The 144,179-nt window shown below is 48.4% G+C and overlaps 1 protein-coding gene and 2 long non-coding RNA genes across 6 annotated transcripts; 2 read left to right on the top strand and 1 right to left on the bottom strand.

Annotated features, from left to right (window-relative positions):
* The first annotated feature begins 54,695 nt into the window (after nt 1–54,695).
* Nucleotides 54,696–134,907, top strand: LOC127920437 (tumor protein p63-regulated gene 1-like protein). Its single transcript, XM_052504518.1, has 6 exons — nt 54,696–54,784; nt 55,698–55,996; nt 58,952–59,043; nt 69,904–70,080; nt 119,826–119,979; nt 134,613–134,907. Exons 3-6 carry the CDS (start codon nt 58,961–58,963, stop codon nt 134,805–134,807), a joined length of 609 nt encoding a protein of 202 aa, XP_052360478.1. The 5' UTR covers nt 54,696–54,784; nt 55,698–55,996; nt 58,952–58,960; the 3' UTR covers nt 134,808–134,907.
* Nucleotides 104,942–105,872, bottom strand: LOC127920439 (uncharacterized). The gene is made up of 4 exons (XR_008106294.1): nt 105,771–105,872; nt 105,641–105,722; nt 105,516–105,597; nt 104,942–105,219 (listed from the first exon to the last, which is right to left on the bottom strand). It is a non-coding gene; the product is annotated as an uncharacterized LOC127920439 (long non-coding RNA).
* LOC127920438 (uncharacterized) lies at nt 121,789–125,326 on the top strand. Of its 4 annotated transcripts, none has more exons than XR_008106293.1 (4): nt 121,789–122,082; nt 122,141–122,897; nt 123,046–123,119; nt 123,453–124,583. It is a non-coding gene; the product is annotated as an uncharacterized LOC127920438 (long non-coding RNA). The 4 variants fall into 4 exon arrangements; XR_008106291.1 differs by adding an exon at nt 125,024–125,326 and having other exon boundaries at nt 121,797–122,897; nt 123,453–124,355; XR_008106292.1 differs by having other exon boundaries at nt 121,830–122,897; nt 123,453–123,674; nt 123,712–124,584.
* Nucleotides 134,908–144,179: the final 9,272 nt, after the last annotated feature.

Genomic DNA, 144,179 nt, shown 5'->3' with positions numbered 1-144,179 from the left:
ACCTTAGTAATACTACATACCTTAGTAATACTATATGCCTTAGTAATACTACATACCTTAGTAATACTATATGCCTTAGTAATACTACATACCTTAGTAATACTATATACCTTAGTAATACTATATACCTTAGTAATACTATATGCCTTAGTAATACTACATACCTTAGTAATACTACATACCTTAGTAATACTATACTGCTCAAAAAAATAAAGGGAACACTTAAACAACACAATGGAACTCCAAGTCAATCACACTTCTGTGAAATCAAACTGGCCACTTAGGAAGCAACACTGATTGACAATACATTTCACATGCTGTTGTGCAAATGGAATAGACAACAGGTGGAAATTATAGGCAATTAGCAAGACACCCCCAATAAAGGAGTGGTTCTGCAGGTGGTGACCACAGACCACTTCTCAGTTCCTATGCTTCCTGGCTGATGTTTTGGTCTCTTTTGAATGGTGGTGGTGCTTTCACTCTAGTGGTAGCATGAGACGGAGTCTACAACCCACACAAGTGGCTCAGGTACTGCAGCTCATCCAGGATGGCACATCAATGCGAGATGTGGCAAGAAGGTTTGCTGTGTCTGTCAGCGTAGTGTCCAGAGCATGGAGGCGCTACCAGGAGACAGGCCAGTACATCAGGAGACGTGGAGGAGGCCGTAGGAGGGCAACAACCCAGCAGCAGGACCGCTACCTCCGCCTTTGTGCAAGGAGGACCAGGAGGAGCACTGCCAGAGCCCTGCAAAATGACCTCCAGCAGGCCACAAATGTGCATGTGTCTGCTCAAACGGTCAGAAACAGACTCCATGAGGGTGGTATGAGGGCCCGACGTCCACAGGTGGGGGTTGTGTTTACAGCCCAACACCGTGCAGGACATTTTGGCATTTGCCAGAGAACACCAAGATTGGCAAATTCGCCACTGGCGCCCTGTGCTCTTCACAGATGAAAGCAGGTTCACACTGAGCAGACGTGACAGTCTGGAGCCGCCGTGGAGAACATTCTGCTGCCTGCAACATCCTCCAGCATGACCGGTTTGGCGGTGGGTCAGTCATGGTGTGGGGTGGCATTTCTTTGGGGGCCGCACAGCCCTCCATGTGCTCGCCAGAGGTAGCCTGACTGCCATTAGGTACCGAGATGAGATCCTCAGACCCCTTGTGAGACCATATGCTGGTGTGGTTGGCCCTGGGTTCCTCCTAATGCAAGACAATGCTAGCCCTCATGTGGCTGGAGTGTGTCAGCAGTTCCTGCAAGAGGAAGGCATTGATGCTAAGGACTGGCCCGCCCGTTCCCCAGACCTGAATCCAATTGAGCACATCTGGGACATCATGTCTCGCTCCATCCACCAACGCCACGTTGCACCTCAGACTGTCCAGGAGTTGGCGGATGCTTTAGTCCAGGTCTGGGAGGAGATCCCTCAGGAGACCATCCGTCACCTCATCAGGAGCATGCCCAGGCATTGTAAGGAGGTCATACAGGCACGTGGAGGCCACACACACTACTGAGCCTCATTTTGACTTGTTTTAAGGACATTACATCAAAGTTGGATCAGCCTGTAGTGTGGTTTTCCACTTTAATTTTGAGTCCAAATCCAGACCTCCATGGGTTGATACATTTGATTTCAATCGATATTTTTTGTGTGATTTTGTTGTCAGCACATTGAACTATGTAAAGAAAAATGTATTTAATATGAATATTTCATTAATTCAGATCTAGGATGTGTTATTTTAGTGTTCCCTTAATTGATTTCAGCAGTGTATATGCCTTAATGCTTTAGTAATACAATATACCTTAGTAATACAATATACCTTAGTAATACTATATACCTTAGTAATACTATATGCCTTAGTAATACTATATGCATTAGTAATACTATATACCTTAGTAATACTATATACCTTAGTAATACTATATACCTTAGTAATACTATATGCCTTAGTAATACAATATACCTTAGTAATACTACATACCTTAGTAATACAATATACCTTAGTAATACTACATGCCTTAGTAATACTATATACCTTAGTAATACTACATACCTTAGTAATACAATATACCTTAGTAATACTATATACCTTAGTAATACTACATACCTTAGTAATACTATATACCTTAGTAATACTACATGCCTTAGTAATACTATATACCTTAGTAATACTATATACCTTAGTAATACTATATGCCTTAGTAATACTATATGCTTTAGTAATACTATATACCTTAGTAATACTATATACCTTAGTAATACTATATACCTTAGTAATACTATATACCTTAGTAATACAATATACCTTAGTAATACTATATACCTTAGTAATACTATATACCTTAGTAATACTATATACCTTAGTAATACTATATACCTTAGTAATACTATATACCTTAGTAATACAATATACCTTAGTAATACTATATGCCTTAGTAATACAATATACCTTAGTAATACTATATACCTTAGTAATACTATATGCCTTAGTAATACTATATGCCTTAGTAATACTATATACCTTAGTAATACAATATACCTTAGTAATACTACATACCTTAGTAATACAATATACCTTAGTAATACTACATACCTTAGTAATACAATATACCTTAGTAATACTACATGCCGTAGTAATACTATATGCCTTAGTAATACTATATGCCTTAGTAATACTATATACCTTAGTAATACTATATACCTTAGTAATACTACATACCTTAGTAATACTATATGCCTTAGTAATACTATATGCCTTAGTAATACTACATACCTTAGTAATACTATATACCTTAGTAATACTACATACCTTAGTAATACTATATGCCTTAGTAATACTATATGCCTTAGTAATACTACATACCTTAGTAATACTATATACCTTAGTAATACTATATACCTTAGTAATACTATATGCCTTAGTAATACTATATGCCTTAGTAATACTACATACCTTAGTAATACTATATACCTTAGTAATACTATATACCTTAGTAATACTATATACCTTAGTAATACTATATACCTTAGTAATACTATATACCTTAGTAATACAATATACCTTAGTAATACTATATGCCTTAGTAATACAATATACCTTAGTAATACTATATACCTTAGTAATACTATATGCCTTAGTAATACTATATGCCTTAGTAATACTATATACCTTAGTAATACAATATACCTTAGTAATACTATATACCTTAGTAATACAATATACCTTAGTAATACAATATACCTTAGTAATACTATATGCCTTAGTAATACAATATACCTTAGTAATACAATATACCTTAGTAATACTATATACCTTAGTAATACTATATACCTTAGTAATACAATATACCTTAGTAATACTATATACCTTAGTAATACTATATACCTTAGTAATACTATATACCTTAGTAATACTATATGCCTTAGTAATACTATATGCCTTAGTAATACTATATGCCTTAGTAATACTATATACCTTAGTAATACAATATACCTTAGTAATACTATATACCTTAGTAATACTATATACCTTAGTAATACTATATGCTTTAGTAATACTATATACCTTAGTAATACTATATACCTTAGTAATACTATATGCTTTAGTAATACTACATGCATTATTCCACCAACAGGACGCATGACAAAACAACATGAGTATTGTCCCTACAGGAAGACGAGGATAACAAGGAGACCTTTCCAGCTAAGTGATCTTATATCGGAGCAGCTAGGCCATTCAATTCATCCAGGACCTGTCTGCTAAGCTGAGGGGGAAAAGAACGCAAGCAAATCGTTCCGATCAGACATTCACTAGAGGAAAAAGGAATCAAGTCTCAACTCCGATTCCCGGCAGTGCTGTGGGCAACGAAGTGAACACAGAGAACGAAGTTCACAAGCGCCGATGACGCGCTGAACAGGCTGTTAGAAACCTTTCCAGTTGAAAGAGAGCCCAGTTTTATCATAATTTCAGACAATATTCTTTCCACCTCCCGACAGTACAATTTAGACTCTATTGTCCCCAAGTAACAGTTTTTCTTTAGGAAGTAACGATCCAATTAGCCAATGAAATATGTGGACACTGAAAAGACAGTTTAACAGAGGAAATATAGCATGTCAATAATTGTAAATAATTGTTCTATGGATGTGTCACGCCCTGATCTGTTTCACCTGTCTTTGTGATTGTCTCCACCCCCCTCCAGGTGTAACACCCTGATCTATTTCACCTGTCTTTGTGATTGTCTCCACACCCCTCCAGGTGTAACACCCTGATCTGTTTCACCTGCCTATGAGCTTGTCTCCACTCCCTCCAGGTGTAACACACTGATCTTTTTCACCTGCCTTTGTGCTTGTCTCCACCCCCTCCAGGTGTAACACCCTGATCTGTTTCACCTGCCTTTGTGCTTGTCTCCACCCCCTCCAGGTGTCACACACTGATCTGTTTCACCTGCCTTTGTGCTTGTCTCCACCCCCTCCAGGTGTAACACCCTGATCTGTTTCACCTGCCTTTGTGCTTGTCTCCACCCCCTCCAGGTGTAACACCCTGATCTGTTTCACCTGCCTTTGTGCTTGTCTCCACCCCCTCCAGGTGTCACACCCTGATCTGTTTCACCTGCCTTTGTGCTTGTCTCCACCCCCTCCAGGTGTAACACCTGATCTGTTTCACCTGTCTTTGTGCTTGTCTCCACCCCCTCCAGGTGTAACACCCTGATCTGTTTCACCTGCCTTTGTGCTTGTCTCCACCCCCTCCAGGTGGAACATCCTGATCTGTTTCACCTGTCTTTGTGATTGTCTCCACCCCCTCCAGGTGTAACACCCTGATCTATTTCACCTGTCTTTGTGCTTGTCTCCACCCCCTCCAGGTGTAACACCCTGATCTGTTTCACCTGTCTTTGTGCTTGTCTCCACCCCCTCCAGGTGTAACACCTGATCTATTTCACCTGTCTTTGTGATTGTCTCCACCCCCTCCAGGTGTAACACCTGATCTGTTTCACCTGTCTTTGTGATTGTCTCCACCCCCTCCAGGTGTAACACCCTGATCTATTTCACCTGTCTTTGTGCTTGTCTCCACCCCCTCCAGGTGTCACACACCCTGATCTGTTTCACCTGTCTTTGTGCTTGTCTCCACCCCCTCCAGGTGTCACACACCCTGATCTGTTTCACCTGTCTTTGTGATTGTCTCCACCCCCTCCAGGTGTAACACCCTGATCTGTTTCACCTGTCTTTGTGATTGTCTCCACCCCCTCCAGGTGTAACACCCTGATCTGTTTCACCTGTCTTTGTGCTTGTCTCCGCCCCCTGCAGGTGTAACACCCTGATCTATTTCACCTGTCTTTGTGATTGTCTCCACCCCCTCCAGGTGGAACACCCTGATCTGTTTCACCTGTCTTTGTGATTGTCTCCACCCCCCTCCAGGTGTCCCACCCTGATCTATTTCACCTGTCTTTGTGATTGTCTCCACCCCCCTCCAGGTGGAACACCCTGATCTGTTTCACCTATTCTTGGTGATTGTCTCCACCCCCCTCCAGGTGTCCCACCCTGATCTATTTCACCTGTCTTTGTGATTGTCTCCACCTCCCTCCAGGTGTAACACCCTGATCTGTTTCACCTGTCTTTGTGATTGTCTCCACCCCCTCCAGGTGTCCCACCCTGATCTGTTTCACCTGTCTTTGTGATTGTCTCCACCCCCTCCAGGTGTAACACCCTGATGTGTTTCACCTGTCTTTGTGCTTGTCTCCACCCCCTCCAGGTGTCCCACCCTGATCTGTTTCACCTGTCTTTGTGATTGTCTCCACCCCCTCCAGGTGTAACACCCTGATCTATTTCACCTGTCTTTGTGATTGTCTCCACCCCCTGCAGCTGTCGCCCATCTTCCCCATTATCCCCTGTGTATTTATACCTGCGTTCTCTGTTTGTCTGTTGCCAGTTTGTTTTGTTCGTAAAACCTTCCAGCGTTTGTTCTCCTGCTCCTGCTCCTGCCTGTTTCCCTGCTCCTGTTTTCTAGTCCATCCTGGTTTTGATCGTTCTACCTGCCCTGACCCAGAGACTGCCTGCCCTGACCCTGAGACTGCCTGCCCTGACCCTGAGACTGCATGACCCTAAGACTGCCTGCCCTAACCCTGAGACTGCCTGCCCTGACCCTGAGACTGCCTACCCTGACACTGAGACTACCTGCCGTGACCTGAGACTGCCTGCCCTGACCCTGAGACTGCATGACCCTAAGACTGCCTGCCCTGACCCTGAGACTGCCTGCCCTGACCCTGAGACTGCCTGCCCTGACCCTGAGACCGCCTGCCGTGACCCTGAGACTGCCTGCCGTGACCCTGAGACTGCCTACCCTGACCCTGAGACTGCTTGACCCTGACCCTGAGACTGCCTGCCCTGCCCTGACCCTGAGACTGCCTGCCCTGACCCTGACCCTGAGACTGCTTGACCCTGACCCTGAGACTGCCAGCCCTGACCCTGACCCTGACCCTGAGACTGCCTGACCCTGACCCTGAGACTACCTGCCCTGACCCTGAGACTGCCTGACCCTGAGACTGCCTACCCTGACCCTGACCCTGAGACTGAGACTGCCTGACCCTGACCCTGACCCTGACCCTGACCCTGACCCTGAGCAGAACAGAGCAGAGCAGAACAGAGCAGGACCGAGCAAGACAGAGCAGAACAGAGCAGAACAGAGTAGAGCAGAACAGAGCAGAACAGAGTAGAGCAGAACAGAGCAAGACAGAGCAGGACAGAGCAGGACAGAACAGAGCAGAACAGAGCAGAACAGAGCAGAACAGAACAGAGCAGAACAGATCAGGACAGAACAGAGCAGAACAGAACAGAACAGAGCAGAACAGAACAGAGCAGAACAGAGCAGAACAGAACAGAGCAGAACAGAGCAGAGCAGAGCAGAGCAGGACAGAGCAGGACAGAGCAGAACAGAACAGGACAGAGTCTAACAGAGTGGAACAGAGCAGAGCAGAACAGAACAGAGCAGGACAGAGTATAAAGCAGAACAGAGCAGGACAGAGTATAGAGCAGAACAGAGAGGAGAAGAACAGAGTAGAGTAGAGTAGAGCAGAACAGAGTAGAGCAGAACAGAGTAGAGTAGAGTAGAGTAGAGTAGAGTAGAGTAGAGTAGAGTAGAACAGAGCAGAGTAGAGCAGAACAGAGTAGAGTAGAGTAGAGTAGAGCAGAGTAGAGTAGAGTAGAACAGAGTAGAGTAGAGCAGAACAGAGTAGAGTAGAGTAGAGCAGAACAGAGTAGATTAGAGTAGAACAGAGCAGAGCAGAACAGAGTAGAGTAGAGTAGAGCAGAACAGAGTAGAGTAGAGCAGAACAGAGTAGAGTAGAGTAGAGCAGAGCAGAGTAGAGTAGAGTAGAGTAGAGTAGAGTAGAGTAGAGCAGAGCAGAACAGAGTAGAGCAGAGCAGAGCAGAGTAGAGTAGAGCAGAACAGAGTAGAGTAGAGTAGAGCAGAGCAGAGCAGAGCAGAGCAGAACAGAGTAGAGCAGAGTAGAGTAGAGTAGAGCAGAGCAGAGCAGAGCAGAGCAGAGTAGAGCAGAACAGAGTAGAGTAGAGTAGAGTAGAGTAGAGTAGAGCAGAGCAGAGCAGAGTAGAGTAGAGTAGAGTAGAGTAGAACAGAACAGAGTAGAGTAGAGTAGAGTAGAGTAGAGTAGAGCAGAGCAGAGCAGCATAGAGCAGAAAAGAGTAGAGTAGAGCAGAACAAAGCAGGACAGAGTATAGAGCAAACAGAGAGGGGTAGAACAGAGCAGAACAGAGAAGGACGGAGCAGAGCAGAGCAGAGCAGAGCAGAACAGAGCAGAGCAGGACAGAGCAGAGCAGAACAGAGCAGAGCAGAGCAGAGCAGAACAGAGCAGGACAGAGCAGAACAGAGCAGAGCAGAACAGAACAGAGCAGAGCAGAACAGAGCAGAACAGAACAGAGCAGGACAGAGCAGAGCAGAGCAGAACAGAACAGAACAGAGCAGAGCAGAACAGAGCAGAGCAGAGCAGAGCAGAACAGAACAGAGCAGAACAGAGCAGAGCAGGACAGAGCAGGACAGAGCAGAGCAGAACAGAGCAGGACAGAGCAGGACAGAGCAGAGCAGAACAGAGCAGGACAGAGCAGAGCAGAGCAGGACAGAGCAGCGCAGAGCAGCGCAGGACAGAGCAGGACAGAGCAGAGCAGAACAGAGCAGGACAGAGCAGAGAAGAGCAGAGCAGAACAGGACAGAGCAGAGCAGAACAGAGCAGGACAGAGCAGAGAAGAACAGAGCAGAGCAGAGCAGAGCAGAGCAGGACAGAGCAGAGCAGAGCAGGACAGAGCAGAGCAGAACAGAGCAGAGCAGAACAGAGCAGAGCAGAGCAGAACAGAGCAGAACAGAGCAGAGCAGAACAGAGCAGAGCAGAGCAGAACAGAGCAGGACAGAGCAGAGCAGAGCAGAGCAGAGCAGGACAGAGCAGAGCAGAATAGAACGGAGCAGAGCAGAGCAGAACAGATCAGAGCGGAACAGAGCAGAGAAGAACAGAACAGAGCAGAGCAGAGCAGAACAGAGCAGAGCAGAGCAGAACAGAGCAGAGCAGAGCAGAACAGAGCAGAACAGAGCAGAACAGAACAGAGCAGAACAGAACAGAACAGAGCAGAACAGAACAGAGCAGAACAGAGAGCAGAACAGAGCAGAACAGAGCAGAGCAGAACAGAGCAGAACAGAGCAGAGCAGAGCAGAGCAGAGCAGAACAGAGAAGAACAGAACAGAGCAGAGCAGAACAGAGCGGAACAGAGCAGAGAAGAACAGAACAGAGCAGAACAGAGCAGAGCAGAGCAGAGCAGAACAGAGCAGAACAGAGCAGAGCAGAACAGAGCAGAACAGAGCAGAACAGAACAGAGCAGAGCAGAACAGAGCAGAGCAGAACAGAGCAGAGCAGAACAGAGCAGAGCAGAACAGAGCAGAGCAGAACAGAACAGAGCAGAGCAGAACAGAGCAGAACAGAACAGAGCAGAGCAGAACAGAGCAGAGCAGAACAGAGCAGAACAGAGCAGAGCAGAACAGAACAGAACAGAGCAGAACAGAACAGAGCAGAACAGAGCAGAACAGAACAGAGCAGAACAGAGCAGAACAGAGCAGAACAGAGCAGAGCAGAACAGAGCAGAGCAGAGCAGAACAGAACAGAGCAGAGCAGAACAGAGCAGAACAGAGCAGAACAGAACAGAGCAGAGCAGAACAGAACAGAGCAGAGCAGAGCAGAACAGAGTAGAGCAGAACAGAACAGAGCAGAGCAGAACAGAACAGAGCAGAACAGAGCAGAACAGAGCAGAACAGAACAGAGCAGAGCAGAACAGAGCAGAGCAGAACAGAACAGAGCAGAGCAGAACAGAGCAGAACAGAACAGAGCAGAGCAGAACAGAGCAGAGCAGAACAGAACAGAGCAGAGCAGAACAGAGCAGAGCAGAACAGAACAGAGCAGAGCAGAACAGAGCAGAGCAGAACAGAACAGAACAGAGCAGAGCAGAACAGAGCAGAGCAGAACAGAACAGGGCAGAGCAGAACAGAGCAGAACAGAGCAGAGCAGAGCAGAACAGAGCAGAGCAGAGCAGAACAGAGCAGAACAGAGCAGAACAGAACAGAACAGAGCAGAACAGAACAGAACAGAACAGAGCAGAACAGAACAGAGCAGAGAAGAACAGAGCGGAACAGAGCAGAGAAGAGCAGAACAGAGCAGAGCAGGAAAGAGCAGAGCAGAACAGAACAGAGCAGAGCAGAACAGAGCAGAGCAGAACAGAACAGAGCAGAGAAGAACAGAGCAGAGAAGAACAGAGCAGATCAGAGCAGAGCAGAACAGAACAGAGCAGAACAGAGCAGAACAGAGCAGAACAGAACAGAGCAGAGCAGAACAGAGCAGAACAGAGCAGAACAGAACAGAGCAGAGCAGAACAGAGCAGAGCAGAACAGAACAGAGCAGAGCAGAACAGAGCAGAGCAGAACAGAGCAGAACAGAACAGAGCAGAACAGAACAGAGCAGAACAGAACAGAGCAGAACAGAGCAGAACAGAACAGAGCAGAACAGAGCAGAGCAGAACAGAGCAGAACAGAACAGAGCAGAGCAGAACAGAGCAGAGCAGAACAGAAGAACAGAGTAGAGCAGAACAGAGCAGAACAGAGCAGAACAGAACAGAGCAGAACAGAACAGAGCAGAGCAGAGCAGAACAGAGCAGAGCAGAACAGAGCAGAGAAGAACAGAGCAGAGCAGAGCAGAACAGAGCAGAACAGAGCAGAGCAGAACAGAGCAGAACAGAACAGGGCAGAGCAGAACAGAGCAGAACAGAACAGAGCAGGACAGAGCAGAGAAGAAGAACAGAGCAGAGCAGAGCAGAGCAGAGAGCAGGACAGAGCAGAGCAGAGCAGAGCAGGACAGAGCAGAGCAGAACAGAACAGAGCAGAGCAGAACAGAGCAGAGCAGAACAGAGCAGAGCAGAACAGAGCAGAGCAGAACAGAGCAGAGCAGAGCAGAACAGAGCAGGACAGAGCAGAGCAGAGCAGAGCAGGACAGAGCAGAGCAGAATAGAACGGAGCAGAGCAGAACAGATCAGAGCGGAACAGAGCAGAGAAGAACAGAACAGAGCAGAGCAGAGCAGAACAGAGCAGAGCAGAGCAGAACAGAGCAGAGCAGAGCAGAACAGAGCAGAACAGAACAGAGCAGAACAGAACAGAACAGAGCAGAGCAGAGCAGAACAGAGCAGAACAGAGCAGAACAGAGCAGAGCAGAACAGAGCAGAACAGAGCAGAGCAGAGCAGAGCAGAACAGAGAAGAACAGAACAGAGCAGAGCAGAACAGAGCAGAACAGAGCAGAGAAGAACAGAACAGAGCAGAACAGAGCAGAGCAGAGCAGAGCAGAACAGAGCAGAACAGAGCAGAGCAGAACAGAGCAGAACAGAGCAGAACAGAACAGAGCAGAACAGAGCAGAGCAGAGCAGAACAGAGCAGAACAGAGCAGAGCAGAACAGAGCAGAGCAGAACAGAACAGAGCAGAGCAGAACAGAGCAGAACAGAACAGAGCAGAACAGAGCAGAGCAGAACAGAGCAGAACAGAGCAGAACAGAACAGAACAGAGCAGAACAGAGCAGAACAGAGCAGAACAGAACAGAGCAGAACAGAGCAGAACAGAGCAGAACAGAACAGAGCAGAGCAGAACAGAGCAGAGCAGAGCAGAACAGAGCAGAGCAGAACAGAGCAGAACAGAGCAGAACAGAACAGAGCAGAGCAGAACAGAACAGAGCAGAGCAGAGCAGAACAGAGTAGAGCAGAACAGAACAGAGCAGAGAAGAACAGAGCAGAGAAGAACAGAGCAGAACAGAGCAGAACAGAACAGAGCAGAGCAGAACAGAGCAGAGCAGAACAGAACAGAGCAGAGAAGAACAGAGCAGAAATGAACAGAGCAGAGCAGAACAGAGCAGAGCAGAACAGAACAGAGCAGAGAAGAACAGAGCAGAGCAGAACAGAACAGAGCAGAGAAGAACAGAGCAGAGCAGAGCAGAGCAGAACAGAGCAGAACAGAGCAGAGCAGAACAGAGCAGAGCAGAACAGAACAGGGCAGAGAAGAACAGAGCAGAACAGAACAGAGCAGAGCAGAACAGAGCAGAGCAGAACAGAGCAGAACAGAGCAGAACAGAACAGAACAGAGCAGAACAGAACAGAACAGAGCAGAACAGAACAGAGCAGAGAAGAACAGAGCGGAACAGAGCAGAGAAGAGCAGAACAGAGCAGAGCAGGAAAGAGCAGAGCAGAACAGAACAGAGCAGAGCAGAACAGAGCAGAGCAGAACAGAACAGAGCAGAGAAGAACAGAGCAGAGAAGAACAGAGCAGATCAGAGCAGAGCAGAACAGAACAGAGCAGAACAGAGCAGAACAGAGCAGAACAGAGCAGAACAGAGCAGAACAGAGCAGAACAGAGCAGAACAGAACAGAGCAGAGCAGAACAGAGCAGAGCAGAACAGAACAGAGCAGAGCAGAACAGAGCAGAGCAGAACAGAGCAGAACAGAACAGAGCAGAACAGAACAGAGCAGAACAGAACAGAGCAGAACAGAGCAGAACAGAACAGAGCAGAACAGAGCAGAGCAGAACAGAGCAGAACAGAACAGAGCAGAGCAGAACAGAGTAGAGCAGAACAGAGCAGAGCAGAACAGAGCAGAACAGAACAGAGCAGAGCAGAACAGAGCAGAGCAGAACAGAGCAGAGCAGAACAGAGCAGAAGAGAACAGAGCAGAGCAGAGCAGAGCAGAACAGAGCAGAACAGAGCAGAGCAGAACAGAGCAGAACAGGGCAGAGCAGAACAGAGCAGAACAGAACAGAGCAGAACAGAGCAGAGCAGAACAGAGAGCAGAACAGAGCAGAACAGAACAGAACAGAACAGAGCAGAACAGAACAGAACAGAGCAGAACAGAACAGAGCAGAGAAGAACAGAGCGGAACAGAGCAGAGAAGAGCAGAACAGAACAGAGCAGAGCAGGAAAGAGCAGAGCAGAACAGAACAGAGCAGAGCAGAACAGAGCAGAGCAGAGCAGAACAGAACAGAGCAGAGAAGAACAGAGCAGAGCAAGAAGAACAGAGCAGATCAGAGCAGAGCAGAACAGAACAGAGCAGAGCAGAGCAGAACAGAGCAGAACAGAGCAGAACAGAGCAGAACAGAGCAGAACAGAACAGAGCAGAGCAGAACAGAGCAGAACAGAGCAGAACAGAACAGAGCAGAGCAGAACAGAGCAGAGCAGAACAGAACAGAACAGAGCAGAGCAGAACAGAGCAGAGCAGAACAGAGCAGAACAGAGCAGAGCAGAACAGAACAGAGCAGAACAGAACAGAACAGAACAGAGCAGAGCAGAACAGAGCAGAACAGAGCAGAGCAGAACAGAGCAGAACAGAACAGAGCAGAGCAGAACAGAGCAGAGCAGAACAGAACAGAGCAGAGCAGAACAGAGCAGAACAGAGCAGAACAGAACAGAGCAGAGCAGAACAGAGCAGAGCAGAGCAGAGCAGAACAGAGCAGAGCAGAACAGAACAGAGCAGAACAGAACAGAGCAGAGCAGAACAGAGCAGAACAGAGCAGAACAGAACAGAGCAGAGCAGAACAGAGCAGAGCAGAACAGAACAGAGCAGAGAAGAACAGAGCAGAACAGAACAGAGCAGAGCAGAACAGAGCAGAGCAGAACAGAACAGAACAGAGCAGAGAAGAACAGAGCAGAGCAGAACAGAACAGAGCAGAGAAGAACAGAGCAGAGAAGAACAGAGCAGAACAGAGCAGAACAGAGCAGAGCAGAACAGAGCAGAGCAGAACAGAACAGGGCAGAGCAGAACAGAGCAGAACAGAACAGAGCAGAGCAGGACAGAGCAGAGCAGAACAGAGCAGAACAGAGCAGAACAGAACAGAACAGAGCAGAGAAGAACAGAGCAGAGAAGAACAGAGCAGAACAGAACAGAGCAGAGCAGAACAGAGCAGAGCAGAACAGAACAGAGCAGAGCAGAGCAGAACAGAACAGAGAAGAACAGAGCAGAGAAGAACAGAGCAGAACAGAGCAGAGCAGAACAGAGCAGAGCAGAACAGAACAGGGCAGAGCAGAACAGAGCAGAGCAGAACAGAGCAGAGCAGAACAGAACAGAGCAGAGAAGAACAGAGCAGAGAAGAACAGAGCAGAGCAGAGCAGAACAGAGCAGAACAGCACAGAGCAGAGAAGAACAGAGCAGATCAGAGCAGAGCAGAACAGAACAGAGCAGAGCAGAACAGAGCAGAGCAGAGCAGAACAGAGCAGAGCAGAACAGAGCAGAGAAGAACAGAGCAGAGAAGAACAGAGCAGAACAGAACAGAACAGAACAGAGCAGAGCAGAACAGAACAGAGCAGAGAAGAACAGAGCAGAACAGAGCAGAGCAGAACAGGGCAGAGCAGAACAGAGCAGAGCAGAACAGAGCAGAGCAGAACAGAACAGAGCAGAGAAGAACAGAGCAGAGAAGAACAGAGCAGAGCAGAACAGAGCAGAACAGCACAGAGCAGAACAGAGCAGAACATAACAGAACAGAACAGAACAGAGCAGAGCAGAACAGAACAGAACAGAGCAGAACAGAACAGAACAGAACAGAGCAGAACAGAACAGAACAGAGCAGAGAAGAACAGAGCGGAACAGAGCAGAGAAGAGCAGAACATAGCAGAGCAGGAAAGAGCAGAGCAGAACAGAACAGAGCAGAGCAGAACAGAGCAGAGCAGAACAGAACAGAGCAGAGCAGAACAGAGCAGAACAGAACAGAGCAGAGCAGAACAGAACAGAGCAGAGCAGAACAGAGCAGAACAGAACAGAGCAGAACAGAACAGAGCAGAGCAGAACAGAACAGAGCAGAGCAGAACAGAACAGAGCAGAGCAGAACAGAGCAGAACAGAACAGAGCAGAACAGAACAGAGCAGAGCAGAACAGAACAGAACAGAGCAGAGCAGAACAGAGCAGAGCAGAACAGAGCAGAACAGAGCAGAGCAGAACAGAACAGAGCAGAACAGAGCAGAACAGAGCAGAACAGAACAGAGCAGAACAGAACAGAGCAGAACAGAGCAGAACAGAACAGAGCAGAGCAGAACAGAGCAGAGCAGAACAGAACAGAGCAGAGCAGAACAGAGCAGTAGCCTGAGGTGATATCCTTAACTTGACAAGTTTGGTCAAGTTGAATCGTTTTGAGTTTTACATCCCAATATTACACTTTATACACATCACAGAAGACGGAAATATAACAAAATCATTTGACATAGAAACATTGAACTTTCGAGCGTAATAAAAATGTTTAAAAAAGTTTATTAATAAGGAAATTATGAAAAATATGAATAACAATCCACCCATGAGGCCACCAGGTAATTTGACTGCAGGAAAGAGCTCCACACGACATAACATGCAGCGCTGACATCTGCAGCCGGTGTAGCGTGGAACAGAACAGAACAGAACAGAACAGAGCAGAGCAGAACAGAACAGAACAGAACAGAGCAGAACAGAACAGAACAGAGCAGAACAGAACAGAACAGAACAGAGCAGAACAGAGCAGAGAAGAACAGAGCGGAACAGAACAGAGCAGAAGAACAGAACAGAACAGAGCAGAGCAGGAAAGAGCAGAGCAGAACAGAACAGAGCAGAGCAGAGCAGAACAGAGCAGAGCAGAACAGAACAGAGCAGAGAAGAACAGAGCAGAGAAGAACAGAGCAGAACAGAGCAGAGCAGAACAGAACAGAGCAGAGCAGAGCAGAACAGAGCAGAACAGAGCAGAACAGAGCAGAACAGAGCAGAGCAGAACAGAGCAGAGCAGAACAGAGCAGAACAGAGCAGAACAGAACAGAGCAGAAAGAACAGAGCAGAGCAGAACAGAACAGAACAGAGCAGAGCAGAGAACAGAGCAGAAACAGAACAGAGCAGAGCAGAACAGAACAGAGCAGAACAGAACAGAGCAGAACAGAGAGAACAGAGAACAGAGAGCAGAGCAGAACAGAACAGAGCAGAACAGAACAGAGCAGAACAGAGCAGAGCAGAACAGAACAGAGCAGAGCAGAACAGAACAGAACAGAGTAGAACAGAACAGAGCAGAGCAGAACAGAGCAGAGCAGAGCAGAACAGAACAGAGCAGAACAGAACAGAGCAGAGAAGAACAGAGCAGAGAAGAACAGAGCAGAACAGAGCAGAACAGAACAGAACAGAGCAGAGCAGAACAGAGCAGAACAGAACAGAGCAGAGAAGAACAGAGCAGAACAGAACAGAGAGAGCAGAACAGAGCAGAGCAGAACAGAACAGAGCAGAGAAGAACAGAGCAGAGAAGAACAGAACAGAGCAGAGAAGAACAGAGCAGAGAACAGAGCAGAACAGAGCAGAACAGAGCAGAACAGAACAGAACAGAGCAGAACAGAGCAGAACAGAACAGAGCAGAGCAGAACAGAGCAGAGAAGAACAGAGCAGAACAGAACAGCAGAACAGAACAGAGCAGAACAGAACAGAGCAGAACAGAACAGAACAGAGCAGAGCAGAACAGAGCAGAACAGAACAGAGCAGAGAAGAACAGAGAGAAGAACAGAGCAGAGAAGAGCAGAACAGAGCAGAGAAGAACAGAGCAGAGCAGAACAGAACAGAACAGAGCAGAACAGAGCAGAGCAGAAACAGAACAGAGCAGAGAAGAACAGAGCAGAGAAGAACAGAGCAGATCAGAGCAGAGCAGAACAGAACAGAGCAGAGAGAACAGAGCAGAGCAGAGAAGAACAGAGCAGAGCAGAACAGAGCAGAGAAGAACAGAGCAGAGAAGAACAGAGCAGAACAGAACAGAACAGAGCAGAGCAGAGCAGAACAGAACAGAGCAGAGAAGAACAGAGCAGAACAGAACAGAGCAGAGCAGAACAGAGCAGAGCAGAACAGAACAGAGCAGAGAAGAACAGAGCAGAGCAGAACAGAACAGAACAGAGAAGAACAGAGCAGAGAAGAACAGAGCAGAACAGAGCAGAGCAGAACAGAGCAGAGAAGAACAGGGCAGAGCAGAACAGAGCAGAACAGAACAGAGCAGAGCAGAACAGAACAGAGCAGAGAAGAACAGAGCAGAGAAGAACAGAGCAGAGCAGAGCAGAACAGAACAGAGCAGAACAGAACAGAGCAGAACAGAGCAGAGCAGAACAGAGCAGAGCAGAACAGAACAGAACAGAGCAGAACAGAACAGAACAGAACAGAGCAGAACAGAACAGAACAGAGCAGAGAAGAACAGAGGAACAGAGCAGAGAAGAGCAGAACATAGCAGAGAGGAAAGAAGAACAGAGCAGAACAGAACAGAGCAGAGCAGAACAGAGCAGAGCAGAAAGAACAGAGCAGAGAAACAGAGCAGAACAGAGCAGAACAGAACAGAGCAGAGCAGAACAGAACAGAGCAGAGAAGAACAGAGCAGAACAGAACAGAGCAGAACAGAACAGAGCAGAGAAGAACAGAGCAGAGCAGAACAGAGCAGAGCAGAGAAGAACAGAGCAGAACAGAACAGAGCAGAACAGAACAGAGCAGAACAGAACAGAGCAGAGAACAGAACAGAGCAGAGAAGAACAGAGCAGAACAGAACAGAGCAGAGCAGAACAGAGCAGATCGAGCCTGAGGTGAATCTGAGAAGAGCAGAAGACTATAACAGAAGCAGAACAGAGCAGAGAACAGAGCAGAACAGAACAGAAGAACAGAACAGAGCAGAACAGAACAGACAGAACATTGAGAACAGAGCAGAGAAGAACAGCAATAAAGAGCAGAACAGAACAGAGCAGAGAAGAACAGAGAGCAGAGAAGAACAGAGCAGAACAGAACAGAGAGAAGAACAGAGCAGAGCAGAGAAGAACAGAGCAGAACAGAACAGAGCAGAGAAGAAGAGCAGAGAACAGAACAGAGCAGAGCAGAGAAGAACAGAGAACAGAGCAGAAAGAACAGAGCAGAGACAGAGAACAGAACAGAACAGAGCAGAGAGAGAACAGAAGAAAGAACAGAGCAGAGAGCAGAACAGAACAGAACAGAACAGAGAGAGAACAGAGCAGAGAAGAACAGAGCAGAGCACAGAGCAGAACAGAGCAGAACAGAAGAACAGAGCAGAACAGAACAGAAGAGAAGAGCAGAGAGCAGAACAGAACAGAGCAGAGAAGAACAGAGCAGAGAAGAACAGAGCAGAACAGAGCAGAACAGAACAGAGCAGAGAGAACAGAACAGAGCAGAGAAGAACAGAGAACAGAGCAGAGAAGAACAGAGCAGAACAGAGCAGAACAGAACAGAGCAGAACAGAAGAACAGAACAGAACAGAGCAGAGAAGAACAGAGCAGAGAAGAACAGAGAACAGCAGAACAGAGCAGAACAGAACAGAGCAGAGCAGAACAGAACAGAGCAGAGAAGAACAGAGCAGAGAAGAACAGAGCAGAACAGAGCAGAACAGAACAGAGCAGAACAGAACAGAGCAGAAGAACAGAACAGAGCAGAGAAGAACAGAGCAGAGAAGAACAGAAGAACAGAGCAGAACAGAACAGAGCAGAGCAGAACAGAGCAGAGCAGAGAAGAACAGAGCAGAGAAGAACAGAGCAGAACAGAGCAGAACAGAACAGAGCAGAGCAGAACAGAACAGAGCAGAGAAGAACAGAGCAGAGAAGAACAGAGCAGAACAGAGCAGAGAAGAACAGAAGAGAATAACAGAACAGAACAGAAGAACAGAACAGAGCAGAGAAGAACAGAACAGAACAGAGCAGAGAAGAACAGAGCAGAGAAGAAGAACAGAGCAGAAAGAACAGAGCAGAACAGAGCAGAACAGAACAGAGCAGAGCAGAACAGAACAGAGCAGAGAAGAACAGAGCAGAGAAGAACAGAGCAGAACAGAGCAGAACAGAACAGAGCAGAGAACAGAAGAGAAGAACAGAGCAGAGAAGAACAGAGCAGAACAGAACAGAGCACAGAGCAGAGAAGAACAGAACAGAACAGAGCAGAGAAGAACAGAGCAGAGAAGAACAAGAACAGAGCAGAACAGAGCAGAACAGAACAGAGCAGAGCAGAACAGAACAGAGCAGAGAACAGAACAGAACAGAGCAGAGCAGAGAAGAACAGAGCAGAACAGAACAGAGCAGAACAGAACAGAACAGAACAGAACAGAACAGAACAGAAGAGCAGAACAGAGCAGAGAAGAACAGAACAGAACAGAGCAGAACAGAACAGAGAAGAACAGAGAGAAGAACAGAGCAGAGCAGAGAAGAACAGAGCAGAGAGAGCAGAACAGAACAGAGCAGAAAGAACAGAGCAGAACAGAACAGAACAGAGAGCAGAACAGAACAGAACAGAGCAAGAAACAGAGCAGAGAAGAACAGAGCAGAACAGAGCAGAACAGAACAGAGCAGAGCAGAGAAGAACAGAACAGAGCAGAACAGAGCAGAGCAGAGAAGAACAGAGCAGAGAAGAACAGAGCAGAACAGAGCAGAACAGAACAGAGCAGAGCAGAACAGAACAGAGCAGAGAAGAACAGAGCAGAGAAGAACAGAGCAGAACAGAGCAGAACAGAACAGAGCAGAACAGAACAGAGCAGAACAGAACAGAGCAGAGCAGAGAAGAACAGAACAGAGCAGAGAAGAACAGAGCAGAAAGAACAGAGCAGAACAGAACAGAGCAGAGCAGAACAGAACAGAGCAGAGAAGAACAGAGCAGAGAAGAACAGAGCAGAACAGAGCAGAACAGAACAGAGCAGAGCAGAACAGAACAGAACAGAGAAGAACAGAGCAGAGAAGAACAGAGCAGAACAGAGCAGAACAGAACAGAGCAGAACAGAAGAGCAGAAAGAACAGAGCAGAGAAGAACAGAGCAGAACAGAGCAGAAAGAACAGAGCAGAGAGAACAGAACAGAGCAGAGAAGAACAGAGCAGAGAAGAACAGAAGAACAGAGCAGAACAGAACAGAGCAGAACAGAACAGAGAACAGAACAGAAGAACAGAGCAGAGAAGAACAGAGCAGAGAAGAACAGAGCAGAACAGAGCAGAACAGAACAGAGCAGAGCAGAACAGAGCAGAGCAGAACAGAGCAGAACAGAACAGAGGAGAAGAACAGAACAGAGAGAGAAGAACAGAGTTTGGTCAGAGCAGAACAGAACAGAGCAGAGCAGAACAGAGCAGTGTATCGTAGCCTGAGGTGATATACTTAACTTGACAAGTTAAATACCACCTGGGTTAACACAGCTCACAGAGACTAGAGGGACATGGCAGTATTAACTACCACCTGGGTTAACACAGCTCACAGAGACTAGAGGGACATGGCAGTATTAACTACCACCTGGGTTAACACAGCTCACAGAGACTAGAGGGACATGGCAGTATTAACTACCACCTGGGTTAACACAGCTCACAGAGACTAGAGGGACATGGCAGTATTAACTACCACCTGGGTTAACACAGCTCACAGAGACTAGAGGGACATGGCAGTATTAACTACCACCTGGGTTAACACAGCTCACAGAGACTAGAGGGACATGGCAGTATTAACTACCACCTGGGTTAACACAGCTCACAGAGACTAGAGGGACATGGCAGTATTAACTACCACCTGGGTTAACACAGCTCACAGAGACTAGAGGGACATGGCAGTATTAACTACCACCTGGGTTAACACAGCTCACAGAGACTAGAGGGACATGGCAGTATTAACTACCACCTGGGTTAACACAGCTCACAGAGACTAGAGGGACATGGCAGTATTAACTACCACCTGGGTTAACACAGCTCACAGAGACTAGAGGGACATGGCAGTATTAACTACCACCTGGGTTAACACAGCTCACAGAGACTAGAGGGACATGGCAGTATTAACTACCACCTGGGTTAACACAGCTCACAGAGACTAGAGGGACATGGCAGTATTAACTACCACCTGGGTTAACACAGCTCACAGAGACTAGAGGACATGGCAGTATTAACTACCACCTGGGTTAACACAGCTCACAGAGACTAGAGGGACATGGCAGTATTAACTACCACCTGGGTTAACACAGCTCACAGAGACTAGAGGGACATGGCAGTATTAACTACCACCTGGGTTAACACAGCTCACAGAGACTAGAGGGACATGGCAGTATTAACTACCACCTGGGTTAACACAGCTCACAGAGACTAGAGGGACATGGCAGTATTAACTACCACCTGGGTTAACACAGCTCACAGAGACTAGAGGGACATGGCAGTATTAACTACCACCTGGGTTAACACAGCTCACAGAGACTAGAGGGACATGGCAGTATTAACTACCACCTGGGTTAACACAGCTCACAGAGACTAGAGGGACATGGCAGTATTAACTACCACCTGGGTTAACACAGCTCACAGAGACTAGAGGGACATGGCAGTATTAACTACCACCTGGGTTAACACAGCTCACAGAGACTAGAGGGACATGGCAGTATTAACTACCACCTCACAGGACTAGAGGGCCATGGCAGTATTAACTACAGCTCACAGAGACTAGAGGGACATGGCAGTATTAACTACCACCTGGGTTAACACAGCTCACAGAGACTAGAGGGCCATGGCAGTATTAACTACCACCTGGGTTAACACAGCTCACAGAGACTAGAGGGACATGGCAGTATTAACTACCACCTGGGTTAACACAGCTCACAGGGACTAGAGGGACATGGCAGTATTAACTACCACCTGGGTTAACACAGCTCACAGAGACTAGAGGGCCATGGCAGTATTAACTACCACCTGGGTTAACACAGCTCACAGAGACTAGAGGGACATGGCAGTATTAACTACCACCTGGGTTAACACAGCTCACAGAGACTAGAGGGACATGGCAGTATTAACTACCACCTGGGTTAACACAGCTCACAGAGACTAGAGGGACATGGCAGTATTAACTACCACCTGGGTTAACACAGCTCACAGAGACTAGAGGTACATGGCAGTATTAACTACCACCTGGGTTAACACAGCTCACAGAGACTAGAGGGCCATGGCAGTATTAACTACCACCTGGGTTAACACAGCTCACAGAGACTAGAGGGACATGGCAGTATTAACTACCACCTGGGTTAACACAGCTCACAGAGACTAGAGGGACATGGCAGTATTAACTACCACCTGGGTTAACACAGCTCACAGAGACTAGAGGGACATGGCAGTATTAACTACCACCTGGGTTAACACAGCTCACAGAGACTAGAGGTACATGGCAGTATTAACTACCACCTGGGTTAACACAGCTCACAGAGACTAGAGGGCCATGGCAGTATTAACTACCACCTGGGTTAACACAGCTCACAGAGACTAGAGGGACATGGCAGTATTAACTACCACCTGGGTTAACACAGCTCACAGAGACTAGAGGGACATGGCAGTATTAACTACCACCTGGGTTAACACAGCTCACAGAGACTAGAGGGACATGGCAGTATTAACTACCACCTGGGTTAACACAGCTCACAGAGACTAGAGGGACATGGCAGTATTAACTACCACCTGGGTTAACACAGCTCACAGGGACTAGAGGGACATGGCAGTATTAACTACCACCTGGGTTAACACAGCTCACAGAGACTAGAGGGACATGGCAGTATTAACTACCACCTGGGTTAACACAGCTCACAGAGACTAGAGGGACATGGCAGTATTAACTACCACCTGGGTTAACACAGCTCACAGAGACTAGAGGGACATGGCAGTATTAACTACCACCTGGGTTAACACAGCTCACAGAGACTAGAGGGACATGGCAGTATTAACTACCACCTGGGTTAACACCAGCTCACAGAGACTAGAGGTACATGGCAGTATTAACTACCACCTGGGTTAACACAGCTCACAGGGACTAGAGGGCCATGGCAGTATTAACTACCACCTGGGTTAACACAGCTCACAGGGACTAGAGGGCCATGGCAGTATTAACTACCACCTGGGTTAACACAGCTCACAGAGACTAGAGGTACATGGCAGTATTAACTACCACCTGGGTTAACACAGCTCACAGAGCCTAGAGGAGATTAAGTTTAATTTACTCAATCAGATATATTAGTTGCCAACAATAGAAATAGTTAATTGATGCCCAAATAATAATTGAGTCTTTATTTAACCAGGGAAAAAAAGTAACCTGAAAGTCGTGAATCGTCTCCTCTCCTGCCTCCGCCTCTCCTCTCCCTAGGTGCCAGTCAGGTATCTCCCTAGGTGCCAGTCAGGTAACTCCCTAGGTGCCAGTCAGGTATCTCCCTAGGTGCCAGTCAGGTATCTCCCTAGGTGCCAGTCAGGTAACTCCCTAGGTGCCAGTCAGGTATCTCCCTAGGTGCCAGTCAGGTATCTCCCTAGGTGCCAGTCAGGTATCTCCTAGGTGCCAATCAGGTATCTCCCTAGGTGCCAGTCAGGTATCTCCCTAGGTGCCAGTCAGGTAACTCCTAGGTGCCAGTCAGGTATCTCCCTAGGTGCCAATCAGGTATCTCCCTAGGTGCCAGTCAGGTATCTCCCTAGGTGCCAGTCAGGTATCTCCCTAGGTGCCAATCAGGTATCTCCCTAGGTGCCAGTCAGGTATCTCCCTAGGTGCCAGTCAGGTAACTCCCTAGGTGCCAGTCAGGTATCTCCCTAGGTGCCAGTCAGGTATCTCCCTAGGTGCCAATCAGGTATCTCCCTAGGTGCCAGTCAGGTATCTCCTAGGTGCCAGTCAGGTATCTCCCTAGGTGCCAATCAGGTATCTCCCTAGGTGCCAGTCAGGTATCTCCCTAGGTGCCAGTCAGGTAACTCCCTAGGTGCCAGTCAGGTATCTCCCTAGGTGCCAGTCAGGTATCTCCCTAGGTGCCAGTCAGGTATCTCCCTAGGTGCCAGTCAGGTATCTCCCTAGGTGCCAGTCAGGTATCTCCCTAGGTGCCAGTCAGGTATCTCCCTAGGTGCCAGTGAGGTATCTCCCTAGGTGCCAGTCAGGTATCTCCCTAGGTGCCAGTCAGGTATCTCCCTAGGTGCCAGTGAGGTATCTCCCTAGGTGCCAGTCAGGTATCTCCCTAGGTGCCCATCAGGTATCTCCTAGGTGCCAGTCAGGTATCTCCCTAGGTGCCAGTCAGGTATCTCCCTAGGTGCCAGTCAGGTATCTCCCTAGGTGCCAGTCAGGTATCTCCCTAGGTGCCAGTCAGGTATCTCCCTAGGTGCCAGTCAGGTATCTCCCTAGGTGCCAGTCAGGTATCTCCCTAGGTGCCAATTAGGTATTTCCCTAGGTGCCAGTCAGGTATCTCCCTAGGTGCCAGTCAGGTATCTCCTAGGTGCCAATTAGGTATCTTCCTAGGTGCCAGTCAGGTATCTCCCTAGGTGCCAGTCAGGTATCTCCCTAGGTGCCAGTCAGGTATCTCCCCAGGTGCCAATCAGGTATCTCCCTAGGTGCCAATTAGGTATTTCCCTAGGTGCCAGTCAGGTATCTCCCTAGGTGCCAGTCAGGTATCTCTCTAGGTGCCAATCAGGTATCTCCCTAGGTGCCAGTCAGGTATCTCCCTAGGTGCCAATCAGGTATCTCCCTAGGTGCCAGTCAGGTATCTCCCTAGGTGCCAATCAGGTAACTCCCTAGGTGCCAGTCAGGTATCTCCCTAGGTGCCAGTCAGGTATCTCCCTAGGTGCCAGTCAGGTATCTCCCTAGGTGCCAGTGAGGTATCTCCTAGGTGCCAGTCAGGTATCTCCCTAGGTGCCCATCAGGTATCTCCCTAGGTGCCAGTCAGGTATCTCCCTAGGTGCCAGTCAGGTATCTCCCTAGGTGCCAATCAGGTATCTCCCTAGGTGCCAGTCAGGTATCTCCCTAGGTGCCAGTCAGGTATCTCCCTAGGTGCCAGTCAGGTATCTCCCTAGGTGCCAGTCAGGTATCTCCCTAGGTGCCAATCAGGTATCTCCCTAGGTGCCAGTCAGGTATCTCCCTAGGTGCCAATTAGGTATTTCCCTAGGTGCCAGTCAGGTATCTCCCTAGGTGCCAGTCAGGTATCTCCCTAGGTGCCAATTAGGTATCTTCCTAGGTGCCAGTCAGGTATCTCCCTAGGTGCCAGTCAGGTATCTCCCTAGGTGCCAGTCAGGTATCTCCCCAGGTGCCAATCAGGTATCTCCCTAGGTGCCAATTAGGTATTTCCCTAGGTGCCAGTCAGGTATCTCCCTAGGTGCCAGTCAGGTATCTCTCTAGGTGCCAATCAGGTATCTCCCTAGGTGCCAGTCAGGTATCTCCCTAGGTGCCAATCAGGTATCTCCCTAGGTGCCAGTCAGGTATCTCCCTAGGTGCCAATCAGGTAACTCCCTAGGTGCCAGTCAGGTATCTCCCTAGGTGCCAGTCAGGTATCTCCCCAGCTCCAAACTGAGCCAATTCAGTATGCCGATCCCCACACTGCACTGAAGGCAATGAACAGTGAAACGAAATACAGACTCTTCTCTGTTTACCAATAGACACATTTTAATGATTGCTTGAGTGAGCTACTGCTAATCAAACTCTATACATCACAAGAGGCCCAGCAGCATCCCAAATGGGACCCGATTCTCTATAAAGTGCACTGCTTTTGACAAGGGCCCATAGAGTTCTATGAAAGAGGGTGCCATTTGGGGGTGGGGGCACACTGTCTGTGGCAGGGACGACTGCACAAACCACAGAGCTGTGCTGCGAAGCATAGCTGGAGCTATTGAGCAGAAATGAACTGTACTGTACTCCTACAGGCATTGGATGACTAAACATGTCTGGGAAATTCTTCAGCAGCAGCAGTCATGTCCATGGATAACTCTAGATATTTTTTTATTTTACCTTTATTTAACCAGGCAAGTCAGTTAAGAACAAATTCTTATTTTCAATGACGGCCTGGGAACAGTGGGTTAACTGCCTGTTCAGGGGCAGAACGACAGATTTGTACCTTGTCAGCTCAGGGGTTTGAACTCACAACCTTCCGGTTACTAGTCCAACGCTCTAAGCACTAGGCTACCCTGCTGCCCCAGTTAATTCTAGATACCTCTAGATAAACTCTAGATAACTCTATATAATTCTAGATAACTCCAGATAACCTTAGATAATTCTAGACGTATTACGTTGTTGTCTTACAGCGAGAAATACATGCTAACATTAGCCAGAGAAATATCACCTGATCAGAGAGTGTGGTTAGGAACGTTAACTCTAGAGGTTGGTCCTGCGTTGTTCGGAGGAATTGGCTGCAGACCAAGACAAGGTAACACACGAGAACAATACATTACCTTTCTGTGAATCACCGTGGAGTCAGGCTGCTGTGCTTTACTAGCTGAAGCCACACAACAAATGAAATGCATTTATAATTCTTAATGGATTATGATCAGAGATGTGGTTTAGTAGCAGGTATGTTTGTAATACCTGGCGTCAAGTGTAACATTTTGGCCAGTTGAGAACGAGTTCTCATTTACAACTGTGACCTGGCCAAGAAAAGCAGTTCGACACATACAACATAGAATAAACAAACAAACAGTCAATAATACAGTAGAATAAAAGAAAGAAAAAGTATGTTTACAGTGAGGTAAGATAAGGGATGTATAAGGCACTAAATAGGCCATGATGGTGAAGTAATTACAATATACCAATTAAACACTGGAGTGATAGATGTGCAGAAGATGAATGTGCAAGTAGAGATACTGGGGTGCAAAGGAACAAGATAAATGAATAAATACAATATGGGGATGAGGTAGTTGGATGGGCTGTTTACAGATGGGCTATGTACAGGTGTAGTGATCTGTGAGCTGCTCTGACAGCTGGTGCTTAAAGTTAGTGAGGGAGATATGAGTCTCCAGCTTCAGTGATTTTTGCAGTTAGTTCCAGTCATTGGCAGCAGAGAACTGGAAGGAAAGGCGGCCAAACGAGGAATTGGCTTTGGGGGTGACCAGTGAGATATACCTGCTGGAGCGCGTGCTACGGGTGGGTGCTGCTATGCTAACCAGTGAGCTGAGATAAGGCGGGGCTTTAACTAGCAGAGACTTGTAGATGACCTGGAGCCAGTGGGTTTAGCGACGGGTATGAAACGAGGGCCAGCCAACGAGAGCGTACAGGTCGCAGTGGTGAGAAGCATATGGGGCTTTGGTGACAAAACGGATGGCACTGTGATAGACTGCATCCAATTTGCTGAGTAGGGTATTGGAGACTACTTTGTAAATGACATCGAGAGATGTTTAATGTGAGTCTGGAAGGAGAGTTTACAGTCTAACCAGACACCTAGGTATTTGTAGTTGTCCACTAAGTCAGAGCCGTCCAGAGTAGTGATGTTGGACGGGCGGGCAGGTGCGGGGCAGCGATCGGTTGAAGAGCATGCATTTAGTTTTACTTGCATTTAAGAGCAGTTGGAGGCCATGGAAGGAGAGTTGTAATGGCATTGAAGTTAGTCTGGAGGGTTGTTAACACAGTGTCCGAAGAAGCGCCGGAAGTATACAGAATGGTATTGTCTGCGTAGAATAAGTAGAATGCGTAGTTCGATGGACTCAGGCTGGAGTGCTTTCATACAACTGGAACTGTGCTGTCAATGGCCTTCATCTGAACCTTTTTTAACACAAGATATTTTTCTGTGTTTTATCTTTCATTTTTCTGCGCAAAAAAACGCCACAGAATCCTGCATTAACGCAACCTCTGAAAAAGATCAATTGACATGATCCATCAAACCTGTTATTTGTATTTATAGCAGAATGTAGACGCCCCTGCTCCACACATACACTCACACCCTGGAGACAGCTCAACCCCTGGGACAGGTGTGTCTAACCATCTGAGACAGAAAGAGGGTCAGTGCTCTCATCTCCCCAGAGGACTAAACTAACTGCCCTAGAGGACTAAACTAACTGCCCCAGAGGACTAAACTAACTGCCCCAGAGGACTAAACTAACTGCCCCAGAGGACTAAACTAACTGCCCCAGAGGACTAAACTAACTGCCCCAGAGGACTAAACTAACTGCCCCAGAGGACTAAACTAACTGCCACAGAGGACTAAACTAACTGCCCCAGAGGACTAAACTAACTGCCACAGAGGACTAAACTAACTGCCACAGAGGACTAAACTAACTGCCCCAGAGGACTAAACTAACTGCCCCAGAGGACTAAACTAACTGCCACAGAGGACTAAACTAACTGCCCCAGAGGACTAAACTAACTGCTACAGAGGACTAACCTAACTGCCCCAGAGGACTAAACTAACTGCCCCAGAGGACTAAACTAACTGCCCCAGAGGACTAAACTAACTGCCCCAGAGGACTAAACTAACTGCCACAGAGGACTAAACTAACTGCCCCAGAGGACTAAACTAACTGCCCCAGAGGACTAAACTAACTGCCACAGAGGACTAAACTAACTGCCCCAGAGGACTAAACTAACTGCCACAGAGGACTAAACTAACTGCCACAGAGGACTAAACTAACTGCCCCAGAGGACTAAACTAACTGCCACAGAGGACTAAACTAACTGCCACAGAGGACTAAACTAACTGCAACAGAGGACTAAACTAACTGCCACAGAGGACTAAACTAACTGCCACAGAGGACTAAACTAACTGCCCCAGAGGACTAAACTAACTGCCACAGAGGACTAAACTAACTGCCCCAGAGGATTAAACTAACTGCCCCAGAGGACTAAACTAACTGCCCCAGAGGACTAAACTAACTGCCCCAGAGGATTAAACTAACCTAACTGCCCCAGATCACTAAACTAACCTAACTGCCCCAGAGGACTAAACTAACTGCCACAGAGGCCTAAACTAACTCCCCCAGAGGACTGAACTAAACTAACTGCCCCAGAGGACTAAACTAACTGCCCCAGAGGATTAAACTAACTGCCCCAGAGGACTAAACTAACTGCCCCAGAGGATTAAACTAACTGCCCCAGAGGACTAAACTAACTGCCCCAGAGGACTAACCTAACTGCCACAGAATACTAAACTAACTGCCCCAGAGGACTAAACTAACTGCCCCAGAGGATTAAACTAAACTAACTTCCCCAGAGGACTAAACTAACTGCCCCAGAGGATTAAACTAAACTAACTGCCCCAGATCACTAAACTAACCTAACTGCCCCAGAGGACTAAACTAACTGCCACAGAGGACTAAACTAACTGCCCCAGAGGACTAAACTAACTGCCCCAGAGGACTAAACTAACTGCCACAGAGGACTAAACTAACTGCCACAGAGGACTAAACTAACTGCCCCAGAGGACTGAACTAAACTAACTGCCCCAGAGGACTAAACTAACTGCCACAGAGGACTAAACTAACTGCCCCAGAGGACTAAACTAACTGCCCCAGAGGATTAAACTAAACTAACTGCCCCAGATCACTAAACTAACTGCCACAGAGGACTAAACTAACTGCTCCAGAGGACTAAACTAACTGCCACAGAGGACTAAACTAACTGCCCCAGAGGACTAAACTAACTGCCCCAGAGGACTAACCTAACTGCCCCAGAGGACTAAACTAACTGCCACAGAGGCCTAAACTAACTGCCCCAGAGGACTAAACTAACTGCAACAGAGGACTAAACTAACTGCCCCAGAGGACTAAACTAACTGCCCCAGAGGATTAAACTAAACTAACTGCCCCAGATCACTAAACTAAACTAACTGCCCCAGAGGATTAAACTAACTGCCCCAGAGGATTAAACTAAACTAACTGCCCCAGAGGGCTAAACTAAACTAACTGCCCCAGAGGGCTAAACTAAACTAACTGCCCCAGAGGGCTAAACTAAACTAACTGCCCCAGAGGACTAAACTAACCTAACTGCCCCAAAGGACTAAACTAAACTAATTGCCCCAAAGGACTAAACTAAACTAATTGCCCCAGAGGGCTAAACTAACTGCCCCAGAGGGCTAAACTAAACTAACTGCCCCAGAGGACTAAACTAACCTAACTGCCCCAGAGGACTACACTAAACTAACTGCCCCAGAGGGCTTTACAGTACAGTAAATAGTTTGATGGTAGTTACAGTAACTATAGTCTGATATTAGTTACAGTAACTATGCAGGTCCAAATAGCATGTTTAACATGTCTCTGCTTCCCGTGGTCCGTCAGGCTGTGATGGACACACATTAACACTGAGACTATACTGACCCCTAGTGGTTGAAGCAAGAACTACCATCTCCTCTCAGCAGATGTAAAGTGGTCGGTTCTCTTTACATAGAACGTATGTTAAGAGGGACACTCCCCCATTGACTTGTCAGGTCAATGTAGTGAACTTCATGCGTTTGGTGCCGGGTGGCAACATTACAACTTCTGACACTTTTGTCAGTCCTCTATCCTACAAAAAGACCAATCAGGAGTTTAGCCTGTCACTTAAAACATCTGTATGTGCTGCCACCACCATACATCCATTGACCTGACAAGTCAACAGTAGAGCTTAGACTGCCAAACACCTGAGACTCCTCTACTGGGAGACTAGTCAGGATCGAGGCAAAGATGAACGGAGCAAAGTGCAGAGAGATCCTTGATGACAACCTGCTCCAGAGCTCCCTGGACCTCAGATTGGGGCAAAGGTTCACATTCCAACAGGACAACAACCCTAAGCACACAGCCAAGACAATGCAGGACAAGTCTCAAATGTCTTTTACTGGCCCAGCCGTAGCCTGGACTTGAACCCGATCGAACATCTCTGGAAAGACCTGAAAATAGCTGTGCAGCGACGCTCCCCATCCAACCTGACAGAGCTTGAAAGGATCTGCAGAGAAGAATGGGAGAAACTCCCCAAATAGAGGTGTGCCGAGTTTGTAGCGTCATACCCAAGAAGACTCAAGGCTGTAATCTCTGCCTAAGGTCCTTCAATAAAGTACGGAGTTAAAGGTCTGAACTCCCATGTAAATGTGATATTTCTGTTACCAAAAATGTCTGAAAAACAGTTTTTGCTTTGTCATTATGGGGTATTGTGATGTCATTATGGGTTATTGTGATGTCATTATGGGGTATTGTGATGTCATTATGGGGTATTGTGATGTCATTATGGGGTATTGTGATGTCATTATGGGGTATTGTGTGCAGTTTGATGAGGGGGAAAGAAAACTATTGAATCCATTTTTAGAATAAGGCTGTAACGTAACAAAATGGGGGGGAAGAGTCAAGGGGTCTGAATACTATCCGAATGCGCTGTAGAATGTAAATATGTACTATCTAGATATACTTCCTACTGTATCTCTGCTTAACAAAAGGATTTATAGTTTGCCCACATGTGCTAGTGACGTAGACAGTTCCTGAAAAGACTTACAGTAAACACTGAGGAATGGATATTATCTCAGATGGCGGGTACATCGTCCAGTGTGTATATCAGAGAGGATTGTTCAAATGCATTCAGCTTGTTCAAGCCTATAAGGTTAGAAAGACACACACACACACACACACACACACACACACACACACACACACACACACACACACACACACACACACACACACACACACACACACACACACACACACACACACACACACACACACACACACACACACACACACACACACACTTGGCATCAGGGGAAAAAACTTGGCATCAGGGGAAGTTTCCAGTTGAGAGTGCAGGCAGCAGTGTGTTGATTGCTTGGCCTAGATATATCGTGATCCTCGCTAGCTTCTCTCCTCCGGATGTGGTCATGTGATGCATCATGGAGACGGGGATGGGGTTTGTTAAGTTTCAACAGTTTATATCATAGACTGGTGAATGTATAGCGGTTTACATAAACCATGCAGGAAATACAAAGTAAGACACATTCATGTCATTGCCTGAATCCTTTACCGCTGCAGGGAACGTTCACGTGAGATCAGGAACGTTCTCGTGAGATCAGGAACAGGAACGTTCTCGTGAGATCAGGAACATTCTCGTGAGATCGGGAACGTTCGTGAGATCAGGAACGTTCACGTGAGATCAGGAACGTTCTCGTGAGATCAGGAACGTTCTCGTGAGATCAGGAACGTTCTCGTGAGATCTGGAACGTTCGTGAGATCAGGAACGTTCACGAGAGATCAGGAACGTTCTCGTGAGATCAGGAACGTTCTCGTGAGATCAGGAACGTTCTCGTGAGATCAGGAACGTTCTCGTGAGATCAGGAACGTTCTCGTGAGATCTGGAACGTTCTCGTGAGATCAGGAACGTTCTCGTGAGATCTGGAACGTTCTCGTGAGATCAGGAACGTTCTCGTGAGATCAGGAACAGGAACGCGTTCTCGTGAGATCAGAACGTTCTCGTGAGATCAGGAACATTCACGTGAGATCAGGAACGCTCTCGTGAGATCAGGAACGTTCTCGTGAGATCTGGAACGCTCTCGTGAGATCAGGAACGTTCGTGAGATCAGGAACGTTCTCGTGAGATCAGGAACGTTCACGTGAGATCAGGAATGTTCTCGTGAGATCAGGAACAGGAACGTTCGTGAGATCAGGAACGTTCTCGTGAGATCAGGAACATTCTCGTGAGATCGGGAACGTTCTCGTGAGATCGGGAACGTTCTCGTGAGATCGGGAACGCGTTCTCGTGAGATCGGGAACGTTCTCGTGAGATCAGGAACGTTCACGTGAGATCAGGAACGTTCTCGTGAGATCAGGAACGTTCTCGTGAGATCAGAACGTTCTCGTGAGATCTGGAACGTTCTCGTGAGATCAGGAACGTTCACGTGAGATCAGGAACGTTCTCGTGAGATCAGGAACGTTCTCGTGAGATCAGGAACGTTCTCGTGAGATCAGGAACGTTCTCGTGAGATCAGGAACGTTCACGAGAGATCAGGAACGTTCTCGTGAGATCAGGAACGTTCTCGTGAGATCAGGAACGTTCTCGTGAGATCAGGAACGTTCTCGTGAGATCAGGAACGTTCTCGTGTGATCAGGAACAGGAACGTTCTCGTGAGATCAGGAACGTTCTCGTGAGATCAGGAACATTCTCGTGAGATCGGGAACGTTCTCGTGAGATCGGGAACGTTCTCGTGAGATCGGGAACGTTCTCGTGAGATCAGGAACGTTCACGTGAGATCAGGAACGTTCTCGTGAGATCAGGAACGTTCGTGAGATCAGGAACGTTCTCGTGAGATCTGGAACGTTCTCGTGAGATCAGGAACGTTCACGAGAGATCAGGAACGTTCTCGTGAGATCAGGAACGTTCTTGTGAGATCAGGAACAGGAACGTTCTCGTGAGATCAGGAACGTTCTCGTGAGATCAGGAACATTCACGTGAGATCAGGAACGTTCTCGTGAGATCAGGAACGTCTCGTGAGATCTGGAACGTTCTCGTGAGATCAGGAACGTTCTCGTGAGATCGGGAACGTTCGTGAGATCAGGAACGTTCTCGTGAGATCAGGAACGTTCACGTGAGATCAGGAATGTTCTCGTGAGATCAGGAACAGGAACGTTCTCGTGAGATCAGGAACGTTCTCGTGAGATCAGGAACATTCTCGTGAGATCGGGAACGTTCTCGTGAGATCGGGAACGTTCTCGTGAGATCGGGAACGTTCTCGTGAGATCAGGAACGTTCACGTGAGATCAGGAACGTTCTCGTGAGATCAGGAACGCTCTCGTGAGATCTGGAACGTTCTCGTGAGATCAGGAACGTTCACGAGAGATCAGGAACGCTCACGTGAGATCAGGAACGTTCGTGAGATCAGGAACGTTCTCGTGAGATCAGGAACGTTCGTGAGATCAGGAACGTTCACGAGAGATCAGGAACGTTCTCGTGAGATCAGGAACGTTCTCGTGAGATCAGGAACGTTCTCGTGAGATCAGGAACGTTCTCGTGAGATCAGGAACGTTCTCGTGAGATCAGGAACAGGAACGTTCTCGTGAGATCAGGAACATTCACGTGAGATCAGGAACGTTCTCGTGAGATCTGGAACGTTCTCGTGAGATCAGGAACGTTCTCGTGAGATCGGGAACGTTCTCGTGAGATCGGGAACGTTCTCGTGAGATCAGGAACGTTCGTGAGATCAGGAACGGTCTCGTGAGATCAGGAACGTTCTCGTGAGATCAGGAACGGTCTCGTGAGATCAGGAACGTTCTCGTGAGATCAGGAACGTTCTCGTGAGATCAGGAACGTTCTCGTGAGATCTGGAACGTTCTCGTGAGATCAGGAACGTTCACGAGAGATCAGGAACGTTCGTGAGATCAGGAACGTTCTCGTGAGATCAGGAACGTTCTCGTGAGATCAGGAACGTTCTCGTGAGATCAGGAACGTTCTCGTGAGATCTGGAACGTTCTCGTGAGATCAGGAACGTTCTCGTGAGATCTGGAACGTTCTCGTGAGATCAGGAACGTTCTCGTGAGATCAGGAACAGGAACGTTCTCGTGAGATCAGGAACGTTCTCGTGAGATCAGGAACATTCACGTGAGATCAGGAACGTTCTCGTGAGATCAGGAACGTTCTCGTGAGATCTGGAACGTTCTCGTGAGATCAGGAACGTTCTCGTGAGATCAGGAACGTTCTCGTGAGATCAGGAACGTTCACGTGAGATCAGGAATGTTCTCGTGAGATCAGGAACAGGAACGTTCTCGTGAGATCAGGAACGTTCTCGTGAGATCAGGAACATTCTCGTGAGATCGGGAACGTTCTCGTGAGATCGGGAACGTTCTCGTGAGATCGGGAACGTTCTCGTGAGATCGAAACGTTCTCGTGAGATCAGGAACGTTCACGTGAGATCAGGAACGTTCTCGTGAGATCAGGAACGTTCTCGTGAGATCAGGAACGTTCTCGTGAGATCTGGAACGTTCTCGTGAGATCAGGAACGTTCACGAGAGATCAGGAACGTTCACGTGAGATCAGGAACGTTCGTGAGATCAGGAACGTTCTCGTGAGATCAGGAACGTTCTCGTGAGATCAGGAACGTTCACGAGAGATCAGGAACGTTCTCGTGAGATCAGGAACGTTCTCGTGAGATCAGGAACGTTCTCGTGAGATCAGGAACGTTCTCGTGAGATCAGGAACGTTCTCGTGAGATCAGGAACAGGAACGTTCTCGTGAGATCAGGAACGTTCTCGTGAGATCAGGAACATTCTCGTGAGATCGGGAACGTTCTCGTGAGATCGGGAACGTTCTCGTGAGATCGGGAACGTTCTCGTGAGATCAGGAACGTTCACGTGAGATCAGGAACGTTCTCGTGAGATCAGGAACGTTCTCGTGAGATCAGGAACGTTCGTGAGATCTGGAACGTTCTCGTGAGATCAGGAACGTTCACGAGAGATCAGGAACGTTCTCGTGAGATCAGGAACGTTCTTGTGAGATCAGGAACAGGAACGTTCTCGTGAGATCAGGAACGTTCTCGTGAGATCAGGAACATTCACGTGAGATCAGGAACGTTCTCGTGAGATCAGGAACGTTCTCGTGAGATCTGGAACGTTCTCGTGAGATCAGGAACGTTCTCGTGAGATCGGGAACGTTCTCGTGAGATCAGGAACGTTCTCGTGAGATCAGGAACGTTCACGTGAGATCAGGAATGTTCTCGTGAGATCAGGAACAGGAACGTTCTCGTGAGATCAGGAACGTTCTCGTGAGATCAGGAACATTCTCGTGAGATCGGGAACGTTCTCGTGAGATCGGGAACGTTCTCGTGAGATCGGGAACGTTCGTGAGATCAGGAACGTTCACGTGAGATCAGGAACGTTCTCGTGAGATCAGGAACGTTCTCGTGAGATCTGGAACGTTCTCGTGAGATCAGGAACGTTCACGAGAGATCAGGAACGTTCACGTGAGATCAGGAACGTTCTCGTGAGATCAGGAACGTTCTCGTGAGATCAGGAACGTTCTCGTGAGATCAGGAACGTTCACGAGAGATCAGGAACGTTCTCGTGAGATCAGGAACGTTCTCGTGAGATCAGGAACGTTCTCGTGAGATCAGGAACGTTCTCGTGAGATCAGGAACGTTCTCGTGAGATCAGGAACAGGAACGTTCTCGTGAGATCAGGAACATTCACGTGAGATCAGGAACGTTCTCGTGAGATCTGGAACGTTCTCGTGAGATCAGGAACGTTCTCGTGAGATCGGGAACGTTCTCGTGAGATCGGGAACGTTCTCGTGAGATCAGGAACGTTCTCGTGAGATCAGGAACGGTCTCGTGAGATCAGGAACGTTCTCGTGAGATCAGGAACGGTCTCGTGAGATCAGGAACGTTCTCGTGAGATCAGGAACGTTCGTGAGATCAGGAACGTTCTCGTGAGATCAGGAACGTTCTCGTGAGATCAGGAACGTTCTCGTGAGATCAGGAACGTTCTCGTGAGATCAGGAACGTTCTCGTGAGATCAGGTGGCTCGCTATTTTGAAACAGACAAACAATGAACAGGTCTATGGCCATGAGTCTATTCTATCGAATGACAGGGCGTTTCTCAAACACTCACTACACTACAAAATGTGGAATAAGTCAAAGGGTATGAACACTTTCTGAAGTCACTGATTCACAATATGACAGAGAAAATGTAAACTACCAAGCTTTTCATTGTCTTCATATGCAAACCAGACATTAAGATCGACTTCCATTACCCAAGTTGGCTGATGTTTCATAAGGGTTTTCCTGGACGAATCACCTCTGTAGTTTTATATTGCTAACGTTGTAATTATTTAATTAATCAACATGATTTGAACAGCGTCTGGTTCTATAAGAGGTGAAAACGTCCCATGACTCTGCCCCTCCTCCTCTTTGCTGTATAGCAAAAACCAGTGATTTATTTCTCTGTTGATTGTTGATTCTGTATCTTCTTTCATCATTCATCTTGTACAGTAGTTTTTTTTTTTGCATTACTCTCATCTCAAATTGCTTTAAATATGGAGTGATATAGAGTACAATACTAGCTACATCACACAAAAAAAGGGTGAACTGTAAAATTTCCAGGAAAGCTGCATCCCGTGTCAACAACTGGAATGGCTCCTTCTTCCTCATCCATTCTGGATGTCTGTCAAACCGAATGGAAACTGAAACGCACACACTTATTTTTACAACTCAAGTAGAAACCTCAGATAGAAGGCCTTCCATCCCCTACGGCCATCAGTCCTCCAGTAACCCCTACAGTAGAAACCTCAGATAGAAGGCCCTCCATCCCCTACGGCCATCAGTCCTCCAGTAACCCCTACAGTAGAAACCTCAGATAGAAGGCCCTCCATCCCCTACGGCCATCAGTCCTCCAGTAACCCCTACAGTAGAAACCTCAGATAGAAGGCCCTCCATCCCCTACGGCCATCAGTCCTCCAGTAACCCCTACAGTAGAAACCTCAGATAGAAGGCCCTCCATCCCCTACGGCCATCAGTCCTCCAGTAACCCCTACAGTAGAAACCTCAGATAGAAGGCCCTCCATCCCCTACGGCCATCAGTCCTCCAGTAACCCCTACAGTAGAAACCTCAGATAGAAGGCCTTCCATCCCCTACGGACATCAGTCCTCCAGTAACCCCTACAGTAGAAACCTCAGATAGAAGGCCCTCCATCCCCTACGGCCATCAGTCCTCCAGTAACCCCTACAGTAGAAACCGCAGAAGGCCCTCCATCCCCTACGGCCATCAGTCCTCCAGTAACCCCTACAGTAGAAACCTCAGATAGAAGGCCCTCCATCCCCTACGGCCATCAGTCCTCCAGTAACCCCTACAGTAGAAACCTCAGATAGAAGGCCTTCCATCCCCTACGGACATCAGTCCTCCAGTAACCCCTACAGTAGAAACCTCAGATAGAAGGCCTTCCATCCCCAACGGACATCAGTCCTCCAGTAACCCCTACAGTAGAAACCTCAGATAGAAGGCCTTCCATCCCCTACGGCCATCAGTCCTCCAGTAACCCCTACAGTAGAAACCTCAGATAGAAGGCCCTCCATCCCCTACGGCCATCAGTCCTCCAGTAACCCCTACAGTAGAAACCGCAGATAGAAGGCCTTCCATCCCCTACGGCCATCAGTCCTCCAGTAACCCCTACAGTAGAAACCTCAGATAGAAGGCCTTCCATCCCCTACGGCCATCAGTCCTCCAGTAACCCCTACAGTAGAAACCTCAGATAGAAGGCCTTCCATCCCCTACGGACATCAGTCCTCCAGTAACCCCTACAGTAGAAACCTCAGATAGAAGGCCTTCCATCCCCTACGGACATCAGTCCTCCAGTAACCCCTACAGTAGAAACCTCAGATAGAAGGCCTTCCATCCCCTACGGACATCAGTCCTCCAGTAACCCCTACAGTAGAAACCTCAGATAGAAGGCCTTCCATCCCCAACGGACATCAGTCCTCCAGTAACCCCTACAGTAGAAACCTCAGATAGAAGGCCTTCCATCCCCTACGGCCATCAGTCCTCCAGTAACCCCTACAGTAGAAACCTCAGATAGAAGGCCTTCCATCCCCTACGGCCATCAGTCCTCCAGTAACCCCTACAGTAGAAACCTCAGATAGAAGGCCTTCCATCCCCTACGGCCATCAGTCCTCCAGTAACCCCTACAGTAGAAACCTCAGATAGAAGGCCCTCCATCCCCTACGGCCATCAGTCCTCCAGTAACCCCTACAGTAGAAACCTCAGATAGAAGGCCCTCCATCCCCTACGGCCATCAGTCCTCCAGTAACCCCTACAGTAGAAACCTCAGATAGAAGGCCTTCCATCCCCAACGGACATCAGTCCTCCAGTAACCCCTACAGTAGAAACCTCAGATAGAAGGCCTTCCATCCCCTACGGCCATCAGTCCTCCAGTAACCCCTACAGTAGAAACCTCAGATAGAAGGCCTTCCATCCCCAACGGACATCAGTCCTCCAGTAACCCCTACAGTAGAAACCTCAGATAGAAGGCCTTCCATCCCCAACGGACATCAGTCCTCCAGTAACCCCTACAGTAGAAACCTCAGATAGAAGGCCTTCCATCCCCTACGGCCATCAGTCCTCCAGTAACCCCTACAGTAGAAACCTCAGATAGAAGGCCTTCCATCCCCAACGGACATCAGTCCTCCAGTAACCCCTACAGTAGAAACCTCAGATACAGTACCTCCGACAGCCATCAGTCCTCCAGTAACCCCAACAGCCATCAGTCCTCTAGTAACCCCAACAGCCATCAGTCCTCCAGTAACCTCAACAGCCATCAGTCCTCCAGTAACCCCAACAGCCATCAGTCCTCCCGTAACCCCAACAGCCATCAGTCCTCCAGTAACCCCAACAGCCATCAGTCCTCCAGTAACCCCAACAGCCATCAGTCCTCCAGTAACCTCAACAGCCATCAGTCCTCCAGTAACCCCAACAGCCATCAGTCCTCCAGTAACCCCAACAGCCATCAGTCCTCCAGTAACCTCAACAGCCATCAGTCCTCCAGTAACCCCAACAGCCATCAGTCCTCCAGTAACCCCAACAGCCATCAGTCCTCCAGTAACCCCAACAGCCATCAGTCCTCTAGTAACCCCAACAGCCATCAGTCCTCCAGTAACCTCAACAGCCATCAGTCCTCCAGTAACCCCAACAGCCATCAGTCCTCCCGTAACCCCAACAGCCATCAGTCCTCCAGTAACCCCAACAGCCATCAGTCCTCCAGTAACCCCAACAGCCATCAGTCCTCCAGTAACCTCAACAGCCATCAGTCCTCCAGTAACCCCAACAGCCATCAGTCCTCCAGTAACCTCAACAGCCATCAGTCCTCCAGTAACCCCAACAGCCATCAGTCCTCCAGTAACCCCAACAGCCATCAGTCCTCCAGTAACCCCAACAGCCATCAGTCCTCCAGTAACCCCAACAGGCATGGAGGACTGATGGCCTATAATAATTTAAAAGATTTAAGAATAAACAATAAAGTGGTCACATTGAGAGCGCTGATTGAATGGAATAATGCTTTGGACGTTTTCTGAAAAATGGAGGCAGTAAAGAACTCCGTGTCGTGTCGTTGGTTTCCGTGTCGTTAGTAACATGGCGCGAGGGGTGGTTAGCCAATGACGGCTCCACTGTGTGAGGGTTGACAAACCCGGAATGCTCCATATTGTTCATGTTCAGACTTTGGGGGCACTAGTAAGAATCCTGCAGTGATGTCCTTCACAGTTCTCCCGTGAGCAGTGATATCCTTCACGGTTCTCCCGTGAGCAGTGATATCCTTCACGGTTCTCCTGTGAGCAGTGATATCCTTCACGGTTCTCCTGTGAGCAGTGATATCCTTCACGGTTCACCTGTGAGCAGTTATATCCTTCACGGTTCTCCTGTGAGCAGTGATATCCTTCACGGTTCTCCTGTGAGCAGTGATATCCTTCACGGTTCTCCTGTGAGCAGTGATATCCTTCACGGTTCTCCTGTGAGCAGTGATATCCTTCACGGTTCACCTGTGAGCAGTTATATCCTTCACGGTTCTCCTGTGAGCAGTGATATCCTTCACGGTTCTCCTGTGAGCAGTGATATCCTTCACGGTTCTCCTGTGAGCAGTGATATCCTTCACGGTTCTCCTGTGAGCAGTGATATCCTTCACGGTTCACCTGTGAGCAGTTATATCCTTCACGGTTCTCCTGTGAGCAGTGATATCCTTCACGGTTCTCCTGTGAGCAGTGATATCCTTCACGGTTCTCCTGTGAGCAGTGATATCCTTCACGGTTCTCCTGTGAGCAGTGATATCCTTCACGGTTCTCCTGTGAGCAGTGATATCCTTCACGGTTCTCCTGTGAGCAGTGATATCCTTCACGGTTCTTCTGTGAGTAGTGATATCCTTCACAGTTCTCCTGTGAGCAGTGATATCCTTCACGGTTCTCCTGTGAGCAGTGATATCCTTCACGGTTCTCCTGTGAGCAGTGATATCCTTCACGGTTCTCCTGTGAGCAGTGATATCCTTCACGGTTCTCCTGTGAGCAGTGATATCCTTCACGGTTCTCCTGTGAGCAGTGATATCCTTCACTGTTCTCCTGTGAGCAGTGATATCCTTCACGGTTCTCCTGTGAGCAGTTATATCCTTCACGGTTCTCCTGTGAGCAGTTATATCCTTCACGGTTTTCCTGTGAGCAGTGATATCCTTCACGGTTCTCCTGTGAGCAGTGATATCCTTCACGGTTCTCCTGTGAGCAGTGATATCCTTCACGGTTCTCCTGTGAGCAGTGATATCCTTCACGGTTCTCCTGTGAGCAGTGATATCCTTCACGGTTCTCCTGTGAGCTGTGATATCCTTCACGGTTCTCCTGTGAGCAGTGATATCCTTCACTGTTCTCCTGTGAGCATTGATATCCTTCACGGTTCTCCTGTGAGCAGTGATATCCTTCACGGTTCTCCTGTGAGCAGTGATATCCTTCACGGTTCTCCTGTGAGCAGTGATATCCTTCACGGTTCTCCTGTGAGCAGTGATATCCTTCACGGTTCTCCTGTGAGCAGTGATATCCTTCACGGTTCTCCTGTGAGCAGTGATATCCTTCACGGTTCTCCTGTGAGCAGTGATATCCTTCACGGTTCTCCTGTGAGCAGTTATATCCTTCACGGTTCTCCTGTGAGCAGTGATATCCTTCACGGCTCTCCTGTGAGCAGTGATATCCTTCACGGTTCTGCTGTGAGCAGTGATATCCTTCACGGTTCTCCTGTGAGCAGTGATATCCTTCACGGTTCTCCTGTGAGCAGTGATATCCTTCACGGTTCTCCTGTGAGCAGTGATATCCTTCACTGTTCTCCTGTGAGCAGTGATATCCTTCACGGTTCTCCTGTGAGCAGTTATATCCTTCACGGTTCTCCTGTGAGCAGTTATATCCTTCACGGTTTTCCTGTGAGCAGTGATATCCTTCACGGTTCTCCTGTGAGCAGTGATATCCTTCACGGTTCTCCTGTGAGCAGTGATATCCTTCACGGTTCTCCTGTGAGCAGTTATATCCTTCACGGTTCTCCTGTGAGCAGTGATATCCTTCACGGCTCTCCTGTGAGCAGTGATATCCTTCACGGTTCTGCTGTGAGCAGTGATATCCTTCACAGTTCTCCTGTGAGCAGTGATATCCTTCACGGTTCTCCTGTGAGCAGTGATATCCTTCACGGTTCTCCTGTGAGCTGTGATATCCTTCACGGTTCTCCTGTGAGCAGTGATATCCTTCACTGTTCTCCTGTGAGCAGTGATATCCTTCACGGTTCTCCTGTGAGCAGTGATATCCTTCACGGTTCTCCTGTGAGCAGTGATATCCTTCACGGTTCTCCTGTGAGCAGTGATATCCTTCACGGTTCTCCTGTGAGCAGTGATATCCTTCACGGTTCTCCTGTGAGCAGTGATATCCTTCACGGTTCTCCTGTGAGCAGTGATATCCTTCACGGTTCTCCTGTGAGCAGTTATATCCTTCACGGTTCTCCTGTGAGCAGTGATATCCTTCACGGCTCTCCTGTGAGCAGTGATATCCTTCACGGTTCTGCTGTGAGCAGTGATATCCTTCACGGTTCTCCTGTGAGCAGTGATATCCTTCACGGTTCTCCTGTGAGCAGTGATATCCTTCACGGTTCTCCTGTGAGCAGTGATATCCTTCACGGTTCTCCTGTGAGCAGTGATATCCTTCACGGTTCTCCTGTGAGCAGTGGTATCCTTCACGGTTCTCCTGTGAGCAGTGATATCCTTCACGGTTCTCCTGTGAGCAGTTATATCCTTCACGGTTCTCCTGTGAGCAGTTATATCCTTCACGGTTCTCCTGTGAGCAGTGATATTCTTCACGATTCTCCTGTGAGCAGTGATATTCTTCACGATTCTCCTGTGAGCAGTGATATCCTTCACGGTTCTCCTGTGAGCAGTGATATCCTTCACGATTCTCCTGTGAGCAGTGATATCCTTCACGATTCTCCTGTGAGCAGTGATATCCTTCACGGTTCTCCTGTGAGCAGTGATATCCTTCACGGTTCTCCTGTGAGCAGTGATATCCTTCACGATTCTCCTGTGGTTCTCCTGTGAGCAGTGATATCCTTCACGGTTCTCCTGTGAGCAGTGATATCCTTCACGATTCTCCTGTGAGCAGTGATATCCTTCACGGTTCTCCTGTGAGCAGTGATATCCTTCACGATTCTCCTGTGAGCAGTGATATCCTTCACGGTTCTCCTGTGAGCAGTGATATCCTTCACGGTTCTCCTGTGAGCAGTGATATCCTTCACGATTCTCCTGTGAGCAGTGATATCCTTCACGGTTCTCCTGTGAGCAGTGATATCCTTCACGATTCTCCTGTGAGCAGTGATATCCTTCACGGTTCTCCTGTGAGCAGTGATATCCTTCACGGTTCTCCTGTGAGCAGTGATATCCTTCACGATTCTCCTGTGAGCAGTGATATCCTTCACGGTTCTTCTGTGAGTAGTGATATCCTTCACGGTTCTCCTGTGAGCAGTGATATCCTTCACGATTCTCCTGTGAGCAGTGATATCCTTCACGGTTCTCCTGTGAGCAGTGATATCCTTCACGATTCTCCTGTGAGCAGTGATATCCTTCACGGTTCTCCTGTGAGCAGTGATATCCTTCACGGTTCTCCTGTGAGCAGTGATATCCTTCACGGTTCTCCTGTGAGCAGTGATATCCTTCACGGTTCTCCTGTGAGCAGTGATATCCTTCACGGTTCTCCTGTGAGCAGTGATATCCTTCACGGTTCTCCTGTGAGCAGTGATATCCTTCACGATTCTCCTGTGAGCAGTGATATCCTTCACGGTTCTCCTGTGAGCAGTTAAGCAAAAAAACAGTGATCCAGGAGAGCTTATTAAATAACGTTCTGGCTCAGGAAGAGAAGCATGAACGACCAGAGAGTGGGAGAGTGGCTCCTCATAAGAAGACGATGATGCTCACCTTATTCTCGCCACTCTACCTGTGTGTCTCCAACAGACGCTTTGATTGGTTACTCTGAGAGTATTGGTGATTCATCAAAACAAGCATTTGAAAGAGAACCATAGTCCTTCATATTAGAATTTGTGACTACCTGATTTGACATTTCTTTGTGTGTTCTTTGTGCAAATTAATTTGTTTCTGATACCCCCAGGTGTCCTAAAATATAGAATCAAATAGCTTGATTGTCCATGTTATTACTAGCTCAAAGATATTCTCTGGTACTTTTGTATATTTTTTTTTAGCCAGTAGTTCTGAAAGTAGAGCTCACGAGCCAAAAGCGATCATCGAAAATTGCCTTAGGTAACATACCTGCAGATATGTGCACCACATCGTTGCTCTCTCATTCGCTCTTAATAGCTGTCACTCAAACAATGAGGGGCTGAATCTCATTGGCTGAAACTCGAATTGCTAGGGGGCTGGCCCACGTGGGGGTAATTGTAGGGAAAACAGTACCACACAGCTTCCAAAAACACTCTCTTTCAAACTAGGGATTTCGTGGCTAATTGAGGTAAAACATTTACACATTGACACATCCAGCACAAAGTGTGAGGTTTAAAAAAAATACTTACTAGTCGCCAAAATACCGGAGCATGTCTTTAAAACAATTACATGTATTAGGGTAGTATATGCATGTCTTTAAAACAATTACATGTATTAGGGTAGTAGATGCATGTCTTTAAAACAATTACATGTGTTAGGGTAGTAGATGCATGTCTTTAAAACAATTACATGTGTTAGGGTAGTAGATGCATGTCTTTAAAACAATTACATGTGTTAGGTAGTAGATGCATGTCTTTAAAACAATTACATGTATTAGGGTAGTAGATGCATGTCTTTAAAACAATTACATATGTTAGGGTAGTAGATGCATTTCTTTAAAACAATTACATGTATTAGGGTAGTAGATGCATGTCTTTAAAACAATAACATGAATTAGGGTAGTAGATGCATGTCTTTAAAACAATTACATGTGTTAGAGTAGTAGATGCATGTCTTTAAAACAATTACATGTGTTAGGGTAGTAGATGCATGTCTTTAAAACAATTACATATGTTAGGGTAGTAGATGCATGTCTTTAAAACAATTACATGTGTTAGGGTAGTAGATGCATTTCTTTAAAACAATTACATGTGTTAGGGTAGTAGATGCATGTCTTTAAAACAATTACATGTGTTAGGGTAGTAGATGCATGTCTTTAAAACAATTACATGTATTAGGGTAGTAGATGCATGTCTTTAAAACAATTACATGTGTTAGGGTAGTAGATGCATGTCTTTAAAACAATTACATATGTTAGGGTAGTAGATGCATTTCTTTAAAACAATTACATGTGTTAGGGTAGTAGATGCATGTCTTTAAAACAATAACATGAATTAGGTAGTAGATGCATGTCTTTAAAACAATTACATGTGTTAGGGTAGTAGATGCATGTCTTTAAAACAATTACATATGTTAGGGTAGTAGATGCATTTCTTTAAAACAATTACATGTGTTAGGGTAGTAGATGTATGTCTTTAAAACAATAACATGAATTAGGGTAGTAGATGCATGTCTTTAAAACAATTACATGTGTTAGGGTAGTAGATGCATGTCTTTAAAACAATTACATGTGTTAGGGTAGTAGATGCATGTCTTTAAAACAATTACATGTGTTAGGGTAGTAGATGCATTTCTTTAAAACAATTACATGTGTTAGGGTAGTAGATGCATGTCTTTAAAACAATAACATGAATTAGGGTAGTAGATGCATGTCTTTAAAACAATTACATGTGTTAGGGTAGTAGATGCATGTCTTTAAAACAATTACATGTGTTAGGGTAGTAGATGCATGTCTTTAAAACAATTACATGTATTAGGGTAGTAGATGCATGTCTTTAAAACAATAACATGAATTAGGGTAGTAGATGCATGTCTTTAAAACAATTACATGTGTTAGGGTAGTAGATGCATGTCTTTAAAACAATTACATGCGTTAGGGTAGTAGATGCATTTCTTTAAAACAATTACATGTGTTAGGGTAGTAGATGCATGTCTTTAAAACAATTACATGTGTTAGGGTAGTAGATGCATGTCTTTAAAACAATTACATGTATTAGGGTAGTAGATGCATGTCTTTAAAACAATTACATGTATTAGGGTAGTAGATGCATGTCTTTAAAACAATTACATGCATTAGGGTAGTAGATGCATGTCTTTAAAACAATTACATGTGTTAGGGTAGTAGATGCATGTCTTTAAAACAATAACATGTATTAGGGTAGTAGATGGATGTCTTTAAAACAATTACATGTGTTAGGGTAGTAGATGCATGTCTTTAAAACAATAACATGTATTAGGGTAGTAGATGCATGTCTTTAAAACAATTACATGTATTAGGGTAGTAGATGCATGTCTTTAAAACAATTACATGTATTAGGGTAGTAGATGCATGTCTTTAAAACAATTACATGTGTTAGGGTAGTAGATGCATGTCTTTAAAACAATAACATGTATTAGGGTAGTAGATGCATGTCTTTAAAACAATTACATGTGTTAGGGTAGTAGATGCATGTCTTTAAAACAATAACATGTATTAGGGTAGTAGATGCATGTCTTTAAAACAATTACATGTATTAGGGTAGTAGATGCATGTCTTTAAAACAATAACATGACTTAGGGTAGTAGATGCATGTCTTTAAAACAATTACATGTGTTAGGGTAGTAGATGCATGTCTTTAAAACAATAACATGTATTAGGGTAGTAGATGCATGTCTTTAAAACAATAACATGTATTAGGGTAGTAGATGCATGTCTTTAAAACAATTACATGTATTAGGGTAGTAGATGCATGTCTTTAAAACAATAACATGTATTAGGGTAGTTGATGCATGTCTTTAAAACAATTACATGTGTTAGGGTAGTAGATGCATGTCTTTAAAACAATTACATGTATTAGGGTAGTAGATGCATGTCTTTAAAACAATTACATGTATTAGGGTAGTAGATGCATGTCTTTAAAACAATAACATGTATTAGGGTAGTAGATGCATGTCTTTAAAACAATTACATGTGTTAGGGTAGTAGATGCATGTCTTTAAAACAATAACATGTGTTAGGTAGTAGATGCATGTCTTTAAAACAATAACATGTATTAGGGTAGTAGATGCATGTCTTTAAAACAATTACGTGTATTAGGTAGTAGAAGGCGAGAAGGATTGGAGGACCAAAATGCGGCGTGGTGTTCATGATGAAATTTAATAAAGAAAACACTGGAACACTGAAACACTATACAAAAACAATGAACAAAATAACGACCGTGAAGCTAATGAGAACTGTGCTGACACTAGCAATCAACATAGACAATCACCCACAAACAAACAGTGCAACCCAGGCCACCTAAGTATGATTCTCAATCAGAGACAACTAATGACACCTGCCTCTGATTGAGAACCATACTAGGCCGAAAACATAGAAATACCCAAATCATAGAAAAACAAACATAGACTGCCCACCCCAACTCACGCCCTGACCATACTAAAACACACATAGACTGCCCACCCCAGCTCACGCCCTGACCATACTAAAACACACATAGACTGCCCACCCCAACTCACGCCCTGACCATACTAAAACACACATAGACTGCCCACCCCATCTCACGCCCTGACCATACTAAAACACACAGACTGCCCACCCAGCTCACGCCCTGACCATACTAAAACACACATAGACTGCCCACCCCAACTCACGCCCTGACCATACTAAATAATGACAAAACAAAGGAAATAAAGGTCAGAACGTGACACATATAGAAATCTGTGAATAAAAATGCAATGAGCTATTGTTTTTTTTTAGCCTAAATGGTCCTGAGGAAGAAGGCCATGCCTTGCTGGTCTCCTGGCACATAGACGTTGGAGAAATGCTGAAAGAAACCACACATCCTTACCTTAAAAGCAGTCTAAGCAGACAGAAACTAGTTTTGGACCTAAACTCAAACACGAATGAACAATAACCTAAAAAAAAAAGTTATTGTCTATATCAAAGAATGTCCTTTTGGCCATAAAAAAAAAGCTTTTGTATAACATATAGAAATGGATCATTTTTATATTTTGGAGAGATTTTTGACACATAAAACAAACACACATGGAAGCAACGCAGTGGCTATGTGGCTGGAAGACTGGGAGTTCGATCGAACCAAAAATACTCTAAAAAGGGACGTCTTGCTTGACATTTAGCATTAGGAGATGGATCTGAGGTAAGGCCCTGTCAGAGACTAGCATCCTGCCCAGGAGGTGGCCTTGGACATCAAGCTGCCTCACACTACTACAGACACAGTGGGGGGACTCATACAACACTCTATAAACACTACTACAGACACAGTGGGGGGGGGGCTCATACAACACTCTATAACACTACTACAGACACAGTGGGGGGGACTCATACAACACTCTATAAACACTACTACAGACACAGTAGGGGGGGGACTCATACAACACTCTATAAACACTACTACAGACACAGTGGGGGGGCTCATACAACACTCTATAACACTACTACAGACACAGTGGGGGGACGGGGACTCATACATCACTCTACAACACTACTACAGACACAGTGGGGGGGACTCATACAACACTCTATAAACACTACTACAGACACAGTGGGGGGACTCATACGACAATCTATAAACACTACTACAGACACAGTGGGGGGGACTCATACAACACTCTATAAACACTACTACAGACACAGTGGGGGGACTCATACAACACTCTATAAACACTACTACAGACACAGTGGGGGGACTCATACAACACTCTATAACACTACTACAGTCACAGTGGGGGGGGACTCATACAACACTCTATAAACACTACTACAGTAGTCCCCCCACTGTGTCTGTAGTGTGTATAGTGTTGTGGGGGCTCATACAACACTCCATAACACTACTACAGACACAGTGGGGGAGGGGGGCTCATACAACACTCTATAACACTACTAAAGACACAGTGGGGACTCATACAACACTCTATAAACACTACTACAGACACAGGGGGGCTCATAGGAACACTACTACAGACACAGTGGGGGGGGGCTCATACAACACTCTATAACACTACTAAAGACACAGTGGGGGGACTCATACAACACTCTATAACACTACTAAAGGACTCATACAACACTCTATAAACACTACTAAAGACACAGTGGTCCCCTCTGTGTCTGTACTACTAAAGACACAGTGTGGGGGGACTCATACAACACTCTATAACACTACTACAGACACAGTGGGGGGCTATAACACTACTAGACACAGTGGGGGGGGACTCATACAACACTCTATAACACTACTAAAGACACAGTGGGGGGGGGACTCATACAACACTCTATAACACTACTAAAGACACAGTGTGGGGGGGGACTATAACACTACTAAAGACACAGTGGGGGGGGGGCTCATACAACACTCTATAACACTACTAAAGACACAGTGTGGGGGGGGACTCATACAACACTCTATAACACTACTAAAGACACAGTGGGGGGGACTCATACAACACTCTATAACACTACTAAAGACACAGTGGGGGGGACTCATACATCACTCTATAACATCACTACAGACACAGTGGGGGGGGACTCATACACACTCTATAACACTACTAAAGACACAGTGGGGGGGGACTCATACAACACTCTATAACACTACTAAAGACACAGTGGGGGACTCATACAACACTCTATAACACTACTAAAGACACAGTGGGGGGGACTCATACAACACTCTATAACACTACTAAAGACACAGTGGGGGGACTCATACAACACTCTATAACACTACTAAAGACACAGTGGGGGGGGACTCATACAACACTCTATAACACTACTAAAGACACAGTGGGGGGGACTCATACAACACTCTATAACACTACTAAAGACACAGTGGGGGGGACTCATACAACACTCTATAACACTACTAAAGACACAGTGGGGGGACTCATACAACACTCTATAACACTACTAAAGACACAGTGGGGGGGACTCATACAACACTCTATAACACTACTAAAGACACAGTGGGGACAGTAACACTACTAAAGACACAGTGGGGGACTCATACATCACTCTATAACACTACTAAAGACACAGTGGGGGGGACTCATACAACACTCTATAACACTACTAAAGACACAGTGGGGGACTCATAACACTCTATAACACTACTACTAAAGACACAGTGGGGGGACTCATACATCACTCTATAACACTACTAAAGACACAGTGGGGGGACTCATACATCACTCTATAACACTACTAAAGACACAGTGGGGGGGGACTCATACATCACTCTATAACACTACTAAAGACACAGTGGGGGGCTCATACATCACTCTATAACACTACTAAAGACACAGTGGGGGGGGCTCATACATCACTCTATAACACTACTAAAGACACAGTGGGGGACTCATACATCACTCTATAACACTACTAAAGACACAGTGGGGGGACTCATACATCACTCTATAACACTACTAAAGACACAGTGGGGGGCACAGTCTATAACACTACTAAAGACACAGTGGGGGGCTCATACATCACTCTATAACACTACTAAAGACACAGTGGGGGGGGACTCATACATCACTCTATAACACTACTAAAGACACAGTGGGGGGATTCATACATCACTCTATAACACTACTAAAGACACAGTGGGGGGCTCATACATCACTCTATAACACTACTAAAGACACAGTGGGGGGGGCTCATACATCACTCTATAACACTACTGAAGACACAGTGGGGGGATTCATACATCACTCTATAACACTACTAAAGACACAGTGGGGGGGGGGCTCATACATCACTCTATAACACTACTAAAGACACAGTGGGGGGGGCTCATACATCACTCTATAACACTACTAAAGACACAGTGGGGGGATTCATACATCACTCTATAACACTACTAAAGACACAGTGGGGGGCTCATACATCACTCTATAACACTACTAAAGACACAGTGGGAGGGGGCTCATACATCACTCTATAACACTACTAAAGACACAGTGCGGGGGGCTCATACAACACTCTATAACACTACTAAAGACACAGTGGGGGGGACTCATACATCACTCTATAACACTACTAAAGACACAGTGGGGGGGGACTCATACATCACTCTATAACACTACTAAAGACACAGTGGGGGGGGACTCATACATCACTCTATACAACACTACTAAAGACACAGTGGGGGGACGGGACTCATACAACACTCTATAACACTACTAAAGACACAGTGGGGGGCTCATACATCACTCTATAACACTACTAAAGACACAGTGGGGGGCTCATACATCACTCTATAACACTACTAAAGACACAGTGGGGGCTCATACATCACTCTATAACACTACTAAAGACACAGTGGGGGGGACTCATACATCACTCTATAACACTACTAAAGACACAGTGGGGGGCTCATACATCACTCTATAACACTACTAAAGACACAGTGGGGGGGGCTCATACATCACTCTATAACACTACTAAAGACACAGTGGGGGGGACTCATACATCACTCTATAACACTACTAAAGACACAGTGGGGGGCTCATACATCACTCTATAACACTACTAAAGACACAGTGGGGGGACTCATACATCACTCTATAACACTACTAAAGACACAGTGGGGGCACACTCATACAACGCTCTTATACAAACCCTGCTCAGGTGGAGCCCAGCGAACGTTGGCCACTGCTCAGTGAGTGAACTGTTAGTAATCCCCGGGGTTCAGTCTTAACCTATAGCCCTAAATCTGTGTCTAATACTGTTTATTGTCATTGTTTTAATCAAAGTTTTACACCACTAGTTATAGGCTCACATTGAAGAAACCAATATCAAATGTCAAATACTAAGTTGAAATGTATTTTAAGTTTGTGTTTACGTCGCAAGCAGAGTTGTAAAATCCCACGGTAAGACAACCACGAGGAAAACCAAAGGACGATGAAAGGTTCTTCATTATAAATTCAGCTTTTAATGTGCACTGTCCCTGTTAAAATATAATAAACTCAAACTCAAAGCAGTTAATACGTAAATATACTTTAAAGTACTACTTAAGTCATTTTTTGGTTATCTGTACTTTACTAATTATATTTTTGACAACTTTTACTTCACTACATTCTTGAAGAAAATAATGAACTTTTTACTCCATACATTTTCCCCTGACACCCAAAAGTACTGACACCCAAAAGTTACATTTTGAATGTTTTGCAGGACAGGAAAATGGTCCAATTCACACACTTATCAAGAGAACATCCCTGGTCCTCCCTACTGCCTCTGATCTGGTGGACTCACTAAAAAGAGAACATCCCTGGTCATCCCTACTGCCTCTGATCTGGTGGACTCACTAAACAGAGAACATCCCTGGTCATCCCTACTGCCTCTGATCTGGAGGACTCACTAAAAAGAGAACATCCCTGGTCATCCCTACTGTCTCTGATCTGGTGGACTCACTAAACAGAGAACATCCCTGGTCATCCCTACTGCCTCTGATCTGGAGGACTCACTAAACAGAGAACATCCCTGGTCATCCCGTCATCCCTACTGCCTCTGATCTGGAGGACTCACTAAACAGAGAACATCCCTGGTCATCCCTACTGCCTCTGATCTGGAGGACTCACTAAACAGAGAACATCCCTGGTCATCCCTACTGCCTCTGATCTGGAGGACTCACTAAACAGAGAACATCCCTGGTCATCCCTACTGCCTCTGATCTGGAGGACTCACTAAACAGAGAACATCCCTGGTCATCCCTACTGCCTCTGATCTGGAGGACTCACTAAACAGAGAACATCCCTGGTCATCCCTACTGCCTCTGATCTGGAGGACTCACTAAACAGAGAACATCCCTGGGCATCCCTACTGCCTCTGATCTGGAGGACTCACTAAACAGAGAACATCCCTGGGCATCCCTACTGCCTCTGATCTGGAGGACTCACTAAACAGAGAACATCCCTGGTCATCCCTACTGTCTCTGATCTGGAGGACTCACTAAACAGAGAACATCCCTGGTCATCCCTACTGCCTCTGATCTGGAGGACTCACTAAACAGAGAACATCCCTGGTCATCCCTACTGCCTCTGATCTGGAGGACTCACTAAACAGAGAACATCCCTGGTCATCCCTACTGCCTCTGATCTGGAGGACTCACTAAACAGAGAACATCCCTGGTCATCCCTACTGCCTCTGATCTGGAGGACTCACTAAACAGATAACATCCCTGGGCATCCCTACTGCCTCTGATCTGGAGGACTCACTAAACAGAGAACATCCCTGGGCATCCCTACTGCCTCTGATCTGGAGGACTCACTAAACAGAGAACATCCCTGGTCATCCCTACTGTCTCTGATCTGGAGGACTCACTAAACAGAGAACATCCCTGGTCATCCCTACTGCCTCTGATCTGGAGGACTCACTAAACAGAGAACATCCCTGGTCATCCCTACTGCCTCTGATCTGAGGACTCACTAAACAGAGAACATCCCTGGTCATCCCTACTGTCTCTGATCTGGAGGACTCACTAAACAGAGAACATCCCTGGTCATCCCTACTAGCTCTGATCTGGAGGACTCTGATCTGGAGGACTACTTTTACTCAAGTAGTATTTTACTGAGTGAGTCATTTGTATCATTACGGTATCTTTACTTTTGCTCAAGGACGACAATTGGGTTATTTTTCCACCATTTTCCCACCATTTTTCCACCACTGCCTAGAACCATGTGAGGTATACACTTGCATTCCCATGAATATTTGTAAGACTTGTTTAGTGGGGCAGGGGGTGAACACTATTTTGGCAGTGGATTGTAATTGGCTTGACCGGTACCTACCCCATTTTCCAAATCTGTGCGTGGCAAACCAACCCAAATAAAGTACATGTTTTAAAGGCTCTCTGAAATGTAAGGGGTAAACATTTTCACACCAATTGTCTTTCCTATATTGTCCTTAAAATATTTTTTACAAAGGCACAGTGCAGTCAAAATGACCCCCTGTGTTTTGTATCATATTATACAACAACTGAAGAACTGAACACTGTGAAATGTAATGGTTACTGGTTGAAAATACAATCTACACAGGACTTGTTTAATAAGCATGTTTTGCATGGGTGGAGTTTTGACTTGCCTGTTAACATTACCGGTGTGGTGGAGTTAATAGACTGATAACAACGAGTTCCAAACCTCTTTGCCAATTAGCAGCTCATTTCCAGGTTACATATCCCTCCCATTCTGCTATAATACTGTAGCTAAACACTAAATACTGATATATTATTAACATCTAACAAAAACGGCGAAGAGATGAATGTGAGGCAATGGCATCCATCCAATGGGTAGTTCTTGGTCTTAACGGCGCCAAGGCATTCGGCTGTAGTTAACACTAAAGGCTTTATATTCCAACGGGAAAACGTAGACCCGGCGTGTGTGGGAGTAGCTAAATAAGATACTCCGCAGGACAGACAGCCTTTTATACGGCCGCTTGTCAAACACGGCTTTTTGGTGGTTCTTCGGGATTATAATATACACTTCAAGCCATTTTTATTTTTTAAAATTTTTTTTTACAGAATGAACAGATTCTTCAAAGAATTTACTGAAAGAGGAATTAGTGGCCTTAGTCTCACGGCATGTCAGTAACGATTAGCCCGAACGGATGGATGACGCTTCAATGCTTGATGATGCTAGGCCTATTCAGTACTTTGTGGGAGAGAGGTCCAAAATCACTCCGCGACAATCCTGTAGATCCCTACAGACCACCCACTCATCAAATTGTTTGATAGATTACTGTCTATCTCTCAATGTCAAACATGGTGAAATAAAATGAGTGGTATTTTAAGCACAAACACATCAGAGTGGGAACACAAGTCGGAGAAGGGGGGTAGCCAAAGAAAAAAATATTTATTATTTTCATTAACATGCCTGGTATCTATCCTAAGACCTAATCTTCATCCATTTGTAATACCATACAGTACACAATGCCTAACAGTATTACATTTTGGAAAATAAAATAGAGCCTAGGAAATGATGAGGTATGGCATTCACTATGGACATATTTCATAGACTGTAGGCCTATTTGAAGCGTGGCTTGATCTATTTAGATACAATTCTGACATGTTTGTTGTGGTGTGAGGAGCTATAGGCTAGGCCCTGCAACCACAATGTATGAGTGGAATACGCACTAAATGTGACACATTTTTAAATAGAAATGTAATTGAATTACATTGAATTGATATCAAATATAGCTGACTGTGGCCTGGTTGTCCTACATAGCCTAAGCTACGTATCCTTAGACAAATCAGGCAAGGCATTTATATCAAGACAACATTATGTTCAGGTAAAGCTGGTTAATTTATTATTTTAGGCTACAGCTCTGGTCCAGAGCGTTAAGTGCGTTCCTTCCTGTTACTGGTCCAGTGAGTGGAACGCCCAGGATCAGAGCTACCTGTCAAAGTGAACAAACAAGTGTTTTGTTTCCGTGTGCGTAACCACGGCCCCGCCCATTATAATAATACAAGGAACAAGGAAACACCTGCTGCCGCTGCGCATCTTTCACTCACGTCCACGAACTACTAGTAAGTATAGCCTCCTACGGCTAATTATACTATCCGAATATGTTTGTAAGTAAGGAGTTTTATGTCGATATTATTTCAATAAAAAGCGTAACAAAAAGTGCAATGTCAGATTGCTTGGTGCGTAATATAGATGAAGGGCTCTGTTCTTTGTGAAAATACTTTTTCCCCCTCTGAAATACTTCCTGCCCTAAAGTGCAATAGTCTACTTTTGATGAATCAAGACCGAATCGTAGTAAGTGTAGTCTACTTGACGGATGCTCAATAAATGTGGATTGAATCCAGGAAGTCAACACAAGTTGTTTAATCAGTGATTAAAGCTGTCAAACACGAATTACCAACTATCTAAACATGACAACCAATGTAGCTTACATTTGTGCAAGATAAATAGTGTCCCAAGTCATACCATATTCCTAACAGTGCACTACTTTTGCCCAAAACTCAATGGGGGCTGATCAAAACTAGTGCACTATAACGGGAAAAGGGTGCCATTTGTCTGTCACTTGTGGGTAAGACTGTAAAAAATAAGATGTACGGTCAGGTCCAGAATTATTGGCACCCTTGATAAAGACGAGCAAAAAAATATATTGTGTATCAAATAAATAATTCACATACAGAGCTAGTGTCAAATCCCTCCCGACATGTTCTCCAATCCCATAAAACATTTTTGAAAAATACTCGTTATCCTCGCATGGTGAGGTATTGAAAACAGGGGTGCCAATAAATTTGAGCCCCTATCTTTTTCAGATATATTTAAAAATATATTTTTTATTAAAATCCCCTTTCTCCCTCAATTGTTTTTTTGCATACAATATAGATCAGTATTCTTTTTTTATTTAGTATTTTATACAGTATTTTTTTCTCTCATCTTTATCAAAGGTGTTAATAATTGTGGACTGTATGTTATTTTGTTCAGGTCATACACAGGACATCACCATGTCTGAGGGTAAAACAGTCACATTGAAGCCTGTGGACCTGGTAGAACCAGAACCAGGCTTCTCATCCTCTCACCTAGACCCTGCCGATACCTCCTATCAGCCCCTGCTTTAGATAAGACACCGGGTCAGCCAGACCTCCAAGGCCTGGACAGTGGACACCCGGGGACAGAGGAGAAAGGCCCCGTTGGCCCCTACGACACCTGATGCTGGGGCTCAGGGGAATCGATGGACCTCAACACTGGACCAGTTTAAACTGAAGCGGTTCTTCGTCTTGAGGGTAAAGCTTAATACTGACTTGAACACGGGGCATCATTATAGAACAAACCGGAAGCTGTACACGATGCCCTGTTGTTACATGTATGTAAATCATGCTTACAGTAATTATATCTACAGTAAATACCGAATAAGAACGGTTCCAAATTAGCATTGTCCTAAAAATAATGGCTTAAAACAATATTATGTTTTAGTAAATTCAATTAATCCCATTCATGTGGAACATGCCCATGGGTTCCCCTGCGCAGATTCATGAAATGTAACTTGTCTCAAGACACAATGTGAACAGATTTAAACATCTCCATCATCCCGGCTCCGTGTGTTCACACCTACAGTAAATACACCAGTGCTTAATCAGCTGCCAGGCCAGACGGACACTCCTAAACTAATCACGTTATTAATCAACGTGTCCAAGTGTTGTGTGCTTATCTTTGACTTACTCTGAGGTCAGACATGGACAGGTTCCTTCAGAGTGGTTAGAGCGTTGGACCAGTAACCGGAAGGTTCCTTCAGAGTGGTTAGAGCGTTGGACTAATGACCGGAAGGTTCCTTCAGAGTGGTGAGAGCGTTGGACCAGTAACCGGAAGGTTCCTTCAGAGTGGTTAGAGCGTTGGACTAGTAACCGGAAGGTTCCTTCAGAGTGGTTAGAGCATTGGACCAGTAACCGGAAGGTTCCTTCAGAGTGGTTAGAGCGTTGGACTAGTAACCGGAAGGTTCCTTCAAAAAGCAACAAGAAAGAGGCTTTTGACACCCACCCTCTCAAGTTGTTCTGAATTCCTGCTACATTATTTTGTTGAAATATAATTTGATCTTTAAGAAATTAAGCTAATTGTATTGCAAACCAAATTGGCCATTTAAAGGTATAGGATTCATATAATATTAAATAAATATACTACCCAACACCCAACTTGACCCCAGACATGGGTCATCAAAAAATAATCATTTGAAAACCACCCACTGAGGTGGAGGTTATATGCAGGGGTACCGGTACAGAGTCGATGTGGAGGCTATATACAGGGTATTACGGTACCGAGTCGATGTGGAGGCTATATACAGGGGTACCGGTACAGAGTCGATGTGGAGGCTATTTACAGGGGTACCGGTACAGAGTCGATGTGGAGGCTATTTACAGGGGGTACCGGTACAGAGTCAATGTGGAGGCTATATACAGGGTATTACGGTACAGAGTCAATGTGGAGGCTATATACAGGGTGTTACGGTACAGAGTCAATGTGGAGGCTATATACAGGGTGTTACGGTACAGAGTCAATGTGGAGGCTATATACAGGGGGTACCGGTACAGAGTCAATGTGGAGGCTATATACAGGGTATTACGGTACAGAGTCAATGTGGAGGTTATATACAGGGGTACCGGTACAGAGTCAATGTGGAGGCTATATACAGGGTATTACGGTACAGAGTCAATGTGGAGTTTATATACAGGGTATTACGGTACAGAGTCAATGTGGAGGTTATATACAGGGTCAATGTGGAGGCTATATACAGGGGGTACCGGTACAGAGTCAATGTGGAGGCTATATACAGGGTATTACGGTACAGAGTCAATGTGGAGGTTATATACAGGGGTACCGGTACAGAGTCAATGTGGAGGTTATATACAGGGTATTACGGTACAGAGTCAATGTGGAGGTTATATACAGGGTATTACAGTACAGAGTCAACGTGGAGGCTATATACAGGGTATTACGGTACAGAGTCAATGTGGAGGCTATATACAGGGTATTACGGTACAGAGTCAATTTGGAGGCTATATACAGGGTGTTACGGTACAGAGTCAATGTGGAGGCTATATACAGGGTATTACGGTACAGAGTCAATGTGGAGGCTATATACAGGGGGTACCGGTACAGAGTCAATGTGGAGGCTATATACAGGGTGTTACGGTACAGAGTCAATGTGGAGGCTAAATACAGGGTGTTACGGTACAGAGTCAATGTGGAGGCTATATACACAGGGTGTTACGGTACAGAGTCAATGTGGAGGTTATATACAGGGTATTACGGTACAGAGTCAATGTGGAGGTTATATACAGGGTACTACGGTACAGAGTCAATGTGGAGGTTATATACAGGGTATTACGGTACAGAGTCAACGTGGAGGTTATATACAAGGTATTACGGTACAGAGTCAACGTGGAGGTTATATACAGGGTATTACGGTACAGAGTCAACGTGGAGGTTATATACAGGGTATTACGGTACAGAGTCAACGTGGAGGTTATATACAGGGTATTACGGTACAGAGTCAACGTGGAGGTTATATACAGGTTATTACGGTACAGAGTCAATGTGGAGGTTATATACAGGGTATTACGGTACAGAGTCAGTGTGGAGTCTATATACAGGGTATTACGGTACAGAGTCAATGTGGAGGTTATATACAGGGTATTACGGTACAGTGTCAATGTGGAGTCTATATTCAGGGTGTTACGGTACAGAGTCAATGTGGAGGCTATATACAGGGTATTACGGTACAGAGTCAATGTGGAGTCTATATTCAGGGTGTTACGGTACAGAGTCAATGTGGAGTCTATATACAGGGTATTACGGTACAGAGTCAATGTGGAGTCTATATTCAGGGTGTTACGGTACAGAGTCAATGTGGAGTCTATATTCAGGGTGTTACGGTACAGAGTCAATGTGGAGTCTATATACAGGGTATTACGGTACAGAGTCCATGTGGAGGTTATATACAGGGTGTTACGGTACAGAGTCAATGTGGAGTCTATATTCAGGGTGTTACGGTACAGAGTCAATGTGGAGGTTATATACAGGGTATTACGGTACAGAGTCATACTGCTGGACTGCAGAGAAAACACAACAAAACATTTTGTTCTTATTAAGAGACATTGAAACCGGTTGTGCTTCTACATCTAATAATTGTCCCATTTACGGCGGAATGATCTTTAACCATGTGTTTTGTTGTCGTTTCTGTTTAGCCAGGGACCATGGACCAAGCTCTTGAGGACATCAAGGCTCTGGTCAATCAGGATGAGGATGGCCATGTCCATGGTGTCTGGCTGATGGCCGAGTGAGTTTATCTCCGTTCATATCTCTCTCACCCTACTATGTCCTGGTCTTCCATAGCCATTCTACGCCTGCTGGATGAGCAGAAGAAGAAATCATGTAACAGGAAGTTACAAAACAACAGATTTCCTGTTTCAACAAGTTGTGATGATGTACTGTGTATGTGTTGCGTTCCCATCAACAGTGTAACTGAAAACCCCCACTGATATATAGAACCTGGCCGTTCTCAGCTGATATATAGTATCTGGTTGTTCTCAGCTGATATATAGTATCGGGTTGTTCTCATCTGATATATAGAACCTGGTTGTTCTCAGCTCGTATATAGTACCTGGTTGTTCTCAGCGGATATATAGTACCTGGTTGTTCTCAGCGGATATATAGTACCTGGTTGTTCTCAGCAGATATATAGTATCTGGTTGTTCTCATCTGATATATAGAACCTGGTTGTTCTCAGCTCGTATATAGTACCTGGTTGTTCTCAGCAGATATATAGTATCTGGTTGTTCTCATCTGATATATAGTACCTGGTTGTTCTCAGCGGATATATAGTACCTGGTTGTTCTCAGCGGATATATAGTACCTGGTTGTTCTCAGCGGATATATAGTATCTGGTTGTTCTCAGCTGATATATAGTACCTGGTTGTTCTCAGCGGATATATAGTATCTGGTTGTTCTCAGCTGATATATAGAACCTGGTTGTTCTCAGCTGATATATAGTACCTGGTTGTTCTCAGCGGATATATAGTATCTGGTTGTTCCCAGCTCACCGGGGAGTGTTCCCAGCCAGCTCACCCGGGAATGTTCCCAGCCAGCTCACCCGGGGAGTGTTCCCAGCCAGCTCACCCGGGAGTGTTCCCAGCTCACCAGGGAGTGTTCCCAGCAAGCTCACCGGGGAATGTTCCCAGCCAGCTCACCCGGGAGTGTTCCCAGCCAGCTCACCCGGGAGTGTTCCCAGCTCACCAGGGAGTGTTCCCAGCAAGCTCACCCGGGAGTGTTCCCAGCTCACCAGGGAATGTTCCCAGCCAGCTCACCCGGGAATGTTCCCAGCCAGCTCACCCGGGGAGTGTTCCCAGCCAGCTCACCCGGGAGTGTTCCCAGCCAGCTCACCCGGGAGTGTTCCCAGCCAGCTCACCCGGGAATGTTCCCAGCCAGCTCACCCGGGAGTGTTCCCAGCTCACCCGGGAGTGTTCCCAGCTCACCAGGGAATGTTCCCAGCCAGCTCACCCGGGAATGTTCCCAGCCAGCTCACCCGGGAGTGTTCCCAGCCAGCTCACCGGGGAATGTTCCCAGCCAGCTCACCCGGGGAGTGTTCCCAGCCAGCTCACCCGGGAGTGTTCCCAGCCAGCTCACCCGGGAGTGTTCCCAGCCAGCTCACCCGGGAGTGTTCCCAGCCAGCTCACCCGGGAATGTTCCCAGCCAGCTGACCCGGGAGTGTTCCCAGCCAGCTCACCCGGGAGTGTTCCCAGCCAGCTCACCCGGGGAATGTTCCCAGCCAGCTCACCCGGGAGTGTTCCCAGCTCACCAGGAGTGTTCCCAGCTAGCTCACCGGGGAGTGTTCCCAGCCAGCTCACCCGGGGAGTGTTCCCAGCCAGCTCACCCGGGGAATGTTCCCAGCCAGCTCACCCGGGGAATGTTCCCAGCCAGCTCACCCGGGAATGTTCCCAGCCAGCTCACCCGGGAATGTTCCCAGCCAGCTCACCCGTGGAGTGTTCCCAGCCAGCTCACCCGGGAGTGTTCCCAGCTCACCCGGGAGTGTTCCCAGCTCACCAGGGAGTGTTCCCAGCTCACCAGGGAGTGTTCCCAGCCAGCTCACCAGGGAGTGTTCCCAGCCACCTTTTCTAGGTAGTTCTAGTCCAGGGTGGACCTGGTCATAGAGGCTGTTCTAGTCCTGGGTGGACCTGGTCATAGAGGCTGTTCTAGTCCAGGTTGGACCTGGTCATAGAGGCTGTTCTAGTCCAGGGTGGACCTGGTCATAGAGGCTGTTCTAGTCCAGGGTGGACCTGGTCATAGAGACTGTTCTAGTCCAGGGTGGACCTGGTCATAGAGGCTGTTCTAGTCCAGGGTGGACCTGGTCATAGAGGCTGTTCTAGTCCAGGGTGGACCTGGTCATAGAGGCTGTTCTAGTCCAGGGTGGACCTGGTCATAGAGACTGTTCTAGTCCAGGGTGGACCTGGTCATAGAGGCTGTTCTAGTCCAGGTTGGACCTGGTCATAGAGGCTGTTCTAGTCCAGGGTGGACCTGGTCATAGAGGCTGTTCTAGTCCAGGGTGGACCTGGTCATAGAGGCTGTTCTAGTCCAGGGTGGACCTGGTCATAGAGGCTGTTCTAGTCCAGGGTGGGCCTGGTCATAGAGGCTGTTCTAGTCCAGGGTGGGCCTGGTCATAGAGGCTGTTCTAGTCCAGGGTGAACCTGGTCATAGAGGCTGTTCTAGTCCAGGTTGGGCCTGGTCATAGAGGCTGTTCTAGTCCAGGGTGGACCTGGTCATAGAGGCTGTTCTAGTCCAGGGTGGACCTGGTCATAGAGGCTGTTCTAGTCCAGGGTGGACCTGGTCATAGAGGCTGTTCTAGTCCAGGGTGGACCTGGTCATAGAGGCTGTTCTAGTCCAGGGTGGGCCTGGTCATAGAGGCTGTTATAGTCCAGGGTGGATCTGGTCATAGAGGCTGTTCTAGTCCAGGGTGGACCTGGTCATAGAGGCTGTTCTAGTCCAGGGTGGACCTGGTCATAGAGGCTGTTCTAGTCCAGGGTGGACCTGGTCATAGAGGCTGTTCTAGTCCAGGGTGGAGTGGTGGGCCTGGTCATAAAGGCTGTTCTAGTCCAGGGTGGACCTGGTCATGAAGGCTGTTCTAGTCCAGGGTGGACCTGGTCATAGAGACTGTTCTAGTCCAGGGTGGACCTGGTCATAGAGACTGTTCTAGTCCAGGGTGGACCTGGTCATAGAGGCTGTTCTAGTCCAGGGTGGACCTGGTCATAGAGGCTGTTCTAGTCCAGGGTGGACCTGGTCATAGAGGCTGTTCTAGTCCAGGGTGGACCTGGTCATAGAGACTGTTCTAGTCCAGGGTGGACCTGGTCATAGAGGCTGTTCTAGTCCAGGGTGGACCTGGTCATAGAGGCTGTTCTAGTCCAGGGTGGACCTGGTCATAGAGGCTGTTCTAGTCCAGGGTGGACCTGGTCATAGAGGCTGTTCTAGTCCAGGGTGGACCTGGTCATAGAGGCTGTTCTAGTCCAGGGTGGACTTGGTCATAGAGGCTGTTCTAGTCCAGGGTGGACCTGGTCATAGAGGCTGTTCTAGTCCAGGGTGGACCTGGTCATAGAGGCAGTTCTAGTCCAGGGTGGAGTGGTGGACCTGGTCATAGAGGCAGTTCTAGTCCAGGGTGGACCTGGTCATAGAGGCTGTTCTAGTCCAGGGTGGAGTGGTGGGCCTGGTCATAAAGGCTGTTCTAGTCCAGGGTGGACCTGGTCATGAATGCTGTTCTAGTCCAGGGTGGACCTGGTCATAGAGACTGTTCTAGTCCAGGGTGGACCTGGTCATAGAGACTGTTCTAGTCCAGGGTGGACCTGGTCATAGAGGCTGTTCTAGTCCAGGGTGGACCTGGTCATAGAGGCTGTTCTATTTAGGTGGACCTGGTCATAGAGGCTGTTCTAGTCAGGGTGGACCTGGTCATAGAGGCAGTTCTAGTCCAGGGTGGACCTGGTCATAGAGGCTGTTCTAGTCCAGGGTGGAGTGGTGGGCCTGGTCATAAAGGCTGTTCTAGTCCAGGGTGGACCTGGTCATGAAGGCTGTTCTAGTCCAGGGTGGACCTGGTCATAGAGACTGTTCTAGTCCAGGGTGGACCTGGTCATAGAGGCTGTTCTAGTCCAGGGTGGACCTGGTCATAGAGGCTGTTCTAGTCCAGGGTGGACCTGGTCATAGAGGCTGTTCTAGTCCAGGGTGGACCTGGTCATAGAGGCTGTTCTAGTCCAGGGTGGACCTGGTCATAGAGGCTGTTCTAGTCCAGGGTGGACCTGGTCATAGAGGCTGTTCTAGTCCAGGTTGGACCTGGTCATAGAGGCTGTTCTAGTCCAGGGTGGACCTGGTCATAGAGGCTGTTCTAGTCCAGGGTGGACCTGGTCATAGAGGCTGTTCTAGTCCAGGGTGGACCTGGTCATAGAGGCTGTTCTAGTCCAGGGTGGACCTGGTCATAGAGGCTGTTCTAGTCCAGGGTGGACCTGGTCATAGAGGCTGTTCTAGTCCAGGGTGGACCTGGTCATAGAGGCTGTTCTAGTCCAGGGTGGACCTGGTCATAGAGGCTGTTCTAGTCCAGGGTGGAGGGTGGACCTGGTCATAGAGGCAGTTCTAGTCCAGGGTGGACCTGGTCATAGAGGCTGTTCTAGTCCAGGGTGGAGTGGTGGGCCTGATCATAAAGGCTGTTCTAGTCCAGGGTGGACCTGGTCATGAAGGCTGTTCTAGTCCAGGGTGGACCTGGTCATAGAGACTGTTCTAGTCCAGGGTGGACCTGGTCATAGAGACTGTTCTAGTCCAGGGTGGACCTGGTCATAGAGGCTGTTCTAGTCCAGGGTGGACCTGGTCATAGAGGCTGTTCTAGTCCAGGGTGGACCTGGTCATAGAGGCTGTTCTAGTCCAGGGTGGACCTGGTCATAGAGACTGTTCTAGTCCAGGGTGGACCTGGTCATAGAGGCTGTTCTAGTCCAGGTTGGACCTGGTCATAGAGGCTGTTCTAGTCCAGGTGGACCTGGTCATAGAGGCTGTTCTAGTCCAGGGTGGACCTGGTCATAGAGGCTGTTCTAGTCAGGGTGGACCTGGTCATAGAGGCTGTTCTAGTCCAGGGTGGACCTGGTCATAGAGGCAGTTCTAGTCCAGGGTGGAGGGGTGGACCTGGTCATAGAGGCAGTTCTAGTCCAGGGTGGACCTGGTCATAGAGGCTGTTCTAGTCCAGGGTGGAGTGGTGGGCCTGGTCATAAAGGCTGTTCTAGTCCAGGGTGGAGCTGGTCATAGAGGCAGTTCTAGTCCAGGGTGGACCTGGTCATAGAGACTGTTCTAGTCCAGGGTGGACCTGGTCATAGAGACTGTTCTAGTCCAGGGTGGACCTGGTCATAGAGGCTGTTCTAGTCCAGGGTGGACCTGGTCATAGAGGCTGTTCTAGTCCAGGGTGGACCTGGTCATAGAGGCTGTTCTAGTCCAGGGTGGACCTGGTCATAGAGACTGTTCTAGTCCAGGGTGGACCTGGTCATAGAGGCTGTTCTAGTCCAGGGTGAACCTGGTCATAGAGGCTGTTCTAGTCCAGGTTGGACCTGGTCATAGAGGCTGTTCTAGTCCAGGGTGGACCTGGTCATAGAGGCTGCTCTAGTCCAGGTGGACCTGGTCATAGAGGCTGTTCTAGTCCAGGGTGGACCTGGTCATAGAGGCTGTTCTAGTCCAGGGTGGACCTGGTCATAGAGGCTGTTCTAGTCCAGGGTGGACCTGGTCATAGAGGCAGTTCTAGTCCAGGGTGGAGTGGTGGACCTGGTCATAGAGGCAGTTCTAGTCCAGGGTGGACCTGGTCATAGAGGCTGTTCTAGTCCAGGGTGGAGTGGTGGGCCTGGTCATAAAGGCTGTTCTAGTCCAGGGTGGACCTGGTCATGAAGGCTGTTCTAGTCCAGGGTGGACCTGGTCATAGAGACTGTTCTAGTCCAGGGGTGGACCTGGTCATAGAGACTGTTCTAGTCCAGGGTGGACCTGGTCATAGAGGCTGTTCTAGTCCAGGGTGGACCTGGTCATAGAGGCTGTTCTAGTCCAGGTGGACCTGGTCATAGAGGCTGTTCTAGTCCAGGTGGACCTGGTCATAGAGACTGTTCTAGTCCAGGGTGGACCTGGTCATAGAGGCTGTTCTAGTCCAGGTTGGACCTGGTCATAGAGGCTGTTCTAGTCCAGGGTGGACCTGGTCATAGAGACTGTTCTAGTCCAGGGTGGACCTGGTCATAGAGGCTGTTCTAGTCCAGGGTGGACCTGGTCATAGAGGCTGTTCTAGTCCAGGGTGGACCTGGTCATAGAGGCAGTTCTAGTCCAGGGTGGAGGGTGGACCTGGTCATAGAGGCAGTTCTAGTCCAGGGTGGACCTGGTCATAGAGGCTGTTCTAGTCCAGGGTGGAGTGGTGGACCTGGTCATAAAGGCTGTTCTAGTCCAGGGTGGACCTGGTCATGAAGGCTGTTCTAGTCCAGGGTGGACCTGGTCATAGAGACTGTTCTAGTCCAGGGTGGACCTGGTCATAGAGGCTGTTCTAGTCCAGGGTGGACCTGGTCATAGAGGCTGTTCTAGTCCAGGGTGGACCTGGTCATAGAGGCTGTTCTAGTCCAGGGTGGACCTGGTCATAGAGGCTGTTCTAGTCCAGGGTGGACCTGGTCATAGAGACTGTTCTAGTCCAGGGTGGACCTGGTCATAGAGGCTGTTCTAGTCCAGGTTGGACCTGGTCATAGAGGCTGTTCTAGTCCAGGGTGGAGCTGGTCATAGAGGCAGTTCTAGTCCAGGGTGGACCTGGTCATAGAGGCTGTTCTAGTCCAGGGTGGACCTGGTCATAGAGGCTGTTCTAGTCCAGGGTGGACCTGGTCATAGAGGCTGTTCTAGTCCAGGGTGGACCTGGTCATAGAGGCTGTTCTAGTCCAGGGTGGACCTGGTCATAGAGGCTGTTCTAGTCCAGGGTGGACCTGGTCATAGAGGCAGTTCTAGTCCAGGGTGGACCTGGTCATAGAGGCAGTTCTAGTCCAGGGTGGACCTGGTCATAGAGGCTGTTCTAGTCCAGGGTGGAGTGGTGGGCCTGGTCATAAAGGCTGTTCTAGTCCAGGGTGGACCTGGTCATGAAGGCTGTTCTAGTCCAGGGTGGACCTGGTCATAGAGACTGTTCTAGTCCAGGGTGGACCTGGTCATAGAGGCTGTTCTAGTCCAGGGTGGACCTGGTCATAGAGGCTGTTTTAGTCCAGGGTGGACCTGGTCATAGAGGCTGTTCTAGTCCAGGGTGGACCTGGTCATAGAGGCTGTTCTAGTCCAGGGTGGACCTGGTCATAGAGACTGTTCTAGTCCAGGGTGGACCTGGTCATAGAGGCTGTTCTAGTCCAGGTTGGACCTGGTCATAGAGGCTGTTCTAGTCCAGGGTGGACCTGGTCATAGAGGCTGTTCTAGTCCAGGGTGGACCTGGTCATAGAGGCTGTTCTAGTCCAGGGTGGAGTGGTGGACCTGGTCATAGAGGCTGTTCTAGTCCAGGGTGGAGTGGTGGGCCTGGTCATAAAGGCTGTTCTAGTCCAGGGTGGACCTGGTCATGAAGGCTGTTCTAGTCCAGGGTGGACCTGGTCATAGAGACTGTTCTAGTCCAGGGTGGACCTGGTCATAGAGACTGTTCTAGTCCAGGGTGGACCTGGTCATAGAGGCTGTTTTAGTCCAGGGTGGACCTGGTCATAGAGGCTGTTCTAGTCCAGGGTGGACCTGGTCATAGAGGCTGTTCTAGTCCAGGGTGGACCTGGTCATAGAGACTGTTCTAGTCCAGGGTGGACCTGGTCATAGAGGCTGTTCTAGTCCAGGTTGGACCTGGTCATAGAGGCTGTTCTAGTCCAGGGTGGACCTGGTCATAGAGGCTGTTCTAGTCCAGGGTGGACCTGGTCATAGAGGCTGTTCTAGTCCAGGGTGGAGTGGTGGACCTGGTCATAGAGGCTGTTCTATTTAGGGTGGACCTGGTCCCAATTGGGGGAACTGATTCGTGTTTCTGATTGGCTTAATGCACCACCAATAATGACCTGTGGAGCTTCTCAAAATAAAGTTTTCTTCACCTCAAACAGCAAGTAAACAAAGTCTGTTTTTAGAATGAATTGAGAATTACAAATAGTTCCTCAATCTATATGAAAAATCTTTCTAGCTCTCTCCCTTTCGATAACCCCTCAGCGTGAAAGAGAACAATGTCATGATAATAGGCCTACCATGATTGCTTCTTATCAGTGCTTGACGTGAACTGAAACAGGTGCTGGTACTGTTTATAGTTAGGTGTTAGGAGCTCCACAATACTCTTGAGCTGATATTCTATGAGAGGAACAGGAGCTCAAGCAGTTTGACGTTCCGGTACTGAGCTCTGGTGAACTCCTGCCCAAGTCAACCACTGCTTCTCATCAGTGCTTGACGTGAACTGAAACAGGTGCTGGTACTGTTTATAGTTAGGTGTTAGAGCTCCACAATACTCTTGATATTCTGATATTCTATGAGAGGAACAGGAGCTCAAGCAGTTTGACGTGCCGGTACTGAGCTCTGGTGAACTCCTGCCCAAGTCAACCACTGCTTCTCATCAGTGCTGGACTTGGACTGAAATAGGTTTCAGTACTCAGTAGGTTCAGGAGCTCCACAAAAAGCTAATATTCGATAAGAGGAACAGGAACAGGAGAATTTGAGGTGCGTCTGCTCCGCTCCCGGTGAACTCCTGCTCAAGTCGATCACTGCTTCTTATCCCTTGATCAACTAGTCTACAGCTGTGTCTGTCCTGATCTCACTGGAGCAGGAAGCTCTGAGGGCACAGACTATTTGATACAATGTTGCAAGTTTTCTGAAGCACAAGCTTCAGACAGTTAAAGGAGCAGGAGGAGAATGATTGGATCAGGTTGCATTTGTTTTTTTTCTATTTTTTTCTTCTGGTGATGTAGATCTCTGGCTCCCTCTTGAGTCATTTGTGTCTTATTTCATCAAACAGTAAAAGCTTAAAGCGTCAGACAAGCTCAATGCATATAGTTGATTTTATTCAAACACATAGGGTGTGTCTATATATGGAAAAATACACATTGAAACATTTCGACCAATCGGTCGACTAAGATTTTTTTTTTAGCCGGGGACAGCCCAACAGTATGTATGGTCCTATTCACCTCAAGCTATCCACTGTAACAACCATTTTGCCCCAACAATATTACACAGATTTACAGCTGCGGATGAGGTCCATGATCATTGGTGTGGGCGTAACAATCCCTGTATGACTGACCAATGATGCGACCCCAGTCCACAACAGCACTTCATACTCACAAAGGAGTGTCCGTTAACCTACCATAATCTTGGTTCATACCCACAAAGCAGTGTCCGTTATCCTACCATTATCTTGGGTTAGAATCTCAGGGCGGGTGACATCACCACACAATGGCTACTAGTGCTGTGTCTCTCTTGGTCTTTCCTTGTTGACTTCCATCCTATCTCCTCACCCACCTGTGTTGTATCCTATCTCCTCACCCACCTGTGTTGTATCACAACTGTATTGGAGGAGAAGGTACAAGGTCCCTCCCCTCTGACCTTCTCCAATGGGGTTTTGAGGCGTTGAGAGAAATTGAGGAAGGATGAATTGGGAAAGAGCCTACCACTCACCTGCCAACTAGCTAAATTACTTCCTCCTCCTCATCATCATCAACCTCAGCAGCCCACAGAGCAGACTGTGAAGTCAATCTCACCCCCCTACCCTGCTACATTCAATGACCTCCCCCTTCCTCATCATCAACGGCAGCATCCCGCAGAGCAGACTGTGAACTGAGTCAATCTAGCACCCACAGAATTCATTTTGTGGGTATTTAATTCTGCTACAATTACCTCCGATCATTATATAGTAGGCCGGCACAGCAGGACTAGTGAATCAAAGCTTTACTCTTGTGTTTCTCTCTGTTCTAAACTTTCTCTGCATTCTAACACTTTGCATTTTATGAATCAAGTTGTGCCTGACCGTGAAAGAAGTTGATAGTGTATTGAGGGGAAATACATAGGTGGGTTGTTATATAGTGTGAATGTTGTGCTATTGTTTTGCTGTGAGATTGTGAAATATTGAAAGTGGCCGAGTGCTCACGGGTCCCCGCCTCTCTGTCTGGTCCCCACCTCTCTGTCGGGTCCCCGCCTCTCTGTCTGGTCCCCACCTCTCTGTCGGGTCCCCACCTCTCTGTCGGGTCCCCACCTCTCTGTCGGGTCCCCACCTCTCTGTCGGGTCCCCACCTCTCTGTCTGGTCCCCACCTCTCTGTCGGGTCCCCGCCTCTCTGTCTGGTCCCCGCCTCTCTGTCTGGTCCCCACCTCTCTGTCTGGTCCCCACCTCTCTGTCTGGTCCCCACCTCTCTGTCTGGTCCCCACCTCTCTGTCTGGTCCCCACCTCTCTGTCTGGTCCCCGCCTCTCTGTCTGGTCCCCACCTCTCTGTCGGGTCCCCACCTCTCTGTCTGGTCCCCACCTCTCTGTCTGGTCCCCACCTCTCTGTCTGGTCCCCACCTCTCTGTCTGGTCCCCACCTCTCTGTCTGGTCCCCACCTCTCTGTCTGGTCCCCGCCTCTCTGTCTGGTCCCCGCCTCTCTGTCTGGTCCCCACCTCTCTGTCTGGTCCCCACCTCTCTGTCTGGTCCCCACCTCTCTGTCTGGTCCCCACCTCTCTGTCTGGTCCCCACCTCTCTGTCGGGTCCCCGCCTCTCTGTCGGGTCCCCACCTCTCTGTCTGGTCCCCGCCTCTCTGTCGGGTCCCCGCCTCTCTGTCGGGTCCCCGCCTCTCTGTCGGGTCCCCGCCTCTCTGTCGGGTCCCCGCCTCTCTGTCTGGTCCCCACCTCTCTGTCTGGTCCCCACCTCTCTGTCTGGTCCCCACCTCTCTGTCTGGTCCCCGCCTCTCTGTCTGGTCCCCACCTCTCTGTCTGGTCCCCACCTCTCTGTCTGGTCCCCACCTCTCTGTCTGGTCCCCACCTCTCTGTCTGGTCCCCACCTCTCTGTCGGGTCCCCACCTCTCTGTCGGGTCCCCACCTCTCTGTCTGGTCCCCACCTCTCTGTCTGGTCCCCACCTCTCTGTCGGGTCCCCACCTCTCTGTCATGTGTTTGGTGTGAAAGAGAATGTGTTCTCATCGTAACTTCCTTCCCGTCTTCAGGGTTGACCATTGGAACAACGAGAGAGAGCGTGTGGTGCTGATCACAGACAGCTCTCTGCTGATCTGTAAGTACGACTTCGTCATGCTCAACTGTGAACACATACAGAGAATCCCTCTCAACTTTGTGGACCGCATCACCCACGGCAACTTCAGCTTCCCCCAGCGGTCTCTTCTCACGTGAGTAACCCCTTCGTCTCCATCACTGCCTCTCCTCTTCCTCCTTATCCTCCTCCTCGTCCTCCTTTCCCTCCTCTTCAACAATTGTCTATAGGCATTTTCCCAGCTAATTGCAGCAATGCACTGTCCTACAAGCGTCAGATATTAAACTCTGTAATTGTCTGTACTAGTAATTGTTATCTCTGTACATGTTTGTCCTACAAGCGTCAGATATTAAACTCTGTAATTGTCTGTACTAGTAATTGTTATCTCTGTATGTTTGGTAAATGGCTGTTAAACAACGTCACCTTGAATTTGTACTAGATTTGCAAATTCACTATCAACACAGCAGTTTTGCATATGTCCTGCCGAACAATCAATCTACTCTTTGTTTTTGAGGAAGTGGAACTACAGATGACCGACCACTAGTTCTTTAACGTTGTCGTGGTCATTTCCTGTATTGCTAAACATTGAGAGAGCAAACCACACACTAGTCAGAGTTATATTATAAAGTCCATCTTTAATTATATATGATCTTCACCATAGCCCTGTTTGACTCTCAGATCATTAGCTATAAATGATCAGTTTACTCTCCTAAAACGAGGTTCTACTTCTCGTTGTTGGTTCAACATAGTTGAACATAGTTGGTTCAACATCAACGTACTAAAACATTACCTCATCCAATGGCATATATCAATTGTCAGTTCCCCTCTAGGACACCCCCATCTCAGATACACCTCCTCAAATCAAGTCAAATCACATTTTATTTGTCACATACACATGGTTAGCAGATGTTAATGCGAGTGTAGCGAAATGCTTGTGCTTCTAGTTCCGACAATGCAGTAATAACCAACAAGTAATCTAACTAACAATTCCTAAACTACTGTCTTATACACAGTGTAAGGGGATAAAGAATATGTACATAAGGATATATGAATGAGTGATGGTACAGAGCAGCATACAGTAGATGGTATTGAGTACAGTATATACATATGAGATGAGTATGTAGACAAAGTAAACAAAGTGGCATAGTTAAAGTGGCTAGTGATACATGTATTACATAAGGATGCAGTCGATGATATAGAGTACAGTATATACGTATGCATATGAGATGAATAATGTAGGGTAAGTAACATTATATAAGGTAGCATTGTTTAAAGTGGCTAGTGATATATTTACATAATTTACCATCAATTCCCATTATTAAAGTGTCTGGAGTTGTGTCAGTGTGTTGGCAGCAGCCACTCAATGTTAGTGGTGGCTGTTTAACAGTCTGATGGCCTTGAGATAGAAGCTGTTTTTCAGTCTCTCGGTCCCAGCATTGATGCACCTGTACTGACCTCGCCTTCTGGATGATAGCGGGGTGAACAGGCAGTGGCTCGGGTGGTTGTTGTCCTTGATGATCTTTATGGCCTTCCTGTAACATCGGGTGGTGTAGGTGTCCTGGAGGGCAGGTAGTTTGCCCCCGGTGATGCATTGTGCAGACCTCTCTACCCTCTGGAGAGCCTTACGGTTAAGGGCGGAGCAGTTGCCGTACCAGGCGGTGATACACCCCGCCAGGATGCTCTCGATTGTGCATCTGTAGAAGTTTGTGAGTGCTTTTGGTGACAAGCCAAATTTCTTCAGCCTCCTGAGGTTGAAGAGGCGCTGCTGCGCCTTCTTCACGACGCTGTCAGTGTGAGTGGACCAATTAAGTTTGTCTGTGATGTGTATGCCGAGGAACTTAAAACTTGCTACCCTCTCCACTACTGTTCCATCGATGTGGATAGGGGTGTTCCCTCTGCTGTTTCCTGAAAGTCCACAATCATCTCCTTAGTTTTGTTGACGTTGAGTGTGAGGTTATTTTCCTGACACCACACTCCGAGGGCCCTCCCTTCTTTCTCCCTGTAGGCCGTCTCGTCGTTGTTGGTAATCAAGCCTACCACTGTTGTGTCGTCCGCAAACTTGATGATTGAGTTGGAGGCGTGCGTGGCCACGCAGTCGTGGGTGAACAGGGAGTACAGGAGAGGGCTCAGAACGCACCCTTGTGGGGCCCCCATGTTGAGGATCAGCGGGGAGGAGATGTTGTTGCCTACCCTCACCACCTGGGTGCGGCCCTTCAGGAAGTCCAGTACCCAGTTGCACAGGGCGGGGTCGAGACCCAGGGTCTCGAGCTTGATGATGAGCTTAGAGGGTACTATGGTGTTGAATGCCGAGCTGTAGTCGATGAACAGCATTCTCACATAGGTATTCCTCTTGTCCAGGTGGGTTAGGGCAGTGTGCAGTGTGGTTGAGATTGCGTCGTCTGTGGACCTATTTGGGCGGTAAGCAAATTGGAGTGGGTCTAGGGTGTCAGGTAGGGTGGAGGTGATATGGTCCTTGACTAGTCTCTCAAAGCACTTCATGATGACGGAAGTGAGTGCTACGGGGCGGTAGTCGTTTAGCTCAGTTACCTTAGCTTTCTTGGGAACAGGAACAATGGTGGCCATCTTGAAGCATGTGGGAACAGCAGACTGGTATAGGGATTGATTGAATATGTCCGTAAACACACCGGCCAGCTGGTCTGCGCATGATCTGAGGGCGCGGCTGGGGATGCCGTCTGGGCCTGCAGCCTTGCGAGGGTTAACACGTTTAAATGTCTTACTCACCTCGGCTGCAGTGAAGGAGAGACCGCATGTTTTCGTTGCAGGCCGTGTCAGTGGCACTGTATTGTCCTCAAAGTGGGCAAAAAAGTTATTTAGTCTGCCTGGGAGCAAGACATCCTGGTCCGTGACTGGGCTGGGTTTCTTCTTGTAGTCCGTGATTGACTGTAGACCCTGCCACATGCCTCTTGTGTCTGAGCCGTTGAATTGAGATTCTACTTTGTCTCTGTACTGACGCTTAGCTTGTTTAATAGCCTTGCGGAGGGAATAGCTGCATTGTTTATATTCGGTCATGTTACCAGACACCTTGCCCTGATTAAAAGCAGTGGTTCGCGCTTTCAGTTTCACGCGAATGCTGCCATCAATCCACGGTTTCTGGTTAGGGAATGTTTTTATCGTTGCTATGGGAACGACATCTTCACTTCTGTTGACCAGGGCCCCATCTAGTTCCCTTCTGTTGACCAGTGCCCTATGTACTTCCCTTCTGTTGACCAGGGCCCTATGTATTTCACTTCTGTTGACCAGGGCCCTATGTAATTCACTACTGTTGACCAGGGCCCTATGTAGTTCACTTCTGTTGACCAGGGCCCTATGTAGTTCACTACTGTAAAGTTAGTTTTCACCACAGCCACATTATCCTAATGTAAAGTTAGTTTTCCCCACATCATCCTAATGTAAAGTTAGTTTTCCCCACATCATCCTAATGTAAAGTTAGTTTTCCCCACATCATCCTAATGTAAAGTTAGTTTTCCCCACATCATCCTCATGTAAAGTTAGTTTTCCCCACATCATCCTAATGTAAAGTTAGTTTTCCCCACATCATCCTAATGTAAAGTTAGTTTTCCCCACATCATCCTAATGTAAAGTTAGTTTTCCCCACATCATCCTAATGTAAAGTTAGTTTTCCCCACATCATCTTTATGTAAAGTTAGTTTTCCCCACATCATCCTAATGTAAAGTTAGTTTTCCCCACATCATCCTAATGTAAAGTTAGTTTTCCCCACATCATCCTAATGTAAGTTAGTTTTCCCCACATCATCCTAATGTAAAGTTAGTTTTCCCCACATCATCCTAATGTAAAGTTAGTTTTCCCCACATCATCCTAATGTAAGTTAGTTTTCCCCACATCATCCTAATGTAAAGTTAGTTTTCCCCACATCATCCTAATGTAAAGTTAGTTTTCCCCACATCATCCTAATGTAAAGTTAGTTTTCCCCACATCATCCTAATGTAAAGTTAGTTTTCCCACATCATCCTAATGTAAAGTTAGTTTTCCCCACATCATCCTAATGTAAAGTTAGTTTTCCCCACATCATCCTAATGTAAAGTTAGTTTTCCCCACATCATCCTCATGTAAAGTTAGTTTTCCCCACATCATCCTCATGTAAAGTTAGTTTTCCCCACATCATCCTCATGTAAAGTTAGTTTTCCCCACATCATCCTCATGTAAAGTTAGTTTTCCCCACATCATCCTCATGTAAAGTTAGTTTTCCCCACATCATCCTCATGTAAAGTTAGTTTTCCCCACATCATCCTCATGTAAAGTTAGTTTTCCCCACATCATCCTCATGTAAAGTTAGTTTTCCCCACATCATCCTCATGTAAAGTTAGTTTTCCCCACATCATCCTCATGTAAAGTTAGTTTTCCCCACATCATCCTAATGTAAAGTTAGTTTTCCCCACATCATCCTAATGTAAGTTAGTTTTCCCCACATCATCCTAATGTAAAGTTAGTTTTCCCCACATCATCCTAATGTATTCAGAAGAATGCTATGAATAATTTAACCTGGAAGGTATAAGCACTGGTTCAAGCTGGCAGTTATGAATGAAATTAGTTGTTACCAGACCCCCAAAAAGAGGATGAATGGGGAGAGAGAGAGAGAGATTTTACAGGAGGGAGAGGGAGAGAGATTTTACAGGAGGGCGAGGGAGAGAGAGAGGGAGGCAGAGAGAGAGAGGGCTCTCTGTGTTCACAGGGCTCTCTGTGTTCGCCTTGGCTCTCTGTGTTCACCTTGGCTCTCTGTGTTCACAGGGCTCTCTGTGTTCACAGGGCTTTCTGTGTTCGCATTGGCTCTCTGTGTTCGCCTTGGCTCTCTGTGTTCACAGGGCTCTCTGTGTTCACCTTGGCTCTCTGTGTTCACGGGGCTCTCTGTGTTCACAGGGCTCTCTGTGTTCACAGGGCTCTCTGTGTTCACAGGGCTCTCTGTGTTCGCCTTGGCTCTCTGTGTTCACAGGGCTCTCTGTGTTCACAGGGCTCTCTGTGTTCACAGGGCTCTCTGTGTTCACAGGGCTCTCTGTGTTCACAGGGCTCTCTGTGTTCGCCTTGGCTCTCTGTGTTCGCCTTGGCTCTCTGTGTTCACAGGGCTCTGTGTTCGCCTTGGCTCTCTGTGTTCACCTTGGCTCTCTGTGTTCACAGGGCTCTCTGTGTTCACCTTGGCTCTCTGTTTTCACAGGGCTCTCTGTGTTCACCTTGGCTCTCTGTGTTCACAGGGCTCTCTGTGTTCACAGGGCTCTGTGTTCGCCTTGGCTCTCTGTGTTCACAGGGCTCTCTGTGTTCGCCTTGGCTCTCTGTGTTCACAGGGCTCTCTGTGTTCGCCTTGGCTCTCTGTGTTCACAGGGCTCTCTGTGTTCGCCTTGGCTCTCTGTGTTCACAGGGCTCTCTGTGTTCACAGGGCTTTCTGTGTTCGCCTTGGCTCTCTGTGTTCACAGGGCTCTCTGTGTTCGCCTTGGCTCTCTGTGTTCACAGGGCTTTCTGTGTTCGCATTGGCTCTCTGTGTTCGCCTTGGCTCTCTGTGTTCACAGGGCTCTCTGTGTTCACAGGGCTTTCTGTGTTCGCCTTGGCTCTCTGTGTTCACAGGGCTCTCTGTGTTCACAGGGCTTTCTGTGTTCGCCTTGGCTCTCTGTGTTCACAGGGCTTTCTGTGTTCGCCTTGGCTCTCTGTGTTCGCCTAGGCTCTCTGTGTTCACAGGGCTCTCTGTGTTCACAGGGCTCTCTGTGTTCACAGGGCTCTCTGTGTTCACAGGGCTCTCTGTGTTCGCATTGGCTCTCTGTGTTCGCATTGGCTCTCTGTGTTCGCATTGGCTCTCTGTGTTTGCATTGGCTCTCTGTGTTCGCATTGGCTCTCTGTGTTCGCATTGGCTCTCTGTGTTCGCATTGGCTCTCTGTGTTCGCATTGGCTCTCTGTGTTCACAGGGCTCTCTGTGTTCACAGGGCTCTCTGTGTTCGCATTGGCTCTCTGTGTTCGCCTTGGCTCTCTGTGTTCACAGGGCTTTCTGTGTTCGCCTTGGCTCTCTGTGTTCACAGGGCTCTCTGTGTTCACAGGGCTCTCTGTGTTCACAGGGCTCTCTGTGTTCGCATTGGCTCTCTGCGTCCTCCCCCAACAGGACGGGTAGCCTTTTCTCATCAGAGAGGTCTTCAATGTAGTGCGCTGCCAACCCACAGCTCTCTGCGTCCTCCCCCAACAGGACGGGTAGCCTTTTCTCACCAGAGAGGTCTTTGAAACCTTGAATAAGGTTCAAATTTAGGGAAATGACACTCCAATAATTGTTTTATATTTTAGACATTTTGCCAGGAAATGTAGCTCCGTCTCGGGTTCTGCTGTGGTGCAGTGGTTGCACAGCCTTTCCTCTACAGGGAGACAGGTTTTCCTGTGTCTACCCTTCTCAATGCCAAACCTTGTACTTTGTCAAGGGTTTTCTAAGGTTTTGATCAGTAACCATGGTCTCTCGCTCGCATTCTCTCTCTCATTCTCGCTCTCATTCTCGCTCTCATTCTCGCTCTCATTCTCGCTCTCATTCTCGCTCTCATTCTCGCTCTCATTCTCTCTCTTTCTCGCTCTCATTCTCTCTCTCTCTCTCTCTCTCTCTCTCTCTCTCTCTCTCTCTCTCTCTCTGTCCTTTCTACAAGTCAGTACCCTCCTCTCAGTCCTTGTCTTGTCTTTAGCTCAGTGCGGATGTTGCCTGTAATCCATGGCTTCTGGTTGGAATATGTACGGTCACTGTGGGGACGACGTCGTCGATGCACTTATTGATGAAGCCGGTGACTGAGGTGGTATACTCCTCGATGCCATTGGATGAATCCCGGAACATATTCCAGTCTGCAAAACAGTCCTGTAGCGTAGCATCCGACCACTTGAGGGAGTCACTGGGACTTCCTACTTTAGTTTTTGCTTGTTAGCAGGAATCGGGAGGATATAGTTATGGTCAGATTTGCCAAATAGAGGGCGATGGAGAGCTAAAGGTGATCGAGAGTTGCACATGTGACATGCTGATAGAAATGAGGTAAAACCCATTAAAGTTTTCCTGCAATTAAATCCCCGGCCACTAGGAGTGCCGCTTCTGGATGAGCATTTTCCTGTTTTCTTATGGCCTTATACAGCTGGTAGAGTGGCCTTACATACAGCTCGTTGAGTGGCCTTACATACAGCTCGTTGAGTGGCCTTATACACAGCTGGTTTAGTGGCCTTATATACAGCTCGTTGAGTGGCCTTATATACAGCTCGTTGAGTGGCCTTATACAGCTGGTTGAGTGGCCTTATACAGCTGGTTGAGTGTCCTTACACAGCTGGTTGAGTGGCCTTACACAGCTCGTTGAGTGGCCTTACACAGCTCGTTGAGTGGCCTTACACAGCTCGTTGAGTGGCCTTACACAGCTCGTTGAGTGGCCTTACACAGCTCGTTGAGTAGCCTTACACAGCTCGTTGAGTGGCCTTACACAGCTCGTTGAGTGGCCTTACACAGCTCGTTGAGTGGCCTTACACAGCTCGTTGAGTAGCCTTACACAGCTCGTTGAGTGGCCTTACACAGCTGGTTGAGTGGCCTTACACAGCTGGTTGAGTAGCCTTACACAGCTCGTTGAGTGGCCTTACACAGCTGGTTGACTGGCCTTACACAGCTTGTTGACTGGCCTTACACAGCTCGTTGAGTAGCCTTACACAGCTCGTTGAGTGGCCTTACACAGCTCGTTGAGTGGCCTTACACAGCTCGTTGAGTGGCCTTACACAGCTCGTTGAGTGGCCTTACACAGCTCGTTGAGTGGCCTTACACAGCTCGTTGAGTGGCCTTACACAGCTCGTTGAGTGGCCTTACACAGCTCGTTGAGTGGCCTTACACAGCTGGTTGAGTGGCCTTACACAGCTCGTTGAGTTGCCTTACACAGCTCGTTGAGTAGCCTTACACAGCTCGTTGAGTAGCCTTACACAGCTCGTTGAGTGGCCTTACACAGCTGGTTGAGTAGCCTTACACAGCTCGTTGAGTGGCCTTACACAGCTGGTTGAGTGGCCTTACACAGCTGGTTGAGTGGCCTTACACAGCTCGTTGAGTGGCCTTACACAGCTCGTTGAGTGGCCTTACACAGCTCGTTGAGTGGCCTTACACAGCTCGTTGAGTGGCCTTACACAGCTCGTTGAGTAGCCTTACACAGCTCGTTGAGTGGCCTTACACAGCTCGTTCAGTGCGGTCTTAGTGTCAGCATCAGTTTGTGGTTGTAAATAGATGGTTACGAATAATATAGATGAGAACTCTCTTGGTAGGTAGTGTGGTCTACAGCTTATCATGAGGTACTCTACCTCAGGCGAGCAATACCTCGAGACGACCTTAATGTCAGACATCGCGCACCAGCTGTGATTGATAAATAGACACCGACCACCGCCCCTCGTCTTACCGGACGTAGCTGTTCTGTTCTGCCGATGCACCGACAACATGTATATTATACGTGTTGTAGTTCAGCCACGACTCGGTGAAACATAAGATATTACAGTTTTTAATGTCCTGTTGGTAGGATAGACACGAACGGAGATCATCCAGTTTATTCTCCAGTGATTGCACATTGGCTAATAGATATTGGTTGAGGAGGGTTACACACTCGCCGACGAATTCTCACAAGACACCTGAATCTCAGCCCCCTGTATTTCCATTTGTTCTTTACGCGAATGACGGGGATTTGGGCCTTGTCCGTGGTCTGAAGTAAATCCTTCACGTCGGACTTATATCTGTCTGGATCTAGATGTGTGTTAAACATACTGTCAACTCCATTATATCTGTCTGGATCTAGATGTGTGTTAAACATACTGTCAACTCCATTATATCTGTCTGGATCTAGATGTGTGTTAAACATACTGTCAACTCCATTATATCTGTCTGGATCTAGATGTGTGTTAAACATACTGTCAACTCCATTATATCTGTCTGGATCTAGATGTGTGTTAAACATACTGTCAACTCCATTATATCTGTCTGGATCTAGATGTGTGTTAAACACACTGTCAACTCCTTTATCTGCATCCCCGTTAGCTCACCGCTCCTCCATATCCTCAGCTTCATCATCATATCTCATGCAATTACTACCCAGAGTATGTAGCCAGGGTACGTGCTCCTGTGTAGCTCAGTTGGTATAGCATGGTGCTTGCAATGTTTTTTTTATTTTTTATTTTACCTTCATTTAACTTGGCAAGTCAGTTAAGAACAAATTATTATTTTCAATGACGGCCTAGGAACAGTGGGTTAACTGGTCTAGGAACAGTGGGTTAACTGGTCTAGGAACAGTGGGTTAACTGGTCTAGGAACAGTGGGTTAACTGGTCTAGGAACAGTGGGTTTAACTGGTCTAGGAACAGTGGGGTTAACTGGTCTAGGAACAGTGGGTTAACTGACCTAGGAACAGTGGGTTAACTGGTCTAGGAACAGTGGGTTAACTGGTCTAGGAACAGTGGGTTAACTGGTCTAGGAACAGTGGGTTAACTGGTCTAGGAACAGTGGGTTAACTGGTCTATGAACAGTGGGTTAACTGGTCTATGAACAGTGGGTTAACTGGTCTAGGAACAGTGGGTTAACTGGTCTAGGAACAGTGGGTTAACTGGTCTAGGAACAGTGGGTTAACTGGTCTAGGAACAGTGGGTTAACTGGTCTAGGAACAGTGGGTTAACTGGTCTAGGAACAGTGGGTTAACTGGTCTAGGAACAGTGGGTTAACTGGTCTAGGAACAGTGGGTTAACTGGTCTAGGAACAGTGGGTTAACTGGTCTAGGAACAGTGGGTTAACTGGAATAGGAACAGTGGGTTAACTGGTCTAGGAACAGTGGGTTAACTGGTCTAGGAACAGTGGGTTAACTGGACTAGGAACAGTGGGTTAACTGGTCTAGGAACAGTGGGTTAACTGGTCTAGGAACAGTGGGTTAACTGGCCTAGGAACAGTGGGTTAACTGGTCTAGGAACAGTGGGTTAACTGGTCTAGGAACAGTGGGTTAACTGGTCTAGGAACAGTGGGTTAACTGGTCTAGGAACAGTGGGTTAACTGGTCTAGGAACAGTGGGTTAACTGGTCTAGGAACAGTGGGTTAACTGGTCTAGGAACAGTGGGTTAACTGGTCTAGGAACAGTGGGTTAACTGGTCTAGGAACAGTGGGTTAACTGGTCTAGGAACAGTGGGTTAACTGGTCTAGGAACAGTGGGTTAACTGGCCTAGGAGCAGTGGGTTAACGGGTCTAGGAGCAGTGGGTTAACGGGCCTAGGAACAGTGGGTTAACTGGCCTAGGAACAGTGGGTTAACTGGTCTAGGAACAGTGGGTTAACTGGTCTAGGAACAGTGGGTTAACTGGTCTAGGAACAGTGGGTTAACTGGTCTAGGAACAGTGGGTTAACTGGTCTAGGAACAGTGGGTTAACTGCCTTGTTCAGGGGCAGAACAGCAGATTTTTACCTTGTCAGCTCAGAGATTTGATCCTTTCGGTTACAAGTCTAACGCTCTAACCATTAGGCTACCTGTCGCCCGATGCCAGGGTTGTGGGTTCGATTCCCACTGGGGACCAGTATGGGGGAAAAATGTATATGAAAATGTATGTCGCTCTGGATAAGAGCGTCTGCTAAATTACTCAAACTTAAAGTGTACCAAATGTCACCTTCTTCCATAAATAGTCCACTACTTTTGACAAGAGCCCTGCGTAATGCACTAAATAAGGAATAGGGTGTATTTTGGGATACAGTTCATGAAATGGTCTTTGTTACGATTGAACTGATTCCAAAGCTTGTGGTCCTTCTGTAGCTCAGTTGGTAGAGCATGGCGCTTGTAACGCCAGGGTAGTGGGTTCGATCCCCGGACCACCCATACGTAGAATGTATGCACACATGACTGTAAGTCGCTTTGGATAAAAGCGTCTGCTAAATGGCATATATTATTATATATTAAAGCTTGGTTGGTTATTCTGTATATAACTGCCTTAGGCTGAAAACTGAATTTGCTTACTGGAAAAGAAGAGAATGTTTTGATGCTGCAAGGGAGGGAGAGTTAAACGTGTTGGTGATGCAAGGGAGGGAGAGTTAAATGTGTTGGTGATGCAAGGGGAGAGTTAAATGTGTTGACGATGCAAGGGGGAGAGTTAAATGTGTTGGTGCTGCAAGGGAGGGAGAGTTAAATGTGTTGACGATGCAAGGGGAGAGTTAACTGTGTTGGTGATGCAAGGGGGAGAGTTAAATGTGTTGACGATGCAAGGGAGGGAGAGTTAAATGTGTTGGTGATGCAAGGGAGGGAGAGTTACATGTGTTGGTGCTGCAAGGGAGGGAGAGTTAAATGTGTTGGTGCTGCAAGGGAGGGAAAGTTAAATGTGTTGGTGATGCAAGGGAGGGAGAGTTAAATGTGTTGGTGCTGCAAGGGGGAGAGTTAAATGTGTTGATGATGCAAGGAGGGAGAGTTAAATGTGTTGGTGATGCAAGGGAGGGAGAGTTAAATGTGTTGGTGATGCAAGGGAGGGAGAGTTAAATGTGTTGATGATGCAAGGGAGGGAGAGTTAAATGTGTTGGTGCTGCAAGGGAGGGAGAGTTAAATGTGTTGGTGATGCAAGGGGGGAGAGTTAAATGTGTTGGTGCTGCAAGGGAGGGAGAGTTAAATGTTTTGATGATGCAAGGGAGGGAGAGTTAAATGTGTTGGTGCTGCAAGGAGGGAGAGTTAAATGTGTTGACGATGCAAGGGGGGAGAGTTAAATGTGTTGACGATGCAAGGGGGGAGAGTTAAATGTGTTGACGATGCAAGGGGGAGAGTTAAATGTGTTGACGATGCAAGGGAGGGAGAGTTAAATGTGTTGGTGCTGCAAGGGAGGGAGAGTTAAATGTGTTGGTGCTGCAAGGGGGAGAGTTAAATGTGTTGGTGATGCAAGGGGGAGAGTTAAATGTGTTGGTGCTGCAAGGGGGAGAGTTAAATGTGTTGGTGCTGCAAGGGGGGAGAGTTAAATGTGTTGGTGCTGCAAGGGAGGGAGAGTTAAATGTGTTGGTGCTGCAAGGGAGGGAGAGTTAAATGTGTTGATGATGCAAGGGGGAGAGTTAAATGTGTTGACGATGCAAGGGAGGGAGAGTTAAATGTGGTGATGATGCAAGGGAGGGAGAGTTAAATGTGTTGGTGATGCAAGGGAGGGAGAGTTAATTGTTTTGGTGCTGCAAAGGAGGGAGAGTTAAATGTGTTGGTGCTGCAAGGGGGGAGAGTTAAATGTGTTGGTGCTGCAAGGGGGAGAGTTAAATGTGTTGATGATGCAAGGGAGGGAGAGTTAAATGTGTTGGTGATGCAAGGGAGGGAGAGTTAAATGTGTTGATGATGCAAGGGAGGGAGAGTTAAATGTGTTGGTGCTGCAAGGGAGGGAGAGTTAAATGTGTTGGTGATGCAAGGGGGAGAGTTAAATGTGTTGGTGATGCAAGGGGGAGAGTTAAATGTGTTGACGATGCAAGGGGGAGAGTTAAATGTGTTGACGATGCAAGGGGAGAGTTAAATGTGTTGACGATGCAAGGGGGGAGAGTTAAATGTGTTGACGATGCAAGGGAGGGAGAGTTAAATGTGTTGGTGCTGCAAGGGAGGGAGAGTTAAATGTGTTGGTGCTGCAAGGGGGAGAGTTAAATGTGTTGGTGATGCAAGGGGGAGAGTTAAATGTGTTGGTGCTGCAAGGGGGAGAGTTAAATGTGTTGGTGCTGCAAGGGAGGGAGAGTTAAATGTGTTGGTGCTGCAAGGGAGGGAGAGTTAAATGTGTTGATGATGCAAGGGGGAGAGTTAAATGTGTTGACGATGCAAGGGAGGGAGAGTTAAATGTGGTGATGATGCAAGGGAGGGAGAGTTAAATGTGTTGGTGATGCAAGGGAGGGAGAGTTAATTGTTTTGGTGCTGCAAAGGAGGGAGAGTTAAATGTGTTGGTGCTGCAAGGGGGAGAGTTAAATGTGTTGGTGCTGCAAGGGGGAGAGTTAAATGTGTTGATGATGCAAGGGAGGGAGAGTTAAATGTGTTGGTGATGCAAGGGAGGGAGAGTTAAATGTGTTGATGATGCAAGGGAGGGAGAGTTAAATGTGTTGGTGCTGCAAGGGAGGGAGAGTTAAATGTGTTGGTGATGCAAGGGGGGGAGAGTTAAATGTGTTGGTGCTGCAAGGGAGGGAGAGTTAAATGTTTTGATGATGCAAGGGAGGGAGAGTTAAATGTGTTGGTGCTGCAAGGGAGGGAGAGTTAAATGTGTTGACGATGCAAGGGGGGGAGAGTTAAATGTGTTGACGATGCAAGGGGGGAGAATTAAATGTGTTGACGATGCAAGGGAGGGAGAGTTAACTGTGTCATGGTGGTTACGGTTTCATCCCAGGTTTTCTCTAGACAAACTTTTGTTCATGTGGATGAGGAGAGAACGAGAGAGAACGTGTGTGTGTGTGTGTGTGTGTGTGTGTGTGTGTGTGTGTGTGTGTGTGTGTGTGTGTGTGTGTGTGTGTGTGTGTGTGTGTGTGTGTGTGTGTGTGTGTGTGTGTGTGTGTGTGTGTGTGTGTGTGTGTGTGTGTGTGTGTGTGTGTGTGTGGAATGTTTTTTTGTATTGCCTTTCCAAACTGTCTAGATGTGGTAATTAGTGTGGTATCCAGCACATAAACCACTTTCTTCTTTATTCCCTCTAAAGGAGCTGTTGTGAAGTATTCAAAATAAGAGAACTTACCAGGAGTTGTGTCAGCAAAGTGATGCGAGAGAAAGATGTTTATGAATTCTGCCTCCGTCGCTTCCCTCGTTAGTTTAAAGGAAGAGAAGAGTGAGAAGGACAGGCAGGGGTAAAGCAGAGGTGGCTGTAAACAGATGAGGGGAGGGAGAGAGAGAGAGAGAGGGGAACTAATGGTTAGATGAGGGGAGGAGAGAGAGAGTGGGGAACTAATGGTTAGATGAAGAATGGAAAAAACTAAGAAAGGAATTGAGAAACATATCAACCAAAAACATAGAGACCCAGAAAACCTGAGTCTACATTTTAAAATGGTGAAACACTAAAACAGTACAGAAATACACTACGGGAAAAAATAAAGAACAAATGATGGAATCGAACCACTTCTGGGAAAATTGGGACACACTTAAACAAACAACAACGCAAAGAGTTGAGAGTTGAGTCTATCCAAAACGTAGATGAAAACGTAGATGAATGGATAAACCACTTCTCCAATCTTTTTGACAAAGCTGTCATCAAGGCCAAAGGTGGCTACTTTGAAGAATCTCAAATATAAAATATATTCTGATTTGTTTCGCACTTTTCTTGGTTACTACATGATTCCATATGTGTTATTTAATAGTTTTGACGTCTTTACTATTATTCTACCATGTAGAGAATAGTACAAAGAAAAGCCCTTGAATGTGTAGTGTGTGTCTAATCTTTTGACTGTACAAATCTTAGAATCAACTATTAAAGACTACCAGAACCCACTGGATTCTCCAATTACATTGAATGAACTACAGTACAAAATTACAAACCCTCCAACCCAAAAAGGCCTGTGGTGTTGATGGTATCTTCAAATGAAAATATAAATATAAAATATACAGACCACAAATTCCAATTGGCTGTACTTAAACTCTTTAACATCATCCTCAGCTCTGGCATCTTCCCAATATTTGAAACCAATAACGACCGTAGGACATGCATCAAAAGCAACCTTGGGAATATCCTCTGCGTTATCATTAACAGCAGACTTGTACATTTCCTGCAAATTTAAAATGGGCTTTTTTATTTTTTATTTTTTTATTTCACCTTTATTTAACCAGGTAGGCTAGTTGAGAACAAGTTCTCATTTGCAACTGCGACCTGGCCAAGATAAAGCATAGCAGTGTGAACAGACAACACAGAGTTACACATGGAGTAAACAATTAGCAAGTCAATAACACAGTAGAAAAAATGGGCAGTCTATATACAATGTGTGCAAAAGGCATGAGGAGGTAGGCGAATAATACAATTTTGCAGATTAACACTGGAGTGATAAATGATCAGATGGTCATGTACAGGTAGAGCTATTGGTGTGCAAAAGAGCAGGAAAGTAAATAAATAAAAACAGTATAAAAACAGTATGGGAATGAGGTAGGTGAAAATGGGTGAGCTATTTACCTATAGACTATGTACAGCTGCAGCGATCGGTTAGCTGCTCGGATAGCTGATGTTTGAAGTTGGTGAGGGAGATAAAAGTCTCCAACTTCAGCGATTTTGCAATTCGTTCCAGTCACAGGCAGCAGAGTACTGGAACGAAAGGCGGCCAAATGAGGTGTTGGCTTTAGGGATGATCAGTGAGATACACTTGCTGGAGCGCGTGCTACGGATGGGTGTTGCCATCGTGACCAGTGAACTGAGATAAGGCGGAGCTTTACCTAGCATGGACTTGTAGATGACCTGGAGCCAGTGGGTCTGGCGACGGATATGTAGTGAGGGCCAGCCGACTAGAGCATACAAGTCGCAGTGGTGGGTGGTATAAGGTGCTTTAGTGACAAAACGGATGGCACTGTGATAGACTGCATCCAGTTTGCTGAGTAGAGTGTTGGAAGCCATTTTGTAGATGACATCGCCGAAGTCGAGGATCAGTAGGATAGTCAGTTTTACTAGGGTAAGCTTGGCAGCGTGAGTGAAGGAGGCTTTGTTGCGGAATAGAAAGCCGACTCTTGATTTGATTTTTGATTGGAGATGTTTGATGTGAGTCTGGAAGGAGAGTTTGCAGTCTAGCCAGACACCTAGGTACTTATAGATGTCCACATATTCAAGGTCTTAACCATCCAGGGTGGTGATGCTAGTCGGGCATGCGGGTGTGTGTGTACAACAGACCACGTAGTTCACCCTGCACACCCTAATTACTGTACAACAGACCACGTAGTTCACCCTGCACACCCTAATTACTGTACAACAGACCACGTAGTTCACCCTGCACACCCTAATTACTGTACAACAGACCACGTAGTTCACCCTGCACACCCTAATTACTGTACAACAGACCACGTAGTTCACCCTGCACACCCTAATTGACGAACAAACAAGTGTGCGGTTGAATCAGTTATAGAGCCCATTGTCCTTTATGGTTATGAGGTCTGGGGTCTGCTCACCAACCAAGAATTCACTAAATGGAATAAACACCAAATTGAGACTCTGCATACAGAATTATGCATCAATATCCACAGTGTACAACGTAGAACAACAAATAATGCATGCAGAGCAGAATTAAGATGATATCCGCTAATTATCAAAATCCAGAAAAGAGCAGTTAAATTCTACAACCACCTAAAAGGAAGCGATTCCCAACCCTTCCATAACAAAGCCATCACCTACAGAGAGATGAACCTTGGAGAAGAGTCCCCTAAGCAAGGTGGTCTTGGGGCTCTGTTCACAAACACACCCCACAGAGCCCCAGGACAGCAGCACAATTAGACCCAACCAAAACACATTGACTCTGTCCCGGTACCCCCTATATATATCACTGCTATTGTTATTTACTGCTCTTTAATCATTTGTTCATCTTATATCTTATATCTATCTTATATCATCTTATATCTTTTTTGTATTTTCTTTAAACTGCATTGTTGGTTAAGAGCTTGTATTCAGCATTTCACTGGCACATGTGACAAATACAATTTGATCTGATCATGAGAAACAAAAAGATAATTTCTTGACACATTGAAAAGAATCAACAAAAAAACTGAGCAAACAAATATGCTCTTTGTCCCTAAACAGAGAGTACACAGTGGTAGAATACCTGACCACTGTGACTGACCCTAAACAGAGAGAACACAGTGGCAGAATACCTGACCACTGTGACTGACCCTAAACAGAGAGTACACAGTGGCAGAATACCTGACCACTGTGACTGACCCTACACAGAGAGTACACAGCGGCAGAATACCTGACCACTGTGACTGACCCTAAACAGAGAGTACACAGTGGCAGAATACCTGACCACTGTGACTGACCCTAAACAGAGAGAACACAGTGGCAGAATACCTGACCACTGTGACTGACCCTACACAGAGAGTACACAGCGGCAGAATACCTGACCACTGTGACTGACCCTAAACAGAGAGTACACAGTGGCAGAATACCTGACCACTGTGACTGACCCTACACAGAGAGTACACAGTGGTAGAATACCTGACCACTGTGACTGACCCTAAACAGAGAGTACACAGTGGTAGAATACCTGACCACTGTGACTGACCCTAAACAGAGAGAACACAGCGGCAGAATACCTGACCACTGTAACTGACCCTAAACAGAGAGTACACAGTGGCAGAATACCTGACCACTGTGACTGACCCTAAACAGAGAGTACACAGTGGCAGAATACCTGACCACTGTGACTGGCCCTAAACAGAGAGGACACAGCGGCAGAATACCTGACCACTGTGACTGACCCTAAACAGAGAGTACACAGTGGTAGAATACCTGACCACTGTGACTGACCCTAAACAGAGAGAACACAGCGGCAGAATACCTGACCACTGTGACTGACCCTAAACAGAGAGTACACAGTGGTAGAATACCTGACCACTGTGACTGACCCTAAACAGAGAGAACACAGCGGCAGAATACCTGACCACTGTGACTGACCCTACACAGAGAGTACACAGCGGCAGAATACCTGACCACTGTGACTGACCCTAAACAGAGAGTACACAGTGGCAGAATACCTGACCACTGTGACTGACCCTAAACAGAGAGTACACAGCGGCAGAATACCTGACCACTGTGACTGACCCTAAACAGAGAGTACACAGTGGCAGAATACCTGACCACTGTGACTGACCCTAAACAGAGAGTACACAGCGGCAGAATACCTGACCACTGTGACTGACTCAAACTTAAGGAAAGCTTTGACTATATACGGACTCATTGAGCATAGCCTTGCTATTGAGAAAGGCCGCCGTAGGCAGACATGGCTCTGAAGAGAAGAGGCTATGTGCTCACTGCCCACAAAATGAGGTGGAAACTGAGCTGCACTTCCTAACCTCCTGCCCAATGTATGACCATATTAGAGAGACATATTTCCCTCAGATTACACAGATCCACAAAGAATTTGAAAACATATCCAATTTTAATAAACTCCCATATCTGCTGGGTGAAATTCCAGTGTTGCATCACAGCGGCAAGATTTGTGACCTGTTGCCACGAGAAAAGGGCAACCAGTGAAGAACAAACACCACTGTAAATACAACCCATATTTATGTTTATTTATTTTCCCTTTTGTACTTTAACTATTTGCACATTGTTACAATGCTGTGTATAACCATAATATGACATTTGAAATGTCTCTATTCTTTCGGGACAGACAGACTGAGTGACGTGAGCGAGTGAGTGAGTGACGTGAGCGAGTGAGTGAGTGACGTGAGCGAGTGAGTGAGTGACGTGAGCGAGTGAGTGAGTGACGTGGCGAGTGAGCGAGTGGAGTGAGTGACGTGAGCGAGTGAGCGAGTGACGTGGTGACGTGGAGCGAGTGAGTGAGTGACGTGAGCGAGTGACGTGGTGACGTGAGCGAGCGAGTGAGTGACGTGAGCGAGTGACGTGAGCGAGCGAGCGAGTGAGTGACGTGGCGAGTGACGCGAGCGAGTGAGTGACGCGAGTGAGTGACGTGAGTGACGCGAGCGAGCGAGTGAGTGACGCGAGCGAGTGACGCGAGCGAGTGAGTGACGTGGTGACGCGAGCGAGTGAGTGACGTGAGCGAGTGACGTGAGTGACGTGAGTGAGTGACGTGAGCGAGTGAGTGACGTGGTGAGTGACGTGAGCGAGTGAGTGACGTGAGCGAGTGAGTGACGTGAGTGACGTGAGCGAGTGAGCGAGCGAGTGAGTGACGTGAGCGAGCGAGCGAGTGAGTGACGTGAGCGAGTGAGTGACGTGAGCGAACGAGCGAGTGACGTGTGTGAGTGACGTGAGCGAACGAGCGAGTGACGTGAGTGACGTGAGTGAGTGACGTGAGCGAGTGAGTGACGTGAGCGAGTGAGTGACGTGAGTGATGTGAGCGAGTGAGTGAGCGAGCGAGTGAGTGACGTGAGTGACGTGAGCGAGTGAGCGAGCGAGTGAGTGACGTGAGCGAGCGAGTGAGTGGCGTGAGTGAGCGAGTGAGCGAGCGAGCGAGTGACGTGAGCGAGCGAGCGAGTGACGTGAGCGAGCGAGCGAGCGAGGACGTGGCGAGCGAGCGAGTGACGTGAGCGAGCGAGCGAGCGAGCGAGTGAGTGAGCGAGTGACGTGAGCGAGCGAGCGAGCGAGTGAGTGAGCGAGCGAGTGAGCGAGCGAGCGACTGAGCGAGCGAGTGAGTGACGTGAGCGAGCGAGTGACTGAGCGAGCGAGTGAGTGACGTGAGCGAGTGACTGAGCGAGCGAGTGAGTGACGTGAGCGAGCGAGTGACTGAGCGAGCGAGTGAGTGACGTGAGCGAGCGAGTGACTGAGCGAGCGAGCGAGCGAGCGAGTGACTGAGCGAGCGAGCGAGCGAGCGAGCGAGTGACTGAGCGAGCGAGCGAGCGAGTGACTGAGCGAGCGAGCGAGCGAGTGACTGAGCGAGCGAGCGAAGGAAGGAGTGACTGAGCGAGCGAGCGAAGCGAGCGAGTGACTGAGCGAGCGAGCGAGCGAGCGGAGTGACTGAGCGAGCGAGCGAGCGAGCGAGCGAGTGACTGAGCGAGCGAGCGAGTGACTGAGCGAGCGAGCGAGCGACTGAGCGAGCGAGCGAGCGACTGAGCGCGAGCGAGCGACTGAGCGAGCGAGCGAGCGAGTGACTGAGCGAACGAGCGAGTGACTGAGCGAACGAGCGAGTGACTGAGCGAACGAGCGAGTGACTGACTGAGCGAACGAGCGAGTGACTGACTGAGCGAACGAGCGAGTGACTGAGCGAACGAGCGAGTGACTGAGCGAACGAGCGAGCGAGTGACTGAGCGAGCGAGCGAGTGAGCGAGTGACTGAGTGAGTGACTGAGCGAGTGACTGAGCGAGTGACTGAGTGAGTGACTGAGTGAGTGACTGAGCGAGCGAGCGAGTGACTGAGTGAGTGACTGAGCGAGTGACTGAGCGAGTGACTGAGTGAGTGACTGAGTGAGTGACTGAGTGAGTGACTGAGTGAGTGACTGAGCGAGTGAGCGAGCGAGTGAGCGAGCGAGTGAGTGAGCGAGTGAGTGAGCGAGTGAGTGAGTGAGCGAGTGAGTGAGTGAGTGAGTGAGTGAGTGAGCGAGTGAGTGAGCGAGTGAGCGAGCCCTGCTGAGATCCCAAATAGCCACACCCTGAACTCTAGCTCATTTGTCTATTTGCTCATGCAATTTACATGACAAAAACACTATAATTTGCTTTTTCTTACAGAGAAAATAAAAAACATGCATTTTAAAGATTTGTATTTGGTTGCACTTGATTGGTTGATTTCTATTTCTACATTTGAAAGTAGGCCTAACTGTGCTTGCTGTAACCAGTAGCAATTAATGAGATAAACAGCAGAGGGCGCTCTAGGACATTACTTCAGTTGCCTCAACGTCTACCACAGCTTTACATTGGAAACCTTACTTTCCTTTAACTCTGTCTTTGCACAATGTTGTACTAAATGAATGGTTTGAAATGTTAACGCATTGGTGTGCTGAAGTATGCACGTACAGGTGGACACCTTATAACACACCTGGAGGATATGCTGGAAGCCATGTAATAGAGTCAATGAAGTCCTCTGCTGGGTCCCATACACAACATATTAGATGCTTTTTGGGGATCTGGGTCACTCAATTCAGAGGGGTGTGGGGAAGAGAGAGGCCACAAGGAGTATATCTGTTCTCCTCTCTCTCTCCCTCCATTCAAACTCTGACTCTGCTCTGATTCTATCCCTAGCCCTGACTCCATCTCGAGCCCTGACTCCATCCCTAGCCCTGACTCCATCCCTAGCCCTGACTCCATCCCTAGCCCTGACTCCATCCCTAGCCCTGACTCCATCCCTAGCCCTGACTCCATCCCTAGCCCTGACTCCATCCCTAGCCCTGACTCCATCCCTAGCCCTGACTCCATCCCTAGCCCTGACTCCATCCCTAGCCCTGACTCCATCCCTAGCCCTGACTCCATCCCTAGCCCTGACTCCATCCCTAGCCCTGACTCCATCCCTAGCCCTGACTCCATCCCTAGCCCTGATTCCATCCCTAGCCCTGATTCCATCCCTAGCCCTGACTCCATCCCTAGCCCTGACTCCATCCCTAGCCCTGACTCCATCCCTAGCCCTGACGCCATCCCTAGCCCTGACGCCATCCCTAGCCCTGACTCCATCCCTAGCCCTGACGCCATCCCTAGCCCTGACGCCATCCCTAGCCCTGACGCCATCCCTAGCCCTGACGCCATCCCTAGCCCTGACTCCATCCCTAGCCCCGACGCCATCCCTAGCCCCGACGCCATCCCTAGCCCCGACGCCATCCCTAGCCCCGACGCCATCCCTAGCCCCGACGCCATCCCTAGCCCCGACGCCATCCCTAGCCCCGACGCCATCCCTAGCCCCGACTCCATCCCTAGCCCCGACTCCATCCCTAGCCCCGACTCCATCCCTAGCTCTGAATCCATCCCTGACTCCATCCCTAGCTCTCAATCCTTCCCTAGCCCCGACTCCATCCCTAGCCCCGACTCCATCCCTAGCCCCGACTCCATCCCTAGCCCCGACTCCATCCCTTGCCCCGACTCCATCCCTAGCTCTCACTCCATCCCTAGCCCCGACTCCATCCCTAGCCCCGACTCCATCCCTAGCCCTGACTCCATCCCTAGCTCTGAATCCAGCCCTGACTCCATCCCTAGCCCTGACTCCATCCCTAGCCCTGACTCCATCCCTAGCCCTGACTCCATCCCTAGCCCTGACTCCATCCCTAGCCCCGACTCCATCCCTAGCTCTCACTCCATCCCTAGCCCTGACTCCATCCCTAGCTCTGAATCCATCCCTGACTCCATCCCTAGCCCTGACTCCATCCCTAGCCCTGACTCCATCCCTAGCCCTGACTCCATCCCTAGCTCTCACTCCATCCCTAGCTCTCACTCCATCCCTAGCTCTCACTCCATCCCTAGCCCTGACTCCATCCCTAGCTCTGAATCCATCCCTGACTCCATCCCTAGCCCTGACTCCATCCCTAGCCCTGACTCCATCCCTAGCCCCGACTCCATCCCTAGCCCCGACTCCATCCCTAGCCCCGACTCCATCCCTAGCCCCGACTCCTCCCTAGCCCCGACTCCTCCCTAGCCCCGACTCCTCCCTAGCCCCGACTCCTCCCTAGCCCCGACTCCTCCCTAGCCCCGACTCCACCCCTAGCTCTGACTCCACCCCTAGCTCTGACTCCATCCCTAGCTCTGACTCCACCCCTAGCTCTGACTCCACCCCTAGCTCTGACTCCACCCCTAGCTCTGACTCCACCCCTAGCTCTGACTCCACCCCTAGCTCTGACTCCACCCCTAGCTCTGATTCCACCCCTAGCTCTGACTCCACCCCTAGCTCTGACTCCACCCCTAGCTCTGACTCCACCCCTAGCTCTGACTCCACCCCTAGCTCTGACTCCACCCCTAGCTCTGACTCCACCCCTAGCCCTGACTCCACCCCTAGCCCTGACTCCACCCCTAGCCCTGACTCCACCCCTAGCCCTGACTCCACCCCTAGCCCTGACTCCACCCCTAGCCCTGACTCTATCCCTAGCCCTGACTCCATCCCTAGCTCTCTCCTTCCCTAGTCCTGACTTCATCCCTAGCTCTCAATCCTTCCCTAGCCCTGACTCCATCCCTAGCCCTGACTCCATCCCTAGCCCTGACTCCATCCCTATTCCCGACTTCATCCCTATTCCCGACTTCATCCCTAGCCCCGACTTCATCCCTAGCCCCGACTTCATCCCTAGCCCCGACAACATCCCTAGCCCCGACTCCATCCCTAGCCCCGACTCCATCCCTAGCCCCGACTCCATCCCTAGCCCCGACTCCATCCCTAGCCCTGACTCCAACCCTAGCTCTCAATCCTTCCCCTGACTTCATCCCTCTCTCTCCTATTCTTTTTACCGCTCTGTTTTTCTCCTCTCGTTCTTTAGCTCCTTCATGCACATCCTTTGGGGTGAAAGCATGTAGGGAGGGAGGGAGGGAGGGAGGCTGGATGGTTGGCTGGCTAGCTGGCTGTATACATGGTTGGATGGGTGGCTGAGAAGGACACTAAGAGACTGTATTGAGCAATCAGGGGATTTGTGTGTTGGCTGAGAGACAATATGGGACACTGCCATAACAGCTGAACTGTTCCTGATATTTATCTAGTGTTGTTGCAGTGAGGCCCAGGAATTTATAGTCGCTTGCCCCATCAGCTTAACTAAGAATACAGTCAGAGTGTGTTTGTGTCTCGGGGGTGCGGAGTGGGGGCGGTGGGTGGGTGTGTGTGTTTTTAGTGATGAGCAGGTCAGCTATTTGTTCACTCGCACCCGCCCACAATTGCTGATAACACATCCACAACCGCTCATTTATATGTCATAAAGGGAAAATCTGAGGCCCGCACTCGACCCTAGCCCGTTAATATAGAAAATGCGCTATACAGTCGGAGATACAGGCGGATGATATCATTAGATACAGTACATGCAGCTTCTCTTCTGTCATTATTGTTGCCCCACGAAGACTTTAATAAAAACCCTCAACAGAATGATGTCATAAAGGGATAGAATGAATGATGTCATAAAGGGATAGAATGAATGATGTCACAAAGGGATAGAATGAATGATGTCATAAAGGGATAGAATGAATGATGTCATAAAGGGATAGAATGAATGCTTCAATCTGGTTCATGTCAATAAACTTTAATCTCTGCTTCTCTCACACAGCAAAGATGTTTAGGGACCGGGGACAAAATGCAATAATGAAAACATGATATATGGAAATATTTTCTGGGACACATTTCCAAATGTCAGTTTGACCGTTTAAAAAAAATATGTTTTCAGTTTGGCTAGAATGCATATTTTATGTGGTTGAAATATTATCAGCTTTTATGATGCTGATAAAGACGGCACCTCTACAGACGGTCCCTAACCGCTAATTTATTCTCTGTAGATGCTGAAAGAAATGAATCATGTGAGGCTATGTGAGAGGTTATAAACTTACAGTTAATATTATATTAGACTATGTGAGAGGTCATGGACCCTACAGTCAGTGTCCAGATTTCAGTTACAATCCCATGTAATCCATCTGAACAGCACAGTTCCATTGTTCCATTGACGTGTCATCTCTTGACTGTGGAATTTATGTATAGCGCCTCACAATCATCACACATAACACAGAGGAGCACTCCATAACACAGGGGAGCACTCCATAACACAGGGGAGCACTCCATAACACAGGGGAGCACTCCATAACACAGGGAGCACTCCATAACACAGGGGAGCACTCCATATCACAGGGAGCACTCCATATCACAGGGGAGCACTCCATATCACAGGGGAGCACTCCATAACACAGGGGAGCACTCCATAACACAGGGGAGCACTCCATAACACAGGAAGCACTCCATAACACAGGGAGCACTCCATAACACAGGGGAGCACTCCATAACACAGAGGAGCACTCCATAACACAGGGGAGCACTCCATAACACAGGGGAGCACTCCATAACACAGGGGAGCACTCCATAACACAGGGGAGCACTCCATAACACAGGGGAGCACTCCATATCACAGGGGAGCACTCCATAACACAGGGGAGCACTCCATAACACAGGGGAGCACTCCATATCACAGGGAGCACTCCATAACACAGGGGAGCACTCCATAACACAGGGAGCACTCCATAACACAGGGAGCACTCCATATCACAGGGAGCACTCCATAACACAGGGAGCACTCCATAACACAGAGGAGCACTCCATATCACAGGGGAGCACTCCATATCACAGGGGAGCACTCCATATCACAGGGGAGCACTCCATATCACAGGGAGCACTCCATATCACAGGGAGCACTCCATAACACAGGGAGCACTCCATATCACAGGGGAGCACTCCATATCACAGGGAGCACTCCATATCACAGGGGAGCACTCCATAACACAGGGAGCACTCCATATCACAGGGGAGCACTTCATATCACAGGGAGCACTTCATATCACAGGGGAGCACTTCATATCACAGGGAGCACTCCATAACACAGGGAGCACTCCATAACACAGGGAGCACTCCATATCACAGGGGAGCACTCCATATCACAGGGAGCACTCCATAACACAGGGAGCACTCCATAACACAGGGGAGCACTCCATAACACAGGGAGCACTCCATATCACAGGGAGCACTCCATAACACAGGGGAGCACTCCATATCACAGGGGAGCACTCCATATCACAGGGAGCACTCCATATCACAGGGAGCACTCCATAACACAGGGGAGCACTCCATATCACAGGGGAGCACTCCATATCACAGGGAGCACTCCATAACACAGGGGAGCACTCCATATCACAGGGGAGCACTCCATATCACAGGGAGCACTCCATATCACAGGGGAGCACTCCATATCACAGGGGAGCACTCCATATCACAGGGGAGCACTCCATATCACAGGGGAGCACTCCATATCACAGGGGAGCACTCCATATCACAGGGGAGCACTCCATAACACAGGGGAGCACTCCATATCACAGGGGAGCACTCCATATCACAGGGGAGCACTCCATATCACAGGGGAGCACTCCATAACACAGGGAGCACTCCATATCACAGGGAGCACTCCATATCACAGGGGAGCACTCCATATCACAGGGAGCACTCCATATCACAGGGAGCACTCCATAACACAGGGGAGCACTCCATATCACAGGGAGCACTCCATAACACAGGGAGCACTCCATAACACAGGGAGCACTCCATAACACAGGGAGCACTCCATAACACAGGGAGCACTCCATATCACAGGGAGCACTCCATATCACAGGGAGCACTCCATAACACAGGGGAGCACTCCATATCACAGGGAGCACTCCATAACACAGGGAGCACTCCATATCACAGGGGAGCACTCCATAACACAGGGGAGCACTCCATAACACAGGGAGCACTCCATAACACAGGGGAGCACTCCATATCACAGGGAGCACTCCATATCACAGGGGAGCACTCCATAACACAGGGAGCACTCCATATCACAGGGGAGCACTCCATATCACAGGGGAGCACTCCATATCACAGGGGAGCACTCCATAACACAGGGGAGCACTCCATATCACAGGGGAGCACTCCATATCACAGGGGAGCACTCCATATCACAGGGGAGCACTCCATATCACAGGGGAGCACTCCATATCACAGGGGAGCACTCCATATCACAGGGGAGCACTCCATATCACAGGGGAGCACTCCATAACACAGGGGAGCACTCCATATCACAGGGGAGCACTCCATATCACAGGGGAGCACTCCATATCACAGGGGAGCACTCCATATCACAGGGAGAACTCCATATCATAGCCAACACTGACGTCATCCTCTTTTACCACTTCACCTAATCTTTCGGTCCTTCTGTAGCACAGTTGGTAGAGCATGGCGCTTGTAACGCCAGGGTAGTGGGTTCGATTCCGGGACCACCCATACGTAGAATGTATGCACACATGACTGTAAGTCGCTTTGGATAAAAGCGTCTGCTAAATGGCATATATTATTATATTATATTATTTCCTAAACATTAGACTACTGTTCTGGCCCTCTTGTTATTTTTAAACGGTCTATTTCACAGCTTCTTTTCTTATTGAATTAAACTCTTGTCCTTTTCTCCCCCCTCAGTGGACCAACGTTAACTTTTGCAGCCACGTTTTCACGACATATTTTCTTTTCCCGTCTCTGTGTATTTGGAGTGAGACAGTCAGGCCCTAAAGCCGAGTCTACACGGTAACACCAGATACACATCATGGAAGAGAAATCTCAATATACACTTAACAGATTTTTTTGATGAATTGTTTTCTCTTCGTTCAACCTGCCTGCCACCCACCAGCCCTTTATCCACACAATATTTAATTATCCTAAACCTGCCCCCCCAGCAGAGGGACTGTGTGTGTGTGTGTGTGTGTGTGTGTGTGTGTGTGTGTGTGTGTGTGTGTGTGTGTGTGTGTGTGTGTGTGTGTGTGTGTGTGTGTGTGTGTGTGTGTGTGTGTGTGTGTGTGTGTGTGTGTGTGTGTTAAGTGACTGTGTGTGTTAAGTGACTGTGTGTGTTAAGTGACTGTGTGTGTTAAGTGACTGTGTGTGTTAAGTGACTGTGTGTGTTAAGTGACTGTGTCTCTATGTGTTAAGTGACTGTGTGTTAAGTGACTGTCTGTGTTAAGTGACTGTGTGTCTGTGTTAAGTGACTGTGTTAAAGTGACTGTGTAGTTAAGGACCTATCTACGTACAGCTCTCGGGGCGATCAGTGAAAGTCCAATCCCCAGCATTGTGGTGTATTATCAACACAGTGAAGACTTCCAAGGCCTCTGGCAGGTTGGAGAACCCAGCCCTGTTGTGCCTGTCTGGGCTAGTCCCTCCACCCTGGTTCCTTACCTGAGGAATTCTGCCTCTTTCAGACTCTTTTCTATCTCCATTGATAACCAGGGCAATAGGCTCCACGCTCATACAAAAGGGAAGTGTATACACACCCTATCCCCTCTCCTCCACCCTCGCCTTCTTTTACTGAAACATAATCAGTAGTCTTTGAGCCAGGGCTTTGGGCTTATGGCTTTCGGGACTTTGTGTCTTTCTACTCTCCTTGAGTCTCCTTTCCTTCCCTTTTAGGAAGTTGTACCCTCATTGAGTCTCCTTTCCTTCCCCTTTTAGGAAGTTGTACCCTCATTGAGTCTCCTTTCCTTCCCCTTTAGGAAGTTGTACCCTCATTGAGTCTCCTTTCCTTCCCCTTTTAGGAAGTTGTACCCTCATTGAGTCTCCTTTCCTTCCCCTTTAGGAAGTTGTACCCTCATTGAGTCTCCTTTCCTTCCATCAGAACCTTTAGCTGCATCCTAAATGACATCCTATTCCATATGTAGTGCAGTATTGACTAGAGGCCTATGTCAAAAGTAGCTGGCCTTGGGCAAAAGTAGTGCACTACAGATGCAGGATTTTAAATTGATCAATCCTTTCCGTTTCTGTGAATTTTCCTGCAAAGCAGAAAATGCAAACTTGTAGTGTATTTGAGTTTTAAAAAGGCCTCTAAAGTTATTAATTTCCACGTTGACATTTCTGACTTGATTAGCCCCTTCTAAATATCTCCATTCATTATAATCCACATGATAATTAACATGTCCTGTTGCTGCAGGATTATTTTCCTGTTGTAGCAAACTGGCTCAAATTCAGATCCTACATCTGTACATAGGTAACAGGTAGCCGTTTGGTACGTAGAATTAGTTGGTATAGTGGCAGCTGGGATGGCTGGCAGCACGCAGAGTTCAGGAGCGTGTGTGTGTGTGTGTGTGTGGATGATTGCGTTATTAACACAGCCCCACCCTGAACTGCTGGGTGTGTAATATATTGTCAAGGAGGAGACAGCTATATTCTGTAGCCTGGAGTGATGAAATGGGCTTGGCAGGAAGTACTATTGCTCACCTGGCTGATGATTAGGCGGGACCATATCAAGAGGCATGAACTTCTTTAGGAAAACAGCCCGATTGTTAGAAACAAACTTGATTATGTTATTATCCAGAGTCACATTGATTTATTTCCCAAGCGATCAAACACCCTATTTTACATACAGCATGTTTTAAAAGGACCGAAGACTGGCAACTGGTAATGCCCCAGTACTCTGAATAACCCCTGTATGACAACTGGTAATGCCCCAGTACTCTGAATAACCCCTGTATGACAACTGGTAATGCCCCAGAGCTCTGAGGGCATTACAACTGGTAATGCCCCAGTACTCTGAATAACCCCTGTATGACAACTGGTAATGCCCCAGTACTCTGAATAACCCCTGTATGACAACTGGTAATGCCCCAGTACTCTGAATACCCCCTGTATGACAACTGGTAATGCCCCAGTACTCTGAATACCCCCTGTATGACAACTGGTAATGCCCCAGTACTCTGAATACCCCCTGTATGACAACTGGTAATGCCCCAGTACTCTGAATACCCCCTGTATGACAACTGGTAATGCCCCAGTACTCTGAATACCCCTGTATGACAACTGGTAATGCCCCAGTACTCTGAATACCCCCTGTATGACAACTGGTAATGCCCCAGAGCTCTGAATACCCCTGTATGACAACTGGTAATGCCCCAGAGCTCTGAATACCCCCTGTATGACAACTGGTAATGCCCCAGAGCTCTGAATACCCCTGTATGACAACTGGTAATGCCCCAGTACTCCGAATACCCCTGTATGACAACTGGTAATGCCCCAGAGCTCTGAGGGCATTACAACTGGTAATGCCCCAGAGCTCTGAATACCCCTGTATGACAACTGGTAATGCCCCAGAACTCTGAATACCCCCTGTATGACAACTGGTAATGCCCCAGAGCTCTGAATACCCCCTGTATGACAACTGGTAATGCCCCAGTACTCTGAATACCCCCTGTATGACAACTGGTAATGCCCCAGAGCTCTGAATACCCCCTGTATGACAACTGGTAATGCCCCAGTACTCTGAATACCCCCTGTATGACAACTGGTAATGCCCCAGAGCTCTGAATACTCTGTACAGAGCTCTGTATGACAGCTTGGGCAGAGGGACAGATGCGGAGGAGGAGAGAGGAAGGGAGGGGAGGAAATACTGTTGTGTTTGGCAGACAGGAAGTACTATTGCTCAAGATGTGGCTGACGGTAGAACATGACAGCAACAAATAAAATCAGTGCATATAAACTACCGTTCAAAAGTTTGGGGTCACTTAGAAATAATAATAATAATAATAATAATAATAATAATAATAATATATGCCATTTAGCAGACGCTTTTATCCAAAGCGACTTACAGTCATGTGTGCATACATTCTACGTATGGGTGGTCCCGGGATCGAACCCACTACCCTGGCGTTACAAGCGCCATGCTCTACCAACTGTGCTACAGAAGGACCGAAAAAAAATGTCCTTGAAAATGTCCTTGAAAGAAAAGCTCATTTTATTTGTCCATTAAAATAACTTCAAATTCATCAGAAATACAGTGTAGACATTGTTAATGTTGTAAATGACTGTTGTAGCTGGAACTGCAGATCTTTAATGGAATATCTACATAGGTGTACAGAGGCCCGTTATCAGCAACCATCACTCCTGTGTTCCAATGGCACGTTGTGTTAGCTAATCCAAGTTTATCATTTTAAAAGGCTAATTGATCATTAGAAAACCCTTTTGCAATTATGTTAGCACAGCTGAAAACTGTTGTCCTGATTTAAAGAAGCAATAAAACTGGCCTTAGACTCGTTGAGTATCTGGAGCATCAGCATTTGTGGGTTCGATGACAGGCCCAAAATGGCTAGAAACAAAAACCTTTCTTCTGAAACTCGTCAGTCTCTTCTTGTTCTGAGAAATGAAGGCTATTTCATGTGAGAAATTGCCAAGAAACTGAAGATCTTGTACAATGAGTGAGAACAGCGCAAACTGGCTCAAACCAGAATAGAACGAGGAGTGGGAGGCCCCGGTGCTCTACTGAGCAAGAGGACAAGTACATTAGTGTATTTAGCTTGAGAAACAGATGCCTCACAAGTCCTCAACTGGCAGCTTCATTAAATAGTACCCGCAAAACACCAGTCTCAACATCAACAGTGAAGAGGCGACCGGGATGCTGGCCTTCTAGGCAGAGTTGCAAAGAAAAAGCCACATCTCAGACTGGCCAATAAAAATAAAAGATTAAGATGGGTAAAAGAGCACAGACACTGGACAGAGGAAGATTGGAAAAAAGTGTTATGGACAGACTAATCTAAGTTTGAGGTGTTTGGATCCCAAAGAAGAACATTCATGAGACGCAGAAAAAATGAAAGGATGGTGGAGGCAATGTGATGGTCTGGGGGTGCTTTGGTGGAGGTAATGTGATGGTCTGGGGGTGCTTTGGTGGAGGCAATGTGATGGTCTAGGGGTGCTTTGGTGGAGGTAATGTGATGGTCTGGGGTGCTTTGGTGGAGGTAATGTGATGGTCTGGGGGTGCTTTGGTGGAGGCAATGTGATGGTCTGGGGGTGCTTTGGTGGAGGCAATGTGATGGTCTGGGGGTGCTTTGGTGGAGGTAATGTGATGGTCTGGGGGTGCTTTGGTGGAGGTAATGTGATGGTCTGGGGGTGCTTTGGTGGAGGCAATGTGATGGTCTGGGGGTGCTTTGGTGGAGGCAATGTGATGGTCTGGGGGTGCTTTGGTGGAGGTAATGTGATGGTCTGGGGGTGCTTTGGTGGAGGCAATGTGATGGTCTGGGGGTGCTTTGGTGGGGGTAAAGTGATGGTCTGGGGGTGCTTTGGTGGAGGCAATGTGATGGTCTGGGGGTGCTTTGGTGGAGGTCATGTGATGGTCTGGGGGTGCTTTGGTGGGGGTAAAGTGATGGTCTGGGGGTGCTTTGGTGGAGGTAATGTGATGGTCTGGGGGTGCTTTGGTGGAGGCAATGTGATGGTCTGGGGGTGCTTTGGTGGAGGTAATGTGATGGTCTGGGGGTGCTTTGGTGGAGGTAAAGTGGGAGATTTGTACTGGGTAAAAGGGATCTTGAACAAGGAAGGCTATCACTCCATTTTGCAACGCCATGCCATACCCTGTGGACGGCGCTTAATTGGAGCCAATTTTCTCCTACAACAGGACAATGACCCAAAGCACAGCTCCAGACTATGTAAGAGCTATTTAGGGAAGAAGCAGTCAGCTGGTATTCTGTCTATAATGGAGTGGCCAGCACTGTCAACGGATCTCAACCCTATTGAGCTGTTATGGGAGCAGCTTGACCGTATGGTAACTATGTAGGGAGCCAGCAGTCAGCTGGTATTCTGTCTATAATGGAGTGGACAGAACAGTCACCAGATCTCAACCCTATTGAGCTGTTGTGGGAGCAGCTTGACCGTATGGTACGTAAGAAGTGCCCATCAAGCCAATCCAACTGGTGGGAGGAGCTTCAGGAAGCATGGGGTGAAATCTCTTCAGATCGCCTCAACAAATTGACAACTAGAATGCCAAATGTCTGCAAGGCTGTAATTGCAGCAAATGGAGGATTCTTTGACGAAAACAAAGATTTTAAAGGACACAATTATTATTTCAATTAAAAATCATTCATTTATAACCTTGACAATGTCTATATTTTCTATTCATTTTTACAACTCATTTCATGGAATGGACCAAAAAAAATGGCTCTCTTTCAAAAACAAGGCCATTTCTAAGTGACCCCAAACTTTTGAACGGTAGTGTCCAGTATTTAGTATGCCAAAATTTCCCGGATGTCGTACTACATTCACCAAAATAGGAAGTATACCAGCAGTGGACGTATTTAGTTGCTGAACAAGGATCCTATTAACACACTTATAAAGAGAACATCCCTGGTCATCCCTACTGCCTCTGATCTGGAGGACTCACTAAACAGAGAACATCCCTGATCATCTCTACTGCCTCTGATCTGGAGGACTCACTAAACAGAGAACATCCCTGGTCATCTCTACTGCCTCTGATCTGGAGGACTCACTAAACAGAGAACATCCCTGGTCATCTCTACTGCCTCTGATCTGGAGGACTCACTAAACAGAGAACATCCCTGATCATCTCTACTGCCTCTGATCTGGTGGACTCACTAAACAGAGAACATCCCTGGTCATCCCTACTGCCTCTGATCTGGAGGACTCACTAAACAGAGAACATCCCTGGGCATCCCTACGGCCTCTGATCTGGAGGACTCACTAAACAGAGAACATCCCTGGTCATCCCTACTGCCTCTGATCTGGAGGACTCACTAAACAGAGAACATCCCTGGTCATCTCTACTGCCTCTGATCTGGAGGACTCACTAAACAGAGAACATCCCTGATCATCTCTACTGCCTCTGATCTGGTGGACTCACTAAACAGAGAACATCCCTGGTCATCCCTACTGCCTCTGATCTGGAGGACTCACTAAACAGAGAACATCCCTGGTCATCCCTACTGCCTCTGATCTGGAGGACTCACTAAACAGAGAACATCCCTGGTCATCCCTACTGCCTCTGATCTGGCTGACTCACTAAACAGAGAACATCCCTGGTCATCTCTACTGCCTCTGATCTGGAGGACTCACTAAACAGAGAACATCCCTGGTCAACCCTACTGCCTCTGATCTGGAGGACTCACTAAACAGAGAACATCCCTGGTCATCTCTACTGCCTCTGATCTGGAGGACTCACTAAACAGAGAACATCCCTGGTCATCCCTACTGCCTCTGATCTGGAGGACTCACTAAACAGAGAACATCCCTGGTCATCTCTACTGCCTCTGATCTGGAGGACTCACTAAACAGAGAACATCCCTGGTCATCTCTACTGCCTCTGATCTGGAGGACTCACTAAACAGAGAACATCCCTGGTCATCTCTACTGCCTCTGATCTGGAGGACTCACTAAACAGAGAACATCCCTGGTCATCCCTACTGCCTCTGATCTGGAGGACTCACTAAACAGAGAACATCCCTGGTCATCCCTACTGCCTCTGATCTGGAGGACTCACTAAACAGAGAACATCCCTGGTCATCTCTACTGCCTCTGATCTGGAGGACTCACTAAACAGAGAACATCCCTGGTCATCTCTACTGCCTCTGATCTGGAGGACTCACTAAACAGAGAACATCCCTGATCATCCCTACTGCCTCTGATCTGGAGGACTCACTAAACAGAGAACATCCCTGGTCATCTCTACTGCCTCTGATCTGGAGGACTCACTAAACAGAGAACATCCCTGATCATCTCTACTGCCTCTGATCTGGAGGACTCACTAAACAGAGAACATCCCTGGTCATCCCTACTGCCTCTGATCTGGAGGACTCACTAAACAGAGAACATCCCTGGGCATCCCTACGGCCTCTGATCTGGAGGACTCACTAAACAGAGAACATCCCTGGTCATCCCTACTGCCTCTGATCTGGAGGACTCACTAAACAGAGAACATCCCTGGTCATCCCTACTGCCTCTGATCTGGAGGACTCACTAAACAGAGAACATCCCTGGTCATCCCTACGGCCTCTGATCTGGAGGACTCACTTAACAGAGAACATCCCTGGTCATCTCTACTGCCTCTGATCTGGAGGACTCACTAAACAGAGAACATCCCTGGTCATCCCTACTGCCTCTGAACTGGAGGACTCACTAAACAGAGAACATCCCTGATCATCTCTACTGCCTCTGATCTGGAGGACTCACTAAACAGAGAACATCCCTGGTCATCTCTACTGCCTCTGATCTGGAGGACTCACTAAACAGAGAACATCCCTGGTCATCCCTACTGCCTCTGATCTGGAGGACTCACTAAACAGAGAACATCCCTGGTCATCCCTACTGACTCTGATCTGGAGGCCTCACTAAACAGAGAACATCCCTGGTCATCCCTACCGTCTCTGATCTGGAGGACTCACTAAACAGAGAACATCTCTGATCATCCCTACTGACTCTGATCTGGAGGACTCACTAAAACACAAATGCTTCATTTGTAAATTATGTCTAAGTGTTGGAGTTTGCCCTTAGCTATTCGTCACTTACATTTTTTTAAAGACAATTGTGCCGTCTGCTTTGTAAGGAATTTGAAATGATTTATACTTTTACTATTGATACTTAAGTATATTTTAGGAATTACAAGTATATTTAAATGCAATACTTTTAGACTTTTACTCAAGTAGTATTTTACTGGGTGAGTCATTTTATATTAAGGTATCTTGACTTTTACTCAAGTATGACAATCGGATACCTTTTTCCACCACTGTTAAAATGTTATGCTTTGCGTTTTATCCATTATTTTTGATGGTAGGCCACTCTGGTAGGCCTACGTTATGATCAAATAGCCACAGAAGCCTACTTGGACACTTTTTATAACTGTAGATTTGTCCCCAGAGAGAACTCCAGTCATATCTTCATTTAATAACCCAATAATTTATTGAAAAACTTTATTGATAAGAGGAGGGAAGTATGGACATTACAGCATAGGACAAAGGCCTCAATGGGATACCTGCTGTGTTTCATACACAAAGCAAGGCCTCAATGGGATACCTGCTGTGTTTCATACACAAAGCAAGGCCTCAATGGGATACCTGCTGTGTTTCATACACAAAGCAAGGCCTCAATGGGATACCTGCTGTGTTTCATACACAAAGCAAGGCCTCAATGGGATATCTGCTGTGTTTCATACACAAAGCAAGGCCTCAATGGGATACCTGCTGTGTTTCATACACAAAGCAAGGCCTCAATGGGATACCTGCTGTGTTTCATACACAAAGCAAGGCCTCAATGGAATACCTGCTGGACTTCATACACAAAGCAAGGCCTCAATGGGATATCTGCTGTGTTTCATACACAAAGCAAGGCCTCAATGGGATACCTGTTGTGTTTCATACACAAAGCAAGGCCTCAATGGGATACCTGCTGTGTTTCATACACAAAGCAAGGCCTCAATGGGTGGGATACCTGCTGTGTTTCATACACAAAGCAAGGCCTCAATGGGTGGGATACCTGCTGTGTTTCATACACAAAGCAAGGCCTCAAATGGGATACCTGCTGTGTTTCATACACAAAGCAAGGCCTCAATGGGATACCTGCTGTGTTTCATACACAAAGCAAGGCCTCAATGGGATACCTGCTGTGTTTCACATACACAAAGCAAGGCCTCAATGGGATACCTGCTGTGTTTCATACACAAAGCAAGGCCTCAATGGGATACCTGCTGTGTTTCATACACAAAGCAAGGCCTCAATGGGATACCTGCTGTGTTTCATAGGAAGAACACAAAGCAAGGCCTCAATGGGATACCTGCTGTGTTTCATACACAAAGCAAGGCCTCAATGGGATACCTGCTGTGTTTCATACACAAAGCAAGGCCTCAATGGGATACCTGCTGTGTTTCATACACAAAGCAATGCAATTGCAGAAATTGTTTGTCGAGATCGGTGTGAAAGAAACTTGACTGGCCAATGATCACTCTAAGTTGCCCGCGTGTGTGGGCACACAGTAGCCCAGGGACTGCAGGTACAGCTCTCAGGAACTGCAGGTACAGCTCCCGGGGACTGCGGGTACAGCTCCCGGGGACTGCGGGGACAGCTCCCGGGGGACTGCGGGGACAGCTCCCGGGGACTGCGGGTACAGCTCCCGGGGACTGCGGGTACAGCTCCCGGGGACTGCGGGGACAGCTCTCGGGGACTGCGGTACAGCTCCCGGGGACTGCGGGTACAGCTCCCGGGGACTGCGGGGACAGCTCTCGGGGACTGCGGGGACAGCTCGGGGACTGCGGGGACAGCCCCGGGGACTGCGGGTACAGCTCCCGGGACTGCGGGTACAGCTCCCGGGGACTGCGGGGGACAGCTCTCGGGACCAGCGGGTATAGCCAGAGGGGAGAGAGAGGACCGGGGACTGCGGGAGGGACAGCTCCAGAGGGACTGGGAGGGGAGACAGCTCCCAGGGAAGCAGAGCGCAGAAGAAATATGAGCTCATTGAGAGAAGCACCAGATTGAACTCAATTTTCTAGAGTTTTCATCCCTTTAGTTAACACTATCGTCGTCTCCCTTTTACTGTGGCAATTATGATCAAATCAATGCAATATTAGCCACTCAATGCAACGTACCGAAACAAATTGAACTATGCAAGAGATTTTCTTGTAGGAAGAACTCATCGGCGTAGGATTCTATTGAGCGTTACTCAGCCCACACTTTACACAGACTGTGGCATGACCAATCACAGCTGCAGTAGTCCTATATGCAAATAGACTATTGCCTTATATGGCTCTGTGCCATTCATTGGAAACTGGACTGTGTTTACAGCATGAGTGGTCATGACTAGATGTGCTTGTTTTGAGATCACAGTGAGAGCTACATGTAGCCATGTGTGCTCGTTTGTTCTTATCCGTTGCTAGTTAGTGAGTTATTAGCCCAGTTATGGATCATTTGTAGTCAGCAATGGGGAAGTGGTTGTTTAAAACGTTTACTGTCACCTGAGCGAGCAGTTTTTCAGAGAAATCAGAAGGAAAATGCACAGGGCTGTCCAAGAGAGGGGAATGTCAGTGAGTTAATTTATGGGGGAGAGGGGGCCAGAGGAGGACCAGAGGGGGAGGGGGCCAGAGGGGAGAGGGAGAGGAGGGGGAGAGGGAGAGGAGGACCAGAGGGAGAGGGAGGACCAGAGGGGGCCAGAGGGGAGAGGGGAGGGGAGAGGAGAGGAGGACCAGAGGGGGCCAGAGGGGGAGAGGAGGACCAGAGGGGAGAGGAGGACCAGAGGGGGGCCAGAGGAGGACCAGAGGGGAGAGGAGGACCAGAGGGGAGAGGGAGGGGGGACCAGAGGGGAGAGGAGGACCAGAGGGAGAGGGAGGGGAGAGGAGGACCAGAGGGGGCCAGAGGGGAGAGGAGGACCAGAGGGGAGAGGGAGAGGAGAGGAGGACCAGAGGGGAGAGGGAGGGGAGAGAGGAGGGGGACCAGAGGGGAGAGGGAGGGGAGAGGAGGACCAGAGGGGGAGAGCACATTTCTAGCCGTCTTTGAAAAGCCAGTCAAGAAAAGGGCTTTTTTGTTGTCTTAAAGGGGCAGTGTTGTATTTTGAATAAGTGAAGTAGCCAATAGGCAGAGAGTAGCATGATTAGTCTGATTCTCCAGTAATGGTATGGGAATAATAATGCATTTTATTTTGTAAAGTGGTTTCTCTTTCAAACACAACAACATTGTCAGTCACCTCCTTGTCTGAAGAACAAGTGGATAAACAGGTTCATGTGAAGCCCTGCATGTTTTTTTTTCTAAAGTCTCATGGAATGTAGCCCTACATTTAACACCACACATTGGCTGCTACTGAAGGCTGAATGACAGAACAGCTATTTCCATGTTAAAATATTATGGGGTGCATTTTCTCCATTGTTTCTGATGGTAGACCACTCTGGTAGGCCCTACATTAGGATCAAATAGCCACAGTAGCCTACCTGGCCACAGTTAAAACTGTAACTTAGTGGGTACAGCCTCAGTGTTCACAGTAAAACTGTAACTTAGTGGGTACAGCCTCAGTGTTCACAGTAAAACTGTAACTTAGTGGGTACAGCCTCAGTGTTCACAGTAAAACTGTAACTTAGTGGGTACAGTCTCAGTGTTCACAGTAAATCTGTAACTTAAAGTGGGTACAGCCTCAGTGTTCACAGTAAAACTGTAACTTAAAGTGGGTACAGCCTCAGTGTTCACAGTAAAACTGTAACTTAGTGGGTACAGCCTCAGTGTTCACAGTAAAACTGTAACTTAAAGTGGGTACAGCCTCAGTGTTCACAGTAAAACTGTAACTTAAAGCAGGTACAGCCTCAGTGTTCACAGTAAAACTGTAACTTAAAGTGGGTACAGCCTCAGTGTTCACAGTAAAACTGTAACTTAAAGTGGGTACAGCCTCAGTGTTCACAGTAAAACTGTAACTTAAAGTGGGTACAGCCTCAGTGTTCACAGTAAAACTGTAACTTAGTGGGTACAGCCTCAGTGTTCACAGTAAAACTGTAACTTAAAGTGGGTACAGCCTCAGTGTTCACAGTAAAACTGTAACTTAAAGTGGGGACAGCCTCAGTGTTCACAGTAAAACTGTAACTTAGTGGGTACAGCCTCAGTGTTCACAGTAAAACTGTAACTTAGTGGGTACAGCCTCAGTGTTCACAGTAAAACTGTAACTTAGTGGGTACAGTCTCAGTGTTCACAGTAAAACTGTAACTTAGTGGGTACAGCCTCAGTGTTCACAGTAAAACTGTAACTTAAAGTGGGTACAGCCTCAGTGTTCACAGTAAAACTGTAACTTAAAGCAGGTACAGCCTCAGTGTTCACAGTAAAACTGTAACTTAAAGTGGGTACAGCCTCAGTGTTCACAGTAAAACTGTAACTTAAAGTGGGTACAGCCTCAGTGTTCACAGTAAAACTGTAACTTAAAGTGGGTACAGCCTCAGTGTTCACAGTAAACACACACTGGAAGCTGCACAGACCTCACTAATGCTCTTGTGGCTGAATTGGAAGCAAGTCCCCGGAGAAATGTTACTGCATCTAACAGAAGCCTTCCCACAACAGTGGAGGCTGTTACAGCAGCAAAGGGAGGGGGGACCAACTCCATATTAATGCCCATGTTTTTGGAATGAGTTGTTGACGATCAGGTGTCCACATATTTTGTGTGTGTGTGTGTGTGTGTGTGTGTGTGTGTGTGTGTGTGTGTGTGTGTGTGTGTGTGTGTGTGTGTGTGTGTGTGTGTGTGTGTGTGTGTGTGTGTGTGTGTGTGTGTGTGTGTGTGTGTGTGTGTGTATATATATGTGTATATATGTGTGTGTGTATATATGTGCGTGTGTATATATGTACGTGTGTATATATGTACATGTGTATATATGTACGTGTGTATATATCTCTATATCTATACATCTATATATATCTATATTTTGTTTTTTACTGCAACGACACACATTCTCAGAGTTTTACCATCTGAACACCATGGGTGCTTCAGCATTTCCAGCAGCCCTTACTCCCGCAGCTATGGAAAGGGGAGTTAGGTTTGAACGTCCGTGTGTGTGTGAGTTTGCTGAGATCCCAAATAGCCACACCCTGAACTCTATCTCAGAGGGATTTGTCTATTTGCTCATGCAATTTACACTACAAAATAACCTATAATTTACACGAGAGAGAGAGAGACCTATATGTGCCTCGTTATGTGTTTGACTATGTAACTAGCTGTCATCAGGTCTCCTCGTGAAAAGACTTTTTTTTAAATACATAATTTATGCCAAGGGACTTCCCTGGGCAAATAAAGATTACATTTGTTTTCACCAGGCAGAATGCATCACTCAATTCCCTGGAAAACAAAGAGCTACTGTTTGTGACTCACCTGAGGTGTATAAAGTGCACTAAACACCCAGTCATGCCTGAGCTTCAACAGTTCATGTAGTGAGTAATAGGTAATAGTAATAGGGAAACCAATCGTTTACTGTTAGCTTAGCGAGCAGTTTTTCTGAGAAATCAGAAGGAAAATGCACAGGGCTGTCCAAGAGAGTAAGGTAGGGAATGTCAGTGAGTTAATTTATGGGGGAGAGGGGCGCCAGAGGAGGACCAGAGGGGGGAGGGGGGCCAGAGGGGAGAGGAGAGGAGGACCAGAGGGGGGAGGGGGCCAGAGGGGAGAGGAGAGGAGGACCAGAGGGGAGGGGGCCAGAGGAGGACCAGAGGGGAGAGGGGGCCAGAGGAGGACCAGAGGGGGAGAGGGGCCAGAGGAGGACCAGAGGGGGAGAGGGGGCCAGAGGAGGACCAGAGGGGAGAGGGGGCCAGAGGAGGACCAGAGGGGAGAGAGGGGCCAGAGGAGGACCAGAGGGGGGAGAGGGGGGCCAGAGGGGAGAGGGAGAGGAGAGGAGGACCAGAGGGGGACCAGAGGGGAGAGGGGGACCAGAGGGGAGAGGAGGACCAGAGGGGGGCCAGAGGGGGACCATAGGGGGCCAGAGGAGGACCAGAGGGGGACCAGAGGAGGACCAGAGGGGGGCCAGAGGGGAGAGGGAGGGGAGAGGAGAGGAGGACCAGAGGGGAGGGGGCCAGAGGAGGACCAGAGGGGGGAGGGAGGCCAGAGGGGAGAGGGAGGGGAGAGGAGAGGAGGACCAGAGGGGAGAGGGAGGGGAGAGGAGGACCGGAGGGGAGAGGAGGACCGGAGGGGAGAGGAGGACCAGAGGGGGGAGGGGGGCCAGAGGGGAGAGGAGAGGAGGACCAGAGGGGAGAGGGAGGGGAGAGGAGGACTGGAGGGGAGAGGAGGACCGGATGGGAGAGGAGGACCGGATGGGAGAGGAGGACCGGAGGGGAGAGGAGGACCAGAGGGGAGAGGAGGACCAGAGGGGAGAGGGAGGACCAGAGGGGAGAGGGAGGGGAGAGGAGGACCAGAGGGGAGAGGGAGGACCAGAGGGGAGAGGGAGGGAGAGAGGAGGACCAGAGGGAGAGGGAGGACCAGAGGGGAGAGGGAGGAGAGGAGGACCAGAGGGGAGAGGGAGGACCAGAGGGGAGAGGGAGGGGGGAGAGGAGGACCAGAGGGGAGGGGGGGGGAGAGGGGAGAGGAGAGGAGGACCAGAGGGGAGGGGGGACCAGAGGGGAGAGGGAGAGGAGGACCAGAGGGGAGAGGGGGCCAGAGGAGGACCAGAGGGGGAGAGGGGCCAGAGGAGGACCAGAGGGGGAGAGGGGGCCAGAGGAGGACCAGAGGGAGAGGGGGCCAGAGGAGGACCAGAGGGGGAGAGGGGCCAGAGGGGAGAGGGAGAGGAGAGGAGGACCAGAGGGGGACCAGAGGGGAGAGGGGACCAGAGGGGAGAGGAGGACCAGAGGGGGACCAGGGGGGGCCAGAGGGGGACCAGAGGGGGGCCAGAGGGGGACCAGAGGAGGACCAGAGGGGGCCAGAGGGGAGAGGAGGGGAGAGGAGAGGAGGACCAGAGGGGAGGGGGCCAGAGGGGGGAGGGAGGCCAGAGGGGAGAGGGAGGGGAGAGGAGAGGAGGACCAGAGGGGAGAGGGAGGGGAGAGGAGGAACCGGAGGGGAGAGGAGGACCGGAGGGGAGAGGAGGACCAGAGGGGGGAGGGGGGCCAGAGGGGAGAGGAGAGGAGGACCAGAGGGGAGAGGGAGGGGAGAGGAGGACCAGAGGGGAGAGGAGGACCAGAGGGGAGAGGAGGACCAGAGGGGAGAGGAGGACCGAGGGGAGAGGAGGACCAGAGGGGAGAGGGGGCCAGAGGAGGATCAGAGGGGGAAGGGGGGCCAGAGGGGAGAGGGGAGGGGAGCCAGAGGGGAGAGGAGAGGAGGACCAGAGGGGAGAGGGAGGGGAGAGGAGGACCGGAGGGGAGAGGAGGACCGGAGGGGAGAGGAGGACCGGAGGGGAGAGGAGGACCAGAGGGGAGAGGAGGACCAGAGGGGAGAGGAGGACCGGAGGGGAGAGGAGGACCAGAGGGGAGAGGAGGACCAGAGGGGAGAGGAGGACCAGAGGGGAGAGGAGGACCAGAGGGGAGAGGAGGACCAGAGGGGAGAGGAGGACCAGAGGGGAGAGGAGGACCAGAGGGGAGAGGGGGGCCAGAGGAGGACCAGAGGGGAGAGGAGGACCGGAGGGGAGAGGGAGGGGAGAGGAGGACCAGAGGGGAGAGGGAGGGGAGAGGAGGACCAGAGGGGAGAGGGAGGGGAGAGGAGGACCAGAGGGGAGAGGGAGGGGAGAAGAGGACCAAAGGGGAGAGGGAGAGGAGGACCAGAGGGGATAGGGGGACCAGAGAGGAGAGGAGGACCAGAGGGGAGGGGAGCCAGAGGGGAGAGGGAGGGGAGAGGAGGACCAGAGGGGAGAGGGAGAGGAGGACCAGAGGGGAGCCAGAGGGGAGAGGAAGGGGAGAGGAGGACCGGAGGGGAGAGGACCAGAGGGGAGCCAGAGGGGAGAGGAAGGGGAGAGGAGGACCGGAGGGGAGAGGAGGACCGGAGGGGAGAGGAGGACCGGAGGGGAGAGGAGGACCGGAGGGGAGAGGGAGGGGAGAGGAGGACCAGAGGGGAGAGGGAGGGGAGAGGAGGACCAGAGGGGAGAGGGAGGGGAGAAGAGGACCAAAGGGGAGAGGGAGAGGAGGACCAGAGGGGAGAGGGGGACCAGAGAGGAGAGGAGGACCAGAGGGGAGGGGAGCCAGAGGGGAGAGGGAGGGGAGAGGAGGACCAGAGGGGAGAGGGAGAGGAGGACCAGAGGGGAGCCAGAGGGGAGAGGAAGGGGAGAGGAGGACCGGAGGGGAGAGGAGGACCAGAGGGGAGAGGAAGGGGAGAGGAGGACCGGAGGGGAGAGGAGGACCGGAGGGGAGAGGAGGACCGGAGGGGAGAGGAGGAGCGGAGGGGAGAGGAGGACCGGAGGGGAGAGGAGGACCAGAGGGAGAGGGAGGGAGAGGAGGACCGGAGGGGAGAGGGAGGACCAGAGGGGAGAGGGGGCCAGAGGAGGATCAGAGGGGGAGGGGGGCCAGAGGGGAGAGGGGAGGGGAACCAGAGGGGAGAGGAGAGGAGGACCAGAGGGGAGAGGGAGGGAGAGGAGGACTGGAGGGGAGAGGAGGACTGGAGGGAGAGGAGGACCAGAGGGGAGAGGGGGCCAGAGGAGGATCAGAGGGGGAGGGGGCCAGAGGGGAGAGGGGAGGGAGCCAGAGGGGAGAGGGAGAGGAGGACCAGAGGGGAGAGGGAGGGGAGAGGAGGACCAGAGGGGAGAGGGAGGGGAGAGGAGGACCGGAGGGGAGAGGAGGACCGGAGGGAGAGGAGGACCGGAGGGGAGAGGAGGACCGGAGGGGAGAGGAGGACCGGAGGGGAGAGGGAGGGGAGAGGAGGACCAGAGGGGAGAGGGAGGGGAGAGGAGGACCAGAGGGGAGAGGGAGGGAGAGGAGGACCAGAGGGGAGAGGGAGGGAGAAGAGGACCAAAGGGGAGAGGGAGAGGAGGACCAGAGGGGAGCCAGAGGGGAGAGGAAGGGAGAGGAGGACCAGAGGGGAGAGGGAGAGGAGGACCAGAGGGAGGGGAGCCAGAGGGGAGAGGGAGGGGAGAGGAGGACCAGAGGGAGAGGGAGAGGAGGACCAGAGGGGAGCCAGAGGGGAGAGGAAGGGGAGAGGAGGACCGGAGGGGAGAGGAGGACCAGAGGGGAGCCAGAGGGGAGAGGAAGGGGAGAGGAGGACCGGAGGGGAGAGGGAGGACCGGAGGGGAGAGGAGGACCAGAGGGGAGAGGAGGACCAGAGGGGAGAGGAGGACCAGAGGGGAGCCAGAGGGGAGAGAGGCAGGGGAGAGGAGGACCGGAGGGGAGAGGAGGACCAGAGGGGAGAGGAGGACCAGAGGGGAGAGGAGGACCAGAGGGGAGCCAGAGGGGAGAGGAAGGGGGAGAGGAAGGGGAGAGGAGGACCGGAGGGGAGCCAGAGGGGAGAGGAAGGGGAGAGGGAGGACCGGAGGGGAGAGGAGGACCGGAGGGGAGAGGAGGACCAGAGGGGAGAGGAGGACCAGAGGGAGAGGGAGGACCAGAGGGGAGAGGGAGGGGAGCCAGAGGGGAGAGGGAGGGGGAGAGGAGGACCAGAGGGGAAGAGGAGGACCAGAGGGGAAGAGGAGGACCAGAGGGGAAAGGGGGACCAGAGGGGGACCAGAGGGGAGAGGGGACCAGAGGGGAGAGGGACCAGAGGGGAGAGGAGGACCAGAGGGGAGAGGGAGGGGAGCCAGAGGGGAGAGGGAGGGGAGCCAGAGGGGAGAGGGAGGGGAGAGGAGGACCAGAGGGGAAGAGGAGGACCAGAGGGGAGAGGGAGGGGAGAGGAGGACCAGAGGGGAGAGGAGGACCAGAGGGGAGAGATGTGGGAAAGGGAGGAATATATAATGCACTTCTTTTGACACATGGGTCATTGTCAAAAGTAGTGGTCCTTCTGTAGCTCAATTGGTAGAGCATGGCGCTTGTAACGCCAGGGTAGTGGGTCTCGATTCCCGGACCACCCATACGTAGAATGTATGCACACATGACTGTAAGTCGCTTTGGATAAAAGCGTCTGCTAAATGGCATATATTATTATTATTATTATTATTATTATTAGTGTACTGTGAAGGTAATAGGCCACCATTTGGTACTGTGAAGGTTATTGGCCACCATTTGGTACTGTGAAGGTGATAGGCCACCATTTGGTACTGTGAAGGTAATTGACCACCATTTGGTACTGTGAAGGTAATTGGCCACCATTTGGTACTGTGAAGGTAATAGGCCACCAGTTGGTACTGTGAAGGTAATAGGCCACCAGTTGGTACTGTGAAGGTAATAGGCCACCAGTTGGTACTGTGAAGGTAATAGGCCACCAGTTGGTACTGTGAAGGTAATAGGCCACCATTTGGTACTGTGAAGGTAATAGGCCACCATTTGGCACACAGTCCAAGTATCACAATGGCAGTTACTGGCAGACGTTAATACCTTGAAGAGCTGTTATTAAATCTGTGTGCACTAGAATCTAGATAGTGATTGATAGACATACTGTGTAAAGTGTACTGTGAACGATAGATCTCCACTGAATAGAGGGCAGTGCCAACATCCTGTCATTTTAAAGAATGAGGCTCTTGTCAAAATTAGTGCTCTATGTGGGAATATGGTGCCTTTGGGATGCAGACTCTACTGGGTTAGTAGGGCTCTGTTTACCTCTCAGACTCTACAGGGTTAGTAGGGCTCTGTTTACCTCTCAGACTCTACAGGGTTAGTAGGGCTCTGTTTACCTCTCAGACTCTACAGGGTTAGTAGGGCTCTGTTTACCTCTCAGACTATACAGGTTTAGTAAGGCTCTGTTTACCTCTCAGACTACAGGGTTAGTAGGGCTCTGTTTACCTCTCAGACTCTACAGGGTTAGTAGGGCTCTGTTTACCTCTCAGACTCTACAGGGTTAGTAAGGCTCTGTTTACCTCTGACTCTACAGGGTTAGTAAGGCTCTGTTTACCTCTCAGACTCTACAGGGTTAGTAGGGCTCTGTTTACCTCTGACTCTACAGGGTTAGTAGGGCTCTGTTTACCTCTCAGACTCTACAGGGTTAGTAGGGCTCTGTTTACCTCTCAGACTCTACAGGGTTAGTAGGGCTCTGTTTACCTCTCAGACTCTACAGGGTTAGTAGGGCTCTGTTTACCTCTCAGACTCTACAGGGTTAGTAGGGCTCTGTTTACCTCTCAGACTCTACAGGGTTAGTAAGGCTCTGTTTACCTCTCAGACTCTACAGGGTTAGTAAGGCTCTGTTTACCTCTCAGACTCTACAGGGTTAGTAGGGCTCTGTTTACCTCTCAGACTCTACAGGGTTAGTAGGGCTCTGTTTACCTCTCAGACTCTACAGGGTTAGTAAGGCTCTGTTTACCTCTCAGACTCTACAGGCCTAGCTGTTTAAAGATATACCTTCAGGGCCTTTTTCATTGAGAGAGCAAGCGAGAGAAAGAGATAAATATTTACTTAAAATTGCAAGAGAAGGAAACTGGCAAGGAAAATAAGTTGGAGGAAGAAATATGCTGTGGCCAGGTGGCATGTAAGCCTAGTAAACAGATTGCACATTCAGTAAAGTATGTGCCCTGGATTACTGCAACTCGCTGTTGGCTGGGCTCCCTGCCTGTGCCATTAAACCCCTACAACTCATCCAGAACGCTGCAGCCCGTCTGGTGTTCAACCTTCCCAAGTTCTCTCACGTCACCCTGCTCCTCCGCTCTCTCCACTGGCTTCCAGTTGAAGCTCGCATCCGCTACAAGACCATGGTGCTTGCCTACGGAGCTGTGAGGGGAACGGCACCTCAGTACCTCCAGGCTCTGATCAGGCCCTACACCCAAACAAGGGCACTGCGTTCATCCACCTCTGACCTGCTCGCCTCCCTACCACTGAGGAAGTACAGTTCCCGCTCAGCCCAGTCAAAACTGTTCGCTGCTCTGGCCCCCCCAATGGTGGAACAAAATCCCTCACGACGCCAGGACAGCGGAGTCAATCACCACCTTCCGGAGACACCTGAAACCCCACCTCTTTAAGGAATACCTAGGATAGGATAAAGTAATCCTTCTCACCCCCCCCCCTTAAAAGATTTAGATGCACTATTGTAAAGTGGCTGTTCCACTGGATGTCATAAGGTGAATGCACCAATTTGTAAGTCACTCTGGATAAGAGCGTCTGCTAAATGACTTAAATGTCAAATGTAAATGTAGTAGCTAGGTTAGTGACAGACTGTTGTACTGTTATGGGCTAGTGACAGACTGTTGTACTGTTATGGGCTAGTGACAGACTGTTGTACTGTTATGGGCTAGTGACAGACTGTTGTACTGTTATGGGCTAGTGACAGACTGTTGTACTGTTATGGGCTAGTGACAGACTGTTGTACTGTTATGGGCTAGTGACAGACTGTTGTACTGTTATGGGCTAGTGACAGACTGTTGTACTGTTATGGGCTAGTGACAGACTGTTGTACTGTTATGGGCTAGTGACAGACTGTTGTACTGTTATGGGCTAGTGACAGACTGTTGTACTGTTATGGGCTAGTGACAGACTGTTATACTGTTATGGGTTAGTGACAGACTGTTATACTTTTCAAATCAAATGTATTTATAAAGCCCTTCGTACATCAGCTGATATCTCAAAGTGCTGTACAGAAACCCAGCCTAAAACCCCAAACAGCAAGCAATGCAGGTGTAGAAGCATGGTGGCTAGGAAAAACTCCTTAGAAAGGCCAAAACCTAGGAAGAAACCTAGAGAGGAACCAGGCTATGTGGGGTGGCCAGTCCTCTTCTGGCTGTGCCGGGTGGAGATTATAACAGAATATGGCCAAGATGTTCAAATGTTCATAAATGACCAGCAGGGTCGAATAATAACAAGGCAGAACAGTTGAAACTGGAGCAGCAGCACAGTCAGGTGGACCGGGGACAGCAAGGAGTCATCATGTCAGGTAGTCCTGGGGCACGGTCCTAGGGCTCAGGTCCTCCGAGAGAGAGAGAGAAAGAAAGAGAGAATTAGAGAGAGCATATGTGCGGTGGCCAGTCCTGTTCTGGCTGTGTGTGTTTCAGGAGGGGAGGAGAGGGTGTGTTCTGATAACCTTTCTGTGTTTCCAAGAGAGGAGGAGAGGGTGTGTTCTGATAATGTTGTTCTGTGTTTCCAGGAGAGGAGGAGAGGGTGTGTTCTGATAACCTTTCTGTGTTTCCAGTAGAGGAGGAGAGGGTGTGTTCTGATAACCTTTCTGTGTTTCCAGGAGAGGAGGAGAGGGTGTGTTCTGATAATGTTGTTTCTGTGTTTCCAGGAGAGAAGGAGAGGGTGTGTTCTGATAATGTTGTTTCAGGAGGGGAGGAGAGGGTGTGTTCTGATAATGTTGTTTCTGTGTTTCCAGGAGAGAAGGAGAGGGTGTGTTCTGATAACCTTTCTGTGTTTCCAAGAGAGGAGGAGAGGGTGTGTTCTGATAATGTTGTTCTGTGTTTCCAGGAGAGAAGGAGAGGGTGTGTTCTGATAATGTTGTTTCAGGAGGGGAGGAGAGGGTGTGTTCTCATAACCTTTCTGTGTTTCCAGGAGAGAAGGAGAGGGTGTGTTCTGATAATGTTGTTCTGTGGTTTCAAGAGAGAAGGAGAGGGTGTGTTCTGATAATGTTGTTTCTGTGTTTCCAGGAGAGAAGGAGAGGGTGTGTTCTGATAACCTTTCTGTGGTTTCAGGAGAGGGTGTGTTCTGATAACCTTTCTGTGTTTCCAGTAGAGGAGGAGAGGGTGTGTTCTGATAACCTTTCTGTGGTTTCAGGAGAGGAGGAGAGGGTGTGTTCTGATAACCTCTCTGTGTTTCCAGGAGAGAAGGAGAGGGTGTGTTCTGATAATGTTGTTTCTGTGGTTTCAGGAGAGAAGGAGAGGGTGTGTTCTGATAATGTTGTTTCTGTGGTTTCAGGAGAGAAGGAGAGGGTGTGTTCTGATAATGTTGTTTCTGTGGTTTCAGGAGAGGAGGAGAGGGTGTGTTCTGCTAACCTTTCTGTGTTTCCAGGAGAGAAGGAGAGGGTGTGTTCTGATAATGTTGTTTCTGTGGTTTCAGGAGAGAAGGAGAGGGTGTGTTCTGATAATGTTGTTTCTGTGTTTCCAGGAGAGAAGGAGAGGGTGTGTTCTGCTAACCTTTCTGTGTTTCCAGGAGAGGAGGAGAGGGTGTGTTCTGATAATGTTGTTCTGTGTTTCCATGATGTTGTTCTGTGTTTCCAGGAGAGAAGGAGAGGGTGTGTTCTGATAATGTTGTTTCTGTGTTTCCAGGAGAGAAGGAGAGGGTGTGTTCTGATAATGTTTTTCTGTGTTTCCAGGAGAGGAGGAGAGGGTGTGTTCTGATAATGTTGTTCTGTGGTTCCAGGAGAGAAGGAGAGGGTGTGTTCTGATAATGTTGTTCTGTGGTTTCATGTTGTTCTGTGTTTCCAGGAGAGGAGGAGAAGGTGTGTGTTCTGATAATGTTGTTTCTGTGTTTCCAGTAGAGGAGGAGAGGGTGTGTTCTGATAATGTTGTTTCTGTGTTTCCAGTAGAGGAGGAGAGGGTGTGTTCTGATAATGTTGTTTCTGTGTTTCCAGGAGAGGAGGAGAGGGTGTGTTCTGATAATGTTGTTCTGTGTTTCCAGGAGAGGAGGAGAGGGTGTGTTCTGATAATGTTGTTCTGTGTTTCCAGGAGAGGAGGAGAGGGTGTGTTCTGATAATGTTGTTCTGTGTTTCAGTAGAGGAGGAGAGGGTGTGCGTGTGTTCTGATAACCTCTCTGTGTTTCCAGGAGAGGAGGAGAAGGTGTGCGTGTGTTCTGATAATGTTGTTTCTGTGTTTCCAGTAGAGGAGGAGAGGGTGTGTTCTGATAATGTTGTTTCTGTGTTTCCAGTAGAGGAGGAGAGGGTGTGTTCTGATAATGTTGTTTCTGTGGTTCCAGGAGAGAAGGAGAGGGTGTGTTCTGATAACCTTTCTGTGTTTCCAGGAGAGAAGGAGAGGGTGTGTTCTGATAACCTCTCTGTGTTTCCAGGAGAGGAGGAGAAGGTGTGCGTGTGTTCTGATAATGTTGTTTCTGTGTTTCCAGTAGAGGAGGAGAGGGTGTGTTCTGATAACCTTTCTGTGTTTCCAGGAGAGAAGGAGAGGGTGTGTTCTGATAACCTCTCTGTGTTTCCAGTAGAGGAGGAGAGGGTGTGTTCTGATAACCTCTCTGTGTTTCCAGTAGAGGAGGAGAGGGTGTGTTCTGATAACCTCTCTGTGTTTCCAGGAGAGGAGGAGAGGGTGTGTTCTGATAACCTCTCTGTGTTTCCAGTAGAGGAGGAGAGGGTGTGTTCTGATAACCTCTCTGTGTTTCCAGGAGAGAAGGAGAGGGTGTGTTCTGATAACCTCTCTGTGTTTCAGGAGAGGAGGAGAGGGTGTGTTCTGATAACCTCTCTGTGTTTCAGGAGAGAAGGAGAGGGTGTGCGTGTGTTCTGGGACCGGCTAAGGGAACCCTCGTTCTTGTCTAAATGGAACCCGTTCGCTACAGACTACCCGTTCACCACCTTTACCTACCACCCTGTCAGGAACATAGACCACAGGTTCACTGCTCTCTGTGAGGTGAGTATCCTACCACATTACCCTCCTACCACATTACCACCCTGTCAGGAACATATTACCACCCTACCACCCTGTCAGGAACATATTACCACCCTACCACCCTGTCAGGAACATAGACCACAGGTTCACTGCTCTCTGTGAGGTGAGTATCCTACCACATTACCATCCTACCACACTACCACCCTGTCAGGAACATAGACCACAGGTTCACTGCTCTCTGTGAGGTGAGTATCCTACCACATTACCATCCTACCACACTACCACCCTGTCAGGAACATAGACCACAGGTTCACTGCTCTCTGTGAGGTGAGTATCCTACCACATTACCATCCTACCACACTACCACCCTGTCAGGAACATAGACCACAGGTTCACTGCTCTCTGTGAGGTGAGTATCCTACCACATTACCCTCCTACCACATTACCCTCCTTACCACATTACCATCCTTACCACCCTACCACATTACCATCCTTACCACATTACCATCCTTACCACACTACCACCTTACCATCCTACCACATTACCATCCTACCACATTACCCTCCTTACCACATTACCATCCTTACCACCCTACCACATTACCATCCTTACGCTTTTATCCAAAGCGACTTACAGTCATGTGTGCATACATTCTACGTATGGGTGGTCCCGGGAATCGAACCCACTACCCTGGCGTTACAAGCGCCATGCTCTACCAACTGAGCTACAGAAGGACCAATCCTTACCACACTACCACCCTACCATCTTACCATCCTTACCACACTACCACCCTACCATCCTTACCACACTACCACCCTACCATCTTACCATCCTTACCACACTACCACCCTACCTTATCTCAGTTCACTGGTCACGATGGCAACACCCATCCGTAGCACGTGCTCCAGCAGGTGTATCTCACTGATCATCCCTAAAGCCAACACCTCATTTGGCCGCCTTTCCTTCCAGTTCTCTGCTGCCAGTTACTGGAACAAATTGCAAAAATCTCTGAAGTTGGAGACTTTTATCTCCCTCACCAACTTTAAACACCAGCTATCTGAGCAGCTAACTGATCGCTGCAGCTGTACATAGTCCATCTGTAAATAGCCCACCCAATCTACCTACCTCATCCCCAGACTGTTTTTATTTATTTACTTTTCTGCTCTTTTGCACACCAATATATCTTCCTGTACATTACATTTTTTACATTTAAGTCATTTAGCAGACGCTCTTACATGACCATCTGATCATTTCACTCCAGTGTTAATCTGCTAAATTGTAATTATTCGCCTACCTCCTCATGCCTTTTGCACACAATGTATATAGACTTTCTTTTTCCTACTGTGTTATTGACTTGTTAATTGTTTACTCCATGTGTAACTCTGTGTTGTCTGTTCACACTGCTGTGCTTTATCTTGGCCAGGTCGCAGTTGTAAATGAGAACTTGTTCTCAACTAGCCTACCTGGTTAAATAAAGGTGTTCTCAACTAGCCTACCTGGTTAAATAAAGGTGTTCTCAACTGGCCTACCTGGTTAAATAAAGGTGAAATAAAATAAAAATCTTACCAGCCTTACCACACTACCACCCTACCATCTTACCACCCTACCATCTTACCACCTTACCACACTACCACCTTACCACCCTACCACACTACCACCCTACCATCTTACCACCCTACCATCTTACCACACTACCATCTTACCACCCTACCATCCTACCGCACTACCATCCTACCACCTACTACCATCTTACCACCCTACCATCTTACCGCACTACCATCCTACCATCCTACCATCTTACCACCCTACCATCTTACCACACTACCACCCTACCATCTTACCATCCTTACCACTCTACCACCCTACCATCTTACCACCCTACCATCTTACCACCCTACGATCTTACCATCCTTACCATCCTTACCACCCTACCATCTTACCATCTTACCATCCTTACCACCCTACCATCCTTACCACCCTACCATCCTTACCATCCTACCATCTTACCATCCTTACCACACCACCCTATCCTACTACCCTGCACCCTGTCAGGAACATGAAGCACAAGTCCAATGTCCTCTGTGAAGAAGATTTCAGCTCCGGTGTCCATCTGTAGGGTAGAGGTTTATGGGCTCTATCTCCACTATTAGAGGTTTATGGGCTCTATCTCCACAATTAGAGGTTTATGGGCTCTAACTCCAGTATTAGAGGTTTGTGGGCTCTAGCTCCACTATTACAGGTTTATGGGCTCTAGCTCCACTATTACAGGTTTATGGGCTCTAGCTCCACTATTAGAGGTTTATGGGCTCTAGCTCCACTATTAGAGGTTTATGGGCTCTCGCTCCAGTATTAGAGGTTTGTGGGCTCTAACTCCAGTATTAGAGGTTTGTGGGCTCTAACTCCAGTATTAGAGGTTTGTGGGCTCTAACTCCAGTATTAGAGGTTTGTGGGCTCTAACTCCAGTATTAGAGGTTTGTGGGCTCTAACTCCAGTATTAGAGGTTTGTGGGCTCTAACTCCAGTATTAGAGGTTTGTGGGCTCTAACTCCAGTATTAGAGGTTTGTGGGCTCTAACTCCAGTATTAGAGGTTTGTGGGCTCTAACTCCAGTATTAGAGGTTTGTGGGCTCTAGCTCCACTATTAGAGGTTTGTGGGCTCTAGCTCCACTATTAGAGGTTTGTGGGCTCTAGTTCCACCATACATGACAACAACAGCAGGTCTCTCTGTCCTGTAGCCCGAGGACAACAGCAGTAGGTCTGTCTGTCCTGTAGCCCGAGGACAACAGCAGTAGGTCTGTCTGTCCTGTAGCCCGAGGACAACAGCAGTAGGTCTGTCTGTCCTGTAGCCCGAGGACAACAGCAGTAGGTCTGTCTGTCCTGTAGCCCGAGGACAACAGCAGTAGGTCTGTCTGTCCTGTAGCCCGAGGACAACAGCAGTAGGTCTCTCTGTCCTGTACCCTGAGGACAACAGCAGTAGGTATGTCTGTTCTGTAGCCCGAGGACAACAGCAGTAGGTCTCTCTGTCCTGTAGCCCGAGGACAACAGCAGTATGTCTCTCTGTCCTGTAGCCCGAGGACAACAGCAGTAGGTCTGTCTGTCCTGTAGCCCGAGGACAACAGCAGTAGGTCTGTCTGTCCTGTAGCCCGAGGACAACAGCAGTAGGTATGTCTGTCCTGTAGCCCGAGGACAACAGCAGTAGGTCTCTCTGTCCTGTAGCCCGAGGACAACAGCAGTAGGTCTGTCTGTCCTGTAGCCCGAGGACAACAGCAGTAGGTCTCTCTGTCCTGTAGCCCGAGGACAACAGCAGTAGGTCTCTCTGTCCTGTAGCCCGAGGACAACAGCAGTAGGTCTCTCTGTCCTGTAGCCCGAGGACAACAGCAGTAGGTCTCTCTGTCCTGTAGCCCGAGGACTACAGCAGTAGGTCTCTCTGTCCTGTAGCCCGAGGACAACAGCAGTAGGTCTCTCTGTCCTGTAGCCCGAGGACAACAGCAGTAGGTCTGTCTGTCCTGTAGCCCGAGGACAACAGCAGTAGGTCTGTCTGTCCTGTAGCCCGAGGACAACAGCAGTAGGTCTGTCTGTCCTGTAGCCCGAGGACAACAGCAGTAGGTCTGTCTGTCCTGTAGCCCGAGGACAACAGCAGTAGGTCTGTCTGTCCTGTAGCCCGAGGACAACAGCAGTAGGTCTGTCTGTCCTGTAGCCCGAGGACAACAGCAGTAGGTCTGTCTGTCCTGTAGCCCGAGGACAACAGCAGCAGGTCTGTCTGTCCTGTAGCCCGAGGACAACAGCAGTAGGTCTGTCTGTCCTGTAGCCCGAGGACAACAGCAGTAGGTCTCTCTGTCCTGTAGCCTGAGGACAACATCAGTAGGTCTGTCTGTTCTGTAGCCTGAGGACAACAGCAGTAGGTCTGGCAGCTAGCCCCAAATCTTCCTGGGATAGCTTAGCATACTATACTCTGCAAAACATTAGCGGAGCAGTGATGTAGTTAGCATGTAGCCTGCTCTTTTAAATCGAGATGTATTTGTAGGTGTTTGTAGGTGTATTTGTAGATGTATTTGTAGATGTATTTGTAGATGTATTTGTAGATGTATTTGTAGGTGTATTTGTAGATGTATTTGTAGGTGTATTTGTAGATGTATTTGTAGGTGTTTGTAGATGTATTTGTAGGTGTTTGTAGATGTATTTGTAGGTGTGTTTGTAGATGTGTTTGTAGATGTATTTGTAGATGTATTTGTAGATGTATTTGTAGATGTATTTGTAGATGTATTTGTAGGTGTTTGTAGATGTATTTGTAGATGTGTTTGTAGATGTGTTTGTAGATGTGTTTGTAGATGTGTTTGTAGATGTATTTGTAGGTGTTTGTAGATGTATTTGTAGATGTGTTTGTAGATGTATTTGTAGGTGTTTGTAGATGTATTTGTAGATGTGTTTGTAGATGTGTTTGTAGATGTATTTGTAGGTGTATTTGTAGGTGTTTGTAGATGTATTTGTAGGTGTTTGTAGATGTATTTGTAGATGTGTTTGTAGATGTATTTGTAGATGTGTTTGTAGATGTATTTGTAGATGTGTTTGTAGATGTATTTGTAGATGTGTTTGTAGATGTATTTGTAGGTGTTTGTAGATGTGTTTGTAGGTGTATTTGTAGATGTGTTTGTAGATGTATTTGTAGATGTGTTTGTAGATGTGTTTGTAGATGTATTTGTAGATGTATTTGTAGGTGTTTGTAGATGTATTTGTAGGTGTTTGTAGATGTATTTGTAGATGTATTTGTAGATGTATTTGTAGATGTATTTGTAGGTGTTTGTAGATGTATTTGTAGATGTATTTGTAGATGTATTTGTAGATGTGTTTGTAGATGTATTTGTAGGTGTTTGTAGATGTATTTGTAGGTGTGTTTGTAGATGTATTTGTAGATGTGTTTGTAGATGTATTTGTAGATGTGTTTGTAGATGTATTTGTAGGTGTTTGTAGATGTATTTGTAGATGTGTTTGCAGATGTGTTTGTAGATGTATTTGTAGGTGTTTGTAGATGTGTTTGTTTGTAGATGTATTTGTAGGTGTATTTGTAGGTATCCTGCATCGTCACATTTTGAAAAGGGAGATTTGATTTCAAGGTATCATTAATATGATTTTGATAGGCTCAGCATTATGAATTGCACCTGAAAATGCAAGCGCTTTTATATGAGTAAACACATGTCATACTGTACATTGTGTAATAACTTTCCCTCAAAATACTCTTGATTTTCATATGGGTAATCAGCACCTCTCCTTCCCACTGAAATGTTGAAATGCAACATCACACCCTGGGATACTACAGATGTATTAGTCAGTGATTCCCAGATAGACAGTTGAAGTGGGAAGTTTACATACACTTAGGTTGTAGTCATTAAAACTCTTTTTTTTTTCAACCACTCCACATTTACATTTAAGTCATTTAGCAGACGCTCTTATCCAGAGCGACTTACAAATTGGTGCATACACCTTATGACATCCAGTGGAACAGCCACTTGCATCTAAATCTTTTTTTTTTTTGGGGGGGTGAGAAGGATTACTTACCCTTACTTACCCTATCCTAGGTATTCCTTGAAGAGGTGGGGTTTCAGGTGTCTCCGGAAGGTGGTGATTGACTCCGCTGTCCTGGCGTCGTGAGGGGAGTTTGTTCCACCATTGGGGGCCAGAGCAGCGAACAGTTTTGACTGGGCTGAGCGGGAACTGTACTTCCTCAGTGGTAGGGAGGCGAGCAGGCCAGAGGTGGATGAACGCAGTGCCCTTGTTTGGGTGTAGGGCCTGATCAGAGCCTGGAGTTACTGAGGTGCCGTTCCCCTCACAGCTCCGTAGGCAAGCACCATGGTCTTGTAGCGGATGCGAGCTTCAACTGGAAGCCAGTGGAGAGAGCGGAGGAGCGGGGTGACGTGAGAGAACTTGGGAAGGTTGAACACCAGACGGGCTGCAGCGTTCTGGATGAGTTGTAGGGGTTTAATGGCACAGGCAGGGAGCCCAGCCAACAGCGAGTTGCAGTAATCAAGACGGGAGATGACAAGTGCCTGGATTAGGACCTGCGCCGCTTCCTGTGTGAGGCAGGGTCGTACTCTGCGGATGTTGTAGAGCATGAACCTACAGGAACGGGACACCGCCTTGATGTTAGTTGAGAACGTCAGGGTGTTGTCCAGGATCACGCCAAGGTTCTTAGCGCTCTGGGAGGAGGACACAATGGAGTTGTCAACCGTGATGGCGAGATCATGGAACGGGCAGTCCTTCCCCGGGAGGAAGAGGAGCTCCGTCTTGCTGAGGTTCAGCTTGAGGTGGTGATCCGTCATCCACACTGATATGTCTGCCAGACATGCAGAGATGCGATTCGCCACCTGGTCATCAGAAGGGGAAAGGAGAAGATTAATTGTGTGTCGTCTGCATAGCAATGATAGGAGAGACCATGTGAGGTTATGACAGAGCCAAGTGACTTGGTGTATAGCGAGAATAAGAGAGGGCCTAGAACAGAGCCCTGGGGGACACCAGTGGTGAGAGCGCGTGGTGAGGAGACAGATTCTCGCCACGCCACCTGGTAGGAGCGACCTGTCAGGTAGGACGCAATCCAAGCGTGGGCCGCGCCGGAGATGCCCAACTCGGAGAGGGTGGAGAGGAGGATCTGATGGTTCACAGTATCGAAGGCAGCCGATAGGTCTAGAAGGATGAGAGCAGAGGAGAGAGAGTTAGCTTTAGCAGTGCGGAGCGCCTCCGTGATACAGAGAAGAGCAGTCTCAGTTGAATGACTAGTCTTGAAACCTGACTGATTTGGATCAAGAAGGTCATTCTGAGAGAGATAGCGGTAGAGCTGGCCAAGGACGGCACGCTCAAGAGTTTTGGAGAGAAAGAGAGAAGGGATACTGGTCTGTAGTTGTTGACATCGGAGGGATCGAGTGTAGGTTTTTTTTTCAGAAGGGGTGCAACTCTCGCTCTCTTGAAGACGGGAGGGACGTAGCCAGCGGTCAGGGATGCGTTGATGAGCGAGGTGAGGTAAGGAGAAGGTCTCCGGAAATGGTCTGGAGAAGAGAGGAGGGGATAGGGTCAAGCGGGCAGGTTGTTGGGCGGCCGGCCGTCACAAGACGCGAGATTTCATCTGGAGAGAGAGGGGAGAAAGAGGTCAGAGCATAGGGTAGGGCAGTGTGAGCAGAACCAGCGGTGTCGTTTGACTTAGCAAGCGAGGATCGGATGTCGTCGACCTTCTTTTCAAAATGGTTGACGAAGTCATCTGCAGAGAGGGAGGAGGGGGAGGATTCAGGAGGGAGGAGAAGGTGGCAAAGAGCTTCCTAGGGTTAGAGGCAGATGCTTGGAATTTAGAATGGTAGAAAGTGGCTTTAGCAGCAGAGACAGAGGAGGAAAATGTAGAGAGGAGGGAGTGAAAGGATGCCAGGTCCGCAGGGGCGAGTTTTCCTCCATTTCCGCTCGGCTGCCCGGAGCCCTGTTCTGTGAGCTCGCAAGGAGTCGTCGAGCCACGGAGCGGGAGGGAGGACCGAGCCGGCCTGGAGGATAGGGGACATAGGGAGTCAAAGGATGCAGTAAGGGAGGAGAGGAGGGTTGAGGAGGCAGAATCAGGAGATAGGTTGGAGAAAGTTTGAGCAGAGGGAAGAGATGATAGGATGGAAGAGGAGAGAGTAGCGGGGAGAGAGAGCGAAGGTTGGGACGGCGCGATACCATCCGAGTAGGGGCAGTGTGGGAAGTGTTGGATGAGAGCGAGAGGGAAAAGGATACAAGGTAGTGGTCGGAGACTTGGAGGGGAGTTGCAATGAGGTTAGTGGAAGAACAGCATCTAGTAAAGATGAGGTCAAGCGTATTGCCTGCCTTGTGAGTAGGGGGAAGGTGAGAGGGTGAGGTCAAAAGGGAGAGGAGTGGAAAGAAGGAGGCAGAGAGGAATGAGTCAAAGGTAGACGTGGGGAGGTTAAAGTCGCCCAGAACTGTGAGAGGTGAGCCGTCCTCAGGAAAGGAGCTTATCAAGGCATCAAGCTCATTGATGAACTCTCCGAGGGAACCTGGAGGGCGATAAATGATAAGGATGTTAAGCTTGAAAGGGCTGGTAACTGTGACAGCATGGAATTCAAAGGAGGCGATAGACAGATGGGTAAGGGAGAAAGAGAGAAAGACCACTTGGGAGAGATGAGGATCCCGGTGCCACCACCCCGCTGACCAGAAGCTCTCGGGGTGTGCGAGAACACGTGGGCGGACGAGGAGAGATCAGTAGGAGTAGCAGTGTTATCTGTGGTGATCCATGTTTCCGTCAGTGCCAAGAAGTCAAGGGACTGGAGGGAGGCATAGGCTGAGATGAACTCTGCCTTGTTGGCCGCAGATCGGCAGTTCCAGAGGCTACCGGAGACCTGGAACTCCACGTGGGTCGTACGCGCTGGGACCACCAGATTAGGGTGGTCGCGGCCACGCGGTGTGGAGCGTTTGTATGGTCTGTGCAGAGAGGAGAGAACAGGGATAGACAGACACATAGTTGACAGGCTACAGAAAAGGCTACGCTAATGCAAGGAGATTGGAATGACAAGTGGACTACACGTCTCGAATGTTCAGAAAGTTAAGCTTACGTAGCAAGAGTCTTATTGACTAAAATGATTAAAATGATACAGTACTGCTAAAGTAGGCTAGCTGGCAGTGGCTGCGTTGTTGACACTACACTAATCAAGTCGTTCCGTTGAGTGTAATAGTTTCTACAGTGCTGCTAATCGGGGGCTAGCTGGCTAGCTAGCAGTGTTGTTTACGTTACGTTGCGTTAAAAGAACGACAATAGCTGGCTAGCTAACCTAGGAAATCGCTCTAGACTACACAATTATCTTTGAAACAAAGACGGCTATGTAGCTAGCTACGATCAAACAAATCAAACCGTTGTACTGTAATGAAATGAATATTCTTGTTAACAAACTATAGTTTTGGCAAGTCGGTTAGGACATCTACTTTGTTCATGACACAAGTAATTTTTCCAACAATTGTTTACAGACAGATTATTTCACTTATAATTCTCTGTATCACAATTCCAGGGTGGGTGGGGTTACGTTACAGGGTGGGTGGGGTTACGTTACAGGGTGGGTGGGGTTACGTTGCAGTGTGTGGGTGGGGTTACGTTACAGGGTGGGTGGGGTTACGTTACAGGGTGGGTGGGGTTACGTTACAGGGTGGGTGGGGTTACGTTACAGGGTGGGGGGTTACGTTACAGGGTGGGGGGTTACGTTACAGGGTGGGTGGGGTTACGTTACAGGGTGGGTGGGGTTACGTTACAGGGTGGGTGGGGTTACGTTACAGGGTGGGTGGGGTTACGTTACAGAGTGGGGGGTTACGTTACAGGGTGGGGGGTTACGTTACAGGGTGGGGGGTTACGTTACAGGGTGGGGGGTTACGTTACAGGGTGGGTGGGGTTACGTTACAGGGTGGGTGGGGTTACGTTACAGGGTGGGTGGGGTTACGTTACAGGGTGGGTGGGGTTACGTTACAGGGTGGGTGGGGTTACGTTACAGAGTGGGTGGGGTTACGTTGCAGAGTGGGTGGGGCTACGTTACAGTGTGGGTGGGGTTACGTTACCGGGTGGGTGGGGTTACGTTACCGGGTGGGTGGGGTTACGTTACCGGGTGGGTGGGGCTACGTTACAGCGTGGGTGGGGCTACGTTACAGCGTGGGTGGGGTTACGTTACCGGGTGGGGGGTTTACGTTACAGGGTGGGGGGTTACGTTACAGAGTGGGGGGTTGCGTTACAGAGTGGGGGGTACGTTACAGAGTGGGGGGGGTTACGTTACAGGGTGGGTTGTGTTACGTTACAGGGTGGGTGGGGTTACGTTACAGGGTGGGTGGGGTTACGTTTCAGCGTGGGTGGGGTTACGTTTCAGAGTGGGTGGGGTTACGTTACAGAGTGGGTGGGGTTACGTTACAGAGTGGGTGGGGTTAAGTTTCAGCGTGGGTGGGGTTACATTACAGAGTGGGTGGGGTTACGTTACCGAGTGGGTGGGGTTACGTTACCGAGTGGGTGGGGTTACGTTACAGTGGGTGGGGTTACATTACCGAGTGGGTGGGGTTACATTACAGAGTGGGTGGGGTTACATTACAGCGTGGGTGGGGTTACGTTTCCCTCCTTCCTTCCCTCCTTCCTTCCCTCCTTCCTTCCTTCCCTCCTTCCTTCCTTCCCTCCTTCCTTCCTTCCCTCCTTCCTTCCCTCCTTCCTTCCCTCCTTCCCTCCTTCCTTCCCTCCTTCCTTCCCTCCTTCCTTCCCTCCTTCCTTCCCTCCTTCCTTCCCTCCTTCCTTCCCTCCTTCCTTCCCTCCTTCCTTCCCTCCTTCCTTCCTTCCTTCCTTCCCTCCTTCCTTCCTTCCTTCCTTCCCTCCTTCCTTCCTTCCCTCCTTCCTTCCTTCCTTCCCTCCTTCCTTCCTTCCTTCCCTCCTTCCTTCCTTCCTTCCTTCCCTCCTTCCTTCCTTCCTTCCCTCCTTCCTTCCTTCCCTCCTTCCTTCCTTCCTTCCTTCCTTCCTTCCTTCCCTCCTTCCTTCCCTCCTTCCTTCCCTCCTTCCTTCCCTCTCTCCTTCCCTCTCTCCTTCCCTCTCTCCTTCCCTCTCTCCTTCCCTCCCTCCTTCCCTCCTTCCTTCCCTCCTTCCTTCCCTCCTTCCTTCCCTCTCTCCTTCCCTCTCTCCTTCCCTCTCTCCTTCCTTCCCTCCTTCCTTCCCTTCCCTCCTTCCTTCCCTCCTTCCTTCCCTCCTTCCTTCCCTCCTTCCTTCCCTTCCTTCCTTCCCTTCCCTCCTTCCTTCCCTCTCTCCTTCCCTTCCCTCCTTCCTTCCCTCCTTCCTTCCCTCCTTCCTTCCCTCCTTCCTTCCCTCCTTCCTTCCCTCCTTCCTTCCCTTCCCTCCTTCCCTCCTTCCTTCCCTCCTTCCTTCCCTCCTTCCTTCCCTCCTTCCTTCCCTCTCTCCTTCCCTCCTTCCTTCCCTCTCTCCTTCCCTTCCTTCCTTCCCTCCTTCCTTCCCTCTATCCTTCCCTCCTTCCTTCCCTCCTTCCTTCCCTCTCTCTCTCCTTCCCTCCTTCCTTCCCTCTCTCTCTCCTTCCCTCCTTCCTTCCCTCTGTCCGTCCCTCTGTCCTTCCCTCTGTCCGTCCCTCTGTCCGTCCCTCTGTCCGTCCCTCTCTCCTTCCCTCTCTTATAGAGAAAACACACCAGACTGTTCAACAGTAATAAGCAGCGGGTGTCCACTGTGTTAGTAACCTCTTGCTGGGTGTTGGCGAGAAGCGGCAATTCAAATGAGTCTTCTAGAAATGAACAGAAAATGACGGATAATGTTCTTTGGTCAGAGGCAGTGGGTCAACCAACTACTGTTTTTAACAGCTTGTCAATGCGGTCTGTTATCTCTCTTGCTCTCTCACCCCTCTCTCTCTCTCACCTCTCTCGCTCTCTCTCTCGCTCTCCCCTCTCGCTCTCTCTCTTCCTCTCCCCTCCCTCCTCTCTTCCTCTCCCTCCCTCCTCTCTTCCTCTCCCCTCCCTCCTCTCTTCCTCTCCCCTCCCTCCTCTCTTCCTCTCCCCTCTTCCTCTCCCCTCCCTCCTCTCTTCCTCTCCCCTCCCTCCTCTCTTCCTCTCCCCTCCCTCCTCTCTTCCTCTCCCCTTCCTCCTCTCTTCCTCTCTCCTCTCTTCCTCTCCCCTCTCTTCCTCTCCCCTCCCTCCTCTCTTCCTCTCCCCTCCCTCCTCTCTTCCTCTCCCCTCCCTCCTCTCTTCCTCTCCCCTCCCTCCTCTCTTCCTCTCTCCCCTCCCTCCTCTCTTCCTCTCTCCCCTCCCTCCTCTCTCTCCTCTCCCCTCCCTCCTCTCTTCCTCTCTTCCCTCCCTCCTCTCTTCCTCTCTTCCCTCCCTCCCCTCTCTCTCCTCTCCCCTCCCTCCTCTCTTCCTCTCTCCCCTCCCTCCTCTCTCTCCTCTCTCTTCCTCCTCTCTCTCTCCTCTCTCTTCCTCCTCTCTTCCTCTCCCCTCCCTCCTCTCTTCCTCTCCCCTCCCTCCTCTCTTCCTCTCCCCTCCCTCCTCTCTTCCTCTCTTCCCTCCCTCCTCTCTTCCTCCCTCCTCTCTCCCTCTCTTCCCTCCCTCCTCTCTCTCCTCTCCCCTCCCTCCTCTCTTCCTCTCTCCCCTCCCTCCTCTCTCTCCTCTCTCTTCCTCCTCTCTCTTCCTCCTCTCTCTCCTCTCTCTTCCTCCTCTCTTCCTCTCCCCTCCCTCCTCTCTTCCTCTCCCCTCCCTCCTCTCTTCCTCTCCCCTCCCTCCTCTCTTCCTCTCTTCCCTCCCTCCTCTCTTCCTCTCTTCCCTCCCTCCCTCCTCTCTCCCTCTCCCCCTCCCTCTCTCTCCTCTCTCCCCTCCCTCCTCTCTCTCCTCTCTCTTCCTCCTCTCTCTCCTCTCTCTTCCTCCTCTCTCTCCCTCTCCCCTCCCTCCTCTCTCCTCTCCCCTTCCCTCCTCTCTCCTCTCCCTTCCCTCCTCTCTCCTCTCCCCTCCCTCCTCTCTTCCCTCTCTTCCTCCCTCCTCTCTTCCTCTCTCCCCTCCCTCCTCTCTTCCCCTCCCTCCTCTCTTCCTCTCCCTCCTCTCTTCCTCTCCCTCCTCTCTTCCTCTCCCTCCTCTCTTCCTCCTCTCTCTCCTCTCCTCTCCCCTCCCTCCTCTCTTCCTCTCCCCTCCCTCCTCTCTTCCTCTCCCCTCCCTCCTCTCTTCCTCTCTCCCCTCCCTCCTCTCTTCCTCTCTCCCCTCCCTCCTCTCTTACCCTCCCTCCTCTCTTCCTCTCCCTCCTCTCTTTCCTCTCTCTTCCTCCTCTCTCTCCTCTCTCTTCCTCCTCTCTCTCCTCTCCCCTCCCTCCTCTCTTCCTCTCCCCTCCCTCCTCTCTTCCTCTCCCCTCCCTCCTCTCTTCCTCTCTCCCCTCCCTCCTCTCTTCCTCTCTCCCCTCCCTCCTCTCTTCCTCTCTCCCCTCCCTCCTCTCTCTCCTCTCTCTTCCTCCTCTCTCTCCTCTCTCTTCCTCCTCTCTCTCGTCTCTCTTCCTCTCTTCCCTCCCTCCTCTCTCCCCTCCCTCCTCTCTTCCTCTCTCTTCCCTCCCTCCTCTCTTCCTCTTCCCTCCCTCCTCTCTTCCCTCCCTCCTCTCTTCCTCTCCCCTCCCTCCTCTCTCTCCTCTCTCTTCCTCCTCTCTCTCCTCTCCCCTCCTTCCTCTCCCCTCCCTCCTCTCTCCCCTCCCTCCTCTCTTCCTCTCCCCTCCCTCCTCTCTCCCCTCCCTCCTCTCTTCCTCTCCCCTCCCTCCTCTCTCCCCTCCCTCCTCTCTTCCTCTCCCCTCCCTCCTCTCTCCCCTCCCCCTCTCTTCCTCTCCCCTCCCTCCTCTCTCCCCTCCCTCCTCTCTCCCCTCCCTCCTCTCTTCCTCTCCCCTCCCTCCTCTCTCCCCTCCCTCCTCTCTTCCTCTCCCCTCCCTCCTCTCTCCCCTCCCTCCTCTCTTCCCTCCCTTCCCTCCTCTCTCCCCTCCCTCCTCTCTCCCCCCTCCTCCTCTCTCTTCCCCTCCCTCCTCTCTTCCTCTCCCTCCCCTCTTCCTCTCCCTCCTCTCTTCCTCTTCCTCCCCTCTTCCTCTTCCTCCTCTCTCTCCTCTCCCCTCCCTCCTCTCTTCCTCTCCCCTCCCCCCTCTCTTCCTCTCCCCTCCCTCCTCTCTTCCTCTCTCCCCTCCCTCCTCTCTTCCTCTCTCCCCTCCCTCCTCTCTTACCCTCCCTCCTCTCTTCCTCTCCCTCCTCTCTTCCCCTCCCTCCTCTCTCTCCTCTCTCTTCCTCCTCTCTCTCCTCTCCCCTCCCTCCTCTCTTCCTCTCCCCTCCCTCCTCTCTTCCTCTCTCCCCTCCCTCCCTCCTCTCTCTCCTCTCTCTTCCTCCTCTCTCTCTCCTCTCTCTTCCTCCTCTCTCTCCTCTCTCTTCCTCTCTTCCCTCCCTCCTCTCTCCCCTCCCTCCTCTCTTCCTCTCTCTTCCCTCCCTCCTCTCTTCCTCTTCCCTCCCTCCTCTCTTCCCTCCCTCCTCTCTTCCTCTCCCCTCCCTCCTCTCTCTCCTCTCTCTTCCTCCTCTCTCTCCTCTCCCCTCCCTCCTCTCTTCCTCTCCCCTCCCTCCTCTCTCCCCTCCCTCCTCTCTTCCTCTCCCCTCCCTCCTCTCCCCTCCCTCCTCTCTTCCTCTCCCCTCCCTCCCTCTCCCTCCCTCCTCTCTTCCCTCCCCTCCCCCTCTCTTCTTCCTCTCCCCTCCCTCCTCTCTCCCCTCCCTCCTCTCTCCCCTCCCTCCTCTCTTCCTCTCCCCTCCCTCCTCTCTCCCCTCCCTCCTCTCTTCCTCTCCCCTCCCTCCTCTCTCCCCTCCCTCCTCTCTTCCCTCCCCTCCCTCCTCCTCTCCCTCCCTCTTCCCTCCCCTCCCTCTCTTCCCTCCCCTCCCTCCTCTCTTCCCTCCCCTCCCTCCTCTCTTCCCTCCCTCCTCTCTTCCTCTCTCCCTCCCCTCCCTCCTCTCTTCCTCCCTCCTCTCTTCCTCTCTCCTCTCCCCTCTCTCCTCTCTTCCATCTCTTCCTCTCTCCTCTCCCCTCCCTCCTCTCTTCCCTCCCTCCTCTCTTCCTCCCTCCTCTCTCCCCTCCCTCCTCTCTCCCCTCTCTTCCTCTCTCTTCCCTCCCTCCTCTCTTCCCTCCCTCTCTCAGGTCCAGAGTTTCCGTGAGCAGCTGACGGAGGCAGCCCAGAAGGCCCACCTGAAGCAGCCCGTCCCTGGGAAGGCCAACGGAGTCCTGGTGCTGAACCAGCCCCTGCTCATCGAGTCCTACGTGGGTCTGATGTCCTTCATCGGGAACCAGAACAAGCTGGGATACTGCCTGGCACGGGGAAACATTGGCTTTTAAACAATGCTTTAGCTACATTACTACTTGATTACTTAATCATAGTTTGTAGTTGTGGCCTAGTTACAGATATGAAGTATCATTATAAATATTTTTAATCTGGTGTCTGGTCATTCCTTATAGTCCGCTCTCTGATTTTAACTAAGCTTTAACTAGACTACAATTTCTACTTAATTTCTTTTTGTTTCTTTGTTTGCAATCATTTTTGCCTATTTACAGATTTGAAGTAGTTTTTATCATTTAATAGTTGGAAGGATATGTTTTGATGCTAATTTAAAATGTATTTTCAGACATTGAAAATGTTTGGGGTTTGTTAGTTTACTTTTCTGTACCTTTTAGTAGAAAAGTGTTAATGTCTAAATGTCGTTCTGTCATCCTGATCCCTTTTGGGTTCATTTCCTACGTAGTTACTGTGCCAAATGTGTTCCTGCCGTCCCAGAGTTTATCAAATTTATACAATACCGTGACTCTCTTCTACAGCTCATCGGACTTTACCGTTCTCTAACTTAATTACTTAGCTCAATGTACAAACAGCCAGTAACATCCACATTTCACCAGATCCTTTGGCTGGATGATTGATTCCCTTGGTATTCCAGGAGCTTTACATTTGACCTCTTCACTGATGCTATAATAATTCGCCACTGTTTGCGATGGGAGTTTCTCCCCTTCGTGGTCCTTTGGTTGTGTCCCAAATTGGCACCCTAATCCCTAGAGTAGTGCACTACTTAGAGATTAGGTAGTGCACTACTTATGGAATAGAATGAGATTTTGGACACGAACAAGATATGATCCTGTGTCATTCTCTTACTGGAACAAGAGGGTGTGTTTGTCAGCTCTGTTTTAAAGGTGTATAGTGTGTTTATTACAGGGAGTACGGTGCTGGTAATGTCCTCCTAATTTATGCGTATATACCATGTGTCCTGCTGCCGTGCTTGTATCTATAGCACTGGGCCCATGTCAGACTATAACCAGCCAGCCGGTCCTATCCTGTCCTGGTGAATGAGGCACATCCTATCCTGTCCTGGTGAATGAGGCCCATCCTGTCCTGTCCTGGTAAACGAGGCACATCCTGTCCTGGTAAATGAGGCCCATCCTGTCCTGGTAAACGAGGCACATCCTGTCCTGTCCTGGTAAATGAGGCCCATCCTGTCCTGGTAAACGAGGCACATCCTGTCCTGTCCTGGTAAACGAGGCACATCCTGTCCTGGTAAATGATCCTGGCCCATCCTGTCCTGTCCTGGTAATTGAGGCCCATCCTGTCCTGTCCTGGTAATGAGGCCCATCCTATCCTGTCCTGGTAAATGAGGCCCATCCTGTCCTGGTAAATTGAGGCCCATCCTATCCTGTCCTGGTAATTGAGGCCCATCCTATCCTGTCCTGGTAAATGAGGCCTGTCCTGTCCTGGTAATTGAGGCCCATCCTGTCCTGGTAAATGAGGCCCATCCTATCCTGTCCTGGTAAATGAGGCCCATCCTGTCCTGTCCCATCCTGTCCTGTAATTGAGGCCCATCCTATCCTGTCCTGGTAAATGAGGCCCATCCTGTCCTGGTAATTGAGGCCCATCCTATCCTGTCCTGGTAAATGAGGCACATCCTGAGGCACATCCTGTCCTGGTAAATGAGGCACATCCTATCCTGGTAAATGAGGCACATCCTGTCCTGGTAAATGAGGCACATCCTGTCCTGGCCTGTCCTAAATCGAGGCACATTTTGTCCTGGTAAAGGCCCATCCTATCCCTGAGGCACATCCTGTCCTGGTAAATGAGGCACATCCTATCCTATCCTGAGCCTGTCCTAGTTAATCAGGCCCATCCTATCCTGAGCCTGTCCTAGTTAATCAGGCACATCCTATCCTGAGCCTGTCCTAGTTAATCAGGCCCATCCTATCCTGAGCCTGTCCTAGTTAATCAGGCCCATCCTATCCTGAGCCTGTCCTAGTTAATCAGGCCCATCCTATCCCTGTCCTGGTTAATGAGGCCCATCCTACCCTGAGCCTGTCCTAGTTAATCAGGCCCATCCTATCCTGAGCCTGTCCTAGTTAATCAGGCCCATCCTATCCTGAGCCTGTCCTAGTTAATCAGGCCCATCCTATCCTGAGCCTGTCCTAGTTAATCAGGCCCATCCTATCCCCTGAGCCTGTCCTAGTTAATCAGGCCCATCCTATCCTGAGCCTGTCCTAGTTAATCAGGCCCATCCTATCCTGAGCCTGTCCTAGTTAATCAGGCCCATCCTATCCTGAGCCTGTCCTAGTTAATCAGGCCCATCCTATCCTGAGCCTGTCCTAGTTAATCAGGCCCATCCTATCCTGAGCCTGTCCTAGTTAATCAGGCCCATCCTATCCCTGAGCCTGTCCTAGTTAATCAGGCCCATCCTATCCCTGAGCCTGTCCCAGTTAATGAGGCCCATTGTGTTTTGTTGTGTTTCACTACCTGTTGAATATCAATACCAAAGGTGCTGGGTATCTGTTAAATCAGTAACTTTCAGTGAAAATCCACTTTTAATCCAATATGTACTTTTTTGCGGCAATATGTACTTTTGGGCTGACCCAGTTAAATATGCATAGAAATGTGAGTTATAGATCTGTCGTTCTCATTGAAAGCAAATCTAAGAAGCAGTAGATGTGTTCTATATTTGCTTTTTCTGAGCTCTGTTTCTAAGTAAATAAATTTGAGTCTTTCGGTTTTGTACACCAACCTCATACTGCTGAAATACAATATTTTTGTTATGGAAAAGATATTACACAGTACAATGACTCTCTAAACTATACTTTCTTATTTTGTCACAAACTGAAATTAGGCCCAATGCTTACTAACAGGGATGTAAACAAATGTGTAAAAATTGGAGGCCCTTTTGTAGCATGAAAAGCCTGGTATCTTTTTAGTTCAGCTCATGAAACATGGGACCAACACTTTACATGTTGCGTTTATACTTTTAATCAGGATATAATTGCCAGGGAGAATCTCAATTGCAATCCTCCCATCCTATCTCCTCAGCTCCTTCTCAAAATCAATTGGAGGAAAGGTCAGAGGGGGACCTCTGGCCTCATCCAATGGGTTTTGAGAAGAGGAGAAAGGACGTGAGGAGTATGCAATTAAGGTTCTTCCCTGGTTTATTTTCAGTAGACAATACAATATGTTTTCTTGCATTGTTCACCAGACTATAGGTTATTGTCAGGTCATTCTTGTCTCTTCACCAAACCTGCTGGGTTTCACTCCTACTCTGTCTAGAGTACATATCCTCAACAAAAATACAAAGTGTAAAGTGTTGGTCCCATGTTTCATGAGCTGAAATAAGAGATCCCACAAATGTGTTTACATCCCAGTTAGTGAGCATTTCTCCTTTGCCAAGATAATCCATCCACCTGACAGGTGTGGCATATCAAGAAGCTGATTAAATAGTATGATCATTTCACAGGTGCACCTTGTGCTGGGGACAATAAAAGGCCACTTTAAAATGTTCAGTTTGTCACACAACACAATGCCACAAATGTCTCAAGTTTTGAGAGAGTGGACAATTGGCATGCTGACTGCAGGAATGTTCACCAGAATTATTGCCAGAGAATTGAATGTTAATTTCTCTACCATAAGCCACCTCCAACGTTGTTTTAGAGAATTTGGCAGTACGTCCAAGCGACCTGAACCACAGACCATGTGTAACCACGCCAGCCCAGGACCTCCACATCTGGCTTCTTCACCTGTAGGATCGTCTGAGACCAGCCACCCGGACAGCTGATAAAACTGTGGGTTTTGCACAACCGAAGAATTTCTGCACAAGCTGTCAGAAACCGTCTCAAGGAAGCTCATCTGCTCGTCGTCCTCACCAGACTCTTTCCCTGACTGCAGTTTGGCGTCGTAACCGACGTCAGTTGGCAAATGTTCACCGTTCGATGGCCACTGGCCTTGGAGAAGTGTGCTCTTCACGGATGATGCCGGATTCAACTGTACCGGGCAGATGGCAGACTTGTATATGGCGTCGTGTGGGCTGATAGTTGATTTGTGTTAGTTGATGTCAGCGTTGCCAGGGGGCCCCATGGTGGTGGTTGGGGTTATGGTATTGGATACATAAACTGCCCATATGCCAATTACACAATTTGCATTTTATCGATGGTGCTTTGGATGCACGGAGATACAAGTGATGAGATCTTGAGGCCCATTGTCGTGCCGTTCATCCACCGCCATCAATTGTAACTTGAATCTTAGAAATTGTTGCATTTTGCATTTCTCTATTTGTTCATTTGTAGGAGTTCTTACAACCAAGTTGAAGAATCTACTCGTTGTGTTCTTCGGTCATGTGATACTGTACCTTATGTCTCCTGTGGAATTGCCCCCCTCTCCTCCACATTCACAGAAATAACACAATGGCTGACTGAATTTACACCAACACTATAGGTTACACTTGAACTACACCAGTACAAGAGAGAAATTCTTGTCACTCTACCCCTGAACTACACTGTACAAGAGGAGAAATTACTGTACACTCTACCCACTGAACTGCCCAGCACAGACCACAATACAACCCTTCTCCTTCACTATACTACACAGGACAGACAACACTATAACCCATGTTTCCTTCAGCTGAAATAGGACAGACAACATTATGTTTCTCCTTCACTATACTACCAGGACATAGAACATTATAACTTCCCTTCACTGCCAGGACAGACAATCCCCTCTCCTTCACTATACTGACAGGACAGAGGCATATAACCCTTCTGATTCACTAATAGGACAGACAACATTATAACCCCTTCTCCTTCACTACACAGGACAGACAACACTATAACCCCCTCCTTCACTATACTAAAGGACAGACAACACGATAACCCTTCTCCTTCACTATACTACACAGGACAGACAAATGATAACCCTTCAAGTTTCACTACACAGGACAGACAATTATAACCCTTCTCCTTCACTACACACAGGAATGTTCAACACTATAACCCCTTCTCCCACTACACAGGACAGACAACATTATAACCCTTCTCCTTCACTACACTACACAGGACAGAGAACTTATAACGTTCTCCTTCACTACACAGGACAGACAACATTATAACCTTCTCCTTCACTACACTGAACAGGACAGACCATGTATAACCCCTTCTCCTTCACTACACAGGACAGACAACATTATAACCCCTTCTCCTTCACTGTACAGGACAGACAACAGATAACCCTTCTCCTTCGACACAGGACAGACAACATTATAACCTTTCTCCTTCACACACAGGACAGAGAAGATTATAACCCCTCTCCTTCACTACACAAGACAGACAACACTATAACCTCTTCTCCTTCACTACACAGGACAGACAACACTATAACCCCTTCTCCTTCACTACACAGGACAGACAACATTATAACCCTTCTCCTTCACTATACTACGCAGGACAGAGAACATTATAACCCCTTCTCCTTCACTACACAGGACAGACAACATTATAACCCTGTCCTTCACTACGGGCAGATGGACAGACAACATTATATGGCTCGTTCACTACACAGGACAGACAACATTTAACCCTTCTCCTTCACTACGTTGACAGACAACATTATAACCCCATGGTCCTTCACTGGGGACAACATTATAACCCCTTCTCCTTCACTACACAGGACTGCAACACTATAACCCCTGACAACATTATAACCCTTCTCCTTCACTATACTACACAGGACAGAGAACATTATAACCCCTTCTCCTTCACTACACAGGACAGACAACATTATAACCCTTCTCGTTCACTACACTACACAGGACAGACAACATTATAACCCTTCTCCTTCGCTAACAGGACAGACATTTAACCTTTCTCCTTCACTACACAGGACAGAAGATTATAACCCCTTCCTTCACTACCAAGACAGACAACATTATAACCCTTCTCCTTCTTCGGTCATGACAATACTATACCTTCTGTCTCTACAGGACAGACAACATTATAACCCCTTCTCCTTCACTACACAGGACAGACAACATTATAACCCTTCTCCTTCACTACACTACACAGGACAGACAACACTATAACCCCTTCTCCTTCAACACCGGTACGACAACATGTACACTCTACCCACTACACAGGACAGACAACATTAACCCCTTCTCCTTCACTACATAGGACAGACAACATTATAACCCCTTCTCCTTCACTGATACTACACAGGACAGACAACACTATAACCCCTTCTCCTTCACTATACTACACAGGACAGACAACATTATAACCCTTCTCCTTCACTACACAGGACAGACAACAATATAACCCCTTCTCCTTCACTATACTACACAGGACAGACAACACTATAACCCTTCTCCTTCACTATACACAGGACAGACAACATTATAACCCTTCTCCTTCACTACACTACACAGGACAGACAACACTATAACCCCTTCTCCTTCACTACACAGGACAGACAACATTAAACCCTTCTCCTTCACTACACAGGACAGACAACATTAAACCCTTCTCCTTCACTACACAGGACAGACAACATTATAACCCCTTCACTACACAGGACAGACAACATTATAACCCTTCTCCTTCACTACACTACACAGGACAGAGAACATTATAACCCCTTCTCCTTCACTACACAGGACAGACAACATTATAACCCCTTCTCCTTCACTACACAGGACAGAGAACACTATAACCCTTCTCCTTCACTACACAGGACAGACAACATTATAACCCCTTCTCCTTCACTACACAGGACAGACAACATTATAACCCCTTCTCCTTCACTACACTATAACCCTTCTCCTTCACTACACAGGACAGAGAACATTATAACCCCTTCTCCACTGAGAATAATCTAATCAAGAAATTAGGGGTCTATATTCAGTATATGTTAATTGATTTCATGTTTGCACTTTCCTTTCTGTCACCAACATGAGGTTATAAACAGAAACCATTATACAGCTGCCACTGTTAATCAAAGGACATCCACTCTTCAAGGCCGTATCAAAAGATCCCCTGCAGCTTGTCCCATTTTAGATTCATATGGAGTTATAATTCAAGTCTGGGTAGAACGTTTATCTTCTTTGTAAAAAATAATTATAATAATAATAAACAATAATAGCACCAGTGGCTTCACATCCATAATAAACAAGTTGAACATGTCTTACATTTTCTACATAGCTAATGATTTCCTGGGAAGAATCTAGGGTGTGTTCTGTCAGCTCTCGAACATCCTACATATATCGGGAGGACAGGAGAGGTTGGAGGTTCTCCAAGGCTGTGTCCCAAATGGTACCTTATTCTCTATATAGTGCACTACTTTTGACCAGAGCCCTATTCTCTATATAGTGCACTACTTTAGACCAGAGCCCTATTCCCTATATAGTGCACTATATTATATGCACCTATATAGTGCACTTTAGACTTCTGGTCTAAAGTAGTGCACTATATAGGGAATAGGGCTCTGGTCTATAGTAGTGCACTATGGAGGGAATAGGGCTCTGGTCTATAGTAGTGCACTATATAGGGAATAGGGCTCTGGCCTAAAGTAGTGCACTATATAGGGAATAGAGCTCTGGTCTATAGTAGTGCACTATATAGGGAATAGGGTTCCATTTGGGGTGCAAACCCCCTAAGTGTCCTGTTTCCCTCAGAGTTCAGATCACTGTGTTGCTTCAGACACAGAGCTGCCTGATGGAGGAGGGGGATAAATAACATCTCTATCATCGCCTGAGAGATATCTTGTATATCTTCTGGCCCACACACATTCCCACACACACACACACACACACACACACAACATGCACATACACAAGTTGCAAGTTTCTATTGTAACGTACACTAGTACAGTGAAATGCCTTTCTTGTTGTCCTGAACAGGCAGTGGCTCGGGGGGTTGTTGTCCTTGATGATCTCTTTGGCCTTCCTGTGACATCGGGTGGTGTAGGTGTCCTGGAGGGCAGGTAGTTTGCCCCCGGTGATGCGTTGTGCAGAGCGCACCACCCTCTGGGTAGCCCTGCGGTTGTGGGCGGTGCAGTTGCCATACCAGGCAGTGATACAGCCCGACAGGATGCTCTCAATTGTGCATCTGTAAAAGTTTGAGTTTTCGATGACAAGCCACATTTTTTTTCAGCCTCCTGAGGTTGAAGAGGCACTATTGCGCCTTCTTCACGATGCTGTCTGTGTGGGTGGACCATTTCATTTTGTCTGTGATATGTACACGAGGAACTTAACTTTCCACCTTCTCAGGATAGGGAGGTGCTTCCTTTGCTGTTTCCTGAAGTCCACGATCATCTCTTTTGTTTTGCTGAGTTTATTTTCCTGACACCACACTCCAAGAGCCCTCACCTCCTCCCTGTAGGCCGTCTCGTCGTTGTTGGTAATCAAGCCTACTACTGTTGTGTCATCTGCAAACTTGATGATTGAGTTGGAGGCGTGCATGGCCACGCAGTCGTAGGTGAACAGGGAGTACAGGAGAGGGCTGAGAATTCCCCCTTCTGGGGCCCCAGTGTTGAGGATCAGCGGGGTGGAGATGTTGTTACCTACTCTCACCACCTGGGGGCGGCCCGTCAGGAAGTCCAGGACCCAATTGCACAGGGCGGGGTTGAGACCCAGGGCCTCAAGCTTAAAGATGAGTTTGGAGGGAACTGTGGTGTTGAAGGCTATAGTCAATGAACAGCATTCTTACATATAGTGGGGCAAAAATGTATTTAGTCATTTTGCAAATAAATTCAATAAAAATCCTACAATGTGATTTTCTGGATTCTTTTTCTCATTTTGTCTGTCATAGTTGAAGTGGACCTATGATGAAAATTACAGGCCTCTCATCTTTTAAGTGGGAGAACTTACACAATTGGTGGCTGACTAAATACTTTTTTGCCCCACTGTAGGTATTCTTCTTATCAGATGGGACAGGGCCGTGTGCAGTGTGATGGCGATGCATCGTCTGTGGACCTGTTGAGGCGGTGTGCAAACTGCAGTGGGTCGGTGGACAAGTAGGGGTGGAGGAGATATTATCCTTAACGAGACTCTCAAAGCACTTTATGATGACAGTGAGTGCTACGGGCGATTTAGTCATTTAGTTCAGTTACCTTTTGCTTTCTTTGGTACAGGATCAATGGTGGCCCTTATTGAAGCATGTGGGGACAGCAGACTGGGATAGGGATTGATTTGATAGCCTGAAAATTGGGTCGGAATTACACAAGAGCCCAGGGCAGTCGAAGTTGAAGACAGAATTTAAACCTTTAACTCTGATCTGGTTCACAGACAGGACAGGGAGAGGGTCACAGACAGACAGGCCAGGGAGAGGGTCACAGACAGACAGGACAGGGAGAGGGTCACAGACAGACAGGACAGGGAGAGGGTCATAGACAGACAGGACAGGGAGAGGGTCACAGACAGACAGGACAGGGAG

The sequence above is a fragment of the Oncorhynchus keta genome, unplaced genomic scaffold (assembly GCF_023373465.1).
Source record: "Oncorhynchus keta strain PuntledgeMale-10-30-2019 unplaced genomic scaffold, Oket_V2 Un_contig_1954_pilon_pilon, whole genome shotgun sequence".
NCBI lineage: Eukaryota > Metazoa > Chordata > Actinopteri > Salmoniformes > Salmonidae > Oncorhynchus > Oncorhynchus keta.
This window is presented reverse-complemented; position numbering and strand designations above follow the sequence as displayed.

Excerpts from the sequence above, each read along its gene's own strand:
- LOC127920437 (XM_052504518.1), top strand. The coding sequence starts at position 58,961 with ATGGACCAAGCTCTTGAGGACATCAAGGCTCTGGTCAATCAGGATGAG. Across the intron at positions 59,044-69,903 it reads GGTGTCTGGCTGATGGCCGA|GGTTGACCATTGGAACAACG; the intron begins GTGAGTTTATCT and ends TCCCGTCTTCAG. Across the intron at positions 70,081-119,825 it reads CCCCAGCGGTCTCTTCTCAC|GAGAGAAGGAGAGGGTGTGC; the intron begins GTGAGTAACCCC and ends TCTGTGTTTCAG.